This window comes from Solea senegalensis, linkage group LG14 (assembly GCF_019176455.1).
Source record: "Solea senegalensis isolate Sse05_10M linkage group LG14, IFAPA_SoseM_1, whole genome shotgun sequence".
Taxonomy (NCBI): domain Eukaryota; kingdom Metazoa; phylum Chordata; class Actinopteri; order Pleuronectiformes; family Soleidae; genus Solea; species Solea senegalensis.
Window position 1 is genome coordinate 17,135,556 of NC_058034.1, and position 133,683 is coordinate 17,269,238.

At 40.7% G+C, this 133,683-nt stretch overlaps 4 protein-coding genes and 1 non-coding gene across 7 annotated transcripts; 1 reads left to right on the forward strand and 4 right to left on the reverse strand.

The window, feature by feature from the left end:
• Window positions 1-591: 591 nt before the first annotated feature.
• On the reverse strand, window positions 592-44,678 carry LOC122781322 (glypican-1-like). Its single transcript, XM_044044971.1, has 10 exons — window positions 43,858-44,678; window positions 12,948-13,106; window positions 10,893-11,110; window positions 10,553-10,726; window positions 7,632-7,797; window positions 5,872-6,002; window positions 5,158-5,295; window positions 4,090-4,220; window positions 2,547-2,722; window positions 592-1,964 (listed from the first exon to the last, which is right to left on the reverse strand). The coding sequence occupies exons 1-10, from the start codon at window positions 44,012-44,014 to the stop codon at window positions 1,786-1,788; spliced, it is 1,629 nt and encodes a 542-aa protein (XP_043900906.1). The 5' UTR covers window positions 44,015-44,678; the 3' UTR covers window positions 592-1,785.
• A 10,453-nt stretch (window positions 44,679-55,131) lies between these two features.
• LOC122780463 (glypican-5-like) lies at window positions 55,132-102,598 on the reverse strand. Its single transcript, XM_044043420.1, has 11 exons — window positions 102,316-102,598; window positions 99,221-99,382; window positions 92,993-93,534; window positions 91,337-91,519; window positions 89,020-89,183; window positions 88,841-88,900; window positions 88,021-88,143; window positions 79,239-79,359; window positions 72,733-72,874; window positions 57,696-57,805; window positions 55,132-56,205 (listed from the first exon to the last, which is right to left on the reverse strand). Exons 1-11 carry the CDS (start codon window positions 102,491-102,493, stop codon window positions 56,104-56,106), a joined length of 1,887 nt encoding a protein of 628 aa, XP_043899355.1. The 5' UTR covers window positions 102,494-102,598; the 3' UTR covers window positions 55,132-56,103.
• Window positions 102,599-104,902: 2,304 nt separating this feature from the next.
• Window positions 104,903-104,976, reverse strand: trnam-cau. The gene has a single exon. It is a non-coding gene; the product is annotated as a tRNA-Met (tRNA).
• Window positions 104,977-105,223: 247 nt separating this feature from the next.
• Window positions 105,224-110,913, forward strand: LOC122781144 (nuclear autoantigenic sperm protein (histone-binding)). Of its 3 annotated transcripts, XM_044044674.1 has the most exons (15): window positions 105,225-105,395; window positions 105,772-105,828; window positions 106,301-106,411; window positions 106,630-106,710; window positions 106,914-107,020; window positions 107,310-107,666; window positions 107,877-107,947; window positions 108,029-108,099; window positions 108,260-108,333; window positions 108,444-108,632; window positions 108,850-109,022; window positions 109,141-109,224; window positions 109,543-109,617; window positions 110,060-110,191; window positions 110,704-110,913. In XM_044044674.1, the coding sequence occupies exons 1-15, from the start codon at window positions 105,358-105,360 to the stop codon at window positions 110,740-110,742; spliced, it is 1,659 nt and encodes a 552-aa protein (XP_043900609.1). In that variant the 5' UTR covers window positions 105,225-105,357; the 3' UTR covers window positions 110,743-110,913. The 3 variants fall into 3 exon arrangements, with proteins under 3 accessions (XP_043900610.1, XP_043900609.1, XP_043900611.1); XM_044044675.1 differs by lacking the exon at window positions 110,060-110,191 and having other exon boundaries at window positions 105,224-105,395; XM_044044676.1 differs by lacking the exon at window positions 107,310-107,666.
• Window positions 110,914-111,058: 145 nt separating this feature from the next.
• On the reverse strand, window positions 111,059-118,287 carry ccdc17 (coiled-coil domain containing 17). Its single transcript, XM_044044677.1, has 13 exons — window positions 118,014-118,287; window positions 117,356-117,433; window positions 117,010-117,148; window positions 116,812-116,923; window positions 114,937-115,056; window positions 114,647-114,780; window positions 114,261-114,410; window positions 113,508-113,692; window positions 113,336-113,421; window positions 113,047-113,262; window positions 111,924-112,056; window positions 111,614-111,700; window positions 111,059-111,526 (listed from the first exon to the last, which is right to left on the reverse strand). The coding sequence occupies exons 2-13, from the start codon at window positions 117,410-117,412 to the stop codon at window positions 111,407-111,409; spliced, it is 1,539 nt and encodes a 512-aa protein (XP_043900612.1). The 5' UTR covers window positions 117,413-117,433; window positions 118,014-118,287; the 3' UTR covers window positions 111,059-111,406.
• Window positions 118,288-133,683: the final 15,396 nt, after the last annotated feature.

Below are 133,683 nucleotides of genomic sequence, written 5' to 3' on the forward strand. Positions count from 1 at the left end.
TATTATTATTGAAAAATTCTGCGTCCCAAACTTAGTTTCCCCTGAGTTGAGAAATATCTCAATGTGCCCACCAGTGACACTTGGTCCTGTTAGCGTAACTGTTAGCAAAGATGGCGGACACTGTTTACATTCTGGGAATGAGGTCCCGCCCCCTACGAGTGGGTCTAAAAAGTGCGTTGCAGTTTCAATGCTCAGACCAAGTGTCACTGGTGAGCATGTGACAAAGAAAAGAATGAAGATAATTCTCGACTCAGGGGAAACTAAGGTTGGGAAGCACAATTTTTCAAAGATACTAGCCCTATTCTAGTAATGCAAAGCTAAACGCTAATGTTTGCTACAGTTTGGCTTGATTCTTGTGTCATACTTTTGCTTGTGCCAGTGGCCGGCAGTCTGGCGACGTCACGCCTAGTATCGCCTCAGCTCGCTTGGAACCTCACCAGAGCAGGTACCAAAAAAAGTACCAGGTACTATCGCTAGTGGAAAGGCAAGGTGGTGGCGAGGCGGTGGAAACAGCAAAAACCAAAAACATGACAAGTGTTATTACTGACCTTTTTGTTCGACCCCGTGGGCGAGAATAATTGCATCTTGCCAAACTGTTGAACTATTACTTTAATAGATGCAAATGAACAATCAACAAATTGTCCATGTCGGAATCCACGGTAACAATCAAACAGAGTTTAATGAAGGGAACGCGAGGCTCGATACACTTGTGAATCACAATCCGATTAATACACAACTCCAGTGTGTGTGTGTGTGTGTGTGTGAGAGAGAGATCTGCCATCTGACGGGAAAAAAAGCAGAAACGCTGCAAAAAGTGATAAATGACCAGGCGGATGTGTACATGTTGTGATTCGTATGTACAAAAACTGAAAAAGTGTTTCACTTCAGACATGATTCACTGACAAATGTTCCCGAGATGAAATGTTTGCTCTTCTTCTTCTTCAGCAGTGCTTTTTCTTTACAAAGGGGACGAATCGCTATAATCGTTTTCTCGTTCTTCTTAAAATGGTCCGGTTAGCAGTTGAAAGTGAGGTAAAAATCTTGGTCCAAGATTTCAGGAGTGTGATCGTTTGTGTGGAACATGTCAAAACGGATCCGTCGAGGCCAACACACACCGAAACATTTGGACAACTACATCACAGGTTATGGGGAAAACTCTTTGCCAGCAGGTTATTATTATACTGTACATTCATGGTTGAATATGGTGCCAGTCTTTTTTTTTTGTTTTTTGCTAATGTACACAGACATCTACAGCTTACACAATGTTTGTTATAAAGACAACCTCGAGTTAGAAAACCAAAAGTGAATATTCCATGTAAAAAGTATGAATGAATGAATGAATGAATGAATGCGCCACATATCGGGGGGCACTAACATTTCTCGATGAACTGCTTACAGGAGCTAAATGAACCTGATAAAAAGTCAAACAATCACAATCAATGTTCCTCTTCGTCTTCATCTGTCCTCCTCTTCTTTTTCCCATATTCTTCATCCACTGAAGCCAGCTCAAGAAACTGAATCGCACTGAAACTAAGACACAGCAGAACCGAGCAAAACAAAACAAAGGATATTGTCACTGTCAATTTCTTTTTGCTCCTTTTTGTCAAATAAAATCAGGGCCATTTTCTCCCAAAAAATGTCATTTTAACTCTTTTTTTTTTTCTTTTGGCAAAGTAACTTCCCAATCTTCTCCCTACCAGAACCCCCATTTTTGTCGGCCCCACGGTTCAGCCCTGCTGTAGATGTTGGAGTTTGACTGGAGGCGGCAGCAGCAGCGGCGCTCGATCATCGCTGAAGCAGCAGGACAAGCAGTGGGAGCAGCAGAAAGGAGCCACAGAGCCGGGTCGGAGGCGTGGCTGCTGCGCTTCTGACTCGGTTGTTGTCTGGCGGGTACAATCCCGGTCTGGCGTGAGGACAATGTCCACCGACACACATCCCGCTCCCTGAGCCGCTGATGTCGTCACCTGGTGAGGTGAGCAGAGAGGGACAGAAAATGATTCAGTATTTTATTAAAAATTTAAATTTAAATATAATACTTGAAAGAAATTGTTGTTTTTCTTGCTGGAAGACACATGAGCACCATTTAACCTTCATCTATCAATTTGTTTTAAGGTTAATCGTCATTTCTCTCCACTCAAATCTTTTTGTTCTGCGACAGTCCACACAGGAAGTGATTTGGTTTATGCTGAGACAAACGGAGGCAGCGGCAACACTGTGCTTGTAAACAGGTTTCGAGTTTGACGGAAAACACAAAAGAGCGCCCAAGAAAACTTCCACAGCTCAAAACCCCCCCCGCTGTCATTCAGCAGTTTGACAAGATGAATTCCTCTAACGTCGCTTGACAGAGCCCGTTTCCTGATGCTCGTTTCTGTTCGCGGAGACTAAACAGGCAGAACAACAACATCATAAATCTGGGAAAAGTGCACTGAACTGCAGCTTTATATACCATCATGTTGTGATGGTTGTGTGAGACTGTTAAGTTTGTAAAATGGAGAAAAACACAACAAAGGTAAGGCTGTACTGTAGAATAACATGAAAAGACTCACTGGCGTCCTGGAAGTCCACGTCGTTACCATCCATTGCGTTTTTCAGCCTGTTGCTCGTAATTTTGAGCTGCATGATTTGCTGCCGAATCGTCATGTCTGGCTTTGTGATGTCAAGCTCCACTTCTGGATTATTTATCTGATTAGCCAAGCCGTCGCCCATCACCTCTGGAAGATATCTGTAAAGGACAGGGGGGGACATTTAAGTGCAGGTTTGAGTGAGACGAGCCGGTCACTGAGATTTAAGGGATATGTGGATGGACTAACATAGACTTATACAGCCCAACAGAGGATACTAGTTTTATCTAACCTTTATTTAACCAGGTAAAGTCCCTTTAAGATCAAGATCTAATTTAGCCAAGAAGTCAGCAACACACGTCGTAATAAATACAACTTCCAAGAGACAGATTACAAACAAAAACAGACAATAATTTAAGAATTCCAAACTGCAGTTGGCATCACGGTAGCAACTTAAGAAAGCTTTGAGGGTGAAGAGTTCAGATATAATCGAACCTAAACCTACCCACTACAATCACAGATTAATTACATGAAAACACGCTGCTAAATTGTCCTAAAATGTTCTAATTTCAAACTCCTGGTCCTCAAAAATGTGTGTATGAGACATTGTGCTGTGCACAAACACACATACACACACCGTTTGCCCAGAGGTGGGATTTATTTATGTTCTTGGAACTACTTAAAATGTTAAATAGCTCAATTTAAACTCCATACTTCACGCGCATACTCCATATTCCACTCCAGGAGAATTTAGTGGGGGCAGTAATTCTGCACGTGTGACATTTATTGAGCTCTCTGGTGATCCACTAGGTGTCGCTATGGATTTCCAAACAGTTCATCACATTAATAATTCTCTCTCTGCCACACCTACACACACACACACACACACATTTCATATATCCTTAATCTGTCACACACAGTCAGCAGTTCATCTATATTTCATGGCTCTACACTCATAATTCTACACACACACACACACACATCATATTTCATGCCTTTTCACTGTCATGTGTGGTGTGTTCTGCTCAGGATGGATCTCATCACTTGGCTGTGATCCAAACACTTTCAAGGGTGTGAGGTGTGTGTGTGTGTGTGTGTGTGTGTGCTCAGAGGGGGAGGATAACATGGATGCATATCAACATGGCATCAAATTGTTCTGTAATCCATTTATACACAGATTAAGGCTGAGGCAAACAATAGAGGCTTGTGTTTGTGTGGCCCTGAACGCTTTGCGCTGTGAGGGAGAAATATCAATTCAAGGCTTCAGAATACATTTAATATGTACTCACGCTACAATTTGCAGCTTCTCTTTTGAGTCTCTTTTATAGCTCTTTGAAATGTCCATGTAAGTGAATGTAAGGACTGCTTTACAGGCAACAGGAAATAAAATGTGTGTGTGACAGATCCCAAAACAAAACCAAAACAATCTTTATGAATAAAGTGAGTCGAGTGCGGATATAGGAGTAAATTTAAACCCAGTCACCACCAAAAACAGAGGGGCAAACCTCTCAGGCTGTGTCTTCCTCACCTGGCTTTGGTGATGCCGTTCCAACATTTGTCCTGAGCGGCGCCTCCTGCTGCCATTTTGCTGCAAAGTGCCATGGGAAGCTGGGTCCAGTACTGTCTCATCTCCCTTAGTTTACTGGAGAGGTCTGACACCTGAGAAGAGAAGCAATCCACATGTATGAGGAAGTCTCACATTTTCAACTCCAATCAAAAAATTCCAATATCTAATAAAAAAAAATGTTTTTACCAGGAGGGCATAACCTGTAGAATGGCCTGTAATATGTTTAATATTTTTGTCAATAACGTTTTATTAAAAACAGGACATATTGACACTGGAATACAGCCAACATCCCTCCCTTCCTTTCAGGTTACAGAGACTGAATCTTAATGAGAGATGCATTGGAAAACACACATAGTGAAAACAAAGTCTCTATTCTTGTTTTTTTCCGACGTGAAAACAGCTTTCAGGGCAGATGCCTCATTGTTTGCTAAAATCTAAAAATTATTACTGTTGTCTTGTAATAGACCACAGGGAAGAAGTTGTTTTTTCAGTATATTCAATTGGTGTCTACTCACTATTTTTACATGAATCAACATACATTAGCAACTTGTCCTTGACAATCATAATCGATTAATCTGTCGATTCTTTCCTTGATGAATCAAGTCATCGTTTGGTCCAGAAAATGTCAGAAAATGTTGAAAAATGTTAATTGGTGTTTACCAAATTTGTCTTATTTTTGTCCACAACCGCAAACGATTCATTTTTAAAGATTTCTTTGTTATCTGGAGCAAAGAAACCAGAAAATATTCATATTTAATTAGGAGACAGTTTCAGTATACACATGCATCGACCTGTACATTGTTATGTAACTGCATCCCAATAATACCTGGGATATCATACAAACAAATAAGGGATTGCAAACAAAAGAAATAATTTAGATGGTAATCCATCACACAGAACTATCTCAAAGGTATCTTCCACTAATTCTGAAGTCATTATGAGATTAACTCAACTATTATTTACTAGATATTACATTTTTAAAAGAATCTCATAACCTTTGCACAGTATTGTCAGTGTGCAAGTACAAACCTGCATTTCCAGTCTGATTCCAGCAGTTGGGGACGGTTTGTACTGTGACACCGTCAGCGAGCCGCTATTCCTCTTTGGCTCGTTGAGATCGGGGCTTCCTGTCCCCGGTTCACCTGGACGTCCACATGTTTGGTACACCTGCACACACACACACAGTTCAACACGCTACTGGAAGCTCATTTGTAGAGCTACAACAAACCACTAGATGTCGCCATAGCCACGCGTCTCAAAGAGAAAAAAGGCTGTCTGCATTTATAAACAGTAAGACAACTGAAAACCTGACCAAGGCTGTTTATGGATGTACAGTACATAAAGTAAAGGGATGTCTGATACATTTAAGGAGCCTGACAACTTAACACTGTTGCCAAGTTTGAAGTGAATGATATAGAAACGTAAAGAAGATCAGAGCTGAGAGGTTGAGCCGGGATCCTGAAGGTAAGCACTTTTCAAGTCTAGTAATTACGTCTTTGGATGAGTTTGTATTAAGCTGAACGATCTTTGACCCGTGAATCAAATTCAGTCACCAAATTACCGGTGGCAGGTGTGATAAAATAATTCAGTGTGGGTGCAGGATTGTGGACATAAGCATGAGCTGGCATTTTACTGCACATCAAATGCTTCCAGGGGAAAATGAGCTCGGGGTCGTGTACGCACTCGGAATAAACGATGGGACAAGAGTGAGACGGTGACTTGACTCGACTTCAGGTGTCTTACTTTGGCCGTGAAATCGTCCATGTTCTCCTGCTGGTAGTGAACAGCCTCGTAGATCCGTGCGGGGATGGAGTGGAGGACCACGTCGAGACTCGGCTCCATGCTGAAGCTGGCCACCACCTGGATCATGATGTCTGGACAAAGTGAGCGAGAGAACAAAGGATATTTCGTGAATTCATCCATCCATGCATTTTCCACCGCTTTATCCTCCACATGAGGGTCACGGTGGGGACGCTGCGGCTGTGCCAATCTCAGCTGACACAGGGCGATAGGTGAGGTACAACCTGGACAGATTGCCAGTCCATCACAGGGACACAGAGACAAAGAATCATCCACTTTCACTTTCACACCTACGGTCAATTTAGAGCAGGGGTGTCAAACTCATTTTAGTTCAGCACAATTTGATCTCAAGTGGGCCTAAGCAGTAAAATAACAGCATCATAACCTACAAACGAAGTATTGAAGTATCTTTACCTGATATTTCATGAGAAAAATAATTGCAATTTCAACACTCAAGCTTACCATTTAAACATTTAATCACAGGCATCTGGAGCCGAAAAATGTAGTATTACACAGATTTATCCTGTGGGCCAGATTGGACCCTCTGGAGGGATGGTTCCGGCCCGTGGGCCGTATGTTTGACACCCCTGATTTAGCGTGTCCAATTTGCCTGATCCCCACATCTGCATGTTTTTGGACTGTGGGAATTCATGTCCAACCAAACAAAATCTTTTTTCCCCCATATCTATTTGTACCAAAATATTTTGCTGATGATTTTCCATTTATGGGATCAATAGTTGTGATTTTATCTTTAAATGTACATCTTTATCCTTAATCACTCTCACTTTTCTCTGAGAGGTTTGTGCATACACATCTGGATCATCTGATAAGAACTCCTCAAACACTGAAGAGAGAGGAGTTTTAATCTGAAGAACCGGTGTTTTGCGGAACTTTGCGAGATGGAGAGTGGTGGTGTAGCGGGTCAATGAGGTAGGAGGGGGGTGTCCAGATTGTGAGGGGTTATTTGTGTGCAAGGAGATGGATTTTAAATTGGATGAGTTGTGGGATGGTGGAGCCGGCGGAGGTTCTGGATGAGCTTCGGGAGCAGGTGTGGGTGAGCAGACGGGCGGACAGCAGAGTTCTGAACACGTTGGGAGTTTATGGAGGATTTTGGACGATGAGGCATAGAGAATGCTATTGCAGTAATCGAATCGAGATGTAATGAATGCCTGAACTATGGAGGTGGTGATGTTATTAAAATAGATATCATCAATGCCACTAGAATGTTGTGAAAATGTAACCATAATGCTAAAAAAAAAAGCATTTATTATGGTGTCCATATAGTTAGTTGTATATGAGTTGTGTTGTGGCATTAAAAAAAGCATTAAAACCCTGATGGATTAATAACAATTACAGTAAGTTGTTTGGCTGAAATATGCTGATAGAATTATATCACAAGACATGATTATGAAACATGTCATAGGATATACTCTACATAGATTAAGGCATTATAGTAATTACATTTCTTTTTGCCCGCTCATGGATGAAGACAGTTAGAAACTGTTATGACAGACTTATCTTCACTCACACCTAAGGGAAAAATCTCAGTGGTTCTTAAATCCTTCATACAAACCACATAAGACCAAAATCTGCTCATAAAAGTGCTTCATAGATGAGGTGCAATGTTCCAGGGATCCACTTCGACTAATGACATCCAAATTCACTCCACCAGTTCATTAATTCACTAACACATTCCGTAGTACCTATTAGGTTTTGCCACTCGGGGGCCAGGTCGGCTTGGTTGGCGAGGCATCCCTTCATGACGTTGGAGCAGTAACTGGAGCAGGGCTTGACCGAGGCCAGGCTGTGGCAGTGAGGGCAGTAAACCAGCTTCATCAGGGCCTTGGTGCACTCTGGACTCAGATTGACCTGGTGGATTCAGACAGGACTGTAAGCAGTGGACTCACTGATCATTTAACAATTATTAAGTGATTTTTCTTTTTTAACAAGGAATTCACGCCATCGTAACAATGCATAATTGACAGTATATGAAAATTAGTGTAGTGTTGTGGTTTCAAAATGCACTCCCGTTATGAAGCCTTGAGATTTGTGATGTCAGTTTTTGCAACCGCACTCCTATTGGACATCACCAGCTGTCAATTACACCAGTGTCCACTCATCTGTTATGTTTTTTCTTCTAAATGGGGAAAATTATTTACATAATTGACATCATTTTCTATTAAAAAGGAAGTAAAACTAGCGATTGAGACCATTAACTACTCAGAAAATAAATTGTTTTAACCCTTAGAGCTCCAGCGGCTGATTACTGTCATTTTATTGTTTTTATTCTCATATATTTATCTATTTACAGATGTTTGTATGTCACCTGAGCCCCCTTCTGTACAGCGCTTTGGTTCTCATATTCGTGAATGCAACCTGGATTAACCAAGGAGCATGCTAATCCTAACCAAGGAGCATGCTAATCCTAACCAAGAGGCATGCTAACCCTAACCAAGAGGTATGCTAACCCTAACCAAGAGGCCATGCTAATCCTAACCAAGAAGCATGCTAACCCTAACCAAGAAGCATGCTAATCCTAACCAAGAGGTATGCTAACCTAACCAAGAAGCATGCTAACCCTAACCAAGAGGTATGCTAACCCCATGGAGATGCTAACCCTAACCAAGAAGCATGCTAATCCTAACCAAGAGGCATGCTAACCTAACTGCTAACCTTGCTATAACCAAGAAGCATGCTAACCCTAACCAAGAGGTATAACCAAGAAGCATGCTAAAACCAAGAGGTATCCCTAAACAAGGCTAATCTAACCCATGCTAAACCAAGAGGTATCCTAACCCTAACCAAGAAGCATGCTAATCCTAACCAAGAGGCATGTTAACCCTAACCAAGAGGTATGCTAACCCTAACCAAGGAGCATGCTAACCCTAACCAAGAGGTATGCTAACCCTAACCCTTACCCTAAGAGGCATGCTAACCCTAACAGTTTAGGCAGTTTAGGTAACTGCCCAGCTTATGAGAGCTAAGACACTGAGTAACATTTGAAACTAGTGAGCCCTGTTTGACTCTCAGATCACAGAAGACGACATTGTGAAATTATAGGTGACACAGCCTGAAGACAAGGGCGGTGATGGCCCCCTCTTGTCAGGCTTTAAACAGTCCACGGTTTCAGTTACACCTTCGGCTTCTGATCATGTGCTCGAGTCATGAAAGGTGTCCATTTCCACAGTGGAGTTATTTTACCAGCAAACCTCTGACAGATCTGATTGAAGTTTACTCCACAGTCAGGGCAGAGGAGCGTTTTGTACGTCTGAAACTCTCTGGATGCATTTACTCTGCGTGCAAAATATTCAAGTCACTCAGCAGACTGTTGAAAACTTTCCCGAGTTGCAGAATCAATTACTGTCAACACAGAGTCGCCGTCAATTTGTCAATATGTCGCCGGAACATTATTGTTGTGTAGAAATCTGATTTAAGCGCTGATCAATTCAAAATGCCTGCGCTCATAAGAATAATGCAGCTCTGACAAAAATCAATGCAGAGCTGATGGATTACACCAAGTGTTTTCAGAGCGGGGGTGGTGTGGGGCCTCACCAGGGAGTGTCCATACGGCTTCAGAGGAGGATCAGTAAATGGAAGTTATTGCATTAGAGATCACGTACAACAGTGTAGATGTGGAGGATTTGTTAGGGTTGCAGACACTAAAAGATGTTTTCCCTAAAAGAAGGTTTTATTTTTGGCCTGGTCTGTCTATGAGCAACTTATCTCAAACATTTAAGGAAGGATTTGGATGGAATAATTATAAGAAAGTACGTAAGTTATGGCCCAAGAATACAGTGGCCGACAGGGGCAAAGGCACTGCAACGACCCACAACGCATGCAGGAGGAGAAACGAGCTGCATATTCACAAACGCTGCAGATTCCAAAACACCGTACAAGAGAGATTTTACTGGATTTCAGTGGTGATTCGGTTACAGTGTTGGGTTTTGAGTGCATCAACTCTGTGTTGTTGTCTTTAGTTTAGTAGTTTTTGTAGTTTCTGATGTTAAACAGCAAATTCAACCACATTTCTATGATCAGAAATGAGTGTTTAGCAGAGGAAAGTGCCTGTTTCAGTTCTAAAAACGCACTTACATAGCGAGTAAAGATTGTAACTTGTCACATGTACAATACTCCATAAAAGCTACGGGGCTGAACAAGATGGTGCGATTAAGAATTGAACTGAACTGCAAAGAAGCACAAACAGTAATTGTAAGGATTCTTGTGAAGCTTAAAGCGAAGAAAGGACGGAGTAAAAAACAAAACAAAAAAGCATGTTCAAACAAGTCGTGTAAAAAAAAATACACTAAGTAAAAAAACATTATCACACCCATAATTTGACAAGGACGTCGTCGTCCCTCTCAAAAGGGAGCTTTGTTCTGATGGCAGATGACAGTACATTTCTGATCATCTTTGTTTTCCTTGTTTTTTCCAGGGTGGAGACATTTTTTTCTGACAGTTGGGGTGTGACGCCAGTGCATCCATCATATCTGCTGTCGTGTGAGTCAGCCAAGTGCAAAGTCACGAAGAGAGATGATGCTCTCTCTCACTGCAACAGCAACGGTCAATCTCAAACTCTCAGTATCTCTCTCTCTCACTCTACACACACACACACACACACACTCACCTGCGACACCTTCCTGACCACCTCTCCGCTGACGATCAGCCCTTGGACAAATGACCGTGCTGTGACAAAAGCCCGGATCACCTTCACCTTCATGTCCCGCGGGATGTCTCCAAATGGCCGCAGCGTCTCTTGTTGCTTAGCAACGCATTCAAGGTAGTCCTCCGACAGGCTGACCTGACAGGACAGATGCGACAGTGGCAGACATCATTTAGGACCGGTATAAACGATCTTTCCCACAAGTCGGCGAGGGTTTGAGAGCAATAAAGGAACGAGAAAAAATCCATCAAAGGCATCATTTAAACCTTTTGGTTTCAGGGTAATTCTCTACGTCTGTACTCACCTCTGGTGGAGCAGAGGATTTAAAGGAGCGCTCCAGCAGACGGGACCAGAACTCAGACAGGGTCTCGTCCAGGTTTATGGTGGAGCCTCTGTAGTACTGCCGCAGGTCAGTGTACAGGTCCAGGAACAGACGGGTGTTCTGAGAGTACAGCGGGCCGAGAGGGGACAGCACCTCCTGGAGGGAGCGCTCAGAATTACTGTGCAGCTCGGTGAAATAGGCTGGAGGAGGAGAAGGAGGAGGAGGAGGAGGAGGAGGGAGACAGACAAAGGAAGGAAAGATGTACATGTAAAACACAGTTTTGTGCTCTTCACATAAATGAAGTATGTAACTTTAAATGTGAGCAGATGTCAGACTATACGATTAATTGATTACTAAATTAAAATAGTTTGCTAATTGATTGATCGTTTTGAGGTTCTTTGATTTTTCAGCTTCATAAATGTGAATATTTTTAGATTCCTTGGCTCCATGTAAGAAATAAATCATTGAAACGGAACACACACAAGACATGGATGATTCAGCATTTTACGAAACCAAACAAGTACAATAAATGGAGAAAATAGTCAACAGATTAATCATTATCATAGTTTAATGCCTATCAGCTTTATTTACACAAATACTTTCTACTGTTTTAAATAACCCAGTCATTAAGCAGTTTGATGGGATAAGTTATTCTTGACTGCACGCCCTCCGTGCTGCTGGTGTATACACACATGCGCTCCTTTACTCAGGTCTGATTTTAATGGCGATGAAAACGCAGCATACAAATATTGTTACACTGTTTCTGTACATTAAAGACCAAATAGATGCAGAAGAGTAACATAAAACAACATAAAATTAACATATATTACAAGCTGCACTTTAGTCGTTAAATGATTAGATGCACAGCAGCTGTATTCAGTGAAACAGCTGTCTGCCACTGCAGTGAATGTCATAAAAAATAAGAGCTTATGAGACTGTTAAAGAAACATTGAGTTGGAACGACCTGCAGAGAGAGAGAGACAGCAATAATCACGCACATTCATCTCACACAGACATTCCAGCCATTGTTTATATAAAAAAAAGTTTCACTGTATATGTCATTTTGTTTTAGACGCTTAAAGGAATACTGTCGCTCCTGCACAGGTCAACAGAAGATGAGTTACAACACGTTTTTTGTTGTTTTCTCTGATGCCACACAGATTCAAAGTGAGAATAAGGGAGTCAGTAAGTGTCCCTGCACTATATTGGTCTTGGCTTTTTTCTCCTTCTTCAAAGGCGGTGGACCCTTGCCAGCCTGTTCTAACCACAAGCAGATGGACGGCCACATTATTGCTGCTGAGGTGGCCTGCTGCCTCCAGACTAATAATACTGTCCTCCTCCTCTTTGGACTCCTCCTCCTCCTCTGACTCCTCCACCCAAAGCCACTTGGTTTCTCTTCTTTCTGTATTTTCTGACTGGATTCACAGTTTCCTCTCTGTACTAATGGCACATTTCTCACTTGCTGTATTTGTCCGTCTCCCCCGTTGTTATCAGTGGCACTTCTCACTCGATACGTCCTTTTCCCTTCCTCCCTCCGTCCCTCTCTTTCCTCTGGTGTGCAGTGATCTGCAGACTCGGCTCCTCAATGGGTCAACAGCTCATTAGCTGAACCAGCCACTGCCCCAGGGGGACACCCCTCTGTCTCTGTGTGTCTCTGTGTGTGTGTGTGTGTGTTTATACGCAAGTATGTGCGCACCCCTTTGAGATCGGGGGATCGGCTTATCACATTTCATTGTGTCTGGCTGACTCCACTCTCATTATAACACCCAGGCAGGGGTCTCCCTGATGCACAGGACACACACACACACACATACTCCATCACCCCAGAAGCCGCTGTATTGAGTGTTGAGCACAGCCTGCGCTCGTACCAAACACAGACTCACAAATACACAGCATACAAATGTCAGACTCCCCCCCCCTCCGGGCTCGCTCTTGAAGCTTTGCTATTGAACACAGCCGGTAATGAGTAAGTCATACACACACATACACACAGAAACAAACCAACAACACATACCTACAAACACAAAGTCTACTTACTGTCGAAGCTCCTGTAGAGCGCGTTGAAAGCAGCCTGCAGTGACCTGCCGGCCTCTCGGATCAGTCCCTCCGTCTCTCGGGCGGTCAGACCGGCCAGGCTCTCCTCCATGGCGCTGGTGCAGCAGGTCGGACCCTGAGGACACATCCTCAGATGTTCACCTGGTGGGAAATGGAGAGCATCAATTATCAATATGAGTGCACTTCATTCGATTGGATTTACATGAATGACTAATGAACTCTCGGTGCTAACTGCAGGTGCACCCGTGGTAATTTGCCGTGGGAATAATACACAACTCCTTATATGGACATCCTGGGGTGCGTGTGTGTTTATAGGTTCCATATTCAGGCTTCTTTTGTGTTGTTGGGTCAAAGTTATGATTCATTTTATATCACATTATTAGCAGTGATATGAAGTAGCAATAATTGCTCACAAAAGTGAGCTTTGAACTGTGGCGCATTTCCAAATTTACATAAATTCAAATCCGTTTTTTAAACATTTTGAGTACTTTTCGCTCAGGTGTGTTTATATAGTTGGTGAAAATTATAATGGTTTTCATCAGATTGCCTAGGTTGTGCTGAAAAAAAGGATATAAGACACTCTATGTTGCACATTTTTATAGCCTCTGCATATACTGTGTGTTTAAACATAATCATGGAAGAAAGCAGCCAAAATTCTCTGTGTTCTAAGAGTTAACACAAGGGTCTTTCTGCATGTTGTTTGCATGTTCTCCCCGTGTGTGGGGGGGTTTTCTCCGGGTTCTCTGGTTTCCTCCCACAGTCCAAAGACAAGCAGATTTGGGGATTAGGCAAATTGGACATTCCAGATGTCTCAAACTCGCGGCCCACGGGCCACATGCGGCCCTCTGATTTATTTAATTTGGCCCGCCGCATAATATAAACTTATGAGTTATTTCTGTGTGTTATTTTATATGTGTTGCATCATAAATACATTTGTATTATGAGCTATAAATCAAAACAAACACTCTGTGAAAATATCTACCCCCTACTCAACAGTCAAGTAAACAAAAAATTCACTTGTTTTCTTGTACGTGTTGTGTTTTTTAGGAAACTGATTTAAATGAAACATATTATTTTTCAAAATCAGTGTTTAGCTCACTCGCAAGAAGACCCGGGTTTGTGACGTGGTCAGAACAAGGGCCTTTGTGCATGTTGTTTGCTTGTTCTGCAGGTGTGAGAGAGGATGGTTGTTTGTCACTATGTGTCCCTGTGATGGACTGGTGACCTGTCCAGGCTGTTCACCGCCTATCTCCGCCCATGTCGGCTGAGATTGGCACAACAACCTCCCGTGACCTTCATGTAGAGGATAAAGCCATAGAAGAAGGATGGATGGACTAATTAACACAAACAGTGTGAACACCAGGCTTAAAAGTCTGTAAGTCGCTTTTTCCGGCTCGGCTTGTTGCGCATACAATCGGCAACGATGAATGTGATTGTGTTTGACAACGACTTCTCCGACTACCCCACAACCTGTGCGCTCATCTTTACCACAGAGATGTAAAAATAAAGATCACCGGATGGAAAATTGCTCGTCTCCAACATGTTTTTCTGCCCTAAAGAGGGGTGAGCAGGTCCATGAGGGAAATTAATGATGAAGATATTTATTTGCCAGGCAGCCAAGAAATCAGTCTTCAGCTTAAGTCCCTTGACAGTTTGAGATGCCTCGAGATATGTGTGTGTTCACATCTAGGAAGGTTAAGGGTGACTAAATATCCCGCAGCGGTGTCTCTTCCTTCCTTAGCAGGTCCTGAAACAGTGCATGCCAGGGTCTGTGTGGGTGTGAATGTGTGTTAGTGTGTGAGTGTGTGGGTGGGTGGGTGTGTGGGTTGGGGCAGAATTTGTCCACCATGGTAAGTGGAGCAGAAGAGGAGACGCCGTCTTCATCGCCACTCTATGAATCTTTCATTGGCACTTGCTGGTGCATGTGTGTGTGTCTCTGTGTCTGTCCTTGAATTTGTTGCCTTTTTAGGACCTTTTCTGGCAGAAACACTGACCTTGTCAGGACCAGTAAGACCTCATGGAGACAAAAACCTTGATCCTAATGAGGCTGAACTTCATTTCTGGGCAACTGGTTAAGTTAAAGGCTGAGATTTAAATGGTGGTGAGGCAATTATTTCATTTTAAGTTATGGATCCTTCCTCTCTTTCACTTAATCTAGAGATGAACAGTGATGCTGTTTAGAGCTGAAACACTGGCAACAATTACTCGATAAATCAGAGAAATAATTGACAGATTAATCGATTATAGATTATTATAAACGTTAGTTGCAGCTCTAATGCGGTTGTTGTGGTTCGTTCCATTAATTGTCAGAGACTTACTGTAATTGAAATGTTTGGATTAATAACGGAAATTAAAAGCCGCCAATTAAGACACTACACAAGCGACATGTTTTGTACTGAATTTATTTGCTTTCCTACACTTTAATTCTAACATAAAGTCCCATAGAAGCTGAAATATTGTCTTTTCAAACCACAAAAACTAGAATGTTATCAGGCCTGCAACAAAGTTGAATAATAAATGTTTATTCTACTTTTTTCCCATTGTATTTTTTAAAAAGAATACAAATGTTTATTGATTTCTCAACGACATAAGGAAAGAAAAACAGCCCCTAACTTTGTGTAGCGTTAAGGACGATCACGCAGCTCCAGGGCTCCACACACTGAAAGCATCACATTATCACAACAGGCATCATCTTGGGTGATGTTCCTGCAGCAAACGTTAGTATTGTGTTGTTGGTTTGCTTCCTAACCCAGACGACACAGGGCGTTTACCACACACTCGTATGCTTTACTGCATTCCTGGGTTGCTGGGTAATGGGAACAGCTGGCATCCTGCTATAAAAACCTTCATTTACTTGGGAAAAACAGAAATGAGCACAGTGGCAACGCAGTTACACAAACTTGCAGACATGCAAATTTGCCAGTGGGTAACGAGACAAGAAGACGTTGTGCGTCTTCACTTTCATCTGTGACCCTGAAGCGAGGCGCCGTCTTTGAGAAAGGAAGGTGCCTTGCTCAAGGGTTTGGTGGCAGGAAAAGAAGAGATAAACATTTAGATTCTACAGGTGCATTTGGCTGCTCACGCAGATTTTTACCCTCCAGCTTCAGCATATATTTAGAGAAGTCCACATCCTGCAGGGATGCAATTTATGTGGACCCTCAGTGATTCATCCTCTGCTGCCTCAAGTCTTGTAGACATGAGGGGGGAAAAAAAACATGAACGCATTCTAGAGGGACAGGCAGTCAGTGAGTGAGTGAGTGAGTGAATGAGTGAGTGAGTGAGTGAGATTAGTGGGGAATAATGACAGGTTTCCTCATGTTTGCCTGTTGATTTATTTGACAGGTTGTCTTCCCTGTGTCTCTATTAGAGGTGAAATATTTTCCATTTTTACCATTCACAGCCCTTTAAATTTGTGTAACAGCTTTCAGCAACTAAAAGGGCTCTGCTTGGAATGAGGTTGTTTATACAAAGTGACAAACTAGGGACTGGGGCACTCAACAGAGACAATGCTCTACATCAACGCTGATTGCTCAACAACCCTTGAAATAACGTGTTTCGAGTAGAGAAAAATAAAAAAGTGGCCCAATAATCGGACTGATTTGTCCTCCTCATCTTCTATGTCTTTTTCTTCTTTGGCATTTGAGGCAAAACTGTCTTTCTCAGATATATTTAACAAAAAAGCAAGTGAAATTAAAATTAGTGCTGTCAGGCGATTAAAAAACCTGAGAGATGAATTAATTATGATCTGTAATTAAATAAACTAATTAATGTCTTTTTTAATCTCACCTAAACATTGCTGAGAAAAGCCCTCAACTTGATGTATTTTCATTTAAATTCATAATTTCGGCAGATCAAAAGATTGATATATAACAAAAAGTGGCTTTATAAAGTCTTTTATTGTTTTAACAAACTTGAACAGGTGCAGCCATTTAAATTAAGCTGCGTTAAACTCCAAATAATCAGTACAAACAAAATAAAATAAATCAGGTCCATATAGTCCCTTTTATTGTATACAAACATTTTTGTGATGTAAGCTCTTGAAAGGGTTTATAAAGTAGCGTGTGGGTCACAGACTTGTTCATACACGGTATGCTCATCTCCAGTTAACTTGCTAACGTCTTTGCTGCTAACGTTAGCTGTGGCTGCACTGGGTGCTTTGCATTGACATGCTAGGCTACACTTGAGCTGCTTCAGTGGTAAGCAGCTCACTTTACCTTTATTAATAGTGCCGTCTGGGCATTTTTCGCATACAGAAAACAGTATAGTTACAGATTCAAAATTAGACTGACGCGATTAAAAAAACATAACGCGCTAAATATGATTACATTAATTAAAATATCTGCCAATTTAAATTCATCCGCACCAACATTTTATGAGTTCCACCACATTACCAAACGGTTCAAATCCCCACCCGGCCAAAAGGGCTGGGGTATCCCTGAGCAAGGTACCCAACCCCCAGTGCTCCCCGGACGCTACTCAGTATGGCAGCCCACTGCTCCTAATTCTAGGATGGCTCAAAATGCAAAGAATAATTTCCCTAAGGTGATTAATAAAGTATCTAAAATTTAATTAAATTTAATTCTTTTAATTAAAAAGAAAAAAACATTCAAATCATCATCAAATGAGTTGACACAACGCTAATTTAGTCCATCAGCTCCACACAACTCTCTTTAGATCTCACACACAACACACAGCAAACCACAGAAGTGAATTTCAGTGCTCAAAAAACCCGGTCGCTCAGCAGTTTGAAGGGTTAATGCTGGTGTCGAGAGCTCTCGTAGCTGTTGTCACGCAATCTCATCACGCAACCCTTGTTACCCAACAGCGCCATTTTGGCAGGAAGCCGTTTAGACGTTTAAAATCCATAGACATGTGCTGCTGCATAATTGGCAGCACGTATACCCGGCAATACGTCAATATGTCAGGCAACTTGTCTTCTCGCCAGCTGTATTAATAAATTGTGAAAGATGAGATGAGATGGTGGAGAGCTGACGGGAAACCAAGACATTCAGGGACAATCACCAAAGATCCCAGAGAGACGGCAGTTGGATCACTACAATAAAACAATAAACAGAATTGTTTGAAATGATATGAGATGTGATATTGAAGTTGTTTTCTGTCTGCACCGTACCTGACTGTGTCCAGCTGTTCCACTGGACTGTGAGCTTTGTTTATGTTGGGTGAGTATTCAAAGTATTCTCTAAATAATGCACAATTTAAATGCATGGAAATTGTTCTACTGTGTGTAATACATCGCAGTGTCATGGAATTCTGATTCCCCACTCCCTACCACCCAAATAACACATATCTTATGCCAAGTACTTCATGTAGTCCTATGCATTGACTTTATGCACTGACCTGTTATTATTGCAAGTGCAACCCTGTTCAGTGCAAAAATAATAGGACAATACTGAGCAAAAAGAAGTGAAACAACTGAAGGAAGTCTATACAATAAATAAAAAAGAGGGATTTTAGAAAGGCCAGACTTATACAGTATATACAGAATATGACGTGTGAGGAAAAAGCTGCATTAATCTGGTGATATTGCATTAGACCCTTATTTATGATCCTGATATACGATGAAGGCAAGTGGCATTCACAGCTCTATTTGTCCTGGATTTGATGGCCCTGTCCCGCCTGCTTGACGGTAGTGGCTCAAGTAGCGAATGACCAATGTATTGAAAATAAAAAGTCCAAAAAAAACAAAACAGATCTCCTTTACAGCAGTTTATACAGTTTATTTAAGTCCTTCCGTCCTCCGAGTGCTCCTCAGATCGAACCTGTGGTTGAAACACAGCGTCATATTAGAGCTGCTGCACACTCAGTATCTCCTCTGTAGCATCTAATATCTAACTAGCAGCTCAGGTACTCGACCTGAGTCTATAGTGAGTTTGTAAAATATGATTCAAAGATGCAGCCGAGGCAAAAGCCAGACATGGATTATCACGGAGTACATTCGGCTCGTTAGGCTGCCCCTGAATGCTGATGAGGTGCATTCCTCGATATTGATTATTTGGAAAAGCCTGATGTAAATTTATGGGGGTAAACTCATTTCACGGTGGAATTCTTATGAAAAGGCAATATCAGATGTTCCCACCACCCTAACCTGGAGCTAAGCACTGCATTAGAAAAAGACTGAAGACACTTTTTTTTCTGCCGCCGGGCATTTTGCACTTAATCATTAGCGAAATCCATTTAATATGAAACTTTTTTGTGTGTGTTTCCCCTTTAAATGTATAACAGCTTACATAGAGACCACATCAAGACCATATTGCTTAGCTATTAATTTCCTTTTCCGATCAAAAGCATCTGGCTCTCACTTTCTTCTCTGTGGTGCGCCCTTCCTCTCGCTCTCTATAGCCCCCCCCCCTGCATTCCTTGTGGCAGGCCCAACATACCTGAGCCCGTCTTGACAAGTGGGGAAACCACAGCACGTGTGCCATGCAGGTAAACAGGTAACCTGCTCCACATTGTGGGCCGACAGGAAGCCACCCAGCCTGGCATCAAAGAGCTGCACTAACACCGCTCAGAGACAGAAGACGCGGAGGTATGAGGACACTTCAGAGGATGCGTGCTTTTTCTCCCTCCTGTTGTTGCATCTGCAGCTTTGACTAAGAGCTTAACTGCAACTCAAACTGTCATCAAACCAACAAGGCCAAACCAAATATTCTGCTTTTGGCAGCACCCAGATTTTAATCAACATCAGGACTTTATTTACGGAGCAATTTATTTAAAATGTCTGAGTGAAATGATCAGGTTATTCAGTTTTGACACCTAGAATTAATTAATTTCTTCCACTGTTATGATGCCATGATGCTGACATCAATATTTGACACTAGGGATGGGACGATAGCACCTTTTTGGGTCAGATCCAGATACCGCAGAGTCATTTTAGAGCATTTATGAACGTATGAAGCTGTCAACGAGACATTTGTGCCAAGTCATTTCAAAGACATCATTTACCAACTGTGTAAACAAATATTGTTCTACAAAAAAGAAGAAATAAAGAGCCCAAACATGACTCAGCTAAAATGCTTTTTAGACCTGATACTGATACTGACCGATACCGACTCCCATCCCTATTTGACACAGGGATATATGGGTAACTGATTTGTCTTCTGGTTACAAAATTAGCTTATTATAGCTACTCTAGTTGAATAAATGTAGGCTATAAACGTCCTGGGAATATTTGTTTTGCCTTAAAAGCTGTTTTATCTCTGCTGCATGACCAGCTTCATCAACCAGTGACTGGACTTTGTACCGGACATTTGCTCAGGGCAAGAAAAAGTGAGATAAGCGGTAAGCTGTAGCTCACGTGGTGTTCGTTTTCAGTAAGGAAGCGGCCCTGTTTCAATTAAAGTCCAAATCAAACCAAGTTATTTCTACTGAGATCTGGTAAGTGGTCACTGTCACTGGATAAAAACGAGGAAATACTTAACATGAAAAGAAAACTGTGTTTATTGACACCACTTATTATGAGTGCAGTGCCACTTGTTCATGAATGGAGAGCTCTACACTGTAGACTATGTGTTCTACAACAGAGCTGCTGCATGAGTCAGGGTGGATGTTTGGAGTACGAAATGCAAGACATTTTAGTGCCATGTTCACTTCATAATTCCCATCAGTTTTGTCTACAGAAACGACAGGATCAACAGCAATTTGGATTTACTTATTAAAACAGTATTAAAAAAACGCTGGTGGATCATGGTTTTGACCTCCTGATCCACTGGTCTATATGCTGACGTATCCCTGGGCACGTTTTCAGGTTTTTCAACTTCTTGTTGAGTGTGAATATTTCCTGGTTTCTTTGTTCTATATAACAAAGAAATTAATCATAATGAAAAGTTTTGAAAAGACATCATTTCCAGGTTTTAAAAACACCTTTTCCGACATTTTATGGACCGCGATTAATCGAGAAAATGATTATGATTATATTTGTCCTTGTGACTGGGGATATATACTGTGTTAAAGATTGACAGATAAACCACCTAATGTGGTCTTGATGTGGCCTTGGTGAGGTGGATCAGGGTAAAGTAACACACATATTTCTAAAGTCATGAGGACAGTCACTGACATAATGCATTCCACTGGCCCTTAACTCTTAAATCCTCAAAAAATCTCTCTTTGAAGTTGGGAAAAGCTGTCAAAATATCTTCACACCCATAGAAAGACACTCACACACATACTGTACTCTACACTTAGGTAATAATACCCTCAGGCAGTGGGTTACGATAAAGGTTTTGCACATAGAGGATTATCTGATGTCATTCTAACACACACACACACACGCACACGCGCACAGACAGCTTATCTATGATGTCTGAAGCAGGACAAAAACAGCCAGAATTGCAATTACAGCTTTCATAATAATTAAAATACCTGACTGACACAACTTTGCTGACCTTGTTGTACGCGGGTTTTGGTTGCATTTGTTCAATTATGAGTAATTACAGGCACTTTCTGTGTCATGACTGCAGTTTCCAGTCGAGAGACTGCAGCGGTGTTTCCAATATCTGAGGCATCGGGGCGAGCTAAATGAGACGTGCGAATCCATCCTGACTCACGGCCCCAGTAAGAAGTGCTCCATCATCACACGTGTAACCCCGCACCAACACTGCAGAGCTAATCTTTCCCGGAGCTTGGGACGGCACACGCCGACGCTGAGTCAGCACGCTGTAAAGCATAACTTAAGGCTCTCAAATGACTAGTTTCCAGATGTTAAACCATTGCTCAACCCATTTTAGCTGCTGACACAGAAATAAAAAATTGGACTTTGACAAACAGTCCTCCTGTAAGGAGGAGCACCAGTCTAGTCTTAGACTTAAAGGGGATGAAACAATTACCCCCCCAATGTGTATCAAGTTTGTTTACAACCACCTTTCTTGATGAGCGAGGACTATTATGTGATGTTGTTGCTGCATTTAAAGATCTCAGCTGCTCCTTTGGTGATTATAGTGTTACTGGTCTGAACACATGATGGCCATTAATAATAATAAAGAAACACAAGTTAAATTTCATGTCTCTCCAGTTACCCATGCATCCAGTTTCTTTCTCTTATTCTCTTAATCACTCCTTTTTCCTCTAATAACACAGACACTGACACACTGACTATATACTGTTTTTGTTCATAATTATTTATTTAAGATGTAGGCAAGTCAGCTGCCAGCCACATCTATTCCATCTTTGCTAACAGTTACGCTAACAGGACCAAGTGTCACTGGTGGGCACATAACAAAGAAAAGAATGAAGATATTTCTCAACTAGGGGTATAGGGGTAGTATTTTTGAAAAATTGTGCTTCCCAACCTCAGTTTCCCCTGAGTTGAGAAAAATCTTCATTCTTTTTTTTGTTATGTGCCCACCAGTGACACTTTCAAGCCTTAGTCCAAGGCTTCAAACTGCAGCACTTTGTTGGGGGACAGGACCTCATTCCCAGAATGTAAACAGTGTCCGCCATCTTTGCTAACAGGGTAGGCTAACAGGACCAAGTGTCACTGGTGGGCACGTAACAAAGAAAAGAATGAAAATATTTCTCAAGTCGGGGGAAACTGAGGTTGGGAAGCACAATTTTTCAAAAATACTACCCCTATACCCCTAGTTGAGAAATAAATACTAGCCCTATTCTCGTAATACAAAGCTAAATGCAGATCTGTGAAGTGTGAAAATGCACTTACACAGAGTACTTAAAGAATTAGATTTATTCCCACAACTATTTGACTATTTTCAATAATTTTTAAGCTAAATTAAAAGGTAACAATAGTAGGAGAGAGAAGCCATTTTGTTTCATCTTTCTTTTCTCCTGTTTTTAATTAGGAGCTTATGTAAATGTTTTCTTTTTGCAGGTAAGATTAGGTTTGAAAAGACAAGTTTTGGTTTGTTATTTTGGCAGTGATCCTCTCCGAAAATTAATAAAACTAATACACTTGTTTGATCAGACTTTGGATTTATTTTTTCTTTGGAAAGACGAAGTAGAAGACATACACACACACACTACACCGTTTTCCCTAGGCCAGGGACGTAACAATTACTATGTTAATTTTCTTCCCCATTACTGTTTGTATACACTCAAAGAGGCTATAAGAATGAATGAAGAATAAAGAATAAAGAATTATTGGAAAAATAAGTCACAGTTCAAGTTTGCTTGACTCGAGACCTGAAGATAAACACACATCCACAGAATGTAAATTTAAGAAGTTTTCTATTATCCCCACGGCAATTTAGCAAGAGTGCACCTGCGGCATTGATCTGTGAATCATAAATGAATTCATTATGAGACAAAATACCTCCCATATTACACAACTATACACATGTCACATGCACGATTAACAGTTGGATTTCCAAAATATTAAAAACAATGCATTTAATGGACTGGATTTATATACAGTACATGGGCATACTCAAACGTTATTAACATCCTTTATATTATGACTATTTATAAATTAAAATTTTGGTTTGATATGCCCATGTGCACTTTATGGACATGAACATCCATTTAATTGTAACTACTTTGAAAGCATGATTTTCTATCGAGGCCTTTTCATTTCCAGCTCACTATTTATTGAATTTCAGCTTGCACTTTTCTTCTGCTTGGGTGATTTGTGGCCGTTGGCATCCATTATGCAACATTACTGCCTTTTTTTCTGCTTCTTCCCTTTTCTTTTCAAGCTATATCTCAATTTAATTTGCGCTATGATAATAAATGATGAAAAAGTGACCTCAAAATGTAGTCCATCTTCTACTGCTTTATCCTCCACATGAGGGTCATGGGAGGTGCTGGTGCCGATCCCAGCTGACATAGTGCGCCAGTCCATCACAGGGCCATGTAGAAACAAACAACATTTACTCTCACACTCACACCTACGGTCAATTTTGAATGTACAGTTTGGACTGTGGGAAATGCAGTTCATACAGAGTATTAGCATTTAGTGTAAATGGGTATTGAGAGAGTCCAGAATCGTTAAAAACCACAAACTTGCAGCTCATTAAATGTGTAAATGATGAACCAGCAACACAATGAAGGTGTTACTGTTTAAAAGTGATCACATAGAGATCCATTTCGGGTTTTACTGAATTAACATTTCTGCAGTTTTCCCTCCTCAGGCAGAGCACCCTCGCTGGCGTTATCATCCATCACTGCCTCATTCCTGTCATCCATCCATCCACCCCTATGCTGAGATGAAAGTTTCCCATAAGAAGTGACCTCGCACAGCGTCTCGTCATTATCAATCTGACATTTGACCCTTAAAGCTATGGCGCACAAATACATGACGCATGCAGAGTGAAAATAATACTTGATCATACTTTGATCAGATTACAAATACAATGTACCACAGGTATAATAAAACACACACACACACTTACATGCCCTGAATCTGCCCCAGCTCTGCCATAACACACCACATCAAAGCAGCTTACTGCTGAGCAGTAAAAGTGGCTCAGCGGTTTGAATTTATTCCCTTCAGTCAGACGTTTATTCACCGCTTCCCTTTCTTAATGAGCGTCTTACAATAACCCTGTCACTTACCGCCACAAATTACTGCTACCTAAATGAAGGGCCGATGTGTGTGTGTGTGTGTTTCCACACTTTCCTCACATTTAAGGGCACCTGTGTGTGATTTAATGTTCCACAAGGCCTTCCAACCAAAGTACACTTTTACCTTTTTACTATCCACTGAAAAGCCAGGGAGGGAGGGAGAGAGAGGGGGAGCCACAGCATAGTAATGATGAAAGGGGGGAGAGATGGAGGGATGAGAAAGTGATAAAATGGAAATTAATTAAGAGAGAGAGAGGTGGGATGGCAGAGCGGGAAATCACCAATGGAGAATGCAAAGAGAGAGAGCAGCGAGAGAGTGAGAGAGAAGGGAGAAAGGCGTAAACTAAGAAGCTGTCATCTACTCCTAAACGTCTAATAAATCTGCAGCTATATGTTTTACACGTTATTTGCGATTTAGTGTCTGTGCTATATTTACAGTTCCTTGCGTAGTGGTTGCATAATTGTGTGGCAGTTCACTGAATATGAGTCTCGCTCGGTACCAAAAAAGTGCTTACACAGCCGATTTTATGGCGCTTCATTATCATTTTCCCACATCAAAAAGAGCGTCGCAGCTGTAGTCTGCATGCAAATCACATATATATATATATATATATATATATACATACATACATATATATGTGGATATATATCTATATCTATATATATATACACATATACACTCATCTTGTAGCGTGTTGCAACATTTGCTGGTTTACTGCAATCGTACAGAATGGAGAGAATAAGTGCAGATGGACTCAAAGTAAAGGTGAAGGGATTAGTCCATTAATTCATTATTATACCAGGGGAGCAATAGTGGCGCAGTGGTAAACATTGTGTACCTGCAGACAGTTGATCAGGGTAAAGAAATATGGTTTTTTTTGCTATTGTATTTCAGGTTTGAGTGTCTGTCAGTGGTTGTTTGTCTCTGTATGTCGGAGTCATGACAATAATTTGGTTTTCTTAATGTCATGTAAACGTTAAGTCCATCGAAAATCGAGGTAGTCTTAGTCAAACCTACGGTCCGTGGGCCAGAACCGGCCCACCAGAGGGTCCAATCCTGGCCACAGGATGAATTTGTGAAAATTGAATGTCAAATGCTATATTTTTCAGTTCCAGATTCCTATGACTAAAAGTTCTGTGCCTTTGTAGATGCACTGAGATCTTGTATAAATGATAAACTTAGGCATAATATCGTTGAAATTGCACTTGTTTTTCTCAGTTTTGTAAAGGGAAATATTTGGAGTTCTTGTTGTTTATAGGTTATTATGCGATTATATTACTGGTCGGCCCACTTCAGTTCAAATATTGTGCTCTATGTGGCCCCTGAACAAAAATTAGCTTCACACCCCTGTCTTAGTCAGACTAATATACCTGGATAATGCGATAGTCCGATTACTCCTGAATGTATACACTTCGTCAGACTGGAGTTGGACGGGGTGTTCTGTGCATACACCAAAAATGCCTCCCTGGTTTTTGACCCAGAAGTAGAAGGAGACAACTTATAAACTGTGATGGCGTCTTTCTTCGGACAACCCAGCAACCTCATGAGCCATACACAATCTAATATGTATCACAGTTGTGTTCAGCAGGTACGAAACATACAGAACCACAGCACCATCTATCTCACCGTCCAATCTCGCCCTTTGCTGATTGTTCTTCTGTAACGTAAAGGTCACACTAGGTCATACACTGTAGCTCATAGAGATAGGAAAGAAAAGGAAAGAAAAGTCAGAAAATCTTACTGATACACTCTGCACATAGATAATAAAAATGGACACAGTCTTGTGGTTTTAAAGGTGAAGGCGGAGGGAAATAGCACTTATCAACACCAATGAATGGAAGCCCGACCCTCACTTTATTTATAATGTTAGTAATCAGTTTTCAAAAGAGTTGCAGGTCTTCTTCAATTGAACATGATGTCAATTTTGTAAATGATGTTGACATTAAGCGGAAAAACCATGGCGAGTATGCAAAAAAAAACTGACATGTCGAATGGTGAATCAGAAGATTAGTCCATTCTCATACAGCCTCCTATAAAATAACAACATCTAGTCACGCTGGATCTCTGTTAATGTTATATAGCCACTGCTTACACTCACAATCCCCCCTAGTGTGCGTCTTCCTTTTATAACAATGACTTTTTAAACATGAGAAAGTAAAAAAAAGGGTGATTGTGAGACAGAAAAACAGAGAGAGGGGAGTAGGGACATAGTGTTTTGAGTAAACCTCTGCTTATTTTATACCATTACCAAACTAAAAATAATCCACTACCCCACAAGTCCAGCCCTGTCTGCTGCCCAGTGTTTGTGTGTGTGTGTGTGTGTGTGGCACCAACTTCCCTCTGTAAAGACTATAATTCTATGTCATTTCAGGGAGTAGTTAAAGCCTCTTAAACTAACTACTACTCTTACTCTCCTTCACTCCATCTGTAAGAGAATCCCGATATGTGCCAACAGTGTGTGTCTGTGTGTGTGTGCCGTGCTCACTATGTGTCAGTATGTGAATAATTCTAATGAGGCCAAAGGTGACATCGTCCATCTTTGGCTGCTGGATTTAGACCTGGTTTACAGCTGATGAGTTGACCACCGTCAGCACACCGTTGTGCTGCATTTTGACAAATCACAACAGGACTCAAGCAACCTGGGAAAAAATGAAAGTTTCGTCAGGTTCAGACGCGCAAAAATGGAGCAAGAGTCGCTCAGGGAAACTTGTTATTCTCTCTGTGACAAGGTCAGCACATTAACTGCCACACCGTATCCTAAGAACTGCTAACATTAACAGTAGATTAACAGGCCGGGATAAGCAGGAGATTAGACATCAGCTCCTAATCCAACAGCTCAGTTAACCGTGGTTAAGGGAAGGGGAGTGAGTGTAGAGCGTGTGTGTGTTTGTGTCGGACTGAGGGTGGCGGCGTCTCCGTCACACCTCTTTCTCAGCAGGGGGGAGACATCAAACCGCTATCGTCACAGGAACATTAGGTCACAGCCGGAGGTTGGGCATTTCCAGGTCAACTCTTCTGTAATGACATGAATCAACCTCCACTGACTGATCCTCCACCAAAGAATAGTTCTTAATAATTTACATTTACAAGGGGAAGTTTGCTCAAGAAAACTTTCCACACACTCATAAAACTACTGTAATGCTGTTTTTTAAGACGTAACACAGTGGGCTCCATCTTACACGGCACAAAATGCTGCAAAGTGACAGCAGAAGTTGTCATTTTCACTAATCTGAGTGCCAGGTTCAGTGTTGTTAAGGCTGCAATGATTATTTGATTCATCTATTTTATTAGCTATTTTAATAATTGATAATCGAGTTGTTTTTTTCGATAATTACAACAAGCTTTTTTGATTTTTCAGTGTCTTAGATATGAATATTTTTCTGGTTTCAATCATTGAAACTGAATAAATTTGGTTTGTGGACAAAACGTGACATTCGAGAACATTATTGTTTCCACTAATCAACATTTTCTGATATTTTATGGACAAAACAAGTGAAAAGAATCGTTAGTTACAGCCTTAATTATCATATTAGTTTAATTTCTTTAATGTCAATGTTGAATAACTATAGATGTAATGTTTATTGATTGCACAAATGTGTGTAGACTGCACAACAAGCACGGAACAGGTTACTCATATCAAGCCCATACTGTATATATTCTGGTGACTGTCTATTACGTATAGCTTCTATTTTTATCTTTATATAGTCGTGTTGTTAATATCTTTCTATACTGTACTTTCACATAATGTGGAAATGCATTATTTAACTTTATCTTTACTGTCTTTGCTGCTGACTCATAGAGGACAGTCTTCTCTGAAACACACAGCGAGGTTCGCTTTGAATGGCTTCTCTCAGCTCTGTGAAATGAGTCAAACACGAAATGAGGGTTTACTGTCAGAAGGTGAATATACGACTCCTACTCATGAGGATGTCTATGTATGAGGGTATAACTGCTGTGAAATAAAAACAACCATGTCATTTTGAAACAGAAGCTCTTCAGACATCACTGATTCTTACACACTGGACATTTAAAGTGCTTTCAATTTAAAACCACCATTAACTGATTTCTTCTCAGGAGCAAAAATCAATCTGAACGTATCTGGCAGTTATCACGATAATTAAACAATAATTAAAACATGTTGACTGCTAATGTTTTCATCCATATCACCCAGCTCTATACTCTCTCTTAAAATGAGGTGTCATTGTTACAGTATCATAAGGCGATTGTGAGTTTTGATCAAGTAAAACCCGTTCTGACATCAGTGGTGCGGTGTTTCTCTGTGCAGGCTAAAATGACTGAGATATCGATGCACCTGCATACTGTATGCAGCTTGTTACACACATGGGGATGATCTGACGGTGATTGTGTGCAAAGGGGAACTGCTTCCCCCTGCACAGAAGTGTTCTCTCCAACTAACCGTCACACAGAATCCTCCTTTATAGAAGTAACTCGATGACATGTAAGGAAACTACACATACACATACCAATATTTTTGCACACCCCCATATCAACACATTGTGTAGTTTCTAATTAAAATATTGCTCATGTTTTTATTTGGTATTTATATATTAGGGCTGAACAATTCATCGACATTTAATCAAAATCAAATCGCAGGAGGTGCAATATTGTCACAATTAACAATTTGAAATGAAATATTGTGTTGACCTATGCACATCATATGCTTCAGCCTGAAGAAAACCCTCTTTGTTTCTCACAGAGCTGCACAAATATCACACAGTCATCATTCTAAATATGTTATTCAAATGAAAATGAGAATTATCATTCCCTGTAACATCGCAGTCAGAACGATCTAGAGCTGAAAGCATTACTCGAGTAATCGATTATTAATCGACGACAAAATGAATTGTCAACTACTTTGATAATCGATTAATCAGTTTGAAGCTTTTTTCATGATTAAAACGAGATCATTGAGTGTTTCAGCTTCTTAAATGTGGTTTCTTTTCTCCGTATAACAAAGAAATCATTAAAACTGAATCTCAGACAAACACTGATCAACATTTTTTAACGTTTTCTGACATATTTATGGACCAAACGATTACTCGATCAATCGTGAAAATAATCAACTCATTCACCAATAATGAGAATAATAGTTGACATATGCACATCATATGACAAAAGAGAATTAACTATGTAAAAAATTCCATTCCATCTCATATCGCAATCACATTTTCAGTCAGAATAATCACAATTATTCATTCATTTATTCAAAATCATTCAGCCTGAGTACATATTGCACTTTCATATTCACTTACATTTCATGTATTAAATATATATAAAAACTTCTATTTTTTTGTAATACAACTGTGTGGCCACACAATTTCGTCTGGGATTAATGAAGTATTCTAATTCTGATTAGATCAAAGATTAAATAAAGTACAACGACCATTCTTTTCGGAGTTTCAATGCAACACAAAGTTATTAATCCATACGATACTTGCATCACTGCTCAAATCTCAAATATTTTCAGATGGATTCTGTTCCTCTGGTTAGAAAATCACATACAATGAGCAGCAACAGATGATTTTCCCCTCCTGAGCAAGCAGTGTTTCTTAAACATTTTGTTCACGGGAAATTCATTATCTTGTCTCCCATGGTGTCTCTTCCATGAACTATACTGTAGTACTTTTTAGAAACTCATATGGACGCCCCAGTGTATTGTCAGGATATGACGCATGCTGTGTCATCAAGACGTTATGAGCCGAGGAGCCCATTTTATGCAGTTCGCCACCTCTATCAAATAAACTCCTCCGTCACTCCCGGAGGCAAACTATCTAATAAAGCAGAAATGCCCGTAAAAATAACAATAAAAATAACATGGAATAGCCTTTGAGACGACACTCAAGAAGTTAAAATGATAAAGTGCGAGGAAGAGATTTGGCCGTGTGGAGCGAAGTCAGGTTCATAGAAAGACAAACACAGCAGGCAAGTGCATGAAATTCTGATTTTCACAGCGCCATTTCTAATTATAGAGAACCTCGCAAACGTACACAAACACACACACACTCTCTTTTTTTCCCCTGAGCCGAGCAGGTTCCTTTGATTGATTTGACCTTTTGGATACACGGCTACGAAATGAAAGCCATCTCCCGTCATGATACATGTCATGTATCACAGACGATAACCTTGGTCGCTATTGGCAACCGTTCTGTTTGTTTTACCCTGTTGAGTCCTGACATGCATACACCATACATGCAGCAGCCAGCGGCCGCGGATACGCAGTCAGAGCTCAATGAGATCGCTCTCCCATAATACTCTCCACTGTGATCCAATCAGTGCTCGGTGTGTGTGTGTGTGTGTGTGTGTGTGTGACCTCTCATTTAGGACACTGTAGTATAATAATCAGCAATTACATCTGCTATTTAAGACATAAAATGGCTGAAACCCCTGCTGGGGTTTGAGGAAAACACTTAGAAACCCTGTGATTAGCAGTAATAATGTAATGTCTCCCTTGGTGACTGTACAGTACACTCACCACACGCTCACTTTTACTAAAAAGCCACCTTCACAACAAAGATTTCACAGGCTAAACTCAGACTTGGAGCTCTAAAAACTGCCCCTTCATCATCATCTTCAGTCTTGTCTGAGGTGGAAAACTCACAACGTCTAATCTGTGGAGCTCAAGACTTCGAGCAAAGTCATCGTCACCTGAGAGCCTGCAGCTCACCTGCCTGTGTGCCGATGTTAGGGCACTTTCACACCAGGGCTGTTTGGTCCGCTTTAAACGGACCGGAGTGCGTTTCCTTGGACAGTCCGCTTGGTTTGGACAGGTGTGAAAGCTCACCTGAACCCTGAAGTGAGGTAGCGAGGATAGCTCGCTGCCTCGCCTGCTGCTCATATTGTGCAGCGTCTTGTGAAAAACCAATTAGGTTTGAACACCAAAGTAGAATAAAGCAAACAAAAGGACTGCATACATTTGGTGCTGCTCCACTGATTGTGTTTGTAGTGAACAAGCCGGATGAAGGACATGGATTTCTGTTTTTGGTCCTGGCCGATCAATGAGCCGGGTTATCTTCTTCCTCTGACTTTTTTTTTTGGGCAATACTGCCCCAAAACAAGCTGCTGTTTTAACTGCGCGGCACTGTAATATTTGTACAAGTCTCGGCTTATTCACTAGACAAATGTTTGCATCTTAACGATCCACGTGCAGGAGTAACTCTTGTTTACAGACCATAAAAACAGCACTTTATAGCTGTTACCAGTAAGAGCAGAGCAGAGTTCCCTTCCTTACATTTGTTAAAAGTGTTTAAACATGTTTATCTTTCATGTACTGCGTGAAACAGCAGATGCACTGATGTTCATTTAACTCCAATCACAGTAAAGCATCGCTCTCCATCCCTTAAATTACAAACCGCAGCGCATGATTGTTAATATGCAAAGCTATGGATTGATGAGCTGAAGATAAACACGACTTATTCACTCCCGTCTTTCACTTATTCATTACTTTAGTCGATGTGCACTGTATTATGTATTATGTTACTTCAGGGACTCACTTCATTATCTCTCATTATTATACAAAATAAACAATAGAAATGTAATAAAACAATAAACCATGAACAAGAAATATAGAAAATCCAATGTGTTTACTCTCAACTGGAGCGATGTGAGGCCTGCAACTAACAATCATTCATTATTATCGATTAATCCATCAGTAAGTTTGTGTTTTATTCACTGGGTTTCACTTTTACAGCTACAGTGATGAGTCAGAGGGTTTGAATTGTCGTTTAGAAAAAAACAAGACAACTACTGAAGTCGCTTGGTCATTAATTGTCACAATATCCAACAAAAAGCAGCAGAATGTTAAAGTTCTGCTTTAAATGCCCTTTAAATGAATCAGGCAGTGGTGGAATTGTAACAGCTGATCAATTCATCGTCTAATTGTGGACTTTGTTGTGGTCTGAAAACATTGTTTGGTCTCATATTGTTCAGTGATCTGTGAGAGAAGAACGAGCGCGGAGACCATGTACGCTGATTAATATCACTCTCTGCTAATGTGCATTGCAAGGCCCCGCCCGCTCACACACACAGCGTCTGCATCAAGAGTGCTGACTCAAAGCAGCCGAGCGACTACCACGTCCACCACATGAGACAAACAACTCATCTTTTCATCTGGAAAACAGATGGACGACGCTCCGCTTCCAGAGAGGAGGGGAAGATGAGAGGAGGGAGGAGGAGAAAGTAAAAATAGCGACTGATAACATGAAGGAAACAAACATTGTGGTGTTGGGGCATGAAAGAAGAGGTGTGACAGCTTGGGCGTGTCATGGGAGGAGAAGAAGTAATGCACAGACACAGGCCTTTGAGAAACACTGCTGGTTTGTGTTGCATTGATTTTTTACAGATTGATGTTAAAGCCTCACATAGTCTTTACTTTTGCTCCTCAGCTCCTGTGTCCTCCTCCTCCTCCTCCTCCTCCTCCTTCCTCTTTACTTTAACACATGAAGTCCACAGTGACCCCGCATTCATCAGTCTCGCTTGATAACATGTTGGCAGGAAATTTAATCTCCGCGTGCCTTCGCCCACAGTCGCTCTGGATAATAACTATGGGGTTGATACTCGGAATGTAAATGGCTGATTTGCAATTCAGTGCATACAGTGAAGCCGCGCCCGGTGACAGGTTTTAATGTTTGTTTTAGCGCTGCTGCAGCGGAAGGCGTTACTGGTCGTGTGGACATTGCTATTATTTAGACGTGAAGCAGCTTGTTGGCTATAACGCGACGTGTACGTATATTCCAGTCAGAATTGGCAGCCCGGGAACAGTGATAATGCTAAACAACAGCATATCTGCAGCGCTCCCTCTGAAACAACAACCGATCGAGTTTAAAGGTCACATTTGTGACGGCCGCGGTGAAAAACCCCCCCAGAATTTAATCAGCATTATTGATGTGACACGTGATTGAAAAGTGAAAAGCATCATTAAAAGGCGACACCTGCGAAATGACACACTCAACGGCGTGAAAACATTTTTCCATCCAGAGCTTCCGATGTAAAACTGTGTCCACGCGTCCACCGCACTGTGATCTACTCCCTGAGCTACTGGACCGGGTTTCCCATCTTGTAATAATGAACATTTCCCCCCTTCCTTTAGGATTTAAGCATCCCATCGGACAGGTCGATCGGTTTGTCGATACACTCTCATCCTACTGCCAACTCTCCACCGGTCAGAGACTCACACGCTGTCTTACGTAATGAGAAAATGAGACAACAATAGTCTTTCATGACTAATCATCGCCTCCTGGCACAGGGACAAAAAGGAGGGAGAGTTTTAGAATTCATTAAGCCTAATCCTGAGTAAATCCTGAGATAACGTGCAGATTTTCCTCTCACAATCACTGAATGTCTCTCAATACCATGGCTACGCCCTCTTGTCCCGCCCACCACAAAGTCAAAATCATTATCACAACCCCATCACAAACACTGTAAAAGATTAATACACCATACTGCTCAATCATTTCTCAAGGGAAATAATCTCACATACGATCACACCAAGAAAGAACGAGCTGCTCTTTTGTTCTTTTTTCTGCTTTTGTGACAATCATACACGGTAATACTGACTTCACGATCATGCATGCAGATGTGACACCATGAGTGCTGAAGCCACATGTGTCTCTGCACTGAAGTCTGCCTTCAAGACTTGTTTAATTCTGCTCCGATTCCACCAAGCTGCTTGGGTGGGGCTCTGTCGCACCATTGACGGTCATTTACACAACTCGAAAACTCGCTGTAGGAAGGAATCTCAAGCAAAACAGTCGTAAATACTCGATGGTTTCATGACAGTGTGCCCCACAGACCTAACTATCCATGAGCAACTGTTACAAATGAACTGCTGCCACATTTTGCAGCTTGTGTTACTGCAGTTACACACATTAGTCGTTGTGTAGGCAGCTTCAAAAGTCATCATGTGAAAATGACATTGGGAAAAAAATTGAATTATTGTCTTTGTTTCGACAAAAACGGGACTTTATAGAACAAAAAAAACAGTGTCCAAGTTCTCAGGCTTCCTCCCACAGTCCAAAAAAAAACCAGATTTGGGGATTATAGGCAAATTGGACACTCTACAGTGACCATAGGTATGAGAGTGGATGGCTGTATGGGTACCCACCTCTCTTCAGCTAGGATTGGAATCAGTGACATAGTATAGTTGCAGTTGCAGCCCTAAATGAGCGTTAATCCCACTGAAAATGCCAGTGAAAGGCAAATGACTACTGCATGTAGACGTACAGCGCGACCAGAGTTCCCACCAAAGAACAAGAACAGATGACAAAAACAGGGCAAAACACAGACCGGTGCTTTTTTTGTTTTTGGTGAGGACTAACAAGCTGCAAGGGGACGTATTATCTCCTGACACACATCATTCAATAAATTGATTTCCCACTAGGGCTCGTACTGTGCACTAGGACAAGGGCAGTATTCCACCTCAACGGCGTAGACACTGTGCATGGACACATTATGAGAAATCCAAAATAAAATAAACGTACAGATTAGTCCCACAGCTCTGTATGTTTGTGGGAAGAGTCAGAGTCAGCGTGAAACCAGCTGCCCCACCACTCACTCCTCCTCTATGACAGGAGGATGAAGGGAACATGAGTGGAACGGCATCAAGGACAAAGCCTCCTCCCTTATCATTTCCAATCTGGGCTCCTCTCCTAAGATCTGCTCCCCGCTCTTCCTCTTCCTTACCTCTCTCTCTCTCTCTCTCTTTATCATGTCCTTGCATCAGACATCATCATGAAAGATTCACAGCTCTGCTTTTAACAGATCTTTGCCAAGCAAACCCTGCGTCCCTCACAGAGAGAGACACAGACAAAACCTGCACTCACAGATCTGAGCCTGTCTGGGAAAAACAATGCAGAGAGGGAAGCGGCAAGAGACAAGAGGAAGAGGGGGAGAGAGAGAGAGAGAGAGAGAGAGGGGAAGAGTAAAAGTTACAGACTATATGGAGAGACCAATTACATGTGTGTGGAGCGGGAATTTGGCGTTCCACTTGGTGGTATTCGTCGTTAACGCCTGAGTGAGCGTGTGATGGGCGACAGATGACGGACAGTATCAATTTCCCCTCTCTCTCAAACACACACACACATACAATGGCTTCCCAGACACCATGGGCAGATGTGAACCAGCCTCAGTAACCTGTAAAATATTGATGTTCATCAGTAATGTTTTTTTACTCATATTTTTCTTTGCCGTTCAGTATTCTCACAGGTAACGTTCAAAAGAAAGTGAATTATGAGGAGAAAAAAATGAAAACATTTGTAAAATTTTCATTAAAAATGATGATAAAATCTGTGATTGTAGATGACACATGTATGGAACATAGAGCATTATGCTGGCTTTTCACATTACTGTGTTAAAATGTATAAGAATGTGCAATATAGAGTGTATTATTTCTTTCCCCATTTTCACCAACTATATAATCACACCTGAGCAAAAAGTACTCAAATGTTCTAAAAAGGGATTTCATTTTTATGAAATGTAGATATGTCACAGTTCAAGGTTTGCCTGGCTCGTTTTTATGAACAAAAAAGAAAAGAGAAAAACTGTCTATTGTGTAATTATCACTACTCCCATTTTGAATGAATCCTAACTTTGACTCAGTCACACATAAAAGACGAAAAAAACACTCTTTTCTAAAGCCTGAAGATGTGATATGGCACCGATCTGTGCCGTGTGAGTACTAAGGGTTAAATGAATCAATCCAAGATCAAATTAAAGTCATTTTGGTTTGTGTTCTTTATTGTAGGAAGTATTATTTCACACACTTTTCCTCTGGCAGACACACAATACACCCCTGAGGATGACGACAAAGTGTTGAGGTCAAAGTGAAAACTTCAAACAATCAAATCTTGATGGGAGTTTAGATTCCTGCGGTGATGTTTCCACCGATGCTCTCTTCTCGTGTCATGCACTCGTCACACCGAGCTTTATACGACGCCACTGAGAGGGAGTAAGTGAATTCACGGCCACGTTTGTGACGGAACGGAATAAATAAACATTTATAGACGCACGCTGCCAGCCGTACATTTTACACTCCTCCTCCTTCCTACAGCACACATATACGACAAACTGCAATCTGAGGAGACTTTTGAACCATTAAATAGGACACTTTTATTCCGGCAGAGAGATGGAAAACAGCAGCAGCAGCAGCAGCAGCAGCAGCAGCAGCAGCAGCTGATGCCGTGTCTTTTGTGCGTCTTCCCCTTTGTTCCTTCTCCTCCCTACATCACATTTATTCACAGACGAACAGCCTATAACTTCAGGAGCACAGTTCTGGCTCCTGACTGAATAAAATCTTGTGGGATGCTGGAACATATTTCTCCCACCATGTAACAGATCGTGTTTTGACCTATAAACTCCACACATTTTTTTTTTCTAATGCAGATAAAACCCATTTTTCTAGGATCTGGAATGCTGTGCATCCTTGAAATCTTGTTGCAGGTCAACATTTAGGACGTAATAGTCTCCGCTAGACTCAATATGACTGACGACTCGGTTCAACTGGGGGTTGCAACATTCAGCCGCTCCTAGTTTGCTTTCACAATTTCGCACTTTAGTGACACAAACTGAACCTTTTTGAATAATGTTTGCCAGAGGTGGCGCTGCATCAAGAATTACTGAAGGAAGAAGACAACATCTGTTGGTTAAAGCAGGACAACTTCTGTTTCTGCTACGTAAGAGCAAAACATGGGCTCAGACATATCGTTCTACCCGCGCTTTGGTTGTGTTTACCCACAATGCCCTGCGTTGTAGTCCGCTTCCTGCTTTTGGTTCACTTGAAGCGAACCGAGACCTACGTTTTGAGGTGCACCAGGGTTGCAAAATGTCGTTGAGCACAGGTTAATAATAAATTCCACTTTGTCCCCGATGTCCACAGTTTTCATTTGATGAACGCAATTTCTCCTGTAGACACTTCATGTGGCGTAGTTGCGTGTCAGTTAATAGTTTGCTGTGCCTGATGCTGCGCCTCCTCCATTTCTGCTCGCTGGGGCACAGGGGCCTGAAGTTCAGGGCCCCAGAGCGCTTCTCATTGGCTGATTTGAGGCTAACGTACGTAATGTAACATTTCATTCATTCATTCATTCATGGCATGATGAATCAAGTTGATTACTTTGGAGATCAAACGTTGCAAGGGTGTATTTCTGGATTGCATTATAAGAGTTTCCTGCGTGGCCCCACCAGAATTTCCAGACCAAAATCACCACTGATGGACAATAAATGTTAATCTCAATGAACCAGCTACACGCATATGAAGACAGATTGACAGCAGTCTTATGCCCCATTTTTTGGTTTAAAAAAATGTGCGATAATTAAGAGAAGAAGCTTGAAAGTGAACACTTTCTCAGCATTAAAAAGTGCTTACCTAAAAACTAGTTAAATGGTGTAAATGTAAATAGGTGAAAGCTGCACTGTTGACTCTGCCTTGTTAAAGAGTTATTGACTGCTGGCCAGTGCTGTAATGTATCCTCATCCACAGCTAATCTGACTTAAAACGCAGTCCTCGGCACATCTCCTCTGTTTTCCTTCCAACAAGCAACAACTGTATGTATGGCAACGCAACGCAAACATACACGGATCAGCATCAGAACTCGTCTCCCTCTGTTCCTGCGTGTCATATGATCACATGGGCGTGACAATGGCCATGTGAATGAAAACTAAGTGTCTTCCCTGGAGAAGGTGTTGGCTTTCACTGACTTTTAAACACAAGAATCACACACACACAATGTATGGGACAGGTCAGTCTTTAACGATAACCTGGTACCAGGCACAAAAACGCTCACAGGCACAGAGACAGACAGGCAGACAGACGGAAGGATGACTTCCATTCACATGGTGTTAAACCTATGGGACAATAGGTGCGAGCAGGGCCGGAGAAGAAAAGAGGCTTTTGTCAAAGCTCTGGGTAGGAATTTAGAGCATCTGCTTGTTATGTTTCACTCTATTTACTTTGAAATGATGATATTAATCCTGTCCACTGACAAAGATCTGATGTCATACAACAACACACTTGTATAGAGCACATTTGTGTTGACATCAAAATCATTTCCTCTCCCCGCAGAATGACAGCACATCATCACCTTTACAATCTCATGCACCGTATATGTTATCCGGACGTGTTTTTTTATTTTTTATTGAAGCTGTCATTATCTGGCGGCACGTGTGTTGAAGTTTTGGCTGTGATCCAATCAAATGTGTGTTGGATGAAAGAACAAAGAGGATTTTTACTGCCGATCTTAAAAAGGGTTCATCAACACATTCGCTCATCTCATGTTGTCATGTTCATATCTGACAAGCTGGTTTTTACCAATTTCGAATGCAGTTCAGCGTTGCCACAGTAACACGGATTCATGGGGCAAACTCTGTCATGTCAAACCTACTGCTTTGACTACCAGGGTTCCCACACATCAAGGACTTTCCAGGACAAATTTCCTCAAATTCAAGGACCGAATGTGCTGACACAGCTTAAGATGGCGTCCATTGTCCTTGGGATCTTGGGTTCAAGAGAGTCTTTGTAATTTTCTCACGTTGTCATTTGCTCTCTCTTGCTTGGCGTTACTCGCTCATCGTTCTGCACGGAGTCTCACGTCAACGGCGGAGAGAGACAGCGGACAGTGTCCATCAAGCAATGCAGGGCAAGAAACACCAGGAGGTGTCGTAACAAATTTAGACATTTACCTAAATATCAACTTCACTTCTTTCTCCAAGCACTTTCAATGATCATCCTGCAGGGGAGTAGCGGTTAGCACTATTGGCTCACAGCTAGAAGGTGCTGGGTTTGATTCCCTGTGTCTGCGTGGGCCTCCTTCAGGCTCTCCGGTTTCCTCCCACCATCGAAACATGTATGAAACAGTCGGTCAGGTTCGTCCCTTGTGGCGTCGCAGCGGCTCTGATCAACTTCTTCCTTCAAGCACATGTCTATTTAGAGTGATTTTTCAAATGTACACACTTCCAAGGACTTCAAGGACCCATGGGAACCCTGGACTACAGAATCAAATATCTCATGTAATTCAAACTCACAAACATTCACATTTTCTTGGGTCACCACAGCGGATCATCATCCTCTGTCTAATCCTATGGTGGGGTAGTGGTTAGCACTATTGCCTCACAGCAAGAGGGTGCTCGGTTTGATTCCCTGTATCTGATTCCAGGCTTTCTGGTTTCTTCTTCTTTCTTCAAGCACTTTCAATGACCCATGTCTATTTTGGGGCGCCAAAGTCACATACTTTCAAGGACTTCAAGGACCAGTGGGAACCCTGGATTACAGAATCAACATGGGTCCTGATAAGATAAATTAAAATTAACAATGAATGGGTCTCTAACTTAAAAAGCAGATAATCTGCCTCCATCTGATCCTCTTGTGTCCTCTTCTGTTCCACCGGCTGTCCTCACGTCCTCCGGCACAACATCCATGAACCTTCTCTGTGGTCTTCGTGTTTTCCAAAACTAAGGTATTACTCCAACAACATCCTTTGTGAATAAATATTGTACTCACACAAGAATTTGTCAACTGGTGATGTGAGTAAATGTAAGTGCTCTCCTCTGCGCAGACGTCACGAACATGAGCTGCTCATGGCAGGAAACAGCTGGGTCCTGTCACAAATCATTAAGAGAGTGTTTATTCCCCAAAATGTGAGTGTGCGTGAACAGGAAGGCCACCGGGCCGAAACATCTGTGCATGCGTTCACTGGACTGAGTGATAATGAATGCATTTAGAAATCAAGCCAACCGTGGACGTACAGTACTCGCAGACGATGTTTCACACGTTTTCTGTTCGACACAACATTACTGCAACTTTTTTTCAAAACGTTCCACATCTCATTTACAAGATTTCGCCGTCCAATTCATCAGCATTAAAGCAGCATGTAGCTACAGACAGGACAGAAGGGGATTTTTATTGAAGTTAAATGAGATTAATGGGATGGATTCTGGCTTTTTTTATCTTTGAAACCCTTTGAAATTCACTCAGTGTGACTGTTTTTTTCAGTTTGCGATCTGTGACAGTGACAAAAAAAGCATAAAAACAAAGAATGGAAATCAGTTTCTTTTCTTTTTAAAAACATGGCTCCAACTTGGGGGAGAATATTTGAGCTTAAACCCTATTCTTGTCATGTTTCATAATTCATTGTATATATCTAATGTCTATTTCTATGCATTAGCAGTTACACTGCCCTTATTGTGTGTTATTCTATTACTTTAACTATGTATTATCTATTTTAACTATTCATCTATTTCTTCAACTATTAACTCGGCATCTGTGTGGACAGCAAAGAAAGAATTTCATTGCACAGCGAAACATGTTTTTCGTACTGTACATATGACAATAATCTCTTTTAATCTTGAATCTAAATCTATAAAACGTGAATATTCAAAATATACAGCCTAGAAGCGCAACAGACCATTTGTTGCAATTACCATACGGTCCAGCAGACGTTGTGAGCACAGCTTGGCCTTAGATCCACTATAAATGCCTTTTTTGCCCTACTGGAAAACTATTATGAGATGCAGAGACATAATGGAAAAATGAAAAGAAGCATCCTAGCGTCCAAGATGTCGTTCCAAATGCAAATGCAAAGAACTGCGGTTCAGTCAATTCTCACACCCTCCTGAGTGACCACGAGACAGGAGTGCAGAAGAGTCAGAAAAGCTCATTTCCCCCGAACCCCGGGCACCTGAGAGACACGCGCAGGAGGGGAGAATTCTCCTGCCTGTTTGCCTCTGTCAGTTTTGATGAGCTCTGTGAAGACAGCACCTTTGCTCAAACAACTGGAGCAGATCCAGCTCCAATTGACTAAATTGCGTTTTTTCACGTTGTAAATAGAAGATTGAAGAAGTTTAATGGAAGGGGAGAGAAAGTGTCCTCTCTCCTGTCTGTCTCTTTTTTAATGACTGAGGCAGTGACAGAAACCAGGGATGACTCACTTTCTCACTCTGTGTCAACCTTTCCTCTGTTTGTTGGTCTCAGTCAGTCTCAGTTTTGTCCTTCCTCCCCCCCAAAAAATGCATCTAATACATCAAATATTAATAACCCCCCCCCATGCCTGCCTAATGTTTTTGCACTGACAGAACACAGAGTGACCTTCAGATCACATATGCACTCCTCCACCTCTCATCAGTTTCATCTTGTCCTCTGCCAGGCAGATGTTCTCTGTCTGTCCTCAGCTGAAATACGGGCGGGGTTGGCAGCAACAGATTATCGCCCTAAAGGAGGGGACAACTCAATTTTACGATTCCCATCTGTACTTTCCTCAACGTCGGTAAACGACAGTTTAATCAGCATTTTTTTTTTTCCGACCGCGGAGATAAGAGACAGTGACTTGTGTGACGTCTGGCTCACTGAACTAATCTCAAAGCTAATTGATTATTTGATCGAATGGGCGACTGACTGATTGATTAAATGCATTGTTGCCTCACTGGCTGTACGAGTGACTGACTGATGACAGGCTGAGCTGATTGACAGCGTGCCAAGACGAAACCATCCCAGATTCCAGAGTCCTACTCTCTTCTCTCTTTTTTCTCCACTAATAGTTGTTTTTTTTGTTTTTTTTAAAGCAGCTTATAGTGTGTGCTTACTGTGCTATAGTTGTGACAGGTTACTGCTCTAGGCAGAGAAGCTTAAATCTGCCTAAATTATTAGTTAATGCAGATGACATACCACACACACACACACACACACACAGAGAGAGTTCAGTTTGTACAGCTATTCATCATAGAACATGGCATTGACTTCCATTAATCTCGACAGCCTAAACAATCTTTAGCGTATGAATTAATATCTTAGCCTTAACTAGGGCTGAACCATTTTGAATCAATGTCTAATTGCAGTTATTTTGACAGGATTGATAGCGATAAGATTCGCAGGGCATGATTTCAGAGGGAATGGGAAACTTTTACATAACTCATTTTCATTTGGAAAAACACATTAAAAATGAATGACTGTGTGATATCTGTGCAGATCTGTGAGAAAACAAAGACATTAACTCATTTAAAAATTATATTTTGACACACATTTTTGGTTTAACCCCTAGAACACAGAGCATTACGACTGCTTTTTCCATTAATGTGTTTAAACGTACTGTATACAGAGGCTATGCGAATGTGCAAGACAGAGTGTTTTAATAAAGAAATATCATTTTCACCAACTATATAAACACACCTGAGCAAAAATCACTCAAAATGTTTAAAATTGGATTGATTTTGTGAAATTCTGTTCACTTTGCTCGTTTTTATGAACAAATACAAAAGAAAAACAGGTCTATTTTGTGATTTCCGCACAATTATCGCTACTTAGATAAAAATTAGATATAAAGTCAACCATAATACATAAGAAGACGTATTTTAAAGCCTGAATATGTGACCTATAAACACACACACCCAGGATGTCCGTATAAGGAGTTGTGTATTATTCCCACGGCAAATCACCACGGGTGCACCTGCAGCACAGATCCGTGCTGCGTGAGCACTGAGCATATTGCATTTTTGATAGAATATGAATAATTGTTCAGCCCTACAGCCTTAACATAAGGTTCTGCCTCATTAGGACCAGGCTTTGTTCCTCCTATTAGGACTTCTGGTCCTGACAAGGTCGGTGTTGATGCCAGAAAAGGTTCTAGTAGAGGTAACAAATCCTTCCACATGCACACACCTGCAATCCAGGGCAGACAATAAACGTAAAGTGTCCCTTTAAAGCTTTATCGGAGCCGTAAGCAAAATATTTTCATCACCTTTGGTTTATAATAAAAAACTGGCTCTCACCTGCACCAGCAAACTACGGCAAACAATCATAAATTCCCTGAATAGAAGATAAAAGCTCAAGGCAAGACACATGGCTTAACACCCACCTGCCCTCAGTAGACAAAGACAACGTCCAACAAACAGGACAATATAATAGAGATGTGCACTTCTGACTATATATACACATGTATATACATATATATATATGTACGGTCTAGGAAACACATCTATTGCACAACAGGGCACATTATACAGATATTTAGCTTAACATAAGCACACCTGGCTTGTGAAAGAATAACACAAGTTAATGCAACTGATGATCAGGCTGAACAAGATTTACAGTGTGTGTGTGTGTGTGTGCAGGTTAAATCTTGTCCACATTCACATCAGTCACAATGTGCTCAGCAGAAATGCCATTAAAATATTCATATACATATACACTTTAAAAGAGAAATGCACTGCAAGTCTCGTGCCACAAAAAAAAGTAAGCCATTAAACTCATAAAATTCATGTTTTGTTTTTTTGTTTTGTTTCTATATTAAAGATCATATAACTACACACAAGTGCTGCACAGGTCAAAATGAAATTGAGGTTAATTTCCCCCGCGAAACTCACCGGAAATCTCGGTCTGAGGCACACCGGCCAGAGTGAAGCCTTTGCCGGTGTAGAACTGCCGCAGGTCGGCGCAGCTCCTGTCCGCCCCGGACACCGGGCCCGGTGCTGCAGACAGACACAGCAGCACATGCAGGAGCAGCGGGAGCAGGAGGCTCATCTTGTCAATGTGTTAGAACTCCTGCTTTCTCACAGTCAGTCAGTCAAAAAAAAAAAAAGAAGAAAATCCGATTTTAGCTCCGGGTGAAACAAGCAGGAGTAGAGTAGAGGAGTCGTCAGTGTTTGGGAGTTTTTTTCCGCTCAAACTGTCTTCAAATGCATGTTTCCCTCCGGATCTTAAACTGGAGGAGCCGGGTTTGAGAGCGTGGTGGTGATGGTGGAGGTGAGGGTGAGGGTGGTACTCGTGTCGTGGCGGCCGCTCCGGGTTTGTTTGTGCCGGGGAAGAGAGCTGCGACGCGCGGCTGTAGATGTCAGGTACACCCCGCTCCTCCTCCTCCTCCTCCTTCTCCTCCTCCTCAGCGCTGCTGCTGGCTGCAGAGATGCCTCAGACAAAAGAGACAGCAAACTGTGTGCGTGTGTGTGTGTGTGTGTGTGTGTGCGTGCAGGTGAAAGCTCAGTAAAAGCCGGTGCAGGTCCACAGGCTCAGGCAGGTCATGATGGTAAGATTAGATAAAAAAAAAAAAAGTGAAGGCAACAAAAGAGCAAAAATCAATTTGCTTCAATTAAATGTCATGTGCACAAAAAAAATAAAATAAATAGTGATAATTGCCTCGTGAATTCTCCTACTCCTCCTCTTCTCCACGCTTTGGGACAATGAATAGAGGGTGTGTGGGTGTGTGGGGAGCTCAGCCTCTCTCAGCATTGTGTGTGTGTGTGTTGTGCTGCAAGGAACCGAGGAATAAACAGCGACACCTGCAGGCGACAACAACAAAGAAGGGTGTTGGTAGAGAACAGACACTCCAGATAAAGGGGATTGTCCATGAGTGTTTGTTGTCATTGTTTAAAGAGTATTGGTTGTATTTATACTTGCACAGCAGCCATATTGAGCCATTCTGATCACATTATTGACGACTCTGTTGAGTTGAAGTAAGCCAGTGCAGCGGTGTGTGAACCGGTCTGCACCCAGTAACTGAGAGAAATAAACAAAAAAAAGAAGCCATTATTCATTTGATTCTTTACTCCGGTGCTTTTCTCATTTCTCCCCAAAAAATCCCCCAGTTGCCAATTTCCCCTAAAAAAAAAGGTAGTTGGACGCTCTTTTTATCAGCGTTATTTAAGAGTATTTTCACTTTCCATTTGAAGCATTTTCCATTCGATTACACGCAGTTATGCTGCGTCCTGTTTTGCCCTACATTTTATTTAATTTTCTTAGTGCGGTGAACACTGAGTGGGCAAAGCTAAAACGCTGTATATACATGATTGACTTTCCTGACTGTATTTCAGGAGCAGCTAAATGTAGCAGCTAAGTAAAATGTACGACTGTGCCATGCATTTTATAAACGTCATAGTGACTAATTGATATGTGATGAGCATTGGTTTTAAAAAAAAAATACCCTCCCACAGTCCAAAAACATGCACATAGGCAAACTGGACACTCTAAATTGACAACAGGTGTGAGCCCTATGTCAGCTGGGATTGGCACCGGCGACCCCCGTGACCCTCATGTGGAGGATAAAGTGGTAGAAGATGGAAGAAAGCAATGTATCATCCAACTTTGGTTTAAGGAGGAAAAGACAATCGCAGTTATAGATAATACTTGTAGGGTATCATCAGTATGACTGAACCTTTGTCTCCGTCTCCCTTGTCCAGTATCCTTGCCTCTCTGATAACAACAAGAAAGGACACATTCGTTAGTATTGTACAGGACGTGCCACAAACAAAACATTCCTCTTTGACGACACAGTAAATACCCTGTAAGATGCGATCAGTGTTACACATGTAAGCTATACAACGCATCCCGCAGCTGAGACACAAGTGCGTAATGTGCAGTCGGTCCACCGCATTATGAGGTCAAAATGCTCTGTGCCAAAATCGCGATCCATGCCGAAAGCAGATCTTTGTCTGTGCAGGAATCTTTGACTGATGTTGCCCAGCAATTATTGTATCGCTCGCTGTAACCACAGAGATTCTGTGTCATGGATTTTTCCAGGATCTTACCTGCAGGACCAGCCCAGGAGAACAAATCTCACTTATTGTAGCTTCACATTCATGCTGCCAGTCTCCTGTTTTACCAGAGGGAGACGTCACTGCAGTCCATGTTGATGAAAGCAGCCTGAGATGACTTTGTTCCTGTGTGACGTGGAGCTATAGGCAATAGTGTCGCTACTGAGATCAAGATTCGGCGTTCAAAGCAAACGATGCATGAGAATACGTGAAACTGAAGGTGACACATTAATGTAAGTGATTTGTGCAAACAGCTCTGTTTCCTATCATTGCTCTAAACACACTATGTCTCCCAGCTGTTAGGTTAGAGGCTGACAGAAAATCACTGCCTGCCCCTGGCTCAGTTTGGCAGGGTCGGTATAAGCATGATGACCAATGTTCTGCAATCTTTGAATCCAACGTCTTTTCCCCATGCTGGGGTAAAAAGTCGATCAAAGAAAGGTCACCGGCAGCCTCGACATCCCAGAGTTGCAAGTGAAATTAACTGCAATCTGCGGGTGAAGCCGAAGCAAACACTAAGAGAGCTAAATTAGCCTTTAATTACTTTGGAGACCGACTTGTCGGAGAAAAATGTCAAGAGGAAATTTATATAAGAGTGTGACTGATGTTACCGCTACGGGCTAAGAGTTTAATTTATAATAATGCATGTAATACAGTATGTCAGAGGAAGATAAAAAAGATTAAAAACAACCTGAGTGTCTGTCACAAACATACATTATGTCTGCGAGGAAAGAACACAGTGACAATGAAAGTGTCTCTGCATTAGGTAGTTACCGCTATGCTTCACACTTTCAGACAAAGAGTCTGTCTGTGAGGAGTTACTCCTCATCCTGCAGGGAAAACATGCCGCTCGGGCTTTGGTAAACTGGGGAATCTACATTAACTGTAGGTGTGAAAAATGTCATTCATTCACAGCACTTTATTGATATAATAATTCTCTGAACACTTTATTGATATAATACTTCTCTGAACACTTTATTGATATAATAATTCTCTGAACACTTTATTGATATAATACTTCTCTGAACACTTTATTGATATAATAATTCTCTGAACACTTTATTGATATAATAATTCTCTGAACACTTTATTGATATAATACTTCTCTGAACACTTTATTGATATAATACTTCTCTGAGCACTTTATTGATATAATACTCTGAACACGTTGCACTGTGCTCAACAAAGTGGAGGAGTGAAGTGCAAATTGGGTAAGTAAAACAAAATAACACGGCCACAGCAAGAGATACTGTAAAAAAGGCAATTCAATTTGAATTCTGAAACGTGCAAACGGGAAATTGAAGAAGGCCCCAGTGATGGACTGACGACCATGTCCATAGGACCTAAAAACCAAGAACTGCAAAAAAAAAACTTGCATTTCCATCATCATAATAATAATAATAGTCCAAAAGTGTAAAGTGTAAACACACTGAGGGAGGGCTGAGGTTCAGGAGGGGAACCCAGGGTCAACTCAGAACACGACATTCATTCACCTTCAGTTCAACTGAAGGACGCACTGTCACCTTATTTAACAGAATTATCCTCAGTTACACACACACACGTGTTTTTGCAGCTACTCTTCTTAGGACACGCATTGACTTCCATTCATTTCGACAGACAAGGCGCCTCACCTTAACCATAACTAGTTCATGCCTAACCCTAAACTTAACCCAACCATTTCCTCAGACCAGGTTCTGGTCTCCATGAGGACTAGGCCATTATAGATACGCCTAAAGAGGTCCTAAAGAGGTTAGAAATACAAGTATACACACACACACATACCAAGTTTACTAACTGTACATGTGCTTAACAGCAGTGATTTATTACCCTGGCAGGAGTTGGCATTATTAAAGTGACGATTAACATGTACCAACTATTTAAGCTGTCAGCAGAAAGGTGGAAGTTTTATGACACTTGACACAAACAAAGTGATGAGTAACGCGTCAAATATCTAGACGCAGGAGCCGCCGAGCGGCGACAGTTCCTATCAAATGGATATTTAGGCCGTTAGTCCCCGCAACAATGGGGACACTGTCTCGCGGATGAGTACATGAGTGTCATCTCCACTTTCTTTTTGGCAGAACGTTTGCACTTTGGAGAGCAACGTCTAACTGTTGCCACTGAGGTAACTCAGATACTGTTTACTCGGTTTCTGTTTATGACGGAGATGGTTAGTTTTCTGCAGGTATGATGCGAAGCTCATCAAGCCAGGTCAGATACGCATGTCTGAATCAAGACTGAACCAGTTCCATCAGATTAGCTCAGGCGCTGAACTCATTTAAACCTTCATTACAGTTACCCGCTCCTGTCAAGGCCTACACACACTCCGCAGATGACTATTTCCAGACTTCACGACTAAGATTTTCCACCTTAACCAGGCTCATTCAAAGCCTGACATCAAAGTTTATCATACGTAATGGCGCTCTGTTTTTCTGAGTGTGTGCCTGTGACAGCTGTCAGAGAAGTGCATGATGTCAGAAAGGAAAAATAATGAAAGCAAAGAGGCTTAACCTGCTAAAACCTGCACATCACGACCTGTTGCATATGTGTGTGTGTGTGTGTGTGTGTGTGTGAAATATATTCCGTCTCCCGTCAAGCGTGTGAGTCAGAACAACATGGATTTCCTTCTCAGCATTTTTCACACCAGTGCAATTCTTGACACACACACACACACACACGTCAGTCACCCTTGGTAGTATCTGCAGTAACGAGGCTCCAGGAAATATCAAGAGTGCAGCCTTTACAGACTCTTTAATATCCTAGTGTACAAACAATAATAATCTCACCGGCCAACTTCCACCCAAGCAATCTGTCAGTCAAGATAAGATAACCATCTTAGCTGCGGCTAATAAACATTAACATCATATCTTGGGAGTGAGTGAATTAACTGGCTGACATCCAGGTCAAATGTGAAACTTCGACAACTTGAAAACAGTGTGAAAAACTAATGATGAGTCAACTGCAATAATATGCAGTTCATAGCTATGCTAATGCAAAGGCTGGAAGGAGAGCATCGCACACCGAGACCAAAATATCTCGACTTGTACGCACACATTTTTAATGGAGGTGTCCGTTTTCACCGTTTTTCAGCTGCAACTTTTTTTATCAGGAGTGCTCGCGGTGAACGTTGCGCACGGCCCGACAAAGGCCTCGGTCAGCGCGCCCACACAGTGCGGGGCTCAGAGCATACAGTATTACAATTAAAATAAACGGCTCTGAGGTGCAATTCATCGCCGGCGTGGCCATGGAACGGCACACTAGATGATTCAGTGCCCTCCTTTTCTCACAGAAACTGATGTTACAGTGCCCTTCAGCAAGACACTTAATCCCCAGTTGCTTCACCAGCGCGGCTCTATCTTGGCATGATAATCTCTGGTTATAAGGACGCTGCCAGCCACTGTGAAGATGATCGGCTTTCAGGGTTATAAAAACTCAGAAAGCACCTAATCCAAAACTGGAAGAGTGCCACACCACTGCCATTTAGTCTCCATCAGTGGTTATTAATATTCAAGGATCGCTTTCACACTCCGAAGCGTTTGGAAACAATGGACTTTTCTTATTATCGGCTCCGATGAGCGTAGAAGAGAAAAGCCTTGAGAACCTGAGGGATACGGGAGACAAAAGATCCAGTGTCTGAAGTGGAGTATGTTCTTCGCAATAGAGAAGCGTCTTACGATGATTTAGGTATGCCTAGATTCCAAAATAGATTTAGAAATTAATGTCCTTGCAGTTTTAGTTCGGACAGTGAATTGTGCGCAGGCAAACTATGAGTGAAACCTGTCACTCTTGGAAAAGCCTCTGTAGAATCTATTCTACCGTTTGGCAGGATTCAAATATCCATTAAAAGTGCTGGCAGGACACTTCCCCGGCCTTGTCTCATCTTCACTCGTTCACCTCTCGCCCTGTCTGCCTGTGCTCTCTTGTTCGTAGATTGGCAGCGTCGCGGCCCTCTTGGCTGAGGTGCGTCAGAGCGTTACACAATTTCGCTGAAAAAAAATTCCCATTAAAGAAATAATCATAAGATATGTTTCAGTGTATAAAGATGGATTTTGGTGGCGCCAAAAATCAGGAATTCTTTCTCGCCCTCCTTTCTCCGGCAATTTACATTCAACGATGTCTTTATTTCCCATCATCCTCTGGCAGCTTCCTGTGCCAAGAGGCAACTTGAAGTGCCAACTTCCCAACCATGCCAAATCAATCACCTTTAAGCTCCCACAAAAAAGCCAGAGGCCAAAGAGCTGCTGCATTTCCATGCAGTGATGGTTTTTAAAATCCTGTCTTTATACGGGCCTTAAAATCTATGGTTTAGACCATAAACCACACACAGGCCAAATGTAGTCACCCAGTTTCTATATGATGAAGCCAACTTGAAAGGGACAGTATATCGAGGTGACTCCACTGGTTTCTAAAAGAACTCAGCTTGAATGGAAGTGAAATGAAAACTTCCTCCTTGATTTGTAAGCTCACCATGGGTTGTTTTGTTTTGAGGAGTTAAAGGTCTCAATCTGCAGTTATGGCTCTTCTTTCATAGCACTTTCTGTGCATTTTGTACATCATGCTCCCATTTAGGGCCACACGGTTGGTGTAGTGGTTTTCAGCGAGAAGATCCGGGTTTGTAACCCTGTCAGAACAAGGACCTTCTCCCAGTGTGTGCGTGGGTTTTCCCCGGGTTCTTCCCACAGTCTAAAAACATGCAGATTAGGGGATTAGTATAATTGGACTCTAAATTGACCATAGGTTTGCCTGCACCCCACCTTTCAGCCTATGTCAGCAGGGATTGGCACCAGCGACCCTCATGTGGTGGATAAAGCGGTCTGAGATGAGTGAGTGATGTTCCCATTTATACGGAAGCCCTAAAGGGTCATACATTATCCGTTTTGTCGTGATAACGAGACATTTTTCCTCCGTTTTCTTGTGATAACGACATTCTTTTTCTCCATTTTCCCAAGATAATGAGATAATTCATTTGAGAGACAATGAATGAAATGAGATTTCCATCACATGTGACACATGCTGACCGGTATCCATAGAGACGCCCGGGGGCCTCGTAGCTGGTCAACTGTGCAGTTAATGACGATATCACGCTCATTTTGATTACCTTGCTAACCTTCTTCTTAGATGACGCACACTAACGCAGGCATAAAGGCATAAAGCTATCTCAGCCTGTGTCAGGCCCTGGTTGAATAGATATGTGATGACGGCACTGAATGATGTTTCCTGCAATGATTAAATAGACTAGACTATTGTTTTGTTTTCTCCAGATCTCAAAAGCGGAAATCCCTTTAGGGCTTCCATACATTTAAATTAAAATAGATAATATGAGTTGACGCCAGTGTGATTGACAGCCAGCATCGTCCAATAAGAAGCCTGGTTGCAGGAGACGTATTGCAAAATGGCATCAACCTAATCGCGATTCTGGAGGCTTCAAAAAACGAGTTCAGACTCTTGTGGGTGACGACCCAACCAGTTTCCACTTGATCAATGCTAATGTGATGGGAGCTCTAATGATGTAATATATAAACAAAACCCCGGGAAGGTATTTTTAATGAAGAGGAGACCACAAATATCCCACAAAAATGTTGCCATCAGATGTTTTTGCAAACCATGAAAAGCATCACATTCACACAGTTGTACAGAAACATTTTTTTGGGCATATGATAAGTATCTGAGACAAAATAGTCACCTGGAGGTGGAAGTGATGGTGGTGGTGGTGGCAGAAAACAGTTGGAGACCAAATGTGGGACGTTTGGTTGCAGATTGTTGTGGTGTTGTGAGCACATTCCAGTGTGTTTTTATGGTGAGGATGTAGACGCTGAAGAAGAAAAAGCCACAGTCTTTTCCAAGCACTAACCAGGTTCTTTTATGTGTAAACCTAACCACATCCATAACAGGAAATGGTTAGCATCATCATCGCCCTCAGTGACAGCAATGGTGCCACAACCGGTAAAAACACACTGTCATGTGCGCTTATGTAAATACAGTGACGTAGTTTTGGGTTCATTAACGGCACCATGTGTTCCTGCGTGACTGGGGTGCAGTGATCCTGCATCATAATCTTCTACGGGACTTTTTGATAGAGAAATGCAACCACAACACAACATGTGTCTTGGTTTTAGTTGAAGATAACATAATACATATAATGCCGTTTACTTATGGGATCAGGCAGTAGAAGGATTTTAATAACCGGACATGAGGAGATAAATTGTTTATTAGCTCATTAAAGTGCAGTCACTAGTCCATGTCACGTTGTTTCCACTATGTTATTTTAATTAAATATCAGGATTGTAATTAAAAACATGAATTAGTACGTTTTACAGCGTTTACAGTTGTGTTTGTGACTCCATGTGATATAAGTTGAGACCCCAGTGCAACATGAGTATGACACACTTTATTACTTAGGCGGATGATTATTGACATCACAGACAAGCAGGACACGTTGTGTTACAGTCGGCTGCAATTCTGAGTCACTGATTTAGTTTCCATTAGCACAGCGATGTGTTTTCTTTCAGAGCGGTGTGAGAGAAACCATAGCTGCTGCTGCTGCTGCTGCTGCTGACAGGTTGTTTATTGCTCTGCATAGTGTTACAACAAAGGGAGTTAATCATATGAAACGAAGGGAGATGTTACACTAGGACACAGTATGTTTTTCTTTCTTTTTTCTCTTTAAAACCATGACACAGCACGTGTGGCACACCCATGGAGAAACGTCATGACAGCACACAACTGGAGGAACAACAGACGGGGCATTTCCCACAGTTATGTGCTTTAAGACTTACCTTCAACTTACAGTAAAAGGTTTCTCAACATTTTCAATTGGTGGTCCATAGAGGACAATTTAATGCTCCTACGTAAGGTGACCATCCACTAAAAGAACTTGTAACATATGATTATGTGGCTTATCTTGTTTCCAGGTGATTTGATTTGAATTGGTACTCATGAAGTAACTCTTTTTTTTTCTCTTTTCCCATTTATCAAATATTTTTTAACCTATTATCCCATTTATGTAACTATTTTTTTAAACTATTTTCCCATTAATGCAAGTCTTTTTTAAATGTCTTTTCCCTTTAAAGAAACTCTTTTTTACCTATTTTCCCATTTATGTAACATTTTTTAATCTTTTTTCCCATTTATGTAATTCTATTTACGTAGTTTCCCATTTATGTAACTCTTCTTTGCCCATTTTCCCATTTATGTAACTCTTTTTTATCCCTTTTCTCATTATGTAATTCTTTTTTTTACCTATTTTCCTATTATTATCCCCATTGATGTAACTCACAGTTACCCTTTTCCCATTCTGTAACTCTTTTTTACCTATTTTCCCATTTATGTAACATTTTTTAATCTCTTTTCCCATTTATGCAATTCTATTTACCTAGTTTCCCATTTATGTAACTCTTCTTTGCCTATTTTCCCATTTATGTAACTCTTTTTTATCCCTTCTCTCATTATGTATTTTTTTTTTTAACCTATTTTCCTATTATTATCCCCATTGATGTAACTCACAATTACCCTTTTCCCATTCTGTAACTCTTTTTTACTTATTTTCCCATTTATGTAACTGGTGTTTACCTATTTTCCCATCTCTGTGTGCCTGTTGGTCATTTGTTGAGAGCTGTGAAAATGAAAAGGTCTGGCTTGAGTCCAATCACTCATCTCACATAGCCACAATATTTAAATAATATGTGCATTTGTTTGACAGATCGTGTTGTGAACATATCCTTTTACATTACATTGTATTGGGACTTGAAAACCCAGATAAGTCATACCCTTAAGCTCTTAATGCTATTTATGCAGTCGCCTCATCTGTGATTCACTCTCCTTTATAAATACCGTCTCAGGTGTCAGTGTTTCAGATGCTTTCATGACAGTTTTGATATTTTGTAGCAGAAAATCAATGACACACACGAAAAAAAGAAATGAAAATGTAACATGATCCAGCGTGAAGGCTTAGAGGAGAAAAAAGGTCTTACATGTGTCTGAGCTAGTCGTTACATGCAGCGCAGCATGGCGTATATATGACAAGAACGTCAGTCGCTCACTGAAAGAAGGGCACACGGTGTCCTTCAGCCGGTGTTAAATCAGTATTCCAGCTTTGGTTGTAAGCAGTTTTGGGCATTTGAGACTCATTAGAGAGGCAAAAAGCCTTGATAATCCTAATTAAAATGAATTATGTTTGATTTTCATGTTTGGATCTGGGTTCGGTCCTGATCACTCCCTCAGTCGAGTGTTGCCTTCATTGGATTCAGAGACACGTGCAGACTGGCTTTTACTGTCATATATGTATATATATATATATATATATATATATATATATATATATATATATATATAAAATCTCATTGCAGTTTTAATTAATACATTTGGTGATAAGCCACCCTTTGAAATCACAATGAAACCTAAAGGGGAATTCTGGGATTAATGAAGCAACTTCTAGCCCCACAAACACACGCGCGTCACACAAGTCGTCTTTCAACTGGAAGGTTGTGGGTTCAATTCCTAGCTCCACGGGTCATCATGCCAACGTGTCTTTGGGCAAAACTCCACGTTGTTTCTGATGACTGTGTAGCAGCGTGTGAATGAGTGAATGGAAGAATGGCAAAGTCACAGTGTAAAGTGAGTGATCGTCAAGACTAGAAAAGCACTTTATAAATACAGACCATGAGTTATCGCCAGCATTTATGAACATATAAAATAGTTTTTCCTTTAAATTTAACCGCCGATAACTACTTACATGATCCAACCATCGTTATTTTGAGTAATCATGGAGGATAAGGAAGATGTCATGTACTAATGTAAATACTAAACCCCCGTTCTTAACAGAAACACTAGATCAATCCCTTTTGACTTGTTAAACATTAAATGTTTACAGCATATTTGAAATCACCATGGCAACTGATATAACGCAACCCGACTCAAGCCAAACAATGATTTCTGGATTTTTGTCCACACCCGGCCACATTGGGTCTTAACAGGTTTGGATATTCATGCTCTAAAGTGAATAGTACTTACTAAAATAATGCATTTGCCCCCATGTCTTATCACTCTAAATGTGTTTGAACGCCCACATTTATAAACAAAGAGCACAATTAGGAATTTGCAATGAATGAAATGAACTGATGTTTTTGAGTTATTTATTGTTCGGGCAGAGTATTGTTCCTGTAAAGGCCATACAATTGAGCCTTTTCCTGTACTAGGTGTTTTTGGTGTTTGTTATTTTCTCATATTTTTAATGGCAGCTCCATGTAGCCACAAAGTAACATATCTCCATGTAGACGTTTAAAACATTTGCCCGCTGTGCATCTTCAGAACAAAACACTCATTTTACAAACAACTACTTTAAAAAGTATTAACAGACCTAGAAACAACAGACTACGAGGAGTCAAAACTCTCCTAGGAGGATTTTTTTTTGAGGATATTTAAATTCTTCTGCAGACTAACTGCAGTAATAGAAAAAAAGTGAACTAGCTTGGATGAATAAAAGAGCATGTTTGTGTAAAAGGGATTCTCTCATCTGCAAAGACCTCCAAACCAAACATCTGTGAACACATGACATAATCAGCTGCTCTGCTAATCTAAAGTGCCTTACTTTCCTTCTCCAGCAACAGTAAAGTTCAGGGCAGTATTCTGAGATTACTTAAAAAGTAAACACTCAAAAAGTGTCTTCAGCTACACCTGTAGCCATCATAGATCACCGTCTCTGTGGGGGACATTTGTCCAAAGGACTCTGCTCTATATTAATCTCTATTTACACATCAAGCCATCGTTACCTATAGAAACTCTTCATATAAATATATAATATATATATATTTTTGTATTTACATATCTCTTCAAAAAAAAAGAATTAAGTAGTGCTGTGCAATCTATCCTGTTAGAGTTAAATACAAATAAACCACTGAAGAGGTAAGTAAGGTAAAAATGCATACTGTGCCACTGCAACTGTGACAAATCCACAGTCTGCGTCACCGCTCCACTCAAGAGTGGGCTCAGCTGTGCTTGCCAAAAAAACTCCAAATACCAAACACCACCACAGAACATACAGCTTGTGGTCGTCTCTCAGTCTCTTCTGACCGTCTCATGGTCCGTGTCTCAGTGGTCCCACATGGACAGCAGCAGCAGGAGCAGCAAGGTCACCGCGGTCAAAGGTAAAGGTTTAAAGGTCACGGTGTGGGCAGAGCCTCGAACAACCACCTGACACAGACAGACAGACAGACAGACAGACAGACAGAAAAATGGTTGTGTTGACAGTATGTCCATCTGCACAATTAATACAGGCTTTTTACAAAACCAATGTGTGGACTTCCCCTTAAACTACAAAGTAATGATTGGAAAATGTTCATTATGACCTAAAAACAAAACAAACTTCCTGTTTTCTCAGACTAGTTACGTCCGAGAGCTGATCATTTTGAACATATAGTGAGATGGTACACTGTTAACTTGTAATTGTGGCTGTAAATGTACGATTTATTATCATCTCTTCAGCTCAGTTTGGCACAAGTTGTCATGACCAAGTAAGCTGGTTGTGTTTCGACTCTACCTTGAGTAAGACAACGACATGATACTGACACGTTTGCTACTTTTTTTCATGAGTGTTTTTTTGTTTGTTAGCTTTAGCCCTTGTTCTTGCTAGTTGCTTTTGTTTGTTAGCTTTAGCCCTTGTTTTTGCTAGTTGTTTTTGTTTGTTAGCTTTAGCCCTTGTTTTTGCTAGTAGTTTTTCCCCTCAAGAGTGTTTTTTTGTTAGCTTTAGCCCTTGTTTTTGCTAGTAGTTTTTCCCTCAAAAGAGTGTTTTTGTTTGTTAGCTTTAGCCCTTGTTTTTGTTAGTAGTTTTTCCCTCATATGAGTGGTTCTTTGTTGCACTTTCATGATAAAAGATCCCGAGTCGTAGAATTGGGTCCAAGTCCTAGTTTAGTTGTGACACAAGTTTACAGTGTGTCAGCTAGTCTAGACACACAATGATGGTTTTGTCGACTTTTTAGTGAGAAAATAAAAAGTAAACAGTTGTGCAAGGTCCCTCTATGTCTGATAAGTTATCATGAAAGCTGACACCTGCTGAGAAATGGTAGAAAAAGGTTAACACACTAACTGAAAATACACATTCATGATCTAGCTTAATTACTGAATAGTAATAGTGACTTAGTTACTGAATAGTTTTTAATAGAAAGCAAAGCTGTTTGTTTAAAAAATTAAGTTTAATATACATTAAACTTAATTTTGTCAAATATCATGTAAGCTCTTATATGGATAATTTACCTGCAGGGAGATGATGCTTCATCATACAGCAAAAACACTCCAAACTAATGACTAAGATGACTGTTATTTCAACTGGCATTTAGTAAATCTACTCTGATAATCAGCTGAGCTGTGTCTGATTGAACTCAGCAGGATTCTGCCATGACATTGTACATCTTTGAGTTTATTTATAGTAATTAATGAGAGCTGCTCGGCATAAAGTTGATGGTAAAAGGTGGAAAAGTTAACTAACATTGGAAAAAAATGATTCATACACTGAAAGAAATGCTGCACAACAGTGTGAAACACTTTTTATTCTCACTGAGTAGTTACCAAACCTGCTCATCGATCCCCAAGAGCATACTTGTCATTTTACTATTTTTGTATTTTATTTTTTAAAGGTGTAGGTGTGATTTGCCCTGAATCCCTGATTCAAAATGAGAGTCACCTACCTGTGGAGTGGAGGGGTGATGAGGAGGGACGGGATGATGAGGAAGAGGAGCTTGAGCCACGTTCTTTGTGTCAGGACTTTGACCGCTGGATGAATCATCCGTCTCTTCTCCTAAACGGATACAAAAATATGATGAGTAAGAGTAAAACGGTATGATAGATAATCAATAATGGTCAAATTTAATGTCATGCTTCCCCAACAGTGTTTTTTTTCTATATTTGAGTTTGTTGTTTGTTTGGGTTTTTTTTTGCAGATAAATGTGTAAAACATCCTTGAAAATAAGCCAAATGAAAATATCCATGCATACATGGGAGATAAAAGATTTGATTAACCTAGTTTTACAAGCAACAAGTCCACATATGAGGGATTAAAATGTAAAAATATCAAGCTAATGACAAAAACATGCACTCTAAAAGCATTATCTCTGGGAATGTGTCTGTTAATTGAAAGAATGTGTACTTGTGTTGAGTCTGTTTTTAGTTTTATGATTGCAAAAACTCTTAATTGCATTATTTATGAAAGTTTTGTTGTTGTTTAGACCGGCATGATTTATGGATTTCACTCCGCCCACACACACAGCTTCACACAATGTGAATGCTATAGAGGTTGCGCACACGCACGCATACCCACACACACACACACACACCCGTTCTTGCAGCTCTCTTTTTTTCAGGACGTGCACTGAATTCCATTCATTTGGGCAGCCTAAACAAAGCTAGCCACAAGTCAGATCTTAGCCTTACTCTGCTTGGCCAGAATTTGGTCTCCGTGAAGACTAGTGGTCCCGGACAAGGTCACTGTTTATGCCAGAAAATTATAAAATAAGTTCAGCTAAAATCAGTACACCTCTAATTTAAACCAACGTTCAATCTTCAGTTTTTATCTGTGAAATTGATTGGATTTCAGTTTTTTTTTTTTTTTAGGATTTTAGTTTAGCCTCTTACATAAAAAGACAAATTGTCCAAATGTAGAGTGACAACGCAGTATTTTTGCACTTGCTTTTGGATAAATATGGAGATGGAAAACATGCATTTTGAGAAAACATTGAAAATGTTGGCTAAAGCTGTCAAAACGAAGCAAATTGTATCTTTCTAATATGTGACAATGATACACATTATTTTTTGGTGCCTGGTTATTATTGGGAGGCGACACGTTTGAATTGGGATCGGGATTCTTTTCCGTCCAAACTGTTACACACCATGACAAATCACACGCTTCATAAATAGCAGCACAGCCTGAGGGGACACGTGGTGCCTGATTATAACTTGAAAAACAATTAAGATTTAAGAAATCTTTCTTCACATGTTTATTGAATTTAAGTTGATTATCTAAAGCCCCTTTGTGTGTGTGTGTGTGTGTGTGTGTGTGTCTTGGCAGGACTCCGGGTCCCTCATGGGAGGAACTCTGGTAAATGAGGAGATTAGGACAGAAGAAAGACAAACTGTCCCGCCAGCTAAACAACACACACACAAATACACATTTGAGTCTATTTTTTGTTGTTTGTACCAAACATACGAGCAGCGGTGAACAGTTTATGGTCCCCACAACAACAACAATCCAGAGAAATAAGTGGACCACAGTCAGTGGCGTTTTCATACTGACCTGTGTTGTCACAGACATGCTCCGTCTCAACATGCTCTTTCTACACACACGTAGACACACACACACCTGCATGTGCAGAAATCTGATTCTGTATCTTACAATACACATTGTCCTGCAGTACAATAGACAAAGAGCCTCTTTCAGCTGCTGAGGAATGAGGTGAGTTGGTGAAAACACACACACACACACACACACTCACTCTTCCACATACTACATACATAAAGAAAGCAAGAAAACACAGCATATAAAAAGTGAAAATACAAACATACTCAGCAGTGACAGTGTGGATAATTGTGATGATTTACACGCGGCGGAATCTCTACCAAATGCGACATCTGTCCTTTATTGAGTGTTTGCTTGGCAAATAGCAGCATGGAACCATTCTGAGTTCATGGCCGTGTCAGTCTGCGTGTGTTTGTGCCGTCTGTTTTTGTCCATCTGTTCCCGTCAGAAGTGAAAACCTGGTGTCACATCTGGTGTGAACCTGCTAAGGCGGCCTGCAGAGCTGGATCCCATTATAATTGTTATGATTTTTATTATTATTATTGTTATTACAGTCTCTTGGCGACAACAAAGTAACAGTTTCATATGTCATTTTAGTGCAATAGCTGCGACTTCTATTAAAAACTGGGTCAAAGTAAAAGTGGTCTCTCTTTTTCTCTTGCAGTGACCTGATTTAAAGGCGGGAAGCTGATGTTTTGTCATGTTAATTAGGCCAAAAGTAGCATGAGATGATGCCAAACTGAATTCAACACTGTGTTACAATTGAACTGTAGAAGATAAGCTATATATATATATATATATATATGTGTGTGTGACTAAATATCTATAGATGTACACATAGTATTTTTTTTTAAAAGCAATTTATACGTTTACCACACAGTACTTGAGAGGGAATGATGACACTTATATTCAGCTATAGTGATTATAGATATTCACCACATTAAGCTCAATATAGTCTTTGAATGTCAAGTTTGAATAAGTGTAGGAGGTAAAACTCAAAGAATCATCCTCGAGTCCAAATGAACAATTGGCATATTTTCTCATCAGAACCTGTCAACTTGGTGTTTACTGATCATTCTAAAACAAAGATAAGAGTCAATGATGTGACGAAACAGCATGAATCTAAAGTTGCATGAGTGTGCTTGTAATTATAGATTTGTGGGGTCCAAAGAAACATACAAACCTATCTTTAAAGGACTTTTTCAGGGTTAAGACCTGGTTTTATGGTCAGGGTAAGGGGTTAAAGTATGCAATATGTCTCTGATGTGTCCTCACTAAGATATAAAAACAAGTCTGTGTGTGAGTGTGTCAGCGGGTGGCAGCAGACACTCTCTACTACATGCCCTTCAGCATGTTTGTCTCTTAGCAACAATCTCGAATACATCACACGAGGCATGCCTCTCTCTCTCTCTCTCTCTCACACACACCCAGAAAATATGGTTTTCTATGACTTCAGAGGACATTATGTTGACTTGCATTCACTGTCTGGAGAGTTACTCTAACCTTAACCCTAACTTCTAGGTGGTCTAACCCTAACCCTAATCTTAACCTAACCATACAACATGTCTTCACCTTAAAATGTAGTCATTTACATAATGGGGACTTGCTTTTTGTCCCCAGAATGTGACTGTGGAAACAGTGGTCAGTCCCCACAACATGAGTAATAGTTGTAATAGACAGTGGACTGCCTTAACAAAGCAGGGTCCTGACAGTGTCAGTGGTTATACCAGGAAAGGTCCCAAAGAGGTAACAAATACATGTACAAACACACACACTACCCTTTGCAGTAATGCCCACGAGAGCGACCGGTGGCAAATGGCAGTATCTAGGTCAGTGTTATGACAAATCGCCGACAACTTGACACAAACACGTTAACACCGACATTCAATCACTGTTTTGCAGACTCTGTGGAGCTGAGGTGACAGTTTACACGGAGCAACCAAAACAAGTCAGAGCAAAACTGTAACCTGCCGAAGAGGAGCGCTTGATGAAAACACCCCCTGACACTCATTCATCATCTCATCCTTCCCAAAGCAAACACACGAGTCCTCCTCACCACTGGTTTTGTAATTTAGACGCTTCTCTAAAAGTAATAAGATAAAAATGGAACTGGATTCAGGTGAGGCATTACCGCGCCGTGTGACAGTAAGGGTCCCAAGCAGATGGGAGTGGGGCCATAAATCAGAGCCGCACATCTCTCCCACACACACACTCACAGAGAGTGTGTGTGTGTGTGTGTGTGTGTGTGAAACACTTGGAAATAACTGCATTACAATTACACCGATAAAATGTAAATATGCATTTTGCAACTGTCTTTTATTTTAATTAATGAATTTATTATATCTCTTCAGACTGTGTTCAGTGTCAAGTACATGCACCGTGACCTCTACTGAGAGGAGAAATATGAGGGAAACTTGGGCAGAAGATACCTGGTTGAAGAAGAGGGAGTTTACAGTGGGATAATGACGTCAAGAGATGCTCCATTCACGTTCAAAACATAGACTTTATGCACTTTGTTCTCAATGTTGTGAATAAATAGAGAAATCCTGCACTTTTAGCTTTTCCCGGATATTTCGTTTTCTTCAGTTAAACAGATATTGTGATGTATCGCTATATGATTGTCTTGCAATATATTGATTATCACAGAATCGTTGTGTCATGATATTATTGATATCATGGACCATGTATCGCGTATTGTATCGTATTGTGATTCCCACTCCTATTAGACAGTAACCTTTGTAGAGCTAGCTTCTGGATGCCTAGCAAACCTGTCAACAGTGTTACGGCCCATTTACACTCGAGCAATCATTGTGTTACCGAAGAGAGAGATCAATGACAAGTGGCATTTTCAATATTTGTGGCACTTCGCTGTTTTCCTGACTGATTGGAAGATTGACTCTATACTGCCCCCCTGGTTTCCGGTGGTATTACTCCTTTTTGTCTGTCATCGTAAACTCTCCTGCGAGGCATACAATGACGGATGAAATGAACGCAAAAGTACATACAAAAGGCTCTGTCTTTTGTGTAGAGTATACATGGACCTATTAGTCAAGACTAAATAGATGTGCCAGTAATTTTAAGGTGTTTTGTCTGATGCCCAAACCTGAGCACATGTGTATATGCTTCGCTTTCATGCATTCTTTCATGTCTGGCATCAGAAACAAAAGCCCCACTGGCCACACAGCATCATCCTAATAATAGCAGACAGTACTGTACAGTTTATGTGCCGCGTCACACAAGCATGTCAGCTATGCTTTGATCACACAGACCTGTGGGTAAAGTCAGTGCATTTTAAATTCCTCAACAAGGAAGTCAAGATTCTTCACTGTCTTGTGTTGCTTCAGAGGGAAAATGCAGTTAGTGTGAATATGTGTGTGCGTTTGTTACATACATCTGTGCGTTTATGAAGGTGAACTGATGAAAGCGAGTCAGGGATATATGATCCTGGGTGTGTGGCTCAGCTGACACTGCTGAGCAAGAGGCAGGTTACAAGCTTTTTGTCATCCTATCACAGGGGCCGACACACGGAGACAAACAAGCGCTCACACTCACATTCACCCCTGCGGGGCAAATTCGAGTGTACATTTAACTTCACTCTGTCTCCGAAGACTGTGGGAGGAAGATGGAGTACCTGCTGGAAAACCCACGCAGACACGGACATGGGGAGAACGTACAAACTCCTCAAAGATTCAAACTCAGAATCTTCTTGCAGATTTATCTCGTGTGAGAGTTCACACTGAAAACGTTTCTTTTGACATGTTATTACAGGTTTACCTGGGATGGGTAAAGGCTAGTGAGTGAAGGGCTTGGGGCATACATTTATCTGTCTGTGTGTCTATCTGTGTGTGTCAGTGCAGAAGATGGAGTGTGTTAATGATTGTGTGGCCAGTGCAGAGTACTGTATTGTGCTGAAATGTTGCTTTGGGCCCAAATTATGCACACAATCTTCTTACTTTCCAATTTGCGTATTGAACGGACAAACACACAAACACACACACACACACACACACACACAGACACAAAATATGCGTGGTGACCTTGAAAAGCATCTGGATAGCTGACATGTGTACGTGTAGGCGTGTAAATGTATCTCTAGCATTTCCAGCTGAATCAGTAATGAGCATTTCATTACTTCAGCCTTAGCTCCCCAGGGAGGACACACACACACACACACACACACACACACACACACACACACACACACACACACAGGTTTGTGCAGCTATTCTTCTCTGGACCCTACATTGACATCCATTCATTTGGACAGCCTCAACAAAGCCTTATCCCTAACCTTAACCACAACCAGTTGATACCTAAACCGAACCTTATCCTAACCACAATTTAAGTCCCTGCCTTTAAGTTAACCACTTCCTCAGGGATGACATTCTGTCTCGTTAGGAGCAGGTTTTGGTCTCCATGAGGACTGCTGGTCCGGACAAGGTCAGTGTTTATATCAGAAAGGGTCCCAAAGAGGCAACAATACAAGCGCACACACACATACACACAGAGTACGGGAAGAGCGTTGTAACAAAAAAGCCGTAGATAACATTGTACAGTCGCTGGTGGATTGTAAAATGATCAGGAATCGCTTCAAAGACAGAAGGAAGAGGAGGCTATGTACTGTACTTAGTACAGTATAACATATCGACATGTCAATAAAATGAATCAAAACAGAGACGAAACAAACGAAAGACAGAAGGGTAAAGGTGTTGCACAGTGACCAACAAAATCAATGGACTCTGCTGTCCGTGTATGGTATCTCTTCATACTTAATACTTTATCAATGAGACAAGAACGCATTGATGGTAAAACAATCAATGCGCCATCGGTGGATAGTTTGTTTTCAATGATTTTTAGTAAACCTATACAGTGTGAGACAGCGGTGCTTGTTATGTAAGAAAGGGGGAAAAATGAAAACCCACACAGTCCAGTGTTATGTGAAGCTGTGACATCATCCATCAGGTTGTACTGCAGCTATTTTTTGAGTATACAGTACATTTTAACACAATCCAACAAAAAAATGATGTGGTTAATGTGGAATTTACCAAATAAATAAACGTTAAAATATCTGCTTTTAAGATTCTTTATTGCTCTCTTGTATCATTGTACAGCACACACACATACTTTACATTTTGATATCATACTTATTATTGTATTGTTGTTGTATTTTTGTGACTAAACTGATTTTATAACCATAGTTCTTTTTTTTTGCTTATTTTTTTGTGTAAAATACATCAAATTAAAGGTAACAAGCATTCAATTGTTTAAGGAAGCTCTTTATTCTTTTCCTGTTATCCTGATTCTTTATAAAGTGTTGTGACAGTAGAGCCGTGAACAGACGGCAGCTTGGTGAGAATCCAAATGTCAAGCAGTTATCATGTTTTTATTGTCATGCTGCCTAAAACCTAATACATAGGTTAATGATGGTTAACGGCAGGAGGTGGTTTTTCCGAACGACTGTAGCAACAATTATAGGTTTGACTCGGTGGTGGAGCATCTTCCCAAGGTCACACACACTGAGGTTAAGCTTCGCCTCCAGTGCAATCATCAAACCTTTAGAGAAAACACACGGGGAGAAGTGAGAGTCTGCTGCTGCTGCTGCTGCTGCTGCTGCTGCAGACTCTGACTGTGGAGACAACACAGTGAGGGAGCGCCTGTGATTGGAGGTGGATGTGAGGATGAACATGGCAGCGTGATTGGTTGAAGGTTGCACATGAAACGCAGGCCACTGGGATGTGTTGTGTGTGGCCTGTGAATGCTGATTTAGATACTTGGGGGGGGGGGACAAATGGTGCAGGTGCAGCTGAGGGAAGGCTATAGACAAAGCAAGGACAGCCTGGTATGTTAAAAAGGTAAAGTGTGAGAGTGGAGCGCTGATGGACTAATGATGTCTAATCAGATCTGCACGAACAGACTCACTCAGGTGTGGACAAAAACGGGGAGACGGAAAAGAGGCAAACAGAGAGGGAGTGAAGAGGAGATGCTTGACAAGTGTGTATTGTTTGTGTATTAAGTCGACCGTGCACATATTTATTCAGATGATATTGTGCGGTGTTCTCTCAGAGTGTGTCGAAGAAAGCGCTGAGGCCTCAGCTGACAGAGTGAGAGCAAAGTGAATGTGTAATTCTTTAATGAGCCGCGTCTCCCGCCCCAAGGATCTATCATTTTAACTGCGCTGCTTGTTAACACGCACGCACACACGCACGCACATGCGCGCAGAACTGTCTTCTATCAGCTTGCCCCTTATCTAATTGTCTCTCTACTGTTTTTGCGTGTTTATGTGGGGGTGTGCGTCATGTACGTGATGTGTGTATGTGACGTACCGCGCATCCGTCGATGAATTCCAAACTGTGAGTTCTGGGCAATTTACGTAACACCCAAGACCAGTAAGTGTTTAGAAGGAGCTGATTAGAGTGGATTTTAAATAACTCTGAAATCACCAAATTTAATTTGTATCTAGTTAATTTGCTTTGTCAGTGGACACAGAACTGCTGCCTGAATTTTATTTACAGCTGGTAGGTAATAAAAAGACAAAAATATAGAGACGTAAGGTTTTTTCATTTGAATAAATAGATAAAATTATATTAAAACATAGAGACCTAGGGTCACTTATTAATCTAAAAACACAAATAACTCTAAAAATAAGAAGCAGCTCAAAGTGACATATGCATTATTTAAGCGACATCGTTATTTTTTCCAATCCAGGAAAAAAGTCAGGAGTTGATTTAGATTTAAACTTCCAAAACATTCAAGGATGAAGCTTGAAGTGAAATATTCCGTTGTGAAGATGGATTTATTTCTATATCGTTCAATAAGGACAGAACTGCATTGTGATACGGTGGCAGTTCAGTATTTCCTCACCGTGCTACTGAACGACCAACTCGAGGCTTCATGACATTTCCAGACTAATCCCTGATTAGCAGCAAGAGACAGAGTCGTCTATACTAATTGTCTAAATGTGACAAAGCGAGAAGAGGTGAAAACGCTTCAGTCTGGATTCACGGAGCAGAGCAGAGCTGTTGTATCAGAGCATCCATATCATGTGTTACACTCTAATGTTCTCCAGTGCGAGCGATGTAGAAAAAACGGCAGTTTCCATTTTTATAGCGCTGATCAATCCCGTCCAGAGGCTCTCTATAGGAACTTTTATAGCTACCAGTGCAGATTAGGAGGCTCACCAGACTTTTTTATTGTTCTTCCTGGCTCCCTTTAGAGAGCGAGCGAGGATGCTTACGAATGCAGATCAAATCGTCCTCGGGACGACGGGCAACATGTTCTAGCACTGAAACACCGGCCTTTCCCTTTAAGAAGAAATGGCTTCTAAAGGCTTTGTGAACGTGGAGCATAGTGGAAAGATGATGGAAGGAAGATGGATAGAAGCGGGACAATTGTAGTATTCTATTGTTTAGGTAGGCCAAATACAAATACAAACACTTTTAATGCACACGTAACGAAGCATAGAGCTTGATTAAGGAGAATACACAGAAAGCACAATGTCATATACTTATACAATTATCATATACTTGGCCAAGAGATGTAGCACAGAGTCTACCACACCCCATCTCTACCTCCCTCTCTCTCTTTCTTCACTGTCATCACATAGGCACCCAAGGGAGGCCAGACCACCTGGTAACCATGGTTACAGGCACTGAGTGCCCCCTGTGAGAACGCTCATTCTCTCACATACACGTTTGCACAAATACATCTAGACTTGGTGAAGAGATGAAGGAAAAGAGTTGCTCGACTGTGTGTATTAGTGTTGAGGAGTCTGGTGCTTTCCAGCCTAGTATTAGTGGTTGTATGTGGTGACTCAGCGTGGATACCTTGAGGTTACAGCATTCCCACCTCTACACCCACCACATCGCAGTTCAGGACATGGCAATTATGGTGACACGGCAAAAGACGAGAGGAGAGGAGAAAAGGAGAGAAGAGGAGAGGAGAAGAGAAGCTGTGATAACATTTACATTATTGACGTTATAGGACCTGAATATGTCTGGGGAGACGGAGGGATCGGAGAAAGGGCAGCAGAAGATGGCTCCGTGCTGGTTTGAGGGGAGAAAAATCAATCCGTTTAATCTCGGTGAATTCCAGGGGAAAGTGAGGCTGAGAGATCACACAAAACAAAAGGAAAAAGTTTCTGGAACAAACCGACATCTCTGAGTGTGATAATTATCTCACTGGTGTGGTAAAAAAATACACAACAACTTCTAAAAATAATACAGTCAATTATGAAGCGCGCAGACCACCAGTGTAAACGTGGTTTCAAACAGTTGGACTTTCATCCAGCTGGCTCTTTAAAAAGGTGGCACAAATTGCAGTGACTTTAAGCTCTCGCACTTTTATCTGCTCCTCTGTTAAGATGCTTGGCTTTTCCTTTTTGTTTTTGATCTGTGAACACTGTTTGCCAAGAGAGGCTCTCTCTCTCTGGAGTGAGATCAACTTCCCTTCATGTGTAAAATAGACAACAGTCTGTGTACTGTATCAGCCTGACTGAATCCAATTCTTACAGTTAAACGGTGCACAGGCGAACGCACCTACACCTCTCATCCCACACTTCTCTTGTCCCTCCTCAGAATTAATTAGGAGAAATAATAAGTGCATGTTCTTTCTTTTATTCAACCCCTGCTCGTATCTGCAGCTCGTGGATAAACTCCATTGCGTGTGAGTCCAAGATAACAGTGGGTCAATATTAAAGAAGACATTAGGAGTCAAGGCGGAGCATAATACTGGATCCACTTCAGTCAGCCTGACAGAGAATGGGGTCATCCATAAAATTTACTAGATTAGAGGGGAAAACAACCCACTGCTGCACGCACAGATGTTCTGTCTGCAAACATGTGATTTTGTTTTTTCAGGCCTACAAAACTCGAGTTTAGCCTCTGTGCTCTTCCTTTTCTTGGAAACAATAAGCTCCACATTTCAGCGATTGAGATTTAGAAAATCAAAGTGGCTCGGATTCAAAACTAAATGACGTGCTGTATCTGTGTGAATTGTGTGGTTTGGTTGATACTGCATCCCCACTGCTGCTGCTGCTGCTGCTGCTGCTGCGGCATGTTTTATATCCATGTTTGCCAAGCAGCAGATCCCCTTATGGGGCATTCTTTATTGTGAATTCCTCCTTTAGGAATTCATTGCAGCTTGAGAGACATGATCCCAAAGTGCTCCCACCAGCTCTGTAAATCATAACCTGCAATTTTCTCTGTAAATAGCCAATGTACCAGTTACAGGCCCAGTGGGAGGCATGACTTTCTGCAGATCTGACACATCAAGGTTAGTGGAAGGGGTGTGACAAATGCAACCACAGATATCTTAACCTCAGCGCAGCTAAACAAGGGGGTGATGGAGGATAAGATAACACATGTTCACCACTGAGAGAAGACATAAATGTTCACAATGATCAGTGTTGGGACAAAATAATAATCCTGATGTGCTTTATTTGCCTTGTCAGGACCAGTCGTCTTCTTGGAGACCAAAACCTGGCCCTAATGAGGAAGTTCCTCACTTCTGAGGAACTTGTTTGGTTTAGGACTGGGGATGTTTACTGATTCCTAATTGGGTCAGACATGTTGAGGCTTAGGTGTTAAAGGGTTAAAAACAAATACTGCTCCGCAGCCTACTGCAGTATCACACAGGGACAAACAAGCTATAGAATATTGATGCTTTATGACGGGGGAAACATAATTCATGAGTCCAGCGATAATGAGGACAGAGCCCTGACCAGGACCTTTGACCCTGCTACATCCAGACCTGCGGGGCATCACTCGATGACATCACCATCACCATCACGAGTGTGTGATGAAGAATAAGCCTTTGTTGAAATTCACAAATCAATGGTTTCTGTTGAGTTTTAGCTCATTTTCCACTGACGTGAAACTACAAACACCATAACGATGTTAATGATGTTATTGATTTGACCGGAATTTGCTCTGGTCATCACCAGTGTCACCACAGACACTCCACTCACAATCCACTTGGGTGTCATGGAAAGTTCCAGCACCGCAAAGATGACGGTTAACCAACCGATGTGTTTTTCCAGCTGAAGTTAAACACAGCTTCTCAGGATTCGTTCGTATTTCCGGCCTCTGGTTGGAACTGACATTGATATTCCACACAGAGTGGGATGTATTTGCTTTTAATCTCCGGAAAGTTTGAATGAAGGTCGCCATCCTCGATAAAATATTCAGTGTGAAGTGACAGAAATAAACCTTATTTGTGGTCGAGCTTCTTGCTTTGATCAATGGGGTCGTTTATGAAAATACTGTTCTGTTTCCCATGGAGCAGGTTTTGTTTTATGTATCAGTCTTTATGCATGAGTCTTGTTTTAGCTGTGTATTGATGACATTGAGACCCCAACGCCCCCAAATTGATTATTGTCAATCACATTTGATTGACTCAGTCCAGTTGTAGTTGAATTTTAGATTAGATGATTCATCATAGACGTGTTCATTTGACGATGGAAGAGGAGAAACACAAATGGTGGATGGTACAAATTGAATTCATTCTTTTTCAGCTAAATCTTCGATTTAAAGTTACATTGTGTAAAAGTTAGCTAGCGGAAATCAAGCATATTATATATATAAGTGTTATTACTCCCTCTAGTAAATATACGACACCACAGTCACTGATGGATTTACTGCAGCTTGGTTGTCTCTAAACCAGAGGAGGAAAATGCATAAATGCTGCTTTTTTACTATAAAATGCCTTATTAGGTAAAATACTGTGTATATTCCTCTTATCAGCAACTATAGCACCAGGTCTATCGTCTGACTTTTCCTAAATGTTCCTAGAATGAATTCAGAATTTGGGAAAACTGCTTTCTCCTTCTATGCACTTTGGACATGAAATGTGCCGCAAAACATAGTTTCATTACAGAGACCGCCTTCTTTAAACACCTTTAAAACCCGTCTGGATTTATTTTGATTTTATGATCGTAGACTCACAGGTGGATCTTGTCTGTGATTGTGACGGCCGTTCCACGGAAGTCCAGAGGGCTATCGTAATGGCAATTATATGGGCACAAAGCTCTATTTCTCTGCTTTCTGGTATCCATCCATCCATCTTCTACTGCTTTATCCTCCATATGAGGATCATGCCAGGTGCCGTGCCAACCTGGACGGATCGCCAGTCCATAGTTTTTGAATGTTCTAGATATCACAAATGGTAAAGGTGTTATGGTGATGAGAAGTATGCATGCCAAATCCTGTCGGCAATGAAGGGTTAAAGGTGTTTTAAGGACCGTCGTTAAAGAAACATGTTGTTTTACATTTGACTTTTTGAGGGGTTTGGATCGAGGATCTTTTTTTTAACTTTTATTATGTCTCTCTTTATTACTCTCCTTTAACTACTTTCGTTTAGCTTTTATCTTCTGCTCTGAGTTTTATATCTAAAATGATTTTGTCTCCGTAACTATTTGTACTATTTGTGCTGCTACCTTGATCGAAGAAGAGATTCTGTATCTCAGTGGGACCTTCCTGGCCAAATAAAGGATAAATCAAATTGTTCTTACACGTCCGTCATCTAGTGCATCTCCATCCACCGTCGAACTGACAATATATTAAAACATGCGTGATAATTACGCACTGGCTGCACATAACTGAGGGAATAAGTCAGCAGGAACAAAACATATCTTCCAACAGTTTACGTTTCTTACAAACTTTAAACTTAAGCAAAACTTCTTCAGCCTCGAGGCTGCTTGTGTGCGCCAATCATCAGAAAACACATTCCTATGTCCGCGAGCACAGAAACAACACACAACAAATGACATGGAAAGGAACACGTAACCCAAACATAATGTATGCAGCTACAAGTATGTTTGTCCAAGTGTATAATTGCTTTGTTTGGTATTTATGGCCTTAGAATAAGCCGCTCAAATGTAACGAGGCTGCCAACTTGCACTGCCAGGTCGGCCTGAATGGCGTTTCACAGTTTGAGGTGGAGGGGCTTCATATGCGTTTATGTCCATGTTAATCTGAAGCATAAACCACTGATGAAGAGGGAAGAAACAGCAATGAGATGCTGAGGCAAAATACAACAGGAATATGGAGCTAGAGTCATCCTTTATAGAAAGCGCTGTCGGTTCACCTGACTGTGAGGTGTGATGTAAGTGTGGGGCAGGTGGTGACACCAGCAGTGTTTTGGCAACACCTCAATATATAGCAAAGTTTTCTCATAAACAAGTGAAACAATACCACATTTGTATTTTGTTTACTCTGTGGAGTGACATCAGGGATATCTCTGTGACAGGCATTATGTAAAATAAAAGTTAAGCACGACAAGTAAAGGCGAGTAATAAATGGATAATTCATTTGGGAGTTTTTTTTTTCCCTTTCTGTTTTTGGGGTGACCTGGATGTTAGTGCATTTTTTATTCTGGTCAGGGAGGAAAAAGAACTGCTGAGGCAGCAGAGAGAGAGAGAGAGTATCAGTATTATCACTGCCTCTGGGCATTTCCCTGCTGGCACAGGAACTCTCTCCAACCATGCCAGTGAACTGTCTTTGGGTGCTGCCTTTTCTTTATTATGTAAGTGAGTAAGTAGAGTCATGGTGAGTATATACCACATATACATCAGTCATCCCTATATTTCTATAAGCCTATAAGAAAAGCTTGAAACTGCATCACTCATGTGTATGTGCATGTTGATTTTTCCCATTTGTGTCCACTTTCCACTACATAGTCCCAGCTCGCCTCGCCTCGGCACAGCACAGCTGCATGAAACTGCCATGACTCAGTTTTACACGTGATACACGTGTTTTGTTTTTAAAAGAAGGACCCCAGGAAGATTAGCAGGCCCATTAACGACTCCTCTGTTAAATATTGATATTTTAGACATTTCCTTTGCTAAATGATAGAGATTAATTTCAGTCTTTTTAACTGATCTACAGCTCGGCATAGTTCAGTTTGATTCTTGTGTCAGATGTCACGCTCATGACTCTTCCAGCGACGACACTCTGGGGCCGGCAGTCTGACGATGTCATGCATAGTATCAGCTCAGCTCGTTTGGAACCTTGCCAGAGCGGGTACTGAAAAAAAATACCAGGTACTGTTGCTAATGGAAAAGCAAAATAACCTGCAGTCAAGCCGTGCTGGGACACCAAGCACCATTAGTTACCTTTTTGGGACCTACCTATTCCTTGTGTAGTCTTATTTAATTTTTTAATTTCTGGTTAGGTTTAGGACTAAGATTTGAAATGTGGTTAGGTTATGTGTTACTTGTGAGGAGTAAATAAAGACTCATTTATTAAGTTTATTCTGTCTTGTAGCCCAGATCCGGCTGTTTGATTAGACGTGATCACTATATTCTTCTGTGATTAGTGTATTATTTCACACTGTGTCTGCTAAGAGCTTCTCTTCGTTCCCCTTTGTTCAAAGAGTTAAGGTTAGGTTTAGGCATTACCTGATTCTAGATAAAACAATGATGTGTTTGAGTGACTCACCCATCTCCCCGCCAGATGCTTCACAACCATCTTCATCATCACAGTCGCTTCCACTGCCTCTGTCCGTCTGCGTGCTCCCTCCTTCCTCTTCTTCAACTCTCACTCGTGCTTTTCTGGCCCAGCCAAGCTCCACTAACAGCTCCTGAATAAAATACACACACAAGCAAATTTACATACGCATGATATTTCTGACCGTATGTTATTTTTTGTTGATTTGTTGCTGCTTCAGAAGATTGTAACAGTGGCATCACTTTCACAGCAAGAAAGCAGGTCATTATTTATTTCAAGTGAAATCCTTCCTTCAATAATCACAATAAAACAGCAATAATGTAAGAAAAATGATAAATCATGCACAGAAACAAAAAATACCAAGGAAAAATAGACGCATGATAGGTCATAGGGAAGATCAAACGGTAATTGAGGTCATAGTGTCTCTGCATGAATCCATACTTTACTGTTCAGGGAATTCACAGTGTGATATGTCCTGTAAGACCAGATAAAATAAAATCATTTCAATTATTGGGTCAAATATTCAGTATTTACAGTATTATAGACACTACTGTACATTTTTTTTGTCAAAATTTAAAACTAAGAAAAAAAAACCATTTGATTTTCAGGTGAAAACAATGACAACGAAATATAATTGGTTCACAAAATGATGAATGCGTATTGTGAGGTGAGCTAAGGCGGGCGATACACACATACATTTTAGCTGAAGCCAGAGATAAGGAAATTTTTTTTTTTTTAAAGGCGGAAGATCTATTAGTCTGACATTTTTATTTTTGTTTTATTTTGCCATAAGATAACAACATTCTTTATACAGAGAGTGAGATGTTACACAGATTATTATTAATGATTTATATTTCCAAAAAAAAAACTCTGTCCAGCACATGAAATAGAACAATGCCAAGATGGAGCACAGATGTTTTTTAAATATTATTCACAATTGCATAATGTTTGTGTCTCAATATAAAGTCATGTACAAGTAATATTCAGCTGTAATGTGCTGTAATTTATGCAAATCATACGCACAATTGTTGTTCTGTTGCTTCCCTGCTGATAAATGTGTACGAAAAGAACAGAACATGGACATAAAATGGGTACTGATGGGTGTTTTAACTGCTCTGGAATACCAATCTGAGATAGAGTCTACCTTTTTATTTTGGTTTGACTCACTTTACTAGGTAGATGGTGGTTGGGCATTAAGGAGGCAGACATGTGGACATGTGGACAGCTGGGGAAACAAGGGGAACCAAGGTTATTATATGACAATATGTCCGAGGGGAACGTGGAGACAGACGAGACTGTGTGCGGTGATTCACCATTGTGCCACTGGACTGCAAATTAGGTCTGAGGGAGGACAAAAATACATTATAGCGAGGTTTCCACCGTGACTGTGTTTCTTTAATCATGTGGAAAGGTTAGAATTTTAACTTGGTCCATGTGGCATTGAAACTCTCCAGTGATACCAATAACGTGTCAGTGGGTGAAATTATTCAAAGATTGTGGCCCTAGACATGTCTGTGCCGTCTAATTAATGATAATTAATGCAGGAAAAACTTCTGGCAACAGTGTGGACGTTGTTATAAAAATACAAACAAAAAAAAGACGGACAGCAGAAAACAACAACTCAACAAATGAAATTCTATACAAGAAAGACAGGACCGTGTTACATTAAAGATAGCCTTTTATTGTGAACTAAATGCTGTTCCATATGAACACAGACACTTTTATTTTGAAATTACGTGAAATATCTCTCATATTTTACTACTAATATTGTGTTGTGTTTAGCAAGCTAGCTCGATAGCTAGCTAGCATTATTGTGATATCGAGATGTAATAAAAAAATGCAATATTGAGAGTTCTTAATAAAGAAAAATAAGATTTCTTTCATAGTTTGTTTTTACTAAGTCTACATTGTCACAGCCTCCACTAAAGCGTTGTATGTTTTTTACTCTGTTAACAGTACTTATATTAGGCTTAACTCAGGATTTTTACAGAATGGTATCTATGTTCTCATTTAATTGGCAAATAAATGTAGAGCATTTGCCATGTGATGTCATTAAAGGCCTGTGATGAGGCTAACTCTTGTCTCACTGATGGAATTAAGGTTTTATGAGACTAAGTCAAAGCAGAAAGAGCAAATCATTTCTAAAATCATCCTCAGCCATGTTGTCATTCGCTGCCACATCAGGAAAAAAAGGGTTGGATGAAGAATGCTGAGTCCACGACCCTTTCAATAGAAGGGCAGCCCTCACAGGCTTGATTAGGCTCTTCCTGATTGGCTGAGAAGGAACATACACCTTTTAATTGCCCCATTAGAGGGCAGAGCCTGTGTGAAACATAAACCCCCCCCCACTGAAAGGTCTAATTAACATGTAATACAATCTGGGACAGTGAAAGGTTACAGAAGATTTGAAGAAAGACAGAGAGAGTAAAAAAAAACACCAACCCATTTCACGCAAAATAATTAAAATTCCAAGGATGTTTCTCTATCCTGCTTCATATTTCCACCCTCCTCTCATCCAAGCAGTGCCAGAGTGTAAATGGCACACATGACAGGCATGAATAGTAGTTAATAAATGGCCAGCATTAATGCATGTGCCTCTGATGAACGGCTTCCACCCTCTATGAACAACCCATCCCCTGGATTTTAAAAAGGACATGGGGTTTGTTTGTGCGTCTTATATTCTTATTTGTCAAATGGATGGAAAAGAGAAAAAGCATGCTCTTTATGAGCAAAAATAGTTTGCAATGCAGATGAGCTGTATTAAATCTGATCATGTTGTGGTCTTGTAACATCATCATCACTCCAGAAGATAACATTGGTCCAAAAACATCATTCTAACGTGGGCCTTAATGTGCTGCATGTTTTGCATGTGATTACATCAGAGGTTTCAGAGAAGACTCAGGGGAATTAGAAAACACATTTTTTGTGTCATTAATCAATAATTCAACAATACTTCCTGAGCAGCATATTGTGAATCACGTTTGATCTGTGGAAGGACAAGACTTGAGCACCTCTTACCGGCTCTCTGTGGAACCCCTGGGGAAGTCTGACCAGTGATGGGAGACACCGACCAATCACAGGACAGTTGAGAGGGAGATCGCATTCCCATTGGCTGTTGACACTTAGCCGTAGCTCATTCATGCCCCATTCTTTAGAAATTGTGAAGAGCGTCAGACAATAAACGCAACACAACAGTGGCAGAAATTGAGGGGCTCAGAAAAGAGCGCTGCCATTCCAAAACATGAACGTTTTTAAGACTGAATAATCACAAGTCATTCTCAAGAAATCCTGTCTACTGCAGCTTTAAATCCTCTAATGACAGGGCACGTGCAGGACACATTAAATGAATGGCCCTAAAAGAGCAGATCCCATGTATAAATGATTACACGTTGTATATTATGTGTTGTGTGTTTGTGTCAATGGCACGAGGCCATGCTGACTAAGTGTTTCCTCCGTGTGAATGTAACATGATTAATACACACACACACACACATCTGCAACTGAAGATATTCGACAGCTATTGAACAATTTAGTTTGAGTGATATTTTAAAAATAATTATGGAGCCTTTTATATATAGTACATGCAGTGGACTTTGCATTACTGTAATTACGCAAGCGTTTGTGCTACAAATTCCATTGGTTTCTGAAAGATGAGAAGGTGCACGTCAAAGCCAAAGTGTGGTTATTATGGTAATTTCACTTGCACTGTTCCAGGAAGCTAGCGAATCAGTGTCTTAGTTACCAGAGAGAAAGAGTTGGAAAAACACCTTCTTTTGTCCAGTTTTTGCACATTGAGACAAAGACTCAAATAAATGTTATGTTAAATATGTTTTATTTCAAATCTAATGCACAAAATGTGGTGTTTGTGTACAACTATAGTGTTTTTTTTTTCAGTTTTTCGTCATTTTAAATTGTTAACACACTATTTTAACATGCAGTAAATTGGAAAAAACGGCCAGATACTGCAAGTTATTCTGTAAAAATGGGCCCTGGCCCTTTTGTGGTTAAAATAAGCAAAAATAAAGTCCAGACAGAGATTTTGAGGCTTAGGTGTTAAAGGGTTAACTGTAGATGCCACAACAAGAACCCAACAACAGACAAATGCGTTGTTAGCTGTGATTTTCTTCATACGGTCATACCATTTGTTTCTCTGCTCTACACAAATCAATCGTCACTTGAGACTTCCGAACACAAGACTTTGCACAAATATTGACTCGTACTTGGATTTTATGCATCATTTTTTTATGGATTATATTTATATTACTTTATGGATCACCATCGTGCTGTGCTGTGCTGTCCAGAATGTCTCTGAAGGTGCTGCATAAATCAGGTTAAATTGGTGCTTTAATTAATGTATTAAGAATTAAGAATTAGATTTTATTAATCCCCTTGGGGAAAGTATTCCTCTGCAGGGGTACCCCAGCCCTTTTTGGCCAGGTGGGGATTTAAACCGGCAACCCTCTGGTTACAAGTCAAGTCCCCTTTCCACTTGGCCACAGGCTGCACACATTATTGCGAATGTGTGTTCATCTATGTCTCTGCTGGATGTGCTGCTGACATTTGAATTTATTGGATGAAGCAGTGCTTCACATCGGAGATGATAATGAATGACTGAGAGCCGGATGATGATTTCATACACACATGTTCGTAGTGAGAACCCTAAGAGACATAATGCATTCCCTAGCCCCTTACCCTAACCTAAACCCAATTCTAACCCTAACCCTAACTAAACCAGGTCTTAACCCCCAAAAACCTTTTTAAAGACGCGAGGATCAGCCAAAATGTCCTCATAAAGCCATACATAGTATATGAACGCACACAAAGGTTTGCACAGCTATCGTTTTAAGGACTCTGCATTGACTTCCATCCATTTCTCACCTTAACTAAAACAAGTTAATGTCTAACCCTAATCTTACCCTTACCATGTTTCAAATATTAGCACCAAATGCACCCAGTTCCTCAGAAATGAGGTTCTGCCAAATTAGGACCAGGTTTTGGACTCCATGAGGACTACTGGTCCTGACAAGGTCACTGTTTATGCCAGAGTACAAACGCACTCTCAGTGCGATGCAGTATTGACTGTGCATCACACTACAGAAATATCAGGAATGCGATGTTAATATGTTATTTTAATAATAACATCCAAAGATCACACTAAAAATAGCATCAATGTTTGATAGCATCATTATCTTAAATATAGATATGAATAATTCCATTCATTAGGCGCAAAGTATGGCATCATTTCTGCAGAAATCTAAGCACCATAATATGTCACGGTGCCATGGTCAAGGTGAGCACGAGAGAAATAAGAGGACATTTCCAAATTACAGGCTTACAGCAGAGGCCACTGAATATGCAGCATAGTGGGACACAACTTATAATTACTTGTGTTTTCCCAGAGTATGAAGTGAGACTGAAATGCAATAACTGTAAAGCTCTAAGTATAAATCATTCAGCATTAATGTTTGGAAAGTTGACTTATTGATTGCCAGAATAGTTCTTTACTTTTTCTGTCATCACTGCAGCTTGTTGTGACTGAAAAATATGTCAAAGCAAAGCTGACTGGTTACAGAACCATTTTCAGAGGAACTAGATGTGGACAGGGAACAGGACACTACTACACTGTGTCCACATGAAACAACTTAATCCAAATGTTCTATGTTTGTTTCATTACGGTAACAACGGTTCGCACTGATATAAATCCAGATACCACTCTTAGAACACAGAGCATTTAGGCTGCTTTTTTCCATTACTATGTTTAAACATAAAGTATATACAGAGGCTATAAGAATATGCAACATAGAGTGTCTTATATCCTTTTATTCAGCACAACCTAGGCAATCTGATGAAAAAGAAATAGAATTTTCACCAACTATATACACACACACAGGAGCAAAGAGTACTCAAAAGATTTAAAATCGGATTGAATTTGTGAAATTTGGAAATGCGTATCAGTTCAATGTTCACTTGGCTCATTTTTATGAACAAAAAGAAAAGAAAAACCGTTCTAATTTTGTGACTTCTGCACAATTATTTAATTCATATCACTACTAAAAATGTGATATAAAATGAATCAGAACTTTGACTCAACAACACATGAAAGAAGACGGAAAAAAACTTCATATGCTGAAGGAAAGTATACATCATGGCCTGGCTGAGACTACAGGAAACAAATAAACTAATTTCATGTTAATATGCTCAAAGGAATAGCCTGTCTATGTGATGTTGATCTAGGTGCAATCATGAAACGTATAGTGGCAGTGGATGAAAAGTGAGAAGGTGTGTTTGACTGACAACGTCTGGGAAATGGTTCATTTCTTAAAAAAAAGAAGCTTATGTTGTCCCTGTGATAAGCTGTCAAACTGTCCACAGTGTGTGCCCCTCACTCTCACCCAGTGTCAGCTGGGATTTCGTGCCAACAACCCTCACAAGCGGCGCAAAAGACATCAGACGGACGGACATATCTAATTTAGAGGGACTGTGAAAAGTGTCTCTACCTGTGTTAGCTGTTCCAGTTTCTGTTTCGTCCTCTTCAGGACGGGATCTGTGTTACGAACAGTCACCTCTGGATTTTCCCTCTGGGCTTTTAAAGTGCTGCCAACCACATGACCGGGATAACTAGAGACAGACAGGAAAAGGGGGAGAGAGAGAGAGAGAGGGAGACTTTAATTCTGGTCAAAAAAAATCTATGAGCAGATGAGTCACATAAAGCACTTAACTCTAAGCTCATCTCTTGGCCGAATCATCATAAATTCAAACCACTATAGCTTGCCAGCTAGATTGAGTCAAGTATCCCTTAGCTCACATTGGATTAACAATACATAATAATACATCCAACCATGAAAACATACAGCAATAAAATGCTAAAGGTTTAAGTCACCACACTTAAAAACATCAGATAAGGCAGAGAGGACATTGCAAGGACAAGAAACCAATACATTCCAGAACGACGTCACTGTTGATAGTTGTTAACAATTGCAGTTCTCAACTTTTAGTAGTAACTTTAGTGCTGTATTTGCTTCTCTGTTTTCCTGTAATTACTAGTCTGTACTGAGCTTCTACCAATTAAAGAAAACAGATTAATCGGGTGGAGTCTTGGATAGTGAAAGCAGCGTAATCCTATTTTCCGTTGCATCTCTGATCAAGTGTCACATCTTTTTTATTTTTTTATCTGTGTTCGTATGGGTGTGGGTTGGAGTGGGTGGATCTCAAGAAAGATGAAGTGACAGAAAAGCAGAAGGGATGAAACAGCAGTTTATGAGTCATATATTTCTTTTTTTTCCCCCATGTTTCCAAGTTCCAAACCAGCTTTGATAGCTAATACAATCAGCCACCAAAGTCACTCACCACACCCTCCAAAAAAAACACAAACATACTCCGGCTATGGCAACCAGGGAAAATAAAGATTGTGGGAACCAGAGAGCAGGGATATTGAATCAAAAATGAGTTCAAGTCACTTAATGAAAAGAGATGCTGAGCCTCTGGAGCCATGCTGACTCTGCTGGTCTGAACTCAGATCCTGCCAGAGTTTTTGTGTGCTAGGTTAAAATAATGTCCTTTTAATGTCCTCAAGTTCAGCTTAGTTTGCTTCTGACAGTGTTGACATTGGTAATTCATTTTAGAAATTAGCCTTGAGAAACCTTAAAGGGTGGTTTCACCCATGTTCACACTTGGTCAGACACTATGTTGTTGTTTTTTTAATTCATTTATTCGATTTTTTAAGATCCTCATGGAGACTGGACCGACCTTTATTAGCCATATAATTACTACCCGTTTTGCTTTTCTTTCATGATGACACACATTATTACAGTAATGCTGGTTTCTGCTGCCAATGCAGAGATGAATCCTGGAGGAAAAACTGCCTTAGTTACAGGAAAAGCACAATATGTAGTGAGGTGACTACATCCTCCTCCTCCTCCTCCTCCTCCTCCAACAACTGAACTCTTCCAAAAACACTGTGGGTTTAGATCAGAATCTCCCAGTGTCTCATCATAAAAGTGTCAGAATTAACATTATTGAAAAAAGAGTTGTTTGCAATCATCCTCAGTCATCCTAGATCTCAAGAGAAAGCACCTTTTTTTGACAGTCAAAGTAATAAAAGCAAAAAACAATGGCCTCTTTAGCTGCTAATGAATGAATCACTCACTGAACTCAAACACAGCAGAACCAGTAGCAACAAAGGCAGTTTGTTATTCATATTAAAACTTCATTCATTCATTCAGTCCATCGCAGGGCCTCGTGCTAAAACCTTTCAATGCAATTTAATGAAATATTCATTTTACACCCATTTAGTTGAGTTCACTATCACCAAACATCTGTTTTGGGGTGTCGCATGTTCATTGTTGTTAATGTCTCATTTATTGACTTATAAACTTTAGGAAAACGTAGAATAAAAACTCATGTACACACTCCCGAGGTGGCGTGTAATTGTGCTTTTACATTCCTTCATTCACTTTATGATAAGAGCAACTAAACAATAATATTTGACTCAGTGTGGAGACCAGGATCACAGGGAGCTGAGGGTTTGTGTGTGACTGAAAATCAGTGTTTCAGCCTCAGGGGACCAGCCACAGTTCAGGTGCGACAATAACTTTCTGAAAAAGGCCTGCAGTGCAGCTACAGTGGCTCCATAACTGCACTATAAACCCTTACTGCACTGTAATACAACTATAAAGACACGATGAGGTTTCTTGCTGGCCTTTGCTGGCACAGTGCACAACCTTTACACTTGATAAAATGTTCTATCACCTAATGTTCTGAAGTTTGAGACAGAAGTTTTTATGACAGCGACGCCTTTAAATACTTTTAAAGACTCTGTTATCTTGAGTATAGTTCAGCAAAACTCTTAAGTGCAAGTTGGACCTGTGAGTTTATTAAAGCGTGGAAGTAAGCCTCATAAATCCAGTTTGAGTTAAACCCAAAGTTAACTGTCTGACCCACTAATCTAACTTCACTGAACCTGTTTGGATTGCCACATTTAAAAAAAAAAGAAGTAAAGTTTCAAACACTACCTTCCTGGAAACTGCCTTTATTCTCATCAAATCTCATCAGTCTCATAAAAGATGAATCAATACATGTGTAAACAAGGAATTTAATATTGTTCTTACCCCATATCTGGGATTAGAGAGCTAATAAAAAATCAGGAATAGCTGGGTAAATGTACCGACATGCACAAAACATAATGATTGAGTATTACTGTTAATAACAGGATACTGGTCCACGTGTTCATGAATCACCAGAAAAGGCTTAAAGGAAGGAAGGAAAGAAAGAAATGAATGAATGAACCTTCATCATTAGAAATCACTCAGGCGACACGTTTGACTTTTTTTAAGGTTGGCTGAGCAGACTTCGCTCTTTTACCTCGACAGCCTGTCAGACACAAAGAAAACAAAACGATTAAAAGCATTAGTGAAATCATTACAGGACGGTTTGTGGCAACTGGAGCTGTAGACGACGGGACTTTTCTTCCCAGAGCATGAAATGATTTACAGGATTGTTATTACGTGTCTCCTGTTAAAGGAAGACCACTTGGCCTAATCGTGTAAAATGCAGCGGTGAGGATTATAATTACACCTCATTATGAACCCAAGCACTTGCTGATAAGTGGGAACTCGGTGCGCATCAATAAATTAGATTCGCTATAATCAGCAAACATGCAGATATTTCGAGCCACACTCTTTCTTGAAGCTTGTCAACACATTTCTACATTACAGGCAACCTTAGAGAGGAACTAATGCAGTGGAGACATGAACATTACCACAGATTCAGCTGTATTTTTTATGGGTTATAATAATATTGATTGCATAGAAGTGCATTTGGCAGTTAAGCACAGAAAAGGCAAAAACAGTAAACATCTTGACACCCTCGCACTGAAGTCTCTTAAATATGTCGGTCATAAATCTGACAGAAAATCAGCAGTGTGATGAAGGAAAGGAGTAAAATCAGCAAGCCAAATGTTTTTTTATTGCTAAAACCAGCAACTAGTAGTGGTTAGCACTCTTGCCTTGCTGAAACGATAACTGACTCAGGTTTGCTGCACGTATGACTTGTTTTATTTTCAAGATTTATGGCTGAATGTTGCCCGTTGAAAGATCATGTCACGATTAACAGGTTCTGAGCTGGGTTTTGTTTTCCCTGTCTGTGATATGAAATTTAATCAAAGTGAATGAGTTCAAACGGAGTCGGCACATAAATTAGCGTTCAATCAGTGACAGGGCTGGAAAAAAAGCATCAGCGATCTGTCTGTGTGTAACTTTTAAGTTTTGTGAAACATGAGCGAGCTGAAAGGAATGTTAAACTTTAGGTTAAGAAATTCACCTGGTTCCCTGAAAGGTGAGAACGAACCTAGAGTCGTCCTCTCGGAAAGCTCAGCGGGCTCATCCGAGGCGTGGACGTAGCCTCTGACCATAATTATCGAATAAATTGACTAATTTACATTTTCAGTAAAAGCTCCCACTGTGTGATGTGGGATTTTGCTTTACATGAACAGCATCTACAGCATTTTCTCCTGCTGAATATGCTGCAAACTGTCAGCGCTGTGAACGAGTTATTGATCCGACGACAGAGGAGAGTGTGCTGCAGACGACCCCGAGAGGCGCGACTGTGAGCGACACTTAATAAACTCTCCAGAACAATAGACCAGCGCCACAATGATATTGTCGATCTACTGCGGTTGCCCTCAGTTACTGTCGGGTTGCTAATGGCAACACACACAGAACATCTTCTGTCTCAGCCATGCGACAGACATGTGAGGTGTCTGTACAGGTCTTGACTCGGGCTTCTAAGATCGATCTCCTAAGTGTGAAGAAAACACACACACACACACAAGATCAAGTTCTTTTGCATACTGGAATGGAGATTTGGAATTCAACTTCTCGCATGCTCAGTGGGCCTCGGAAAGCCTTTCGTTCGGGACAACCAGGAATTCAGGAAACTACTTTTCTGCATCCTTTGGAGGTCAAAGTAGTCTTTAAACACCTTAAACTATGAGCTGTGAAGTGGATATTAAAGCCCAACATCCATAGAGACTATATCATTTAACAGAAATCAACTGTCGGAACAAAACAAATCTTAATATTAAGTGGTTTGAATGAAATGCTCTTATTCTCATTCCCTCTGTCCTCTTCCTGAGCATTTCTTACTCTTTCACTCAACAACCTTCTGAGCTGAGGTGAATGAAGTGGTAATGGCTGATGATTGATAGATAATTAATCATTGTAAAAAAAACACACAACTCGTAAAAAAAAGGGGTGTGGCAGATCCTCAGAGGTGGAAGGAATGTGTCAGTGTGATTACTTACGATGATGATGACGATGATGATGGTGGTGATGGTGGTGGTGGTGGTGGTACAATGCTTCCCTCTTTTGGAAAAACACAGCTATTGCAGTTCCAACTGAAACCACATTTAACTGTAACTGTAAAAAAGTGTTTATGAACATGATCAGCACTCTACTTTAGCGCTGCGTTTAATGCATTTAGACCACTGGTCTTCTCCTTGATTTCAGTCTAAAATATTCATTTCACTGTTAAATAGACACACATTCAAGTGGTGTTATTAAGAATATACACTGTTACGTACAACTGTTACTTTAAATGTCTGTATACTGTAGAGCTGAAACAATTAATCGACAACCATTTTGATCATCGATTTGAAGCTTTTTTTCATGATTAAAACAAGATTTCCGATAGTTTAAGTTTCTTAAATAAGAGTGTTTTCTTGATTTCTTTGTTCTGGATAACAAAGAAATCATTAAAAGTGAATCATTTTGGTTTGTGGACAAAACAAGACATTTAAGAACATCATCATTTCCAGGTTTCACGAGCACGATCAACATTTTTTAAGGTTTTCTGATACCAAATGATGTATCAAGAAAATAATCGACAGATTCATCGATTATGAAAATCATCGAAAGTTGCAGATTGCAGTTCTTGTCTATAAACTGCTAAAATAGGACAATAAGGATGGTGGTATGTGACAATGTGCAAATGTTGTGTTGTGTTCTGCCCTAAAACTAAAGAAGATTGTATCTTTGCATCCATGAGGATTACCTTTTCAGATTATGTGTACCATGACCGTGTTTCTTTCTTTCTTTGTTAACAAAATAAAAGGTATTAGACCAGGGGTCTGCAACCTTTACTATTAAAAGAACCAAATCAATTTCATCTGGAGTCACAAAACCTATTTTACCCATGAAATGAAGATATATAGATATACTACATAAAAGAACTACAGTTTGTCGCATTTATGAAATTTACAGACTACAAAAAGAAAACTGCTGACATTCAATTTCTGTATTTATCTGTTAACAAAGGCACATGTAGGCTCACTTTGAGTTTAAACACAGAATTATGTAGATATACAGTAGTTGAGTCCCACCAAATAATGAATAAAATAAAAAGTAACCCGCTTTGAAATAACTTTGAAAACCTGCAGGCATACTTATGTGAATCCAAAGATGGACAAGACACTTTTGTGAGGTTTTCAATATCGCATTTGACGTAGACATAGGATGTGACTTGTATTTGAGTGTATTTTGTATTTTAGTACACGTCCACTTTCGTTTATCGCCTTGATCTCGAAAAAATAGAAGAAAAAAACTAAAACAGGGAGCCACTGCAGAGGTGCTGTAGAGCCACATGTTACTCTAGAGCCGCAGGTTGCAGACCCCTGCATTAGACCAACCACATAATACGATTAAAAGGTTACTCTTTAAACAGCTCTACTGAATGTGTATTATAATAATGATCCACTTATATAATATATGGCGTTGGGACTTTTCAAGGCCACTTGTTTTGTTCAAATTTACCAAAACAAGTGGCCTTGAAAAAGTGGTAAAAAAACAAAGACGTGAAACTTAGAAAGTTCAGGAGCACATGAACCGTGTTATGTTGCACTCTCATGTGTCCTCCTTCATCATCATGCATCAACACACAAAACCCAGGAGAAAGGCGGTCTCGTAATCTGCTCCCCGTTATCCATCATCCTGTCTTTTTGCCGCCTCTTTCTCAATCTCACATATAAAACGCGCTCTCACCAAAGACACACACATTTGGGGAAAGTGAAGTGGGTCAGAGGGCGGAGGAGACGAATTGGAAGTCTGAATGGAAGGATGGAGAGATGAATGGACGGCCGAATGAAGGAGTGAACGAGTGGATGGATAGTTGCGAGAGAAGGGAAGATGTAAAGAGGTCACAGAGGGGCACAGACTGGCTGCATTCCAACAAGTGCAACATCTCTTCTAACACTCACTTCCCAGACTTGGACGGCTGAAGATTTCGGAATATGTGACCTTAAGTCCTGTTTTACTAACAAATTAAATTAAAACTAAAGTTGAATTACTGGTTTGAAGGAGCTCAGAGTGGGAAAGTGGTCTCAAAGTCTTACATTCTACTGTGAATAAAAAGACATTACAAGTTTTCACAGAAGGTTGAACATGAATGTTGGTTACATTTCAAATGTCCTTTGATGTTTCATGTCTAACTTCTTAGGAATATCCTGAACAGCACCTCGTTTCCCAACGATATCTCTACTGAGTGACAATGTTTTAGCTGAGCATGATGTACTGGATACAAGTGATGTTAACACACATTTTATATATAATTAGAATCAATAGAATGTATTAAAGGGACAGTGTGTAAAATTTACTGGTAACGTTGAAGGTCGAGGTTGAATATCCCTCACCTCGCTATAACCTCTCTCTTCCAAGTTAGTCTGTCAATTGTGGGGGATAATAAAAACATGGTGGTCCACATACAGATACATACAGTGCTTCACAAATGTATTAGACCACCACCCAATGCTATATATAGCTGCCCTCAATTAACAGCATTGGTAATTATTATTTTTATGTTCCTGTACTGGTTAATACAGCAGTATGTAGAGGCTCTTTCGCCTGCTATAATGCTAAAATATGATATATTATATATTATTATTGTTATCCATATTTTCCAATTTAATAGTAAGAGTAAAGCACATTACAATTTCTTGATTAAGATGCCAAATTATAGTGATTTACTTCATACATTTTTTTGTTTTAAACAAGTTTTTTGAAAGATTTGAAGGATGTTTTCTCTCTCTCTCTCTATATATATATATATACACATACACACATATATATATATATATATATACACACACGTATATATACAGTATATACATATATATGTATGGAGCATTGATTCTTTTGAGCTTGGCCATGTTTTTGTAACTTAAAGTCTTGTTGCACTTCTCTTAAAAACATCAGCAGACACAAGAGGAAATGGCCAAACCATTAATAGAAGGTTTAGTGGCCTTGACTCTAGCATGCGTGCATGCGTGCGTGTGTAGGATGTCCTTGCAAAGCTACATGGTCTGTTTCCTATGGTTTCCAGACCATTAATGAAAATCTTCTCCATCACAGCTACCAATTCCCAAATGAGATGGAGTGGACTCTCACTCTGTCTGTGTGTGTGTGTGTGTGTGTGTGTGTGTGTGTGTGTGTGTGTGTGTGTGTGTGTGTGTGTGTGTGTGTGTGTGTGTGTGCGTGTGTGTGCGTGTGTATTTGCCCATTTGTCTTGTTACCAGTTAAAGCTGCCAATGTAATCACCATGAGAAAGAGTCTGGAAACAAACTCTCTAACCTTCACAACACTGTCACCACCCCCTCCCTTGGCAATTATTGATAGCCACACACACACACACACAAAATGAGTAAAATTAATATTCAGTCATGTACGACTATCCAAGTGATGCACCTTTTCTTATCAAGTTATGTTCAAGGAAAATATTAAAGCTCTCACTGTGTATAACGGACGCACACAGAGCAAAGCTAAACACTGCAGCAGCACCACATGGTGTAGAATTAATTTATTTTCCTCATGACGACACAGGTCTGAGCTTAACCGTGGCTCATGACTTAATACACGTTTAATGTTTGTTTCTGGTGTTTAACTTACATTCTGTGTTATCCTGTTGTTCTATTTCTGTCTTCCATTTCATCTTGTTGCTTGCACTGTAGGATGACTATTTCAATATTGTCGTGCCACAACAAGAAAAGCATTCATTCATTCATTCATTCATTATTGCACTTTCTCTATGATTTTTGTCATGCACTCAGTGCTGCATTTCAACATACTGTAAATACATAGTAGCATTTATGTGATTCGGAATTCCAGCATCCAATGCCAAAAAGACATGCTTCTCTCAAGCCATTATCCAGGACCACACACTGAGGGACTGCTCCCCTTACTGCAAAGATTCACTTGCTATAAAATGAGAAGCTGCAACTCGACACACACGTACCTCTCTGCAACATCTCGGCCACTCCAGCATGTGTGCTGCTCCACCTCCATCTCACTCTCGCAGAGCATCTCTGGGAGCTCTGTGAAGAACCACTGGTACCGTTGTATAGATCCCTCAAACTCCCTGAGGAAGGAGACGTTTGAGACATGTTTGGGTTGTTGTCTGGGAGATTTGGACCAGTGAACCATAATTTCTTCTAATTAAGTCATACTGGTGTCATGACAAATAGCCTGTGAATTCCCTTCCGCATAGATTATGGTATAATACTGATAACAAGGCGGAAAAGGGAAACTGACACTGCACATTTGAAAAAGAATAACTACTGAAAATCCGATAGAATGCTTTTCATTTAAGGAGTTCTCTGATTTCATGGTTCATTTCCTATAAGAAAATATCATTTGGAAGAAGTTAAATATCAAATAATAAACAGTAGAATGCAAATAAAGCAATACTTTGGTCCAGGAGTCTCAAACTCAAATGACCCGGGGGCTACTGACAAAATTTCAAAATAAAAGTGAAATAAAAAAAAATATATATTTCGGATGCAAAAATAATATATAAATAACTTAAATTGAGAGAAAAAAATAATAATTTTAACTTGATATTAAGTGGTGAGTTGCATAAAATTGACTGAACCCTCAGTCACTGAATGTTTGCTATGCAAAACCCATACATACGAAGTGGAATATTTGTGTTGCCTTATAATTAATATTTTATATTAAGACATTTTTACTGAAATAAGTCAGATGATTTGGACACTTATATTACAAATATAAAACATGTCTGTAATTTTAATGACAGGTTACATAAATGTATTTACCTTGACATTTTCTTCAGGTTTCGACTTTTGTCACCTCTGGACCCTTTAAGAGGAAACAACCTTGTGGAAAACAAACATGCACACATAAACAAATTGACACACAGCATCTACAGTATAAGTAGATTATTTTTATTGTCTATTCTCACACATTTCTTCAGGCGTGCACACGTTGGACTCACCTCTGGGACTGTAGCTGCAAGCGCTGATGAGCGGGTGGAGTCATAGATGAACCCTCTGAGGTCAGCGATGCGACAGCGGCCACTGAAGTTGCGTTGTGGGAGCCGGTGGGTTTTGTTCTTGTAATCATGGGACCGGCGTCCTGTGGACCACACACCTTCTCCACCTGAGGAGGACACCATTGGCATTGTGGGTTCATCATTGCTGATGACCACTCATTCACACACATTCACAGCGCATCAATATGCAGCTCTATCATGGTCTAATCACAAGCTGCCAGCTGCCTGGAGCAATTCTGGTGAAGGGATATTGGAATGTAGACTAGAAGACAAGGGGATTGAACCCTCTTCCTTCTGGTTACAAGACAACCTGCACTACCTACTGAACCACAGCCTTTATTTCTCAAGTTTACGTTATCACTTGGAATGGTAGAAGCTGAATGTTTCTAGCATCTTTTCATATGTTCATTTTGCTCATTTTGAAGATTTGTTCTTTCTTTAAAACCTGTAAATACTCAAGAACAGAGAAATCTGTTATTTTTCCTCAAGGTGGCAGGAACATGAATAAAGTTAGTTCTGGCCAGGACATTTCATACTTTTCATAACTCAAGCGCAGAACTCCTGGGAAATCCTCCTCATTCTGCATTAACCACGCCAACTTTCTGGCCAATGGCACAATAGTTGTCGGACACCACAGAAGATGATGTGCCAAGAACGAGCTGCAAGAACTCCCAAACGAGGCCTACAAGAAAAGAATGACGACATCCTCTTCTGGGAGAGAGAACAACATTCTCTGTTCTTGCGGAGTATGAGTTTCAGAGCTAAATGTAGTTGTGTGTTTTCTTTAAATTCCATTTATGACACACAAAGTATGGGTACGATAAGCTCTGACTATAGCATCAAACGTGTGGCTACAAACAGAATATTTTGACTGGATATGTGTGTGTGTGAGTGTGTGAGTGATCCACAAAAATCAGTTTCTCTTATTGTGCTGGAAAATCAAAAGTTCAGTTTTGTGTAACATGCACATATCTACATATACATATATATACACACACATATATGTATATATACATACATATATATACATATATATATATACATACATATATATATATATATATACATATATACACACACATACATACACAACACACACACACACGTAAATAAAACACTAAACGTATCATAGAGAACATAAATACCATTTGTAAATACTATCGTCAACATACTTTTTTCACATCCAAAAATTACTGCTATCTCTTCTTAAAAACTGTTGTTTGAAAATATTGACACAAATCTAATTCTCTGTTGACCTTAAATTCTTTTAAAACCCATTTTTACTCTTTCGCTCCTTCGACCCAGTATGAGACGTTGGTTTTATTCTAGTATGATTTGTTTCTAGTTTTATTTGTATGACTTTCTACAGTATTTTATTGTTTGCTCTTAGGTCCCACGTTTTTATATTTTATTTGTTTTATTCATCACTGATGTACAGCACTTTGTTTCAGCTGTTGTTGTCTTTGTGCTTTATGAATAAAGTTGGATTGGATTGGCTGTCACTCCTGTAAACCGCTGAACCCCGTTGTCTTTGCGGACTTCTCTAATGAAGCAGAAGCTCGGACAAATATTTAATGAAGTGGCATTTTCTCATTAGCCACAATTGACAGTGAACCTCTGCTTGTGTGTTTGTTTACCTCTCAGGAATCTACTCTACTAAGTCCACAATGTTCTATCAGAGTTGGACAGCTACTCTACTTCTTCATCCAATGGTGTGTGCGTGTGTGTGTGCGTTTGTGTGTCTTCTGTTTGTCCAGAGATTAGCCACTGAAACTTTCTCATCACTAAGACCCAAGCTGCATTCTGGGTATCGGTTGTCCCACCAACCACAGTCTTTGTCTGGCACTGGATCTGTATTCACACTCACACACACACACACATACACGCACAGAGGCTGAGGGGAACCCCGGCTTTTCTGAAGAATGAGGCTGTTTTTAGCCCACCTTGGTACAAGGCTTTTGTGAGAAGTTCCAGAATGCCAGGCTGAACGAAACCCACAGTCTTTCTCACTCAGTGTCGACAATTCAAATGACTTCATTATGGCAGCATATGAGTAGGAATGATTAAGAGGAAATGCCCACGGTCCTCTTTTCATTTTCTGCTCTATGTTGTTTACATTCAACACAGTGAGACACAGTTACTTTGACATCCAAACCTCTATCAGGAGTCTGGCATCAGTCTCTCTTTACTTTATGGACACAGTTTCAATTAGACAGAGCACACAAGGCAGATCTTACCCCCGTCAGACACCTGCACTTACTGTGGCTGTGATGCGAGGCCCGTGCAGCTGAGCATGCAGTATGGCATCATTCACGTGGTTCCGCACCGCCAACAGAGCCAGCTCCATGCTGTTGTGGTTGCTGCTAGTCGCTAGAGTGGCAGCTAAGCGTTGTAGCAATACAACCAAACTTCTCCAGGGGGTGCCAAGTTCTGATAGCCCAACCTAAGACAGGGGGAAACAACAGACAATTCAAGAATGTGGAGGTGACAGAAGTGAGTCAAGACCACAAAGAACTATACTTATGTGAGTCTCCTCAACTAAAGAGGAAAAACATGGTGGGAGTTATTTCCCCACTCTTTCTTTTCTTCTTTCTTCCAAGCAGGATTAACAGTGTCATCTTCCAGTATTGAGCTAAAGAAGTCTCTCCACTGTGGGAACTGTGAAAGCTGTCCAGCAAAGATCTGAAGCAGCCCCAGAGAGACGCATGAAAGAAACTGCCAGTTCTTTTGGCAATGCTCTCATGTGCCATTCTCAGTGTGGAATGTTTTATTATTATAATTGTTATCATTATTATTATTATCATCTTTCTGGATGATTATATACTATGTATTAGTAAATGTTTGAGATATGGAAAATGAGGTTCAGTGTGTGACATCTAATAGTGAAACTGCAGACTGTAACAAACAGAGGACTCTCTGCTCAGACTCCATAGTGGCTTTCACATACCAGAAAGGATGTTGTTTAATTTGTGTAGTGAGCGTCTGCTTCAAAATGCACGCTCTGAAGAAACATGACGGTGCATAATGGTGGTCTCCACAGAGCGGCCCTTGACTTAGGTACACATTAACGGCTTATTCTAAGGCTACAAAAACCAAATCATTTTATTTTGAAGCTATTATGCGACAAACATGAAACATACATGCATATGAGTAGTATATTATGTTTCTGCAAGTAATGATTATTTTCATCATCGATTGAGTACTTCATTGATCCGTGTTTAACAAACCTGGAAATGTCTAGTTCTTAAATGTCTAGTTTTCGCTCCACAAACGTTCAAAATTATTAAGTTTTAATGATTTCTTTGTTACTTGAAGCAAAGAAACCAGAACATATTCAAATTTAAGAAGATGAAAAATGGGAACACTTGTTTTAATTATTGAAAAAAAAACCAAAAAAACTATTTGACGTTCTAAGCCTACCCTGTGAGAAAACAACCTACGCAGTTGTATATTTAGGGGTACAACAGCATCCGAAACAATGGGTCGGGACTCACAGATGGGTCACGGGAGATGTATTTGCCTCCCCAAATTTTCCGATTAATTTAGTAATCAAACCCTCCTCAATGTTACACATGTGACCTTTAAAAGCAATTTTGGCATTTTTGGAAATGTGCTTGTTTGCTTGCTAGCAGCAAATGATGCGATAGTTTATTTAAATTGATTATATATGATATAACAAGTGAAAAAAATAAAAGCTGGCATACTTTTAAACTTAAAACAGAGTTTCCTGTTTTCATGCCAAGCTCCCAGCATCATATTTTGTACGCAGACATGAGTGACAATTACCTCCTCATCTCAATGTCTCCAAAAAAGCAAATGACTGTGTTTCCCAAAACGTCAAACTATTTCTTTAAATGTAGATTCTACTAACTTAATGTGGAGAGAGAGAATGACAGCTAACCATTGAACCACTTACCAGACATCCTCTCATAATGTTAACACAGAGTCCAGTGCAGGGTCGTATCAGTGTCAGGCCTCTGCAGTGGGAGCAGTACTGCATCCTCACTAAACCACGCCCACACTCCCTCGATAACGTTGCCTTCTCGGTCGCGTTCACGACCTCGCTGGCGAGACGTAACAACCGGCTCAACGCCCGCCCTACTCCAAGCACACTGGACAGGCTGCTGACCAGAAGGCGAGGATGGGATCCGAATGGGCTGACGTCCTGCCGCGTTAGTCGCAGGCAGTCGTCCAGAGTGTTGGAGGTAGAGGACTGCAGGGACATGTCGCCGATCCCGGGGTTGAGCAGACGACGGTACACCAAAGGGAAGAGGTCGTTGTAGAATCGACGCACGCTGTTGTCCAAGGGGGCAGTGGAGTCTCCGGAGAGATGGCGTTTGATGTCGCCAAACAGCTGAAACACAAGGGGGCGACAGTCAGACGCCAGAGAGGAGTAGGCGCTGTCGAACAGAGAGCTGGTCAGGTTGGACGTGAAGGACACCAGCGACTCAAAGGTGTCTGTGACAGAGAGAGAAGACACAGAGAGAGGGATTTCACGCTACAATGATAAACAAAGCAAATATTATTGTTTTTATTCTGTGCCATCATCATTGACTCTTACAGGTGCAGTAACATTTACAAGGGTTTGTAAATGTAAAATAAGCCTTTAACATGTACTTTAGGCAAGGGCCCGGCTTTACAGAGGCTACCACTACAGCAGCATGAACCTGCCATTAGACGTCTCACCACTAGATGTCACTTATTCTTACCCACTGTTCCTTTAAGTACCTACGTAGCCTGTGAGCGAGTTCCCTCAGCTTGTTCAAAAAAATTATGTCACAAATTCAAAACAATTATGTCACAAATTGAGCCTTGCATAGGAAATTTAATTTGCAAAGCAATAAGTGGCTGAGTTTCTTGTCTTCATGATTCTGAAGTCTGGGGAAAAAACCCCACAACATTTTGAACTGTCTTCTGTGAGACACATGAACCACAACTCAAAGGAGGTATGAGTCAAAATCACAATACTTTACAATATGATACAATACTTTCTCTTGATTTGTTACAGTAATATACTGTAACTGACACACTAATAATGACAATAACTGTAGGTGGAGAGTAACACTTTTTTAGGTACAATTATTCTGTATTTAAAAAAACCCAAAACATCATTAAAATCCTTGTTTGCTGTTTCTCTGTACAACTACCTTTGTATATTTTAGTGGGAATTTTGGCTCCAGGACAAAAAACAATCACAAGATGTACACTAGTTGTGATTTAATAAGCTGGACGTAGTTAAACCACAAAGAGACACATGGTTTAATTTCGTTAAGCAGTCAAATCCCAATTGAAAAACAACGAATGAAAAGATAATTCTGTATCAGAGAGTTGTTTTCCTTCTTTCCTCTCCCAATAACCACTCAATGACTTTCTTGTGACGTCATGACCAACTCCATCTACTTTAAACACTGCTAATGCAATTACGCAACAGTACTGTAATCTAATAATATCATACAGTATGTAAGAACTTATGTAGAACTTTTTAACTTTACTCGTCTTCAACTTGTAACAAAGTTTACTTTTAAGTACACATAATGGAAAATTAGAAAAAACTAGTGCTGTCAGTTAAATGCGTTATTAACGGCGTTAACGCACACCCATTTTAATGGCACCAATTTTTTTAGCATAAGATTAGCGTTCTTGTTGGCCTAGCAAACTTTGTAGTTTTTTTTCACATGCTAGTAACTACTAGTAAAGTTAGAAAAACTACAACACCACACCGGATATAGCTAGACCAGAAACAAAACAACAGGCACGCTGCACACACTTGTTTGAGTTGTAGGCTAACGTTACGTTTTGAGTGGATGGCGAGCACTGTGCCCTCTCACTGTAGTGGGCTCACTGTATCTGGCAGACCCCCGAACCGTATCAAGGAGTCCTCCGAAGACTGCTCGCTCCTTTAGCTCGAATTAGCTTTTTACGGGTATAACACATTAAACCACAGGAAGAACGGCACTTTATTCACAGCACTGCAGAGTGATACACAACATCAATTATTATTGTGCGGCTCTCATAATACCAGGAACAACTCCAAATATGCAGGGTGACAGAGATACTCTCAACAAAAAAACATTTGCACAAAGCAAGCCGATCCACTTTTCTATATTGATAAGACAAAAAGAAATCAAGGGACATTTAGAATAGATAAAAATGTGTGATTAATCACGATTAAATATTTTAACTGTTTGACAGCACTAATAAAAACATACCGTTGTTGCGTAAACTGTGAAGCAAATCTTCTTAAGCATGTTCTTATTTCAAATGGGAACACCACAGACATGCAGTAGATGCACGTGTGACATTTCCATATCTATACATATAGTTTCCCATAGCCTTTGTCCACACAACCTTGGACTGACTTCTTCCTGTTGCACACAAGGCCAAAATAACACCCAGCTCCATTCACTGCTGTGCTCATTTTCACTACGCTGTTATCTATAGTCGGGCGATAACGAGGCGCCCAATTCTCATGATCCTACTATGTTTCCTATGTGTTTAACACCGTCTTATTACGTGGACAGCACCGTTCCGTTTAGAGGAGGCAGCAAGCAAGACCACGTGTGTGGCTATGTTTGAACGCTGCTAACTAAAGAAAGGTGATGTCAATCTCCTGGCATCCCAACACACACACACACACACACACACACACACACACACACACACACACACACACACACACACACACACACACACACACACACACACACACACACACACACACACACACACAGAGAGAAACTTCAACTCGTCTGAAATGTTCAGTGTATGCATCCATGTGTGTCTATGTCATCTCTGCGTTTCACGATCACAGCTGATGCTGTCCATGAGAGAGATTCAGTGTACTGAAGACGGAAATCTGTTGTAAGCGCTAACGGCAACATCTCAGTGGTGTGGTTGTTAAAAACCTTGCGTTTATGTATTAAAAATACAACGTCAATGTAATTTGGTGGGTTTATACTACTTCTGTGAAGAGTGGTGTGTGTACCTGGTATTCCTTATGTTGTGGGGACCTAAATCTGTTTCCACAGTCACATTATGGGGACTTGTCTTTCTCATGGGGAACAAAATAAAGTCCCTATAATGTACATTTTAAGGTGTAGACTCAGCGTTAGGATTAGGCCAGTAGTAATTTTGGTTAAAGGAATACTTCACCGATTTGCATTTAGCTTTGTATTACTAGAATAGGGCTAGTATTTTGGAAAAATTGTGCTTCCCCACCTCAGTTTCCTCTTAGTTGAGAAATATACAAAGCTAAATGCAAATCAGAGAAGTATTCCTTTACAGTTAGAGTAAGTTTGGGAAATGAATGTAAGTCCTCTGAAGTCATGGAAACCTGTGTGTGTGTGTTTGGGGAACAGGGGTTTAAAGCAGCAGCAGCATCGGGGCTCTTTAAACTAATGCACTGAGTGAGATTGTCTCACTTTTCATGTGTTTGCATACCCATGTCCTCGCAATGGCAACTCAAATACAGATGGCATCGAGTGACGAGGCAAAGGCCACGCCGGGGGTTCACGTGATGGGCTCTTTACCCTGTACGCGATTGGACGACAGCTGCGACAAAGAGGCGAGAGCATGCAAAGGTCTCACAGTGCCAGGAGAAAACACACACACACACAGAGTAATCCACAGGGTGTAAATAGAACTTGAGTACAAGCACTCTGGGCATGTCTCAGTATCTCTAGTGGGACATAATCACTGTGCACTAGAGATGAATCCTCCACTCAGCTGCTGTGGTGCAAAATTAATTTCATTTGTCAAAGCAAAAAAGCAGCTAATGTTCTCTCTTTACACTACATTTATTTGTTTTATATATAGAGATAGAGAGCTGCACAAGTACCACAATAATACTACAACAAAAATGCCAAGAACAAGGTATCCTGAGCATCCAGGACACAGATTTATTCATTTCATATAAGGAATCGCAGACGACGCGTTTGCTTTATCGAAATTGCGTGACGATTTGTGCCATTGTAAAAAATGACAACAGTTTCTGAAAGCTGAGAAGTTGCATGTCAAAGCCAACGTGTAGTTATTACAGTAATTTTCTGTTGCAGGAAGCCGGCGAAATCAGCGTCTTTGTCACCAGAGGGGAAAGAGTTGGAAAAACACCTGTGCATATTTTCCAATTTTGACTCAATCAAATGTTATTTAAAATATGTTTTATACTGTTCAAATTTAACACGCACATTCTGGTGATTAAACCATTGGTTTTTCTACATTTCAAATTGTTAAAACACTATTTTAGCATGCAGTAAATTGTAAATAACTGCCAGGTATTGAAAGTTATTCTGGAAAAATGGGCAAAAGCACAGGACATTTTCTGGCCCCTGTATGGTTAAAATAAGCAAAAAAAAGTTCAGACGGACATTTTGAGGCTTAGACGTTACAGGGTTAAATGTCCACACAATACATTTCAAGTAAATAAAGAAAAACTATAAACCTTTTCCAGTTTTTTTCTTGTTAGTTGCTGCATTATTGCCCGTGGACCAGCCTCTCGTCCTCAGGGCATTGACAGCAGCTGAAACTAAGCCTGATATCACTCACATGGAGCAGGGCAGTGAGAGCCAGAGAGACAGAAAGAGAGGTAAATGTTTGCCATGTCTGTCTGCTGGGTTTCACCAGCTCCATCCATCTTCTTATCTCCACACAACATGAGAACACACACAAGGGCTCTCTCACACACACACACACACACACACACACACACACACACACACACACACACACACACACACACACACACACACACACACACACACACACACACACACACACACACACACACACACACACACACACACACACACACACACACACACACACACACACACACACACACACACACACTGGTGAATAGCGTTGAGGGACAAGTGGACAAGCAGAGTATTCTTCCTCCTATTCAGACCAGCCGTCAGAGACCGGCTGTTGCCCGCAGCAACAACACTTTGCTGCGGATACGTACTGAATGTAAACATTCTCCGTCCCTCGCTCTCTCATTGGCCGCGAACAAAACCCGATTATTGCGGCGACAGAGGCCGACAGAGGGAGAAAGACAGCAGAGAGTTGTAACAAAGTTTGCTGCTGCTCCCTCGGAGAGTTAGCTCTCACACTGTCGAGCGTCAGTTGTTTGTTTGGCCGGCCACTGCGGCGCCTCACAAAATAAACTGGCCTCACACCACTGCCCTGACACAAACTCGCCATTTCATGATGAACCCACAAAGTGAGAATTGACAGGGGGGCAACAAGCACTTGACAGAACTGTTGAAAACACCAACATCACCAGCACTTTTACACTCCCTTGGATTTGGGTTCTTGAATGAGCCAAAGGAACTTCTCTCTCTTGTCATATAGTGACATGAAAAAAAAAAGAGAAAAATCTGTTTTATAACGTCCAGACTGAAGTCATTTTTGGAACAATGCAAAACACTGTTTGTTTTCGGTTTCATTTAAAATTAAAATAACAAAGAAAAACATTTCTCAATCAGCTGATAACTTTTTTTGAGATTTGACAAAATGGTTTCAGCAAAATCGCAATACAGGCTACTGCAATTTTCAATATGTAAAAATGATGTAAAAATTACCATTCCAGAGCTGCAACAAACACTTATTAATCGAGTAATTGTTTGGTCCATAAAATGTCAGAAAATGTTAAAAAACATTGATCAGTGTTTGTCAAACCTGGAAATCAAGATGTTATCGAATGTCTTGTTTTAGTCCACAAACCAAAACGATTGAGTTTTAATGATTTCTTTGTTATACGGAACAAAGAAACGGAGAAAATATTCACATTTAAGAAGCTGAAACAATCAAAAATCTTGTTTTAATCATGAAAAGCTTCAAACCTATTAATTGATTATAAAAATAGATGACGACTCATTTAGTAATCGGTTAATAGTTTCAGCTCTATACCATTCCCTCTCATATCACAATTTCCGTCAAAATAATTGTAATTAGATAAATTGTTCAAATAGTTTCACCACCTGTTGAAATGCAAAAAAAACCAACTAATTAATTAAAAGCAAACACATTTTTTCTCTCCTCACTTTCAGCAAAGGACCAGCTCTACCAACTTGGTTATTTGGTTATCCCTACATTCAGTTTTTTTCCCCCATTTCCAATATCAATAATCAATAATCTCCTTTACCTTGATAGGCCTTGGTGTGTCCTGCGATCAGGTACTTGAGCTCAAAGCTGTAAGACTGCATCTTCTGCTGCGTCTCACTGCGAACAGCCGCCATGTAGCTGTCCTCCATCTTACTTGTGCAGCACGTGGGCCCGGGGTGGACGCACACTCGGAGAGACTCACCTGAAACGTGCAGACGGGGGACATAACTTCAGACTTGTTCAGTTCACAGTGGAAAAAAAAAGATGGTAAAATCTCATCTGAAACAAAACACTGGGTGGCAGAAAAATGTTCCATCAAGTCTGTGTGTTTTTAAACCTTTACTTTGACCTTTGTTTAACATTTTCAAACACAGCCACCAGTTTCTGATGAAATATTTATGGGGGAAAAAAAAAATAAAAAATCAGAATGACTTCCACATCTTGACAAAAGTCAAATAAAGTATTCAGAGCAAGTGAAAATAATGATGTCCTGATCAGGGCGGATCTCATTTCTGAAGTTCATGTATGTAAAGGTTATAGGTTACAGTTGTGGTGAAGGCATTAACTGGTCATGGTTAAGTTTTGGAGATAATGTTTTAATTATGCTGTACAAATGAAGTGTCTGAACAAGAACAGCTGTGCAAGCCTGTATAATATGACAGCGGGTCTGCGGGGACCTGATATGATGACATGCAGACATGCACACGATGTGTGTGTCTGTGTGTGTGCGTGTGTGTGTACCGTAAGCAAAGCTGTCAAGCAGCTGACTGAGATCAAAGGAGAGAGTGAGCGAGATGACAGAAAGGGACTGTCACCTAAATCTGACATAACACATACGTTTGTGTAGCATTCATTGTGAGGACACTAAGACACAACGCATTCCATAGCCACTTACGCTAACCTTAAAGGAATACTTCACCTATTTGCATTTAGCTTTGTATTACTAGAATAGGGCAAAAATAGGAGTGAAAAATTTTCCTTCCCAACCTCAGTCGAGAAATATCTTCATTCTTTTCTTTGTTACGCGCCCACCAGTGGCTTGAAACTTCAGCGCTAGTTCTACACTTTTTAGACCCACTCGTAGGGGGGGCAGGACCTCATTCCCAGAATGTAAACAGTGTCCGCCATCTTTGCTAGCAGTTACGCTAACAGGACCAAGTGTCACTGGTGGGCACGTAACAAAGAAAAGAAAGAAAATATTTCTCAACTCTGGGGAAACTGAGGTTGGGAAGCACAATTTTTCAAAAATACTAGCCCTATTCTATTAATACAAAGCTAAATGCTAATGGGTGAAGTATTCCTTTAACCATCACAACCCAATGCTAGCCTTGCCCTTAAAACCATGTCTCAACCCTCACAGGCCTTTTTAAGGGGGGGACAGAACGTGAGGACGAAATGTCCTCACTCCCTATGGTTTATACGTTTCTTTTGGTCTTCACAAAGACACACATACAAGAACACACACGCACAAACAGACCTGTGTCAGACTCTGAGCTATTTTTATTATTACAGGCAGATCTTAAGGGACATTACATAAGTATATATTCATTTGTAATTCCATGATTCATTTCGCAATTGCAATTATGAAATCCCACACACACACTTCATCAGAATGTCAACATGGAGGCTTGGGGCCAAACTGCAACACCATGACACTACATTGAAGGCGTTTAAACGGTTCAAAAGACAGTGCCATGGAGTTTTTCAAGGGAATTTGTGTCTTAAAAAGACAAAGAGCACCTCTTACTGACCTAATGAGAGTCCAAGAATCGCACACACCCATAGTTTGAGTTCTTAAAATGGCATCTGGCTTAAACTTATATGTCCATTTTCACTGAAGATCAGCAAAGACCTGGTGATGTTGTTTGAAGCTGGTGCAAGGAAGGCAAACATTCTGCACTCACAGCCTACTGTGCTATCAGCAACCACAACACTTAATAAACGATGAATCAACTAAATAACTGACTAATCGATTTGTTGTTTGGCCCATAAAATGTCAAAAAAAAAAATTAAAATGTCCATCAGTGTCTCTCAAATCTTCAAAATGATAATATTCTCAAATGTCTTGTAATCAAAATTTGTAGTAGTAGGGAGCGAAGAAAGCAGAAAAAAAAAATAAGCACAGAACTCTGCATCATCCACTCCACCACCATTAAGTTGCCCGGAGTTTTCACATTTGGTCACAGTGATAATGTGCAGAAAACAGCATGGTTTTAACATGACCATCGACAACTTTGATTTGTACAGATTCAGAAATAATATCTATCCATCAAGCATTGGCTTATGCACCACTGTGTTTGTCTAGACATGATCCAGAAGGAGGAATATCAACTTTAATTCAACAAAATATGACAAGGATTTTTCCACTGGTCAGTGAAGTATTAAGGTCTCTATACTGTGCAGGTGTGTTCACTTACAAGTTCTGCATTTTAAAATGCTATTATTAGTACTAGTTTTTTTTTACATTGCTGCTTATATTTGTTTTTCTGTTGTTTAAAAATGTACTATAGAAATACACTTTAACTTAACATACTATGATTAATTGCATAATTGTATGAACTGAACTAATTGCTTAGACGTTTTAATTTAAAACACTGCATTGTGCTTTGTAACTTATCATGTGTCATATTCAGTGATATCTGGCTGAAAGGAATGATGAGACTGTAATTTGTATTTCATATACACACACACATATATATACACATCAGGATTCTGATTCTCAGTAAAGCATGTACATATTATGCTCAAGCAGGTCTTAAATAATCCTGGTGTAACAGCAGCCATTTTCTACATTAAGTAGTCAGGCAAACACAGGTGTTACCTATGACACTAATTAGTGTTCCTTTTTAGATTTAAGAGAGTTAGACTCCATAATGGTGTTTTTTTGTTTTGTTAATATAATTTTTAATACTACATCCATGTGCCCTGTATTTTCTTGTTGTGTTCTGATAAATGGGTTTGGAAAATAATCATATGGTTATTATAGTATTGCTAAAACAACAAATCTACGACTTTCGCTCAGTATTTCCCCTTAAAATATTGTTTAACAACTTCAAAACTCTGCCCCAGCAACTGAATAACTGTGTCGAGTTCACCTCCGTGTGCTGGTTCTCCATCATCACTGCAGTGACTGACCTGTTCCCGGTGTCTCCGGTACCAGCTCCACGGGGCCGATCTGGCGCATCATGTAGGCTGTCTTCACCTCATGACAGCTGCCCGTGTCGGCTGACGCACAGCCCGACTGCGCAACGAGAGCAAAGTGCAGTACAATCACCCGAAACAAGTCCACGCGTTGTGAGGCTGCACGGAACATCGCACCATGTCAGAAGTTAGAGGGAGTTAAGAAGAGAGTCTGAGAGTTACAGCGTGGAATCATACACGAGTCCTGCACCGAGCGGTGACACTGGAGACTCCATCTGCAGCCTCCCTCCCTCCCTCTCTCTCTCTGTGAGTGTGTGTGTGTACACAGGGCCGGCCCAAGCCTGAATGGGGCCCTGAGCAAAATGCTATTTTGGGGCCATCCACATGGTAACTTTTTTTTTTTTTTGCAGAATTAAGGCCCTTCGTTCTATGCCTGCAATTTTATGCCCGCAAAATCAAGCAATGATTTCGCTGAACAACTTTATGCTATTGAAGCGCTAACAGTTCGTTTTGCAGGGCTGCAAGCTAACGTTAATATTTAGGCTAGTGTTAGCTCAAGTTTCCATTGACAAGAGCGCCCCTGTTATACCAGTAATGTCATTGTTATCTTAACAATTATGTCACACAACATTATTAGTGGAGCTAACGGGACACCATCTGTTCAATGCCGAAGGTAACTTTCAACTCTCCAGGCAGGACAGGCCCTGTCTACTTCATTAATGTGAGCGCCATTTCACTGTGTAAACTTTTACTATACGAATAATCTCCATTGTCACTGTCCGTCAAATTTAGATGATGATGACGGCCAGAGTCTGGCTGGCTCAGAGGCTGTAGTAAGTTGCTCTCGTGCACCTCTTGCTACTCCATAAACAGAGGCAGGGAAAAATAAAATGACTGAGGCAAGGATAAACGAATGTCACAGAGCAGTCTGTGTTTTTAGTTTTTATGGCACATAATGGGAGTTGGGCTTAAAAAGCCAAACATTTATTTTTGTCTGGACCAATTAATGTGAAAATTAGAAAAATACGAGAGTTAATACAAACAAACAAATTTGTATTTATTCCCTTACCCAATGAGAATCAATAAGGAATCGGATCGATAAGTAATATCAATTATGGAATTGGAATCGTTAAATTATTTTGTTAATTCTGGATGTGTCCTAATAAAGCAAAAAATTACATGATGCTTCTCAGGGGATTCTGCACAGTTGTAGCTATGTTGCTGCCTGACATCTTCTTACCTTTAATGCAGGGGTGTCTAGCTCATTTCAGTACAGTGCAATTTGATCTCAAAATGAAAGATGCGAGCCAGATTGGACCCCTTAGTGGCCAGTTCTGGCCCGCAGGCTATATGTTTGACGCCCCTGTCTTAATGGCTTTTATCTTAAATGTGTTGATTTTCAATGAGTATTTTCATCATCGATTAATTGGTTGATTATTTTCTCAATTAATCAAGTACTGAAAAACTGAAAACCTGGAAATGTTCTCAAATGTCTCGTTTTGTCCACAAACTGAAATTATTCAATTTTAAAGATTTATTTGTTATATTGTGCAAATACACCAGAAAATATTCAAATTTAAGAAGCCATACAAATCTGAAAATTCATTTAAATTATAAAAACCCATTTAAACCAGTTAACTGATTATCAAAATAGTTGACTAATTCAGTAATTGATTAAAAAGAGATTAATCGAATAATCGTTGCAGCCCTATATTGTAATAAATTAAACACATATATGATAAATAAAGAGATGGAACTGTAACAAGATTTAAAAAAAATGGTTTAAGAACAAAATATGTTAATTATATATTGTCTGAAAACTATGTGAGGGTATGGTGCCAGGGAATGTTTTGTATCCATGAATGTCCTCACTAAGAATGCTGTGTTAGTGTGTCAAAACATTAATTTATGTTTTTAAAAAGTGGTTATTGATGTTCACAATAACATAAGAAAGCGATTATCTGTCATAATACTCACAGAAAATAGAATTAAGATAAGATAAGAAAGTCCTTTATTTGTCCCGCAGTGGGGAAATTTACATTGTTACAGCAGCGAGACAGTAAAGATAAACATAATAAATAATAAACATGCATTACCAAAAAAGAAAATTACAACATAAAAAGATATTAACACTTAGACTATAAAAATTTTTTTTAAAATAGAATGTAGAATATACATTATAGACAGTTAGCAGAATATACACAGTAAGAAAGGAATGAGGAGCCTGGTTATGTGTGGTCTACTGCGAGCAGTGATGATATGATGGATAGATTTCTCATTTTAACACAGCAGCCTTCTGCAAATTGGATCCATTAAACCTGACTGTCCTTCGTGAGAGAAGTTAAATCAGTGGAAACCACAATTTTCCCAGACAATGGAGGATGGACGCCACCTGCTGGTAATAATAATTACCTTAGCAATTCACCAGAGGGGTGTTTGTAAGTCAAACTGCCACATACATTATGTACAAATGTGTACTTGTAAAAATGATGAAATGAAATGATGAAATGAAATGATGCAAATACAATGCCTACTAACTACACTAAGTATTATTAAAATAATAAATTCGTTCAAAAACACGTGCCCCGTGTGAGGCTCGAACTCACGACCTTCAGATTATGAGACTGACGCGCTGCCTAACTGCGCCAACGAGGCCTGGTAATATTACAGGCGTTGTAGGTGAAATTTAAACAATAATATACGGCGTGTAACATTTGCGTTTATTCTGTTAGATTTCCGTGCGACAATGCATTAACTGATAACACCTGTGAATTTCTTTTTTCTTAACACATTCTTGACATTATGTTTAAATGACATTTCGCCCCTCTCTGACGTACGTGCACAGCGATACGTGCTGCGGTCCCTTTAAATCCAATCACCCGCGTCCCAAGTTAGGCGGAAACAGAGACCCTTTTTTCCTCTATTTAAGCGCGCCAACAAAGACGGTCACAGATCTGTCTGTGGCACTACTGCACACACTGTACAAAACACAGTCTGTTGTCCGCTCGCCGGCGCCGGTACAGTCCCCCGAACAAAATGCCAGAGGAAACGCCCGCCGCCTCCAGCTCTGGGAGGTAAGAGTTGCTTTTCATTTGTCTCACTTGCCACTAAAGCTTACGGTGGGGAAACACAGCTAGCTAGCATTTAGCTCATGTGCGCTAATGCTGCCGACTCTGCTTTTTATATATTCGGTATGTGATGTATATGGGTTGTGAAACGTGCAGCCACTTTGTTGGCGACGCGGTTCAAGGACGATAACCGTAAACGCCGTGGACATGATTTCAGTTCGCCAACACGATGCTAACAACAACACCGCGTAGCTAACGTTTCCTCACGTCAACTCGCCGTGTCAGTCGTGAAACGATGTAGGTCAACAATGGTTGTGCTTAAGTCTGTAGTGAGGACACACATGCACACATTGGGTGTTGACTCGTGTTTGTACTTTTGCAGCGTGGATGAGAAGCCGTGCTCATCATCGTCATCGGCTGCAGCTGCTGCAACAGACAGGTGAGTTACAAGCGACATTGCATCTGCTTGCACTGTTTTGCGCATGGTATACACGTGTCCTTTTAACCAGGAAGGTTTAACGTGATATTTATTGTAACTTACTAACTTTTCTGTTTCGGTAAACTTCATTTAAGGGACGAATTACAGATCACACTACAGTTTACGACACATATTTATTTTATACAATACCATTGATGGGTTATTTCCCGTGTTAACATATTCTAAGTGTATAAAACGGAGCATAAAGCTTTTTAACCGGCAAAGAAAAATCTGCCCCATGTGGGTTTCGAACTCGTAACCTTCAGCTTTTTAATAGACTTCAAAGGACCAAATCGTGTTCATGGTAGGTGCTTTTCTCAGGCATCTTAACTTGTGTTAAAGTCAAGTCTGATCAAATTGTGCAGAGAGGTTGGAAAAAATTGTATGCAGACAAAGTATTTATTTCCTTTTTTTTTTTTCGTCAACCCTCCAGTATTGAAGTCATGGAAGAGGCAAAGAAACTGATCGGCACCGGGAACCGGCATCTAGTAATGGGAGATGTTGTTTCTGCGGTCGCTGTTTTCCAGGATGCCTGCAGCATGTTGTGAGTACTTGCTAGTATAACATCACTCTATATCAATAAACTTTTCTTGGGCTGCCCATTCATTTTCTGATTTTCATCTTCAAGTTTGGGCTGAAATGTTAATTGAAGTGACTTCAAATCATGCGTCACCTTCCCACTCTTGATTTGTGTGATTTAGTTTGAGGCTGTACTTTTGATCCATTCAAATATTTGTCCCATTAACACTTGTGTCATATCAGAGCTGCAAAGTACGGCGACACTGCAGATGAGTGTGGCGAGGCCTTCTTCCTCTGTGGAAAAGCCCTACTGGAACTTGCCAGGTTGGTCAACCGCACATGCTCACAATGGAGTTATTTTTACTTGAATATGGTTATACTTGTTTTCCTCCTAAAATTGCAATTGAGCTTCTGGCTACTCTAAATTGGATACAGTGACTATGTTGATCCTGGCACATTTTCCAGTATAGGAATGGTTTCATTAATCCAATGGCATTTTCTTATGGTTTTGAATGGATTTTTGTTAGGATGGAGAACAGTGTCCTTGGTAATGCCCTTGAAGGAGTCCCAGAAGAATCAGAGGAAGAGGAACAGCCCCCAAACTCTAATATTGAGAGTGCCTCCAACCTTGATGGTATACATCTTTTACATTTTTTTATTCTCACTGTTCATTTCATTAAAAGTGATGATAAATGGTAAAAACAATGTTATTTGATGCGATGTACCAGACTATATATTTGAGCCATTTTACATCTGCAGCCCCTTTGGTAAATTTTGAATTTGTGTCTGCTTCGACCTAAATTATTACTCAAAATGTTAAGGTCATATGGCTCTTTTTAGTCGACTCATCGCACCACTGAATATTATAGAATTTGTAAATTGTATATCTACAACTACTCTACTGGTTTTTGACACTGGCGCAGAAAAAACTAGAGATGAGCTCCGAAAGCAGGTCTACGACGCAATGGCCGAGCAGGAAAAGACTGAGGCGTCTGACTCGAAGCTTGAGAGTGCAGAGGTGAAAAAAGAAAATGGTGTGGCAAAGTCCCCGGTGAAACAGGTGAATGGATCAGAGGGAGGATCCAATGAGAGTTCAGCCCAGGGAGCTGCAGTGAATGGAGTGGAGAAGATCCCAGGTGTTCACGTCAGTGATGAACCTGCTGCCACTAGTGAGTCTCCTGGAAAGAAGACTGTGACGGAGGAAAAGCAGAATGGAGAGCCAAAACCAAAAGATGAGGAAGCAAAGCCAGAGGCTGAACAAGACGGGGAGGAACCAGAGGGCAGTACATCTCTGGATGCAGAGCACTGCTGGTGTGGATGGGTGTAGCACAAACGTGGTGTTTAATTTTTAGAACTGGAACTGTCTTAAAGGGTGAAGGGAATCCACAGGAGTTTATGTAAAGTGCACTTGTAGAATGTTAACTTTTGAGCATTTGTCAGTTTTACACCAGAGTCTTGTAAAAAATTAAGGTGTTATGTTGCTTCAACAGATGATGACGATGACGATGATGATGATGACGATGAGGAGGAAGAGGATGGAGAGAAAAATGGACAAAATAAGGTTTGTTCCCTCACACTTTTTTTAATTTATTTTTTTTATAAATGAATGATGTTCCATGTTGATCCTGTCCTTGACCCTCAGGAAGAGGATGAGGTTGGGAACTTGCAATTGGCCTGGGAAATGCTGGAGGTGGCCAAAGTCATCTACAAGAGGTAAGGACAACATTGTAGGATGAAGTTAAGGTGAACAAAGACATGAAGTACATCAGCGTCTGTCTCCGCCAAATGTCAAGTTACCTGGGAAATGCAGCCAAGCTTTATAATAATAATCTAAGCCCTGCTAGCGGATGTGACTGTTTTCCTTTTTCCACAGAAAAGAAGGCAAAGATGAACAACTAATGGCAGCCCAGACATATCTTAAACTCGGAGAAGTCAGTGCTGAGTCGGGTATGTTTCGAGCAGCCGACAAAATGACTTTTCTCAAATGTAATGGTAGTGTTACCTACGAACTTTAAACTGCTTCCACTTATCAAAGCCAAATGTGTTCCCTTCTTCAGGTAACTACCCCCAGGCACTAGAAGACTTCCAGGAGTGTCTTGCCCTGCAGCTGAAGCACTTGCCTCCCCACAGCCGTCTGCTGGCTGAAACCCACTACCACGTTGCCACCACACTGTGCTACATGGATCAGTACAGCCAGGCCATCCAGCACTACAACAGCTCCATAAAGGTCATCGAATCCCGTCTGGGTAAGGTTTCAATAGCTTGAGGTTTCCCAACTGTGGCTGTGTTGCACTTGAAGCCAATTAGAATTGTTTGGTTTGGTTGAAATGGACATTTATTTATTTTTTTAAAGCAATTGCCACAATCCTAGTAGATTAATGGGTTGTTGCAGTAAGGTGGCACCTCCAGTGGTAAATGCTCCTTTGTAGAGTTGTGTTAATCCTGTTGGTCTTTTGTGTCTAGCCATGTTGCAGGAGATGATCGCTGCAGCAGAGGGAGCAGATGGGGCTGCAGAAGAGAAGAAGGAGCTGGATGAGTTGACACAGCTTCTGCCTGACATCAAAGAAAAGGTGGAGGATGCCAAGGAGAGCCAGAGAACAGCTGGTTCTACCTCCCAGGCCATTCAGCAGACATTGGTGGGTGCACGTCACATCATCCTCCACGGTTTAGACAACTTTTTTAATGGGACTGCGTATTTGTGTATATATTGTCGGGATCGATGCCGGCTCTGGGTAACCAAGCAATGTCTTGTAGGGCGGGGCCTCAACCTCCTCAGCATTCCTGTGTGAAAATGGTGGCGCTTCATCCTCTTCATCAGCATTTGCAACAGCAAGTCAAGTGAGGACATGATATGAAAAATGTTTTTCATAATGGATTAATCTGTCTTTTGATTAGTTACCCAAACCAATTTCAAATGTTTGTCCACAAACCAAAGTTATTCAGTTTTAATGTTTTGTTATGGAGCAAAGAAACCAGAAAATCTTTATTTAAGAAGCTGAAATATCAGAGCTTTAATTACTGGGACTGCTGCTTTCACACAAACACTTGAAACACTTTAATTTTCAAAGTGGATATAATCGACTAATTGTTGCAGCCCTAAAAGAAATCCCAACCTAATACGACAAATCACTCAAACCCACATGCATGTGTTTTCAGATTCCAGTTAAATCATCAGCCAAAGGGTCGTCATCCAAAGCAGTCTCCGATATCTCCCACCTCGTAAGGAAAAAGGTACACCAACTATTTCTTCTTGCTCGTTTGCAGGTTGAACCACACGAGAATAATTAGTCTTTGTGACTTGAACAAGTTGTAATCCATCAAAACTGACAACATACCAATCAATGTTGTAGGGTCTGTCTGCTTGCTTGCCTGCTCTGGTTGTGGTACTGTCGTTGTGGCTTTGTGCTGTTGTGTCTTGTGCTAGTTGTAGTGTAGCTGGGGCATGTGTCTGCATTGTGGTAGAGCTTATTATCTCAAATTAAGTGTTATTTTGGGCTGAGTTGTGTTGTTTTTTTGTTTTTTTTTGCATGATTCAGTAAATTATGTGTGAGATCTGGTGATGGCCGAGTCCAGTTTCAGCTGTGAATGTCGACCCTGAAAGGTTGTTTGTGTACAGAAGACTTCAGCCTTCTCTCTCCACCCCCCCTTGCCCTGGTCTTATGTTTCTACACAGAGGAAACCAGAGGAGGAGAGCCCAGTAAAGGACACTGATGCTAAACAGGCCAAACAGGAAGCCTCAGTTAATGGCAGCGATGACTCCAGTGCCAGCAACGGCAATGGAGTCAAGGAGGGAAAAACACAGGAGGCGAGTGGATAGGCTTACGTCTTGTGTGCTGGTTAATGGTCGGACTAGGCTGTGACCATGCTGCCCTGTCCAATGGGAGTGACGGAAAATGTGCAGTGGTTACAACATGGTTTGTCATGGAGATCCAGTCAATCTAATTTAAGATTAGGATTTTTTTTTTTTGTTGCTAATCCCAAGTGGACTTGCTGTGCATGCAAAGGTAAAGCTCCCTCTATAAGCCTTATCAGAGCTGTAGGATGGGAGGAGTTGTCCAATGTCATCTCTTATTTTTGGGAGAAACTCAACTGGTCTTTGTTTGAGGTAAAGGTCTGTACACTTCACATCTCTTTAACTTTCCCTCTGTCAATGAGAGGAAGAAAGTCTTGCCATTTAAATCATGGAGAACTCTTAAAGAGCCATTCCTGACAAACCAGCAATCTGACCGCCTCCTCTGGGCAGAGACACTGCTCAGTCCCTAATTGTTTGTTGTCTTTGCTCTTGCTATTCTGATAAAACTGCTTTGTTTCTCTCAGGCTGCCAGCCAGTCGGCTTCTGTACAGTCCTCAGCGTGAAGGACCACGAGGGCCTTCTGATCTTCAAAACCAGCACAGCATGCCTTTCCAACCCCTGCTCCACCTTCAGCAAACTTGTTTTTGTAAATAAGATCCGTTTTCCTAAGATTTTGTCTGTCCAGTTTTGTATACTTGTAGTAAAAAACAAATAAAGGATTTGCAAATGTAAAATGTTTTAAGTGCATGATTTCATCTTTTCTTCTTTTTTTTTTAAATGGTATTCATAGACAAAACATACCTTGTGCATTGGGGGGGAAAAAAAACAATGCTCCCCAAGCTGCCACATTCCAACTGTATCAAAAGGAACACCAATGCCTAAGATGAGACCATCTTTATTTGCCCCTGAAGACTTGAAATCCACATTCTTTAGAGTTAAGTGTTTGTATTTACTCCCTCTTTAGAGGTGTCTTCTCCTTGGTCCTTGGTCTTTTGGGGTCAGCCGGGGGAGACTTGTTTTATCCCTGTGGAGCTGAAACTAGCTGAGCTAAACCTCCATGCACAGTTGCCTTAAGTGGTGACAGAAGTAGAAGTACAGTAAAAGCAATGGCACAGGCATCTTTTCAACTCGATAGTGCTATACAAAGAATTTGAGGTGTTGCCTTTTGTAAACATGCCATGTGTTGCACTTCATCCTGACACAAAGTATGCTACTGTTCTAGAAGAGTTAACCTACGACGGCTAGATATTTATAGTGCCTGGTCCTGCTTGGGTCAGGCTCCATGAGGGTCTGCACATCTTCGTCTCGGCTGTTGACCAAACGCATGCACAGCTCCATGTTGCCCACCTAAGTTTGAAAACACACATCCATATACGCAAAATGTGTAATTAATGATTTCCTTGCTGCTACAGCTCAGTATGGAGGTCTTCATACCTGTGGTATTGTATTGAGTTGGGTGATGTTCAGTGAGGGTTGAACAGGCAGACAGCGAACTGGCACCCTCCAGTGGCCACTATGGAGCTGTTGGTGTTGAGAAAATACAAGCACATGCTAAAACTGTTAATATGACGACAATGTCTAACCAGTTCAGAGTTTTAATCATGTAAGTTCTAATATTAATTTAGCTTCATGTTATAAATTAGATTTTGTCTCTAAGTTATAGACAAATCCACAGGTGTATTTTAGAATCAATTTCAACGTTTTTGCAGTATTTTACAGTTTGACATCGACTTTGAAGGTGAACCTGATTGTACTGATCGAAGAGTTCCACACATGTCCAGCCAGAGGACGTCAGTTGAACGTCCTGGTCGTGAACGTCCAGATCGTGCGCCGCCTGCATTTCCACCACCAGGCAGAGGGAGGATGATGGCTGCACCCTGCAGAGAGGAAGCTTAATGTACATGCGTGTAACTAGGTAAGAGGATGACAACAACATGCCAGCTGTGGGAGTAATGTGTGGTTTTGGGATACGGAGATTTGGCCTCCTCTCAGGGGCGTGTACGTATCTGACAAACGTACTGTATACTTAATCTCACGCCAAAACACGAGAGAGTGTGGCTGCCAAGGAGAAGTGAAACACAAAAGCAAGGACCTACACTTATACCCATCACTGTTACACTGTGTTCTTACACAAACACAGACACATACATAGCTTCCCCACAATATATTGTATTTTTATACATTTCAAATCTATGTAGACAGAGGTAGATAGTGAAAGTGTGTCTGCTCCATGCAGCAGCAGCAGAGAATCATCACATGATGAGGAGATGGACTGTAAGGACATTAAATATGTTAAAGTATCCTCCCTTTATGTAGAAACATTTTTTTTTGCAGTGTCAGTGAAGGCAGTTTTTCAATTTTCTTCAGCTCTGGTCATGTGTTATTGTCATTTTATAACTTAATACAACAAATTTCATACATATTTTGCTTTAGAGCAACACTAGGCAACTTTTAAAACGTGAAAATAACAGCTTTATATCAGAATTATACTTAAACTTTTATCCTTGCCTGCCCTTGAACCTTTGTGTATACATTATGTACAGGGTAAGGTGGAAAGAATTAGAAGTCATCAAACATCCCGTGAAAGTATAATGTTACTTTAAAATGCAACTTTACTGATATATTACACGCACCAAAATGGATTTTATTATTTTCTATTGTGTCACTTCCTTGGGAGAGTGAGCTTACTGGACATACAGGACATATTTTTGGACACAAACATAGATAAATCAATTTTATTTGGCCAATATTCTTCAATATTTCCCCCAATTATTTGTGTATTTCCTTCTGACCACATCGTTGTCCTCTGTACTGAATCTGTTTATTGTGGAGATTTAAGCTCATCATTTTCTTCCTGGCGGCCCTACCTGGGTACAGGCTGTTTGACTGAGAGGAGGGCGTAGTTCCCTGGGGTGAGGCTGTGGCTGTAAGCCGAGGAGACCCCTGGGAGACACTTGACAGGGGGCAGCGGAGTCTGTGGTCCCACTTCCACACCCTCTGAGTAGAGAGCCGCAACCAAACACAATGCCTTCTGAGAGGCAGTGACTCCCAGAACCAGGTCAAAGAAAATGACGAAACCAGCCCTGAAAGACCAGAGAGGTTTATTTACTGAGCTACGTATATCAAAAACATGTCATATTCATGTAATTTACTCACGCTGGGTCATAGGGAGCTGGACCCAGAGAGTCCACAGGGTCCAGGATGTGTCTTCCTGATGGAGAAGAGGAGGACCTTGCATGGAACTGATGCAGATATTAAGATTTTTACCAAATTGTGGCAAACACTACACAAATGATTCCAAAATGAGGCCAAAAATGAAGTAATGTACCAGTGAAAGAGCAGTTGGAATGTGAGTGTTGGCTTGGAGCGGCGGTGGTGGTCGGGGAGGTGCAGGTGGAGGAGGTTGTCTACAGGGCCTGGGAGCTCCTCTGCTTCTCCCCACTCCTGCTTGTAAACCATCAACCTGCTGGAGAGTCTCCCTCTGAATCAGCTCAAGCTCAGTCCTCAGAGCTGCTGCACAACACACAACCATAAGATATCCGACTGATGGGATTCTTTTAATTCACCTAAGTCAGAGTTTGATCATTTGATTAATCAGCCGAAATGTGCACCTATAAAGGAGGACTTTTACGACTGTGGGGATTCACGTCATGAGTACATTTACATTTTTGGCTGTTGGTGGAACAATTTGACATGTTTTTGGCAACTAACCAGTAACTTCAGCAGGTTGAAACTTTATTTATCTGGTTGGCACACAAATGTTGTTTGCATAAGATAAAGAAGAAAGAAGGTTCCAGAAGGCTGACTTGTTGATTTGAGTTAAAGGCTTCAGCAGCTATCTACACTAACACAGATGTTCATATCCCTTTTAGGATGAACTGTAATAACTTTAGTGATTTCATCCAGCATCATCTTTTGGTCAACATTTGATCTTGACTTTGTAGACCCAGACTTTTTCATTTCAATAACACTGAGGACATATGACACAAATAAAACAAAGGACCTCAATTATGTTTAAGTATTTCAAAGAAATGGACTGTCAGCCTTCTGCAGTAAGAGGTTTTTGAGTGTATTGTCCAACCTTCATAGTTCTGGTTTCTCTCTCGGGCCCACTGGATCCTGAGGATCTCCTCCTCCAATCTCTGGTTCTGCTGCTCCAGAAGCAGCAGCTCCCAAGTCGTTCCTCGCTGGGAGGCTTCTCTTGTGGAATCAAGGATACAGTGTTCTGGGTCTTAATTAATTAAATCAGTTTACCCTCAGTTCTGTGTAATAAATTTGCAGCAGGCGGTTACAGAATCATCATTTTTCATGCCCCTCAAGACAATTTTCTATACCGGATCATATGGAAAGAAACACTGGACTAGGATCTAAAATAGGAAAGCTGGGCACATTAAATTGAATAAACTAAATAAAGGCAGCTGTGTTGACAGAAAGTCACACAGTGAAAACACATAATCTCTCTCTTACTCTTCCTCCTGGCCTCGGCAGATGCTGTCGCTTGGTTCTTCTCCACACTCTGGGCGTCTGTCTGCAGGTCAACCATCTGTGCAATGATGCCTGGATCTGACCCACCTGAGTGCACGTATGCCTGACGCAGAGCTCTGCAACATAGACGAGATGTATACCCTCACACAAAACTATAACACAAAGAAAATCACATTCACATGTAAACAATCAGACAGAGAAGACATGGGAACAGTGTGCTTTTGTTCTTTCCCTTTCAAAATGAATGTGTCTGGATACGTGCAGGTTTCTACTTTATCTGTGCAGAGAGAGGACCATCTGCGGGAGGAACGAGCTTGGAGTTGTCCTGATGCATCTTTTTACGCTCGCTTGCATCCGGCTGATCAGCAGGTACAGAAGAGACCTTTTGCGCGCTGGAAAAGGAGAAGAAAACAAAAAAGACAAAACACAGTAGATCATCTAAATTATATCATTCTGTGACGCCAAAGGAAAGTCTCCCATGCAGCCAGAATCCACCTGACATTACGAAATGCAATTTATTCAGCCACAAACACTGCACTAATAAGAAATGACCCAGGCTTAATGAAATACATAATTGATGTCTAAGTCGTATGGCAGCAGCAGCAGCAGAAAAAATATTCCTCCTGCACGGACTTCAGCATCTTTACACAATCATCTGTGTCAACAAAATTCTCCTTAATAAATAAACAAAAGGCTTGTTTTAGAAACTCTGTGATGTCGTTGCACTTATGGTGCAAAATAACCATGTACAGTTTTAAATACTGATGTTTCTCCCTATTGCACTGTTTTACTTTGCACTAAATATAACAATGATTCTAATTTAAAACTAGAACTATAGTATAATTGAATATGTTAATACCAAACAGTGAGCATCAGAACCTTATACCAGAAGTTCTGAATAAATATTAAAGCCCACATAGACCGGAAGCTCCAATTAACGCTGCGTTTGTGTGTGTATCTGCGTCATTACCTCGTTTATGAAACCCTAAAGTTTCAGAACAACAGTTCAGCCACTGCTGAGAAAATAGTGTTGTATTGTTTTCCTGGGCTCTGCGAAGTGGATCGGCATTTCCTTAATTTGATGTCGTCATCAAAAATCCTCACCACTCCTCTCACCACCGTAGCGCCTCCTGGTGCGGGCACTAGTCCGGGCACATCCGGTTGCGTACATTTAACCGCAGAAGAAGAAGAACTACTCTCGTTGTAGCTGCTGAGATGCAGAGCATCCACCGTGCCAGAGGGGGAGCTGTGTATCTGAGAGCTGGCCTATCTATTACGTCACTTCCAGGTACCTGGCCAATTACAGGACAGTGGGAAAGCTCTCGTTGGCTGGCCAATCACAACACAGTCCACATTCTAGGGGTGTGGTTTTGGTCTGAAACATCGCGGAGGAGATAGTGAGGAGATATTTTGATCGGCTCGTTTGCAGTGATTAGGAGGTTTTTAATCATGAAAACAAGTTCATATATGTAAGTAGACCTCCATAACTAACATATATGTGTGATACAAGCATTCGATGTCCTTTAAATAAATAAATAAACAGCAGTTGATGACGCCAACAAGTTTAGTTAGTGGAAAATGAAGTTACTGGGTTACAGTAGGCGATTTCTGTTGGACATTTATTCAGCTTGGACCTCATGTGTTTTGGGGTTTTAGTTATAGACACCGTTTTCCTCGTTTCTTGTTAGTTTCCTGTTTTACTTTGTCACTCTTCCTAGTCTATGTACCTTGTTTAGTTTTACTTCCTCCCCTCTGATTGCCCGGATGTGAATCACCTGTGTTCAATTACCCCTGGTGTATTTAGTCTCTGTGCTCCCCCCCAGGTGTCTTTGGCGGTTCATCCTGTTTGTTTCATGTCGTGTGCTTTATCGTGCGCCCCCATATTCTCAGGTATGTCTCTGTCACCATTTCACTTTCACCTTATCGAGCAATTTTCCTTTTTACCTTGTGTGTTCAGTTTCGTTTTCGTTTAAAAACCCCTTTAGAACCATGTTAAACTAAGTCATACAGCATAAAGGGCAGACCTGTGAGTTACACAGATAAAAGGTGTTGTTACAGATTCCACTGAAATCACTGTAGTTGGTTCTAAACGGAGGCCGTACAGTCAGTCAGCCACTTTTAATACTGTGATATTTACACACACTTACTGTAATGCATGCAGGTGTTCAGCAAATTGTTGTAATGTTTCCTCGTTCCGTACACTCTCAAGGTGGCTCGTGTTTCTCTGCTCGCCCAGGACATTTAGCTGACGGGCCAGCTCTGAAACACACACACCACATTTACATCAAGTGACATTTTGAGACTTTCTGGCCTGTTCTGAGGCTCATCTCGTTTTTGTTCTTCACCGTCTCTTTGCTGCTGCAGCTCCTGGTTGTGAGCTTGTATCAGGGCCACTTGGCGCTCGTGGAGCGTCGCCATCTCCCTCATCTCCTTCAGTCTGTCACTGTGACCCATATGGTGACGTCTCAGCTGACGGTTATGCTCCTAAAAGGATAGATGTATGTACAGCGTTGCTTCTTAAACACCGTCTTTTTTCATTCACCCATGAGACCCAGCATCATTAAATTGTGACCTCGCGCTGGTACCTGATATAGGAAATGACACTTATGGCACATAATCATAAATTAAAATGCCTATCTCTAGAGACTTTGATTTACAGTTAAGTATACAGTACGTGGACAGATGGAGAACCTTTGAATCGTCGATATCTGTGGTCCTTTTTGAGCCGTTTGGAAGATTGTTTTCCATGGACGTCCTCAACCTGTAAAACTAAGAGAAATTGTGTTCTATTTGAATGTAATAATAGGAAAATATAAATGTGTGATACCCAGCAAACCTCCAGTATGTCCTCACTGACCTAAACATAGTCAAGCATGCATTTTTAATCAAAGACCATGGAATGCAGTGCTCAGTGTGTGTATCTGTGTAACTTTTTTCCCTGTGATCATCTCTGCAAGAAAATTGGACTGTCAGCTATACTGGCACATATGAAGAGGCTCAGCGTGTTTTGGTTGTTGTCTTTGCTGTAGTGCAGAGTGACTGAGGTCTGGTTGGAGCAGTGGCTTTCTTTTATATGTGTTGATATGAAATGATACATTTATGATGCAAAATGAATCTATTAATAATATAAACCATACAGAAATAACTTGATATTAAGTGGTGGGCTTGTGGGCAGCGAGTTTGAGACCTATTTAATATATTCACTGGACCATCATATATATATATATATAAACAATAGGATGCACCATCTGTTTATTATTGATAAACATTTATAGGTTTAAAACATCATTTTACAGCATTTATATAGTACACTGTAGACTTTATGTATAAACTATAGCAAACTAACCACCTTACTGTGACTGGATCAGGTGTTCTCCTCTGTGTTGTGTCTGCACCTCCTCCACTGACCTCGGTGCTGATGCAGAACAGTGCTTTATGTTTCTCAAACAACCCAGCAGAGCGAAACACCATGTTACAGGCGCCGCAGATCCAATCCTTCTCCATCTGTTACCAAAGCTGGTGATAGTGATTGACTACGTCCATAAACTGGAGTAGACTAGGGAAAAACACTACACTTGTTCCGAGTTGAGCGTCAGGATGAGTCAGTTTGAAGCTGTTGAACGTGTTTGGGTTTTTCCTCATGTTTGCTGGTAACTGTCACCATGCCAGTGACTCTGTTGTCAGTGTGTGGTGATTTCTTCTGTCAGTTTTACACACAATACACACCGGTGACTCAATCTCGAATAAGCGGTTGATGGATGGATGGATGGATGGAGATATTGAAGATAACATAAATATACTTCATTTTCCATCAGTGTACAAACACCTGATTGTATGAATACTTGTTATTCATTATTTACTGTATATCAGTCAGGCTTCATATGGCCTCCATTCCAGACTACCCTACCATGTTTTACAATAACCCACAATAGACAAAAATAAACATCTTCTGAGTTTTAGATGACAGAAGTGAGATTATAATTAATATTACTCACATTTCCACCTATATTGTCTTTGCTTCTTTATTTTATTATTCATAAAGGGTAAGCAGTCATTGCTGCTCTGGATTACTTCCCAGTTAATCCACTCCTGTCACATTAAGCTAACACTTGCCCTTGTGTTTTCCTCTGTCTATTTGAATATTTAAAACTTATTTTTCTTTCCTTTTTGTTTGGTAAATTCTCAGACTGCCTTATGATCCGTCCCTTGAGTGAACTCTCGGTCTCTGCAGCTGTGAGGAGGAAGTCACACTTTGAAGCATCCACAGAAAAGTCCTGACCCTCAGTGAGTACATTCACTGCTCTATATCTATATATCTATATTTATATATGTATGTATGTGTGTATGTGTGTATGTGTGTGTGTATGTGTGTATGTGTGTGTGTAAGAAAAAATACCTTAAAGTCACCTTAATGACAAAGAAATACAACTCAACGTGTTGTAAATGTGTTCTCATCATAAGAATGAATGTATGTTCTAGGTTTTTAGTGCAGTTCTCTACAGAGACACTTCCCCATCAGGTCTGTCAGGTCAGTTCCTTTGAGAGGAGCTCGTCACATCTCAGTTCTCGGCTTCACAGAGAATCCTCTGAGCTGAAGTCATATCCAAAGCTTATGAAAACAGATACTAACCCCGTCTGTTTGTTTACCAGCTTAGCAGTTTTCAAATTCACTCCTGCCTTCTGTTCATCAGGTTGTGCTGAGCAGTGTAAAAAACATAACCATTTTCCCCATCATGCCCCTTTAGTTCTCTTTGATGCTATCCAGTATAAATAGTGCCCTCTGTTGGCAGCTGTGTTGACAATCTGCTTTTTTTTTTTGCAACTTCTGCACTGCAGTCACAACAGATTGTTGTCTAATATGCTGTGATTTTCAGAAAATATAGTGATAATTTGTAAATGATATCAAAAGCAGTCAATTTGAGACGAGTTTGAGTGCACGACAGTCGTTTCACCTACCTGTGGGTGAGGTAATTCGGACATACCTTTTATTGTGGGAGGTATTTTGAGAATCATTGTTGAATTGTTTGATATTTTTTTGCAGTTGAAAACATTATTATGCCTTCATGTAACTGCTGTGACTTTAGAGAACAGTTAACATGTAACACTGCATTTCGAGTCGACACAGAAATAGTCATACTGAAGCTTTGTGAGCATTCAGACGTATTTCTGAAATGAACTGTTGGTTCACAATTAAAGCATGGTGGTGTTGTGTCCTATTGCTATTGTTGTAATAACATCTACAGCGATTGAATCTTGAGCTGTGATCGGGATGTGACTGCAATATTCCCAGTGGCTTGTTTTATGGTGAAGTTCCTGCAAACAGTTGGTGTGCATTGCTTCAGAGATTAAGGGTTTTGGAACACGTTCATTTTCTGTACAGTTTCTTTTTAAATGATAACATAAAACTTAATGGCTCTTGCTCATGCTGTGTATTTGAGCTCCTCAGCTAAGTGTATTTTTTTTTAAGTTACTGTTACCTTTCAATCATCTCGAAACCAGACTGGTCATTCTCCTCTGACCTCTGACATCAGCAAGGCATTTTCTCCCAGAGAACTGCCGCTCACTTCAGACTGTTCTCTATAAACTCTACATATGGTTGTGCGTGAAAATACCAGTAGGTCAGCGTTTTCTGAAATACTTGACAACCGCCCTGCGGCATTCTGATGCTTGGTTTAAACTTCAGCAGGTCATCTCTCTCTCTCTCTCTTTCTCTCTCTGTATATCTAATTCTTTGAGTTACTGCAGCAGGGATTGGCTGATCAAGTATAAACAAGCAGATGAACATGTGTACCTAGTAAAGTGGCCTATAAGAGTATTTTCAAATATCAGACATAAAGAGATTTTGACGGTTGTAGTTTGACTCGTGACTGTTGCTGTGTGGATGCAAACACAGATGTATAATGGAAGAGGTTTGTGAATTCATACACGTAACATAAGGTAAAACCATCCCCCAGCTAACAATCTTTAGTTTTCAGAACGTTCTGGGAACATTACCTTTTGGTTGTGGGAATGTTCTCTGAAGGTTCCCCCTAGCATGTCTTGTGGTTTATATGGAAAGATTTCCTAACTTTCCCCAAACGTTTTTGGTTCTTTTGGATGCACATTCGGTTTTCCAGAACGTTCCCAGAACAATACTTTGTCACAACCTTTAGAGAACGTTCTTTTTTGGTTCTCAGAACATTCCGCTAACATTACTTTTCTACAAACTTTGGGGAACGTTCTCCTTTGGTTCCCAGAACGTTCCCCTAATGTTACTTTTCTGCATCCTTCATACAACCTTGGGGAACATCCTGGGAACCAAAAGAAAAACGTTACTTTTCTACAACCTTTCGAGAATGTTCTCCTTTGGTTCCCAGAACGTTCCCAGAACAATACTTTGTCACAACCTTTAGAGAACGTTCTTTTTTGGTTATCAGAACGTTCGCCTAATGTTACTTTTCTGCAACCTTCATACAACCTATGGGGAACATGCTGGGAACCAAAAGAAAAACGTTACTTTTCTACAACCTTCATACAACCTTTTGAGAACGTTCTCCTTTGGTTCCCAGAACGTTCCCCTAATTGCTGCTTTAAAGCAACAACATAATAATGAGCGAGTGAAGAATGCAACATCCATCTACACCTTTGAGAGAGAGAGACAGTTGAGAAACTTGAACTCTTCTCTCGCTCTCTCCCCCACATCCCTACACATACTAGCACTCATACTTGCCAGTGTGTTGCTAAGCAACTGTAAAATAAAGCAGCAGGCTTTGAAGTCAGAGAGAGAGAAAGAGAGTGAGAGAGAAACAGAGAGAGAGAGAGAGAGAGAGGGGGAGAGTTCACAAGTACTGCAATCCTGTACTGTTTGGCTCTGTGCGTGATCCCACCACAGCTCTCGGAACCCATCTGTGGATCTGCGAGGACTTGTGACTTCTGGTTTCTCTCTCGTTCAACCAATCGGCGTTGGCGAGGGGGGGCGGGCTTCGTGGTTCCCTAGGTTACCCATGTGATTGACGTCCAGCCTCCTGCAGCGGAGTGCGCGGCACTGTATCACTGATGCTCCTGCCTCAGCCCCAGAGACTGTGTAGAAATCTGGAGGAGAGGTAGAGGCAACACGAGAGCCAAGAGGAATGCTAATTGTATAAAGTCTGTCACTGTCGTTCTTCCTGATCTCTTTTTACTGGAAAGATAAAAGCTGGAATGCTGGAGGAAGCTGGCTAAAGGGAGAGGAAAGGAAGGATTCCTCAAGAAGGGGGATTTGTGGGTAAGAGAATCCCACATCACTTTTCACTGTCTGTCCCTGCTTCAGTCACCTGTCCATACCAGCACTCAATTACATGGTAACAGGTTTTCTTTTTTGTGTGTATGTGTGTGTAGGTGAGACAGAGAGAACGACAGCTTATGTGTATGTTGCGTGGCTTTTACTGTACAAAACACTGGATGCACCTTTTACAGTATCCGCTATGGAAAAGCTTTAGCTGAGTCAAGAGCTGCTGCTCTATAGGAGCCAGAATGATTAAAATGACACTGTACGTATATGAGCTGTGTGAGTCATTTCGAGGCTGAACAGCTGAGGCCAGGTTTTCCAGGCTTGTCTACTGTATCTGCATAGGAGGAGGAGTATTAATTACATAACGTTCCATCTATACTCCTGTATCAGGGCTGTGCGGCACCACACTGTCCCACTAGTCCGGAAAAAAATGAATGTGGTCTTTCTGTTTTCTGCTGTAACCTACAAATATGTAGAGACCGTTGAAAAGTCTGGACTCAGGGACTCCATCTTTATGAGTCTGCAAAGTATTGTGATGCGCTTTAAAAGCAAAAAAGAAAAAAAACAACTCGTAACTTTTGATTCCTCCATGTGTTGCGAAAAGTCATTAGAAGAGATGATGAGACACAGTTCATGCATTTGGTTCAGAATAGCTCTAAGTGCTTGGCATGCGTGCCAGCACTCTGTGCCACCAGGATTCCCTGAAACCTCCATCAGTAACCTCGGGTCAGGCGACAGCCGGCTCCTCGTGTCCTCAGGACTTAGCTCAGCACAATCGGGGACTCGTCTTCCTGCTGCTCTCCCCCGTAACAGTCTTCTGCCCCACCACCTGCGGACACACTTTTAATCTTTTGTTGATGGGGTGTAAAAGTTACATCTGTTGTTGGAGTTTTGTTTTTTGTTGTTTAGTTTTTGTGACACACTTTTTCATTGTTGGGTTTTGTGGGATGCGGAGAGCAAAGTTGGCATGTTGAGGACTTTATTATAGGTACACTGGACACTTAAAATGACAGGGATGGCACCTTGTGTACTGTTGTGCTGCTTTGTTGTGTCTTCATACCTTGGTTGTTTGCATTACTGTTGTCTTTCTACCATTTTGATCCAGTCTGGCCATTCACGTTGTCCTCTGGAATCAACCAGGCCCCCCCTCCATCAGTTTCTGACAGAGTTAGACCAGCCCGTCTCACACCAACAACCGTGCCATGTTCAAAGCCACTTAAATCACTTTTCTTGTAATGTTCAGTCTGAACTTCACTTGAACAAGTGTACCTAATAAAGTGGCAGGTTAGTGCACACTCCCAGTATATAAAACATTAGGGCGGCAACTATCCATTATTTTCATAATCTTTTAATCGATTATTTTCCTCGATTAATCGTTTGGTCCATAACATGTCAGAAAATGTTGTTCAGTGTTTGTCAAACCTAGAAAGAATGATGTTCTCAAATGTCTCGTTTTGTCCAAAAAAAAACCTAAATTATTTAGTTTGAGTGATTTTTTTGTTATACGGAGCAAAGAAACTGGAAGATATTCACATTTAAAGGAGCTGAAAAATCAGGAAATGTGTTTAATTTACTTAAAAACACTAATTTAGTAATCAATTAATAACAGATTACACGAGGAATGGTTTCAGCTCTATAAAACATAGATCAAATCTTTGATCGTTGTGGTTGGCTTGTGACTGTACATCTCCTTGCTGTCACATGTAAAAGCCCCTGATGCAAACACGGAGGTGCATTTTCATACATTTGTGTCTTCATAAATGAAACATGATCAAACCATTTTCTGCCTCTTAAATAATATCACGGTTAAAGTTAAAAGCTGTTTAACATACACAAACAGGGACTGTAATGATGTATTCTAATACATAAACAGTAGTTTTAATAGTTTAATAGACGTTGTTCTCCCTTTTGCAGGTATAACAGCTTCCACACTTCTTTTCCTCAATATATTGAAGTTTTTTTTTGGCATTTATGATGTCAGGCACTGACTGCTCCAGTTCATCCCAAAGGTGCTCGATGGGGTTGAGTTCAGGGCTCTGTGCGGGGCCAGTCAAGTTCTTTCACACTAAACTCTTTATAGTCCTTGTTTGTGGCCTTCCTCAAACTGCTGCCACACATTTGGAAGCATAGCATTGTCCAAAATGTCTGAATTCACCTGAAGTTAATACTTAACAGGTGTGTTCTGCATATTCTGACCACTGTCACTGATTTAGAGTGTTTCGTCTGTGACATTGGCGTCTCAGTCTCATGGTTTTGATAGTAAACATACACTTTTTGATGATTTCATTACACATTATTATAAAACAGACTTCCATTTCTGCGTGAGAGGTCAAAACACTCATCCACAGGGTGAAGTCTACCCAAGTTAACCAACTGACAAAATCCCTAATAAAAACAAATAAATAGAAATGAGAGAATTTGGTGTGTTTTTTTTTACAGCACAGTTGGGACCTCAGTCATTTAACAACAGAGTCTAAAACATGCTCCATCAAAATGGAAGCATGGTTCTTCCCAAAAGTATGAAATCTTTTCAGATTTTTAATAGTGGCTGTCATCACCTGTGATTAAATGCTTTTTAAGTGGATGTTTTGCTTCCTCTGCCCATAATCGCATCCTCCTCCTCCTGACATCTTTATTTGAGGCAATTTAATATGATCCTGTACTGGCTCTGCATATGAAACTCTCACTCATCCTTCTTGTTAACTGCAAAAGAACTCACACTAATAGTAGCCTCACAGGTTTTTCCACATTTTTCTGGGTACCTATTGTAAAAGTGTGGACACACTTTTTTTGAAACTGTAATATGTCATCTTTACGACTGCAACTTTGATCCTCAGTGCAGGTTTAAATCAACAACACAAATCTGTCAGTGAAGGTGGGGTGGGTGGGGGAGTTAATCAGACATTCCATAGCATGACATTAGCTACAGTGTTGTGGAGGTGTTTAAATCTCATGCTTGTCTGCTGGGGCTCGCGTAGGAGGAAACATCTCATCTTCACAGCTCTGTGTATTGCACATACAAAGCTTATGAGTTTGTTTCTGCTACATTAAATTGTATGCAGGGCTTGCAGTGGCAGGGTGGAGGAGAGAGAAAAGGGGGAGGAGGGGGGGGGAATGGCAAATCAAGGCCAGGAGCCAGATTTTGATCCCACAGCATCACAAGTACATGGCATTCACCCCAGCCTACAGATTCACAGGGATGTCCCACAGCTGAGAGCTTCTTCCAGCCAAGAATATACAGTCTCATCAGTTTGATCACAAACCCCCGAGCTCTGATGGCAATCCTCGTGGGTAAAGATCAAGACTGGAACTGATCATGCTACAGCAAACGTCTGTTGTAATCACAGAGCCCACAGTGTGTGTGTGACAGTGTGACAGCATGAAGGTGCAAAACTGTCACTGATGCCACCTTCCTTTCATTTCCCCCGGTAACCTGCGTGATAATATTCAACAAAGTTGAAATGTATTTAGTTCTTAATTGTTAGGACATTATTGAGACATGCACAAATGATAGGTTACTCAAATTTAAGGGATGAAAACATCAATTACAAATGGGACATGCAAACAGAAATCAAGGAAAAATGGCGGTTGCTGAAGTTACTGTATTTAGCTGTATTTAAGTGCTTTTGTCCATTTTAACTTTCAATATCTGGCAGTTATTTACAATTGACTGCATGTTGAAATAGAGTATGAACAATTTAAAGTGAAGAAAAACACTGTAGTTGAGCTTAGTTACATTTACAAATCAGGAGGTTGTAATTAATAGAATTAATGAGCAGGGAATTATCACTATTTATGCAGGGACGTTTACTACAAGAAATTGTTATTGGTATATGATTATTGTTGTGTTTGATTATGCTGTCGGATTTTGCTGGATTCACTGATAATCCAAAAAGAACATAATTCCTAATTCTATCCCTTAGTCAGTAAACTCTTCATATATACAAGGGCTTGCAGCCTATAGTAAATACAAAAAACACTATGTTATGTTCGTATTTCAAAACAAGTAAGAAATAACAGGAATTAAAGGTTGCAACTTGGATCAGTCGCCATGGTAAGAGCTCTGCCGATGTAAGCCCTGGGCAAAGACACTTAACCCCTATGTTGCTCCCGACGGCTGTGTGAATGGATATGTGGTAGAAAAATGTGCTGCACATACAGTAGATGCGGTATACCAGGTGGTGACTAAAGTTGTGTGCACATTTTGATTCTCTTTAACTTCATTTACACATCGTATGAACAGACCGCGTTGCTCACCTGATCTGCTCAAGGCAGACTCGGACATATTCTTTTTTGCCACACAATACAGCAAGACACATAAATGAACAGTTTTTTACACATTATGATGACATGACAGTGACTTGGCTTTAGTTGTGGTCATTTCCAGCCACTCTGAAGCATTCTCTGCAGATACTGGGTTTATGCAACATTCAAGATCACATACTAATCCAACTGACAGCGGACACCCTCCCACAATTTTATAAATAAACCGAATCACTCCAGTAACCAAGGAAATAGTGCAACATATCTAAATCCCCCCTCCCCACATTATTCCCATGAAAGAACAAGTGTAGTAAAAAAAACAGAAATAAACCCACTATGAAAGCTGTGAGATTAGGCAAAGGTGGAGGGATTTGCTTCTGGTGCTCCGCTGGTGTCCAGGTACTGTATGGTCACTTGTGGTTGATCGGTTTTGACAGGACTGCGTGGGATCACACAGAACAAACTGGTAACACTGTGTGCTTCTCATGCATGACACATCCAGTAGCTGCACTGGTGACTGGGACGAAGAGTCTTTACTGTCATATGCACATCTGAGCAACATTTATGACTGAGTTGTTTGTGACATTGGGACATGTGTCACAGCAGACTTAATGATGGTTGATTTCAGTGTTCCGTCTTCAGGGCCACTGGTATTGCTACGTGGAATATGTGAGCAGCCATGGTGGGTCGAGCAGACATTTTTAAAGGTTACAATTTTGAAAAATCACAGGCGTAAATAATCGACAAATGAAAAAAAACTTGAGACGCTTTTCACTGTCCCTCAAAGATTCCTACATACACGCTTACACTTGTCTGATAGGTTTGATAGTTCTTTTGTATTCTGTTAAAGGTGTATATGACATACGCTTACCTCATTTCAAAAAGAAACCTTTGTGATTTCATGCACTTTGAGACGCACCTGAGATGACTAACACATTTATTTTTTATTTAAAATAGTTACAGCAAATACTGGTTCACACCGTGGTGTAGTGGTTAGCACTCTCGCCTTGCAGCGAGAAGACCCGGTTCGAGCCCCGGTTGGAACAAGGGCCTTTCTGTGCGTGGGTTCTCTCCGGGTGCTCCGGCTTCCTCCCACAGTCCAAAAACATGCAATGTGGGGATAAGGTAAATTGGACACTCTAAATTGACCATAGGAGTGAGAGTGAGTGGTTGTTTGTCTCTATCTGTGTGTGGCCCTGCGACGGACTGGCGAACTGTCCAGGGTGTACCCTGAGAGTCCTGCTATACAGTATTTCTCAAATATGCTTAACAATTACTATCAAATATCTGATATTACTGCAATGCCAATGCTTCATTTTGGCAATAAGATTTGAAAAATGCCCTCAGTGACCATGCTACGCTCCGAGTGTGATAAAAAGGCGATTAGACACAAGACATAAAAACTGTGACTTCACTCCCATCTCACTTACTCTGCACTGTGAAATACAAGTGTGTGGGGTTATTGCTGCCTGTCTCAAATCTTTGGAGATTGATGGCGTTGCTAAACGTGCTCCATATAGATCGTTTTCACCAGTGAGAATAATGTGAAACATCTGTAAACCGAGAAAGTTAACGGGCGTCCTGTTACAAATAAACTCAGACAACATGTAGATGATTTATTTCCTAAGTCGTCTCACAGTTTGTGTGTGTGTGTGTTTGCTTGTCTATCTACACAGTTACTGTATAGTTGCATCATTCTCTGTGGGATTATGAAACGGAGAGAAATGAGAGAAGACGGTGTGAGACAAAGGAGGCAGAAGAAAAATGACAAAACCCCGCAGGTAGAGAACAAGCTCGCCCATACGATGATCTTTGTTTCCATTATTGACCACTGTTAATCTGTGATCGGCTTAACAACATCCCATAATCGATGTCGATGATTGCCGCTCCGTAGCTTTAGATAACCAGCCTGTGCCAGATTCAATGACTTTGTCTGGGAATGGAAATCAATTCATACACAGGGCTGAGAATCTATGGGCAGTAAAGGTTACGCTTGGCTCCAGTTTTCCACAAACATTTCCGATAAAATGTCTTCATTCAGTGGCAATACGTTTTTAAATGTTTTGTTATTATAGCAGCTTTTTTACTTGACACAGTTACTGGACTGAAATGCAGGGTTTGTGATGCTGCTCGCGATCAGCAGCGCTGTCGCTAATTACACCAGACTCCTCTGTTAAATATTGAGAGTTTAGACATTTCCCTGGTAATTGTTGGAGATTACCCACGTTGTTTTAGGATTGTTAAATCCTTCTAACTGATCTACAGTTTGGCATTGTTCGGCTTGATTCTTGTGTCGGACGTCTCTTCCTGTGACGGCACTCTGACCAATCAGTGGCCGGCAGTCTGGCGACGTCGCGTATAGTATCACCGCAGCTCGCTTGGAGTGCATTCACACCAGCCCCTCTTAATAGAAAACTTGTTTGTTTGCTTGAAAAGTCCAGTTTGTGGCATACGACAAGGGGAATACGTCATTCAGAAGGTTTGCAGTGTGAAAGCAAAGTCGGACCGACTGAATTTTGCAACCCCAGATCGTACCGAGTCTACAATGACTATGAGGTGTGAAAACGACCTAAAACTCTTGGCCAGTGCTGTTTCCATACTGTTTTACTTCAACAACAGTCATAAATGAAGCAGAAGCCATTGACTTTTAAAAATGAAACTGTAATGACTCAGAAGATTTGAACCCAAAAGTACAACCTTGCCAGCTGTCATAGGCAAGTTTGGTCAGTTTACTAGCAAAGGTCAGGTTACGTGGAAGAAAACACAGGCAAACAAAAGCACAAACAGTCTCCACAGGTCAGGCAGAATAGGAACGCTAGGGTAGACAATCTGGCAGAGCGCTGTGGAAAAGAGGTGGTATTGACGACAAAGAAACGCACAAAAAAGAACCAGAAACAAGTGTTCAACGTTCATTCATTACTCGCAGTAAACTCCAGTATAACTGTTAATAATGCAAGGTCCATGGTTGCATAGGTTGACCAGAGGGCTTTAAACATCTGCCTTCACTCACATTTAGACTCAGTTTACATCAGTGTTTTGCCCCCGAAACAGAACGTCCTCGCTCCACACGCCAGTCGAGTTGTTTATAACGTTGCTGACAAAGCGTTCACCCTATTTCATGAGGCTGAATCATGTTATGATTAATTTAGTAAATTGTGCTCCGGGGTGCACGTAATAAAAAAGACTGCGGAACAAAGGGCTTTTATGTTTACAACCTTGCAGTTTTTTTTTTTTTGGTTGTTTATATCATCAACTGTCACAACAGGAAACAAAGTCCACCCACCAATGCGTATATATGTGTGTATATATGTATTTATATATATATGTATGTGTATATATGTATATATTTATACGTATATATAATATAGTTTCCAATGAATGGATTTCTTTTGAATTTCCTTTTCAGTGCTGCAACTCTGTGTTGTTGGTCATTGTGAGAACAGCCTTTTTCTTCTTTGTCAGTCCATTGACTATAATGATGGTATGTAGAGGTTCTCACACAGTCCATGAATTGTTGAAAACCTCATTTAAACTTCCTCACATTCTAGAGCCCAGTGACCTGTGACCTCTGAGACTAAGCGAGCATGAGACACAGATGCTGCCTTTTTGCAATCTAGCTCGTCGTGAAGGTCGTAACAGATGCTCAACTACTGTTTAAGAGTGGAGTGAGTGAGCGTTTGACCGGCTCATGAAAGAATGGCAAAAATATTGTGAAAATAACTCTCCTCTCCTCTCCGACGATGAGTTGCAGCTCTGTAGGTTACCATAGCACCAAGAGATAAAAAGTCAACCCACACAGAGTCTCCTACCTACCACTCATTCCTTTCCTCTCACTCTCTCTATCTCTTATTCTTGTCTGCCATTGTGTCTTTCCCTCTCTTCATATGTCCACCTTATCTTTCTCTCAGTCCTTCTCATCTCCTGGTGTTCTCCTCACTATGACTCCCATCGCCATTTTTCCCAGTTTTTCATTGGCTGTGTGGTTTACGTGTCACAAGTATTGTGTACATTCACCTATAAGTGTGTGTGCGTGCGTGTGCATGTGCATGTGCATGTGCATACACATACACATACAGTGGATGCTGCTTGGTTATGAATATGCAGATATGTTCTGCCCAACATGGCAACTCAGCTTCACTGTCCGCCCACATTCACAGGATGCCCATGGACACATACACACACACACACACACACACACACACACACAGGGGAGAGTGGGCTCTGCTCTGACTGAGGTCCTTCAGACTGCAGATGACAGCCTGGCAGCAAAGGCCACAAGTGTAGGTAAAGTCTTGTGTCTGGGTCTTTGTTTGTTTTCTTTTGGAGTGGCTTAAGTGTAAAAGTGTCAGTGAAAGGACTTCTGTTGGAGGCATTCATTTGAAATGTTTCTAATATTTCACGAGTGTGTTTCAGAGAGACGGGGGGGCGAGAGTCATCAGTCATCAGTGTCTTTATGCTGATTCATGTTCACAAGGCCTATATAGATATATGCCTGTGAACATGAGTGTGCGAATCTGAAATTTGTTAATCAGCCAGTCACATAACAGCAGCTCAATGCATTTAGTCAGAGACTTAACATGTGTTCAAACCAAGCATCAAAATTAAAAAACAAAGGTGATTCAAGTGGCTGAACGTGGCCATGGGTGTTGGTTTCCACATGGGCTGGTCTGACCACACCAGACATTTTTATTAGGGAAGCGGATCATCTAATGATGTGATCAATGAGTCAATCTGTCATCTGAACTCAAGTGGATTGTGTTTATTCTATAGTATAGAGACACAGGTAGGACAGAAAAAACAGTAAGTAATTGATAAAACATTTAGCATCTAATTCCATTTTTACCAGCTGAATAGTTGGTGTGCCAAATGCAAGGTTTTAAAGGTTTTCACTCGTCATGGTGTCTGTGATGGTGTCACCTTGTGTAGTAATAGTGATTGAAACGTCACAGTGTTGTGTACTTTTTCATGTAGATTGTTCCTGCGGTGGAGAGATCATGATGAGATCATGTTTTATTGTGTATGGAACCTTTGAGTGATTGGTATGTACAACCTTACTGTGTTTGTTCTTGTATTTGCTGCTTTGTGAGGACCACGTATAAACCACACGTAATGAGGACGGAGTGAGAAAGTGAGGACATTTTGGGAAAGTGAGGACATTTTGGCTGGTCCTCACACAATTAAAGGGCTTTTTTAGGGTTAAGACCTGGTTTTAGAGTTTAGAATTGGATTAACGTTAGGGTAAGGGTAAGGTTTATCGTTAGGCATTTTTTTTAGTTTTGTTAGTTAATGTTAGAGTAATGGGCTAGGGGATGCATTATGTCTATGATGGTCCTTACTTTGAATGCTGCGCTCTTTAGGATGTGAACCTTATCAGGACCAGTAGTCTTCATGGAGACTAAAACCTGGTCCTAATTAGGCTAAAATTAAGGTTACAGTTCGGCAATAACTGGTTGTGGATAAGGTTAGGGATAATACTTTGTATAGGCTAGAATGAGTTGTTAAAAGGATAGCTCTCTGTGTGTGTGTGTGGGTGTGTGTGTGTTACTAGCCTGCAGCAGGTGGACTCCTTGTTCCAGTGCTGCATGTCACACTGACCATAGTTGTGCTGAAAGTGTTTGTTTATTGGGTGTTTTTTTGTGTGTATTCTATGCAGTAGTCCTTTAATTAAAAAAACATTTTCTCTTGTAGAAGACACAACCAACCTCTTCTTCTGAATATTGAACCTTGAACATTGCACTATTTTCAAGTATAATGTAAATAGTTTAGGCTGCTCTAAAAACACAACAGTGCTTAGGCCTGATGACTCTGAATATAAGGCAACATCTCACGTCTGTATGAAAGCAGATTATTCCACTTACCGATGAAAGTACTTTGAAAAGTGATTCAACCATTGATAATAGTAAAATAAAAGATTTGTAGTCAGCAATGATGATTGTACTGAATGGGACTTGTGCAGATTGTGTAAGTGGTTTTGGAGATCTGTCTGTCTGTCTGTCTGTCTGTCTATCTATCTATCTCTCTATCTCTATATGTATCTCTCTCTCTCTCTATCTCTCTGTATTTATCTATCTATCTTAGAATCCTTGCTGTTTTGTAGGGGATCAAACACTTATTTCACTTGCTCAAATGCAATGATATTTTTAACAAAGATGTATTTGTAAAGGGGTAAACTAACAAATTCAGCAGGGGGTTAAATAATTATTTCCCCCGCTGTATGTACCACATGGCCAAATCTTGTCGCTCACACAAAAATGGAACTGTGTAGATATCAGTCTCATGCTTTTATAAATCAATATTGGATCAAATTAAAATGAAGATTTATGTAAATCAGAAATAGTTGGAGTTGTAACAGTGATACTACTGATGACCTAAGATTCAATACATTGCAGAATATATGCACTGCCACTATTGATGTACAGCAAATGTCTCTTTCCTCAACTTAAAGACATGCCTGAACGTTTTCATGCCTAAATATAATATGTTTGTTAAATACCAGCTTACTATTAGTACATTTTGGCATACCTTATAAGATATGAGATGACGAAGGCAGTCGTTCTTGTATGATGGATGGATGGATACTGTATGCTGCAGATATGATACATAGATCTCCCTTTCATGCTCAGCTCATTAGTTTCCATGGCAGCAGCGTGTTGCTGAGCTGGTCGTCATGCTGCCCACTCAGCCTGCACATCATCTCTCAGCCACACACAGTAGAAACACTATCACACACTCATTCACTCGGAGATGCACTCACACACAGATGCAGCAAACATGCCGTGCAGCTGGACACACACACATGAAAAACTCACTTAAATGATATGATTACATATATACTGTAGGTAAATTCTGTAGGAGAATTCTGAGGCTTTTTATGATTATTTGTTCTCTTTTTTTGTCACGTGTGCTGTACATTCAAATGAATGGTGCAAACAACAAGTACATATGCATCCAGCAACCACACTCGTATATGGTATGTAAAGGATAGTTAGCCCACTCAGAGCGCTGCAGAGACAAAGGCAGAAACAGAAATACCAAAGTAGGTTAGAGCACAGCATTCTGGGATGGCAGGATACCCTCTGGGCTTCTGCAAGAGGCTCTTTTTCTTTCTCCCTCTTGCAGCTTCTTGCTCTGACTCTTTTCTTTCTTTACACTTTTCTCGCCTACATGTTTTCCTTCCTGCTCTACTTCCCTTCTTTTGCGTCTTTTTCTCCTCACCGATTTCGATCTCTCTCAACTTCTTTCTCTCTCTGCTTTTTGTCTTTCTGTAAATGTAAGTATGTTTTAGTAAATGGGTTTTTACTAAACACAGACAAAGGGAAGAAGAGAAGGGATGCTTTTCAGGTTCCAGGTGAGGATTTCAATGAACTTCTCCCAGATCATATGGTTGATCACCTTCAACGAGCAATTAATAAATAAAATTACAGAAACAGCCATCCTTAAAAAAGTGAGTTTTCACGAGAGATGTAAAAATAGCAACGGATTCTAGAGCCCTGATCTCTTCAGGCAG

What these genes read in the sequence shown, in the direction of transcription:
- ccdc17 (XM_044044677.1), bottom strand. Translation starts at nt 117,412, where the DNA reads ATGGAAAACAATCTTCCAAACGGCTCAAAAAGGACCACAGATATCGAC. An exon ending in TGCCGAGGCCAGGAGGAAGA is followed by an intron (nt 114,411 to 114,646) that starts GTAAGAGAGAGA and finishes TAATTAATTAAG; the next exon opens with ACCCAGAACACTGTATCCTT. An exon ending in GTCAAACAGCCTGTACCCAG is followed by an intron (nt 112,057 to 113,046) that starts GTAGGGCCGCCA and finishes TCCTCTCTGCAG; the next exon opens with GGTGCAGCCATCATCCTCCC.
- LOC122781144 (XM_044044674.1), top strand. Translation starts at nt 105,358, where the DNA reads ATGCCAGAGGAAACGCCCGCCGCCTCCAGCTCTGGGAG. An exon ending in AGAAGTCAGTGCTGAGTCGG is followed by an intron (nt 108,334 to 108,443) that starts GTATGTTTCGAG and finishes TCCCTTCTTCAG; the next exon opens with GTAACTACCCCCAGGCACTA. An exon ending in AGGAGGGAAAAACACAGGAG is followed by an intron (nt 110,192 to 110,703) that starts GCGAGTGGATAG and finishes TGTTTCTCTCAG; the next exon opens with GCTGCCAGCCAGTCGGCTTC.
- LOC122781322 (XM_044044971.1), bottom strand. Translation starts at nt 44,014, where the DNA reads ATGAGCCTCCTGCTCCCGCTGCTCCTGCATGTGCTGCTGTGTCTGTCT. An exon ending in AATCCTCTGCTCCACCAGAG is followed by an intron (nt 10,727 to 10,892) that starts GTGAGTACAGAC and finishes CTGTCCTGTCAG; the next exon opens with GTCAGCCTGTCGGAGGACTA. An exon ending in GAATCAGACTGGAAATGCAG is followed by an intron (nt 4,221 to 5,157) that starts GTTTGTACTTGC and finishes TTCTCTTCTCAG; the next exon opens with GTGTCAGACCTCTCCAGTAA.
- LOC122780463 (XM_044043420.1), bottom strand. Translation starts at nt 102,493, where the DNA reads ATGTTCCGTGCAGCCTCACAACGCGTGGACTTGTTTCGGGTGATTGTA. An exon ending in ACACACCAAGGCCTATCAAG is followed by an intron (nt 93,535 to 99,220) that starts GTAAAGGAGATT and finishes TCTCTGTCACAG; the next exon opens with ACACCTTTGAGTCGCTGGTG. An exon ending in TTGCAGCTACAGTCCCAGAG is followed by an intron (nt 88,901 to 89,019) that starts GTGAGTCCAACG and finishes GTTTTCCACAAG; the next exon opens with GTTGTTTCCTCTTAAAGGGT.